We start from the raw sequence: 110109 nt of genomic DNA, 5'->3' as shown, positions 1-110109 counted from the left end.
ATCATCTTGGTCATCTAAATAAACTTCGGAACCATCCAGTTTGGATTATTTTGAGACTAAATAATTGGTAAGACTTTGCTTGACTTTTTTCCCTGCCAAGAACTTTCCTTGAAAGTTGGTTTCTTAAGTCCTTTGTTGTTGTAATACATTTTTTACTGTCGTTTTTTTCCATCATATTTACTTGGACTAAGAAAATGCACTTTGACACTTAAGCATTATGACCATCAGAATCACATAAGCCACCCAGGCTTATCACGTATATGGTCAGTCATCAGTCAAAAAGAGGGTGTCTTGTCCTAATCCTGAAATGTGCTCCTGCATTCATCCCAGTCGCCAGAAACAGAGCATTGAGGTAGGTGCATGTCTGACATCAATGTGTGCACAATTACAATGATCATTTAACATGGTCAACTTCAGAAAATGCTATATAACATAAACATACTGCTGACAAGTAGGCTATGGTGTAATGGAATGTTTTGCCTTGTGTGGTAGGTTTTGAAACTCTTATGTAGGTGTCAAAACCAGCCATAAAACAACGCAATATACATATGTCACAACAACTATAAATACATGTGTCATGACAGTGTTATGACAAGTTATGTCAGCTGTAGAAATATCAAATCAAGTGAAATGCTTGTATTATGATACAGTTATGACGTGACATAACGTGTTATGACACTGGGTGTTTAGTAAAGCGTTACCAAAGGGAATTATTGTAAAAGATTTAATGGTGATCTAGGAATTAGCTGATCGTAATAGTTAAGCAGTAAAAGCCTGCCAATAGAAATTGGGTCTACTGTTGACCGACACCCTTTGACACAGAAAGCTGTGTTGGCATTAGTCCTTGGTGTCTGTCTGTCGACCACATCATCCCAGCCAAGTCAAACTGGACAAAGGTCAAGGTTCACATCCTGCTGGCCCTGTGCTCAGTCAGCACCCATGGAACCATGCAGTCCAGAATGAATGTCCCTACAAACCAGGTTTTAATCATTTATATTGAACTGAGGATAATAGCCAATTACTCCACTCAAAGTAATTGCAAAAAAGTTCAGTTCGGTATAGTGCATTTTGATCACACATATACTGTATTGACCTGCTAGGGAGCAATGAAGAAACTGAAAAAGATATCTTCCTCAGCTTTTCTATCATCTCTGTGTATTGTCACTTTGAGGCCTGCCTCAGTTGTGGGCTTTCTCTAGACACTGTACGTTGGTATAAATTATTTGGAGACAGGTGCAGGAATACATAATCTGGGGTTTTAATACACTCAAAACAAACACGCATACAAAACACTGGCATGTACCCAAACAAAAGAGCGAGGGTAAACCTCGTAGAATGACACGGGACCCGTAATACACAATGCACAAAACACACAACACAGGCTGAGACAACGCATAGGTACTCACACGACCAACAGACATGGGAACAATAATCAACAGCCCAATGGGGAAACAAAGGGCACATTTATACAAATACAATCAGTGAGGAATTGGAACCAGGTGTGCGTAATGACACAGTTCAGTGCAGCCTAGAAGGCCGGTGATGCCTCCCGGGTGGCGCAGTGGTCTAGGGCACTGCATCGCAGTGCTAGCTGCGCCACCAGAGTCTCTGGGTTCGCGCCCAGGCTCTGTCGCAGCCGGCCGCAACCGGGAGGTCCGTGGGGCGACGCACAATTGGCATAGTGTCGTCCGGGTTAGGTAGGGTTAGGCCGGTAGGGATATCCTTGTCTCAATATGTAAAATGTAAAATGTAATAAAGTGTATGCACTGTAAGTCGCTCTGGATAAGAGCGTCTGCTAAATGACTAAAATGTAAATGTAAAATGTCGATCTCCAGAACTGGTGAACAGAATGAGCAGCAGTACTGGGGGGATCCGTGACAGTCTCTATCAGTCCACTTGGGTATAAGGATCCCTGACTAATTACAGTGCCCTATTCAGCTCTATGCCTCAGTGGAGTGGTTACTAATGCTAAACCACTGGCATCAGCAGTCTCTTGCTGCCCAGTCCATGGGAAACTGGATCCAATCTTGTTACGTAACACTGTACAACACTCTGATATCCCTCGCTGTCCACAGCGCTCCGTGCCTTTCTCTAGTCTATCACCCCTGAGACCTCCTTTTTTGCCAAATACTGTTCCATAGCTGGTGAAACACAGGGGCTCTTGCTAAATGCAGTCCCCTGACTTGGCTTGCACAGTCTGTTCTGCTTAATAGCTCGTTTTGACAATGACCTCCTTTGATTTTTTTAGAGCTCTGTGTGTGGTGTGCTGGAGTGGGTCCAAGCAGACAGACAACAGAGGGAGAAGAATTGCTGCTGCGCTGTCAGCAAGTTTAAGCTCTTTTCTCTGTGTTCCCATGGCTTGGACAAGGCAACACATAAACACACACTGTGCGACACACACTTGCTGTTCCACACACACAGGCAGTACACGCACACATTTGCATGGGGGTGTGCTGTGGGATTATTTAAGATACTCTTTGAAGAGGTAGGGTCTCGGATGTTTTCTGAAGATGGGCAGGGACTCTGCTGTGCTAGCTTCAGGGGCAAGCTTTGAAGAGGTAGGGTCTCGGATGTTTTCTGAAGATGGGCAGGGACTCTGCTGTGCTAGCTTCAGGGGCAAGCTTTGAAGAGGTAGGGCCTCGGATGTTTTCTGAAGATGGGCAGGGACTCTGCTGTGCTAGCTTCAGGGGCAATCTTTGAAGAGGTAGGGTCTCGGATGTTTTCTGAAGATGGGCAGGGACTCTGCTGTGCTAGCTTCAGGGGAAAGCTTTGAAGAGGTAGGGCCTCGGATGTTTTCTGAAGATGGGGGCAAGCTTTGAAGCTTCAGGGGCAAGCTTTGAAGGCTGAGTGGGAGCTGCCCTCCTTCAAGGATGGGAGGGCCAAGAGATGTGGCAGAACAGAGTCCTCCAGTTGGGGTGTAGGGTTTGAGCATAGCCTGAAGGTAGGAAGGGGCAGTTCTTCTTTTTTAGTTATTTTACCTTTATTTAACTAGGGGAGTCAGTTAAGAACAAATTCTTGTTTTCATAGACGGCCTATGAACGGTGGGTTAACTGCCTTGTTCAGGGGCAGAACGACAGATTTTTACCTTGTCAGCTCGGGGATTTGATCTTGCAACCTTTTGCGACCACTTGTCCAATGCTCTAACCGCTAGGCTACCTGCTTGCTGGCTCCATAGGCAAGCACCATGGTCTTGTAGTGGATGCGAGCTTCGACTGGAAGCCAGTGGAGTGTGCGGAGGAGCGGGGAGACATGGGAGAACTTGGTTGAACCCCAGGCGAACTGCGGCATTCTGGATAAGTTGCAATGGTTTGATGGCACAAGCAGGGAGCCCAGCCAACACACACAGTGCACTCGCTTGGTGTGCCACACTCACTCTCTCTCTATTTATCTCTCTCTTGTTGTGCCATGCAGTATGGTTACACAGCAGTACGTTAGTCTCTGGACACACTAAGGGATCAGGGACCAGATTCTATTCTATTCTGTCTGTGTGTCTGCATCGTTTCACCACGTGTGGTCTCTGCCACCATGGAGATTGGCCTTTTGTTAGCCAGAATCCCATTACATCATTGGACCAGACAATGTTTGTGTCTGTGTGTCTTTGTGCATCTCTGGTCACTCTCCAGCTCCATGCTCTGTAGACCAACCTCCAGTTTTCTCTCTGCAGGTCAACTGAGGCCAGGAGCCTTGGCTGCCACAACTATAGGATTAGTAAGTCAATATTGGCAAAGAAGTGGCATGGAACAGAGCACAGGGTTACTGGCAGAGGAAGATGGCACCTCGATATCTGTTTGTTCATCACGTATGATATCTATATCTCCTCAGCTATTTTTGACTGTGTTTACTTTGTTTGTTTTGGATTGTCAAACTGTTTTGGTACATCTTGTTTTGTGGTTTTATCATCTGCAGACATACAGATGTATTACCTGTTGGTGTTTTCTCAGTGATTCTGACCTTGGTATTGCGTAATAAGAGCAGTGTTGAAGTGAATGTGGAAGTGTTCTGACTTTGAGCCATTTCATGAAACACTCTGATGCTATATAAAGAGGTGTGATGGGAACACTGCATGCATGGCTTTCCCCATCAGTACTGGTGGGGGTGCTGTACTGGTATAGGCTGCATGGCGATCAGATAGCTTCCTGTCTACAGCTTCCTGGTTTATGCTAGGTAGATTCCTGGGCAGGGGTGGCCTAGATTTGATATAATAATTATAATAATAATTATGCAAGTGAAATTAGGCTAGTTTAAACTATTAGGCTATGCTTTACATGTGTTAGCCTGAATAGAGATATAACATTTTGACAGCTCTTCTCTCTTTAGACTGTAACCATTTTGATTTAAGCATGTGTTTTAATGTACTCTGCATCAGATCTGAAGTCATCTTCAGAGTAGAACACGTGGACAGAAAAACCAGATTCGTCGGTCGGGTTAGAGCCACGCCCCCCTGGTGTGACGATGAGACCAGCTGGCGTTTAATCCGAACACGATTCTGCAGCATCAACTCGCCACTGGACAGTTCCTTTAGGCAAGCTGACCGTGGACGGTTAATATACCTGAATACTCAGCAAGGGAATAACACCAGTAAACTTCATGACAAAAATGGAGTGAGAGACAGCTGAAGAATTGGACTTGCGAAGGGAACCGCTGTTTTGTGCATATGTTCTATCTATTTTAATCCCGAAAAAGAAAACACACGATAACATACTACGGCTCATATGTTTGTCAATGAGTAAAACTGTCTTGAATGCAGGGCATGTATCTAAGCAATAGTCGATCAATCACACTGTAGGCTACTTTTCCACGTTGCGCGCCTGCTGCTGTGGTGCGGCTGCTTTCGCCGCTCTGCCCGGTCTACCCACGGTCTCTAGACTTCGAAGCCACGGCGAATTGCACTGCCAACTGAGCCGCAGCCATGGGTGGGAATTTGGGGTGCCACCGCTCGATCCCCAAAGACCCGACGGATTTCAGCAACAGCAAGCGCAAGTTTAGCGCAGCGTGCAACTTCAGCCACATCCTCGTGAACCAGGAGCGGTTGAATATCAACACGGCTACCGAGGAGGAGCTGATGACTCTACCGGGAGTGAACCGTATGGTAGCGCAGAATATCGTGCAGTATCGGGACTGCATTGCGGGGTTTAAAAAGGTAGAAGATTTGGCTCTCGTGAGCGGAATTGGTGCTGGCAAACTGGAGATCATCAGACTGGAAATATGCGTCTCGAGCAGGACGAGTTCGTCCCAACACTCGCCGTCGTCTCTGCGTAAAGACTTCGAGCCCCACCTGTCATGCACAGGTATGAACATTAATACCGCCACACCGGCGCAGCTCATGAGCATCCGTGGCATCACGGGTAAAATAGCGAATAACATAGTAGAATACAGGTTAGAAAACGGTCCGTTTAAAAGCATCGAAGACTTGGTGAGGGTCAATCACATAAACTCGTCTCTATTGGACAAAATCCGCTTTCAAGTGTACGTGGAGCGTTCCAGAACACCTTCCACCAATACCAACGGGGGGTTGACATACACCACCAAGTCTCACCCGAGCCCCACATCGTTCAGTCTCCTGAGTGAGGACCTGGATCTTCCAGCCGGGGGGCCGACTCGGATCATGTCGGTGCGGCCCGACGTGGAGCCTCCTTCGGGGATGCGGGAGGGGAAGGCGGTGGTCAGGGTGGCTACCTGGAACCTCCAGAACTGCTCCTGTGAAAAAGCCAACAACCCTGGCATCAAAGAGGTAGTGTGTATGACACTGCTTGAAAATGAGTAAGTATTTATCTGAAACCTACAGACAAACTGTCCTTTTTATAGACATATGTTGTCCTGACATAATGACATGTTGTCCATTATACATTGTAGATTACACTGTACAAAATATTTAGGAACAACTTACTAATATTTAGGAACAACTTACTAATATTGAGTTGTGCACCCCCTTTTGCCCTCAGAACAACCTAACTTTGTTGGGACATGGACAATACACAGCCTGCTCTCATAGACTAGACATAACATGGTACATGTAAATTCGAGACACTCAAATTAGTATAGGTTAAGTTTTGTATGGTTACTTAATAAGGGTGGTTGATCACGGTTTGATGGGTGGGCATATACAGTTGAAGTTGTAAATTTACACACACTTATGTTGGAGTCATTAACTTGTTTTTCAACCACTCCACAAATTTCTTGTTAACAAACTATAGTTTTGGCAAGTTGGTTAGGACATCCACTTTGTGCATGACACAAATCATTTTTCCAACAATTGTTTACAGACAGATTATTTCACTTATAATTCACTGTATCACAATTCCAGTGGGTCAGAAGTTTACATACACTAAGTTGACTGTGCCTTCAAACAGCTTGGAAAATTCCAGAAAATGTTGTCATGCTTTAGAGGCTTCTGATATGCTAATTGACATCATTTACATCATTTGAGTCAATTGGAGGTGTACCCGTGGATGTATTTCAAGGCCTACCTTCAAACTCAGTGCCTCTTTGCTTGACATCATAGGAAAATCAAAAGAAATCAGCCAAGACCTCAGAAAAAAATTGTAGACCTCCACAAGTCTGGTTCATTCTTGGGAGCAATTTCCAAACGCATGAAGGTACCACGTTCATCTGTACAAACAATAGTACGCAAGTATAAACACCATGGGACCACTCAGCCATCATACTGCTCAGGAAAGAGACGCGTTCTTTCTCCTAGAGATGATTCTCCTAGAGATGATTCCTAGAGAGATTCTCTCTACTATTATTCTGACATGTCACATTCTTAAAATAAAGTGGTGATCCTAACTGACCTAGAACAGGGAATTTTTACTAGGATTAAATGTCAGGAATTGTGAAACTGAGTTTTTAAATGTATTTGGCTAAGGTGTATGTAAACTTCCACATTGAGGTCAGGGCTTTGTGATGGCCACTACAATACCTTGACTTTGTTAAATGCACTTCAATCAGTGTAGATGAAGGGGAGGAGACTGGTTAAAAAATATATTTTTAAGCCTTGAGACAATGAATGAATTGATTGTGTATGTATACCATTGAGGGTGAATGTGCAACTCAATATTAGGAAGATGTTCATAATGTTTTGGACACTTTCTATATAAAGATTTGGTCAATCAGAAGTGGAGGCCGTCCCTAACGCCCTAATGGGTGGGCTGCCCCTGAATCTGCTACGTCAGAACGTGTGTACCTGTCATGGTAATTTCGGTACCCAGAGTCAAATCTTACATGCAGTCCCAAATCCAATCTGTCACGAGAGAGTACTGTCATCAGGCACATGATCCCCTCGTGTCTGTCACTTAATATAAAGAACACTAAATACTGCCCAAACCTAGTTTAAAAAAGGTACACTGACACACACACGTATTTATTTTACTAAACTTCTGGGGACACACAATTGATTCCCATTGAAAATCCTATTTTCACGAACCTCTAACCCTAATTCTAACCATAAACCTAACCCCTAAGCCTAAAAATAGCCCTTTTCCTTGTGGGCACACCACTTGTTCAAATGTTTGTTTTTGTTTACTCTTCTTGTGAGTTCTTCTGGTCCCCACAAGTATAGTTAAACATGTCCACATACACACCTACTAATGCAAAACTGAAAGTCCTACATGCACAGCAATCAGAGAAAACAAAGCCCTTTCATAATGATTTTGACCACCGTTAGCACAGTACTTTGACCCCAGATACTTCCCCCTTCCTCGTCTTCCTCTGTACAGGTTTGGAAGCGAAAGCTATTTTCAAAGCTATGATACTTCCCCTGGCTGTCCCTCCCTTTTCCTGTGTTCTGTCAGCCTGTAGGTGGGGGTCCTGGCTGGGGATATCGACGTGCAGAGAGGAGAGGGAACAAAGGGAGAGAGATGGAGGGGGGAAGATGGAGAGAATGGGAGCAAGGGAGGGCGAGAAGGTGGATGGGAATATAGCGAGGGAAGAAAGAAGGGGAAAGGGAGGTGTAGTGAGTGCAGTTGGAGAGGGTGTTTTCTGTTTGCTTTGCGCTGAGCTGTGGAGCGAAAGATCACAGGCAGCAGGGCTGATACTTGAGTTTACAGTGCAGGCTGAGCTGGATTGTCTTGGCCTGCCTCCAGCTAGCACAGGGAGCGAGTCACTGGAGGTCAATGAACTCCTCCGCTCTGTGCTGCACCACACGAAACCAAAGGTTAGACAGATAATCGTAAACCAGTGCCAACCAGCCTGACGCAGCCTTGGAGAGGAACACCCCTCGAGTTGTGTAATGAGTCAGCTGAGCGGTTGGTCTTCCTACTACCAGTCCCTGGCTGAGACACAGACAGAGACTAGGGGAAAAGGGAAGTGGCCCCATCAGGCTAACTAGCTAGCAGGGACATGACAGGGATAGGGAGGTTACTATAGGCTAGCAGGGACATGATGGGGAGGTTACTATAGGCTAGCAGGGACATGACAGGGATAGGGAGGTTACTATAGGCTAGCAGGGACATGATGGGGAGGTTACTATAGGCTAGCAGGGACATGATGGGGAGGTTACTATAGGCTAGCAGGGACATGATGGGGAGGTTACTATAGGCTAGCAGGGACATGATGGGGAGGTTACTATAGGCTAGCAGGGACATGATGGGGAGGTTACTATAGGCTAGCAGGGACATGATGGGGAGGTTACTATAGGCTAGCAGGGACATGATGGGGAGGTTACTATAGGCTAGCAGGGACATGATGGGGAGGTTACTATAGGCTAGCAGGGACATGATGGGGAGGTTACTATAGGCTAGCAGGGACATGATGGGGAGGTTACTATAGGCTAGCAGGGACATGATGGGGAGGTTACTATAGGCTAGCAGGGACATGATGGGGAGGTTACTATAGGCTAGCAGGGACATGATGGGGAGGTTACTATAGGCTAGCAGGGACATGATGGGGAGGTTACTATAGGCTAGCAGGGACATGATGGGGAGGTTACTATAGGCTAGCAGGGACATGATGGGGAGGTTACTATAGGCTAGCAGGGACATGATGGGGAGGTTACTATAGGCTAGCAGGGACATGATGGGGAGGTTACTATAGGCTAGCAGGGACATGATGGGGAGGTTACTATAGGCTAGCAGGGACATGATGGGGAGGTTACTATAGGCTAGCAGGGACATGATGGGGAGGTTACTATAGGCTAGCAGGGGGTTAATTCAGTTCAGCAGTACAGATCATGTGTAGAATGGAGCTGCTGACACAGTTGACTCATCTCTAGAAGAAAACAAGTAGTCTGGTTAAGATGTTGAACAGCTGTATTACTGACAGACTCCAGGGATACCCTCTCTGTGTACTATGTTGTCAGGGAACGGTAGGCGAGGGAACGGTAGGCCACAGAAATGCTGTAATGTCAGTTTTGCAAGATCGGTAGAGTGCCATGCATTGCGTTATTGATTTGTGCAATTTTTTCACTTTGGCTGTCACGAGAGGCAACTTCTTTCTTCTGCTGAGCTAGGGGTTGGGGATTTTGTCTTTGTCAGTGTTATGCAATAACTACTGTGGAAATTAGATTTGGACATAAATGAGTAAAAACTACATAGGTTAACCGTCGATGTGCAGCTGTAGGGAAAACAAACCCACATGCTGCCCTAAACATACTCTCTCTCCCTCTAGGTCAATCTCTACAGGGTTAGTGAAAAAGGACTTCCAAGGTTTAAATGGGTCTGAACTGACTTGATGTACTGAGGAACCCACTCTTGATTTTACATTGAGGGCAAATGAACAACTGCTTTCACTGCAGTCTGAACTTCTATACAATCATCCCTAAAAAAAAAAACTCCCCCCACCCCAAGGCATGTCTGACACTCAGGACAGGGGTGTGGATTAGATACCTGTTGGAATGTGTTCTGATTTTCATAGTCAGTGAGGTTTGTCATTAGAACCCTGACAGTGTTTCTGATATAAATCGATTCAACCAGACCAACCCAATAACAGAAACAATGTGTTCTGTGTTCATCTGAATGGACATGATCTGATAACGGAAAATCGTATCAGCGTATCTAGTTAGCCATTCAAAGGTCAGTCGATCAGTCTTGTAATGTAATCATCCAATGATTGCCATCACCACACAATCTCTGGACAAGATCATCTCGACTTCTAAACAGATTACTGGTATTACAGATCAACTGTGTTCTCTCGCTTCTAATATTGCAGCATTATGTTCTTTCCGTACATATTTATCTGTGGAAGAAGTGGTCAGAAAGGGATTTTTAAGACCCGAATGCCAAAACATTTAGGATGGAGGTGCTCAAAGTTGACCCATTTTGCATACCCTACCATGAGACATCCATGCCTTCATCACTGCAAAAGAAAAATGGTTGAGTTTGATATCATTTAAAAGATTACAAACAGTGTTGTCAAACTATATTTTATACATTCTTGAAAAAACACAGCACCCTGTATTCAAGAGCCGATGGTGGGCACAGCACAAACAACTCCGATGTAAAATAGGGTCCAAGCTGCAACGTATGCGAAAATTGTAACAAAATCAGAGTTTAACATAAATGATCTAAAACCGCGTAAAGGCAGGTGTTGGTGCTGCCTGCCACTCACCATGTTAATCCCTGTCCTAGTACATGATGGGAAGGTCACATCTACATCTCACCCGCAACAGCAGGTCTGTCCCCCGACTCACAGAAGACTGCCTGCCAAAACAGACAGCATGACTATGTGCTGGACTCTACTGCAATGGTACACACCCTCAGTGCAGGCCAATGAAATCTGGAGCTATCTGAGAGGAACCGTTTCTCTCATCCCTGTCAGCGTGTTTTGTGATTGTGTGTGAGACAGGATTGATGCTGAGGTCATGAGCGGTGGTGTTGGGGAGGTCGCTGCTGACAAGAATGTGTGTGTGCTCTTAACACTCAGCGCAAGCTCCAGAGGGAGAAGGTGCTGGTGGAAAATTCCATCAGCGCAGCAGTTTGTGGCAACAGACTCTGCGTGAGAAGCATTTCCCAGAAAACACTGCTTCTGTCAGTGCCAGGACAGGAGCCATCATGCCCAGTCCCTCCTGTAACTGTAACAGTTTACACAGGTACACTCTGCCTTGAAACCAGTACTGCACTGGTTCTCAATTGACCTGAAAACAAGCTACACTGATACACCAGCTCTCAAACCGGTCTGCACTGATACACCAGCTCTCAAACCGGTCTGCACTGATACACCAGCTCTCAAACCGGTCTGCACTGATACACCAGCTCTCAAACCGGTCTGCACTGATACACCAGCTCTCAAACCGGTCTGCACTGATACACCAGCTCTCAAACCGGTCTGCACTGATACACCAGCTCTCAAACCGGTCTGCACTGATACACCAGCTCTCAAACCGGTCTGCACTGATACACCACAATCTAGTACAGTAGACTCTGAGACAGGATTATTCCAAGGTGACCTTCGTGCTGCAGCTCATTCCTTTTAGTTACAAAACGATATCAGTGTTATCAGATTTACTCTTATCTAACAAGTACAGACGGTTTTCCTTCATTGTGTATTCAGTGTGCATGTGTGTGCGTACGTCTACAGTAGATTTCCTACCCAAGTAAATCATTCTAAGTTTCTGCGTGACAGTGGTTCTTTTCTCCATTGTAATGACATTGAGGGATTACAGTTTCTCTCCGAGCCGTATATAGTGTGACTCTGCTCTCCCTCTTCTCTGATGCAGTGTGGATCTTTATGACCTTTGCTGCAAGCCCCTTCCAACTTTTTTCATTCTGTGTGTGTGTGTGTGTGTGTGTGTGTGTGTGCGCGCGCACACTCACTCTCACTTGTTTGGACATTGCAGTAGAGCCCTTTACTCATTCTTTTTAATGTTTTTTTTTGGCACTTGCCTTAATCGTTGACAGGGTGCATTTGTTAATCTGGCTATCCTGTCAAGCTGTGAGGAGAATTGAGTGAGCATTGGAGGAGTTTGAACACACGATCCTGTTATTTTTATACATTTTGTTATGTTACAGCCTTATTCTAAAATTGATTGAAGAGGAACATGTTTTATTTAATCTACACACAATACCTCATAATGGCACGGTGAATGTTTTGTTGAAATTTTAGCAAATGTATTAAAAAATATATATAAAAAAATATTTACATAAGTATTCAGACCCTTTGTTAAGAGATTTGAAATTGAGCTCAGGTGCTTCCTCTTTCCATTGATCATCCTTGATGTTTCTACAACTTGATTGGAATCCACCTGTGGTAAATTCAATTGATTGGACATGATTTGGAAAAGCACACCTGTCTATATGAGGTTCCACAGTTGACAGTGCATATCAGAGCAAAAACCAAGCCATGAGGTCCAAAGAATTGTCCGTAGAGCTCCGAGACAGGATAGTGTCAAGGTACAGATCTGGGGAAGGGTACCAAAAAAATTCTGCAGTATTGAAGGTCCCCAAGAACACAGTGGCCTACATCATTCTTAAATGGAAGAAGTTTGGAATCACCGAGACTCCTAGAGATTCCTAGAGCACCATCCCTACGGTGAAGCATGGTGGTGGCAGCATCATGCTGTGGGGATGTTTTTCAGCGGCAGGGACTGGGAGACTAGTCAGGATCGAGGGAAAGATGAATGGGGCGAAGTACAGAGATCCTTGATGAAAACCTGCTCCAGAGTGCTCAGGACCTCAGACTGGGGTGAAGGTTCACCTTCCAATAGGACAACGACCCTAAGCACACAGCCAAGACAATGCAGGAATGGCTTCGGAACAGGTCTCCAAATGTCCTTGAGTGGCCCAGCTAGAGCACGGACTTGAACCCGATTGAACATCGCTGGAGAAACTTGAAAAGAGCTCTACAGCGACGCTCCCATTACAACCTGACAGAGCTTGAGAGGATCTGTAGAGAAGAATGGGGGGAAACTCCACAAATACAGGTGTGCCAAGCTTGTACCATCATACCCAAGAAGACTCAAGGTTGTAATCGCTGCTAAAGGTACTTCAACAAAGTACTGAGTAAATGGTGTGAATACTTATGTAAATGTTATATTTCATATATATGTTTTTACTTTCTCTTCATGGGGTATTGTGTGTAGATTGCTGAGCATTATATATATATATATATATATATATATATATATATATATATATATATATATTTAAATCAATTTTAGAAATAAGGCTGTAACTTAATAATGTGAAAAAGTCAAGGGGTCTGAAGCTGGTTGAGGAGAATGCAAAGTGTGCAAAGCTGTCATCAAGGCAAAGGGTGGCTACTTTGAAGAATCTCAAATGTGAAATATATTTAGATTTGTTTAACCCTTACTACATGACTCCATAGATGTGTTATGTCATAGTTTTGTCTTCACTATTATCCTACAATGTAGAAAATAGTAAAAATAAAGAAACCCTTCAATGAATAGGTATGTCCAAACATTTGACTGTGTGTGTGTAAATTCCACTCTCCTGTAAGGTCGTGGTCACACTAGCATCAGGCCCCGTGTGTGCACTGCGGCCAGGTCACCCGTGGTCAGTGCAAGGAGGCAGTGGAGTCCCAGAGGCTTTCTATTGTAGCCTTACATTGTGTGATCACACCTAGAGAAGAGGAAGGGAAGGGCTGTTGTCACCCTCCTAGAGAGCTCTGGCTCCAGACCTGTTTGTGTTCACTATCTCTGATTGCGTAGTTCCTGTTTGGAGACCAGAGATGTCCAGATCTCTCTCACAATCTATTATGAAAGAATTAGGGTTTAGGGTAGGGTGAAAGCTCTAGTGTGGTGGGTAAGCAAAAGCATCAAACCATTTGAAGACCACAACCAATGCAGCTAATAATAAGTTCCTCAAGTGTTGGTTATGGAGTGTTCCTTTGCAAATGGGTCCATAGTACATTATGTAAAAATTTGTCTCCATTTACTATCAGTCGATTATATTACTGCGAAATAGTCTCCCATCTCTGGGTGGACTCTCTGCTGTCTGTTCTTATCAGTTTAGTCTCGTCGGTTATCCCTGCCTTCTCTCGTTTATGCTCTTTGTCATTCTCTCCCTCTTTTTATGGACTGGGTGCTCCTGTGAACCACCACCACCTCATCAGTCCCCAGCAGAGAAGAACGAGAGGCTAACGTTGATGTTTTCCTTCTACTTATATTAGTGGATGTGGCGTTGCATAATGGGTCAAAGTCAGAACAGATGCAGTGTTGTGTAATGTTCAATAATAACTGCTGGAAAACAGCCAACCTACTGTGCTTGAGACGTGTTTGGGAGTAGAGAGTGGCAGGGCACGAATCCTGCTAGTCGCAAGGTCTCCAGTCCACTTCTCCAGTCACATCCACAGTGACTGAGCTGTATGCTAGAATTAGAAAATCAGTCTAGGCTTAGCTGTCCTGTCTGTCTCCTGATATAAACTCAGCAAAAAAAGAAACGTCCTCTCACTGTCAACTGCGTTTATTTTCAGCAAACTTAATGTGTAAATATTTGTATGAACATAAGATTCAACAACTGAGGAAAAACTGAACAAGTTCCACAGACATGTGACTAACAAAATGGAATAATGTGTCCCTGAACAAAGGGGAGGTCAAAAGTAACAGTCAGTATCTGGTGTGGCCACCAGCTGCGCTATGTACTGCAGAGCATCTCCTCCTCATGGACTGCACCAGATTTGCCAGTTCTTGCTGTGAGATGTTACCCCACTCTTCCACCAAGGCACCTGCAAGTTCCCGGACATTTCTGGGGGGAATGTCCCTAGCCCTCCGATCCAACAGGTCCCAGTCGTGCTCAATGGGATTGAGATCCGGGCTCTTCACTGGCCATGGCAGAACACTGACATTCCTGTCTTGCAGGAAATCACGCACAGAACGAGCAGTATGGCTGTTGGCATTGTCATGCTGGAGGGTCATGTCAGGATGAGCCTGCAGGAAGAGTACCACATTTTTTTATTTTTTTTATTTTTTTTACCGTTATTTTACCAGGTAAGTTGACTGAGAGCACGTTCTCATTTGCAGCAACGACCTGGGGAATAGTTACAGGGGAGAGGAGGGGGATGAATGAGCCAATTGTAAACTGGGGATTATTAGGTGACCATGATGGTTTGAGGGCCAGATTGGGAATTTAGCCAGGACACCGGGGTTAACACCCCTACTCTTACGATAAGTGCCATGGGATCTTTAATGACCTCAGAGAGTCAGGACACCCGTTTAACGTCCCATCCTGAAAGACAGCACCCTACACAGGGCAGTGTCCCCAATCACTGCCCTGGGGCATTGGGATATTTTTTAGACCAGAGGAAAGAGTGCCTCCTACTGGCCCTCCAACACCACTTCCAGCAGCATCTGGTCTCCCATCCAGGGACTGACCAGGACCAACCCTGCTTAGCTTCAGAAGCAAGCCAGCAGTGGTATGCAGGGTGGTATGCTGCTGTTGAGGGAGGAGGATGTCTTCCCTGTAACGCACAGCGTTGAGATTTCCTGCAATGACAACAAGCTCAGTCCGATGATGTGACACACCGCCCCAGACCATGATGGACTCCAAATCGATCCCGCTCCAGAGTACAGGCCTCGGTGTAACGCTCATTCCTCCGACGATAAACGCGAATTCGACCATCACCCCTTGCGAGACAACCGCGACTCATCAGTGAAGAACACTTTTTGCCGGTCCTGTCTGGTCCAGTAACAGTGCGTTTTTTTTATTTCACCTTTATTTAACCAGGTAGGCAAATTGAGAACACGTTCTCATTTACAATTGCGACCTGGCCAAGATAAAGTAAAGCAGTTCGACACATACAACAACACAGTTACACATGGAGTAAAACAAACATACAGTCAATAATACAGTGAAAATAAGTCTATATACAATATGAGCAAGTGAGGTGAGATAAGGGAGGTGAAGGCAAACAAAATATATATATAAATAAATAAAAAAATATATAAAAAGGCCATGGTGGCGAAGTAAATACAATATAGCAAGTAAAAAAAATAACACTGGAATGGTTGGTTTGCAGTGGAAGAAGGTGCAAAGTAGAGATAGCAATAATGGGGTGCAAAGGAGCAAAATAAATAAATACAGTAGGTAAAGAGGTAGTTGTTTGGGCTAAATTATAGATGGGCTATGTACAGGTGCAGTAATCTATGAGCTGCTCTGACAGCTGGTGCTTAAAGCTAGTGAGGGAGATAAGTGTTTCCAGTTTCAGAGATTTTTGTAGTTCGTTCCAGTCATTGGCAGCAGAGAACTGGAAGGAGAGGCGGCCAAAGGAAGAATTGGTTTTGGGGGTGACCAGAGAGATATACCTGCTGGAGCGCGTGCTACGGGTGGGCGTTGCTATGGTGACCAGCGAGCTGAGATAAGGGGGGACTTTACCTAGCAGGGTCTTGTAGATGACCTGGAGCCAGTGGGTTTGGCGACGAGTGTGAAGCGAGGGCCAGCCAACGAGAGCGTACAGGTCGCAGTGGTGGGTAGTGTATGGGGCTTTGGTGACAAAACGGATGGCACTGTGATAGACTGCATCCAATTTATTGAGTAGGGTTTTGGAGGCTATTTTGTAAATGACATCACCGAAGTCGAGGATTGGTAGGATGGTCAGTTTTACAAGGGTATGTTTGGCAGCATGAGTGAAGGATGCTTTGTTGCGGAATAGGAAGCCGATTCTAGATTTAACTTTGGATTGGAGATGCTTGATGTGAGTCTGGAAGGAGAGTTTACAGTCTAACCAGACACCTAGGTATTTGTAGTTGTCCACATATTCTAAGTCAGAGCCGTCCAGAGTAGTGATGCTGGACAGGCGGGCAGGTGCAGGCAGCGATCGGTTGAAGAGCATGCATTTAGTTTTACTTGTATTTAAGAGCAATTGGAGGCCACGGAAGGAGAGTTGTATGGCATTGAAGCTCGCCTGGAGGGTTGTTAACACAGTGTCAAAAGAAGGGCCAGAAGTATACAGAATAGTGTCGTCTGCGTAGAGGTGGATCAGAGACTCACCAGCAGCAAGAGCGACATCATTGATGTATACAGAGAAGAGAGTCGGTCCAAGAATTGAACCCTGTGGCACCCCCATAGAGACTGCCAGAGGTCTGGACAACAGACCCTCCGATTTGACACACTGAACTCGATCAGAGAAGTAGTTGGTGAACCAGGCGAGGCAATCATTAGAGAAACCAAGGCTGTCGAGTCTGCCGATGAGGATGTGGTGATTGACAGAGTCAAAAGCCTTGGCCAGGTCAATGAATATGGCTGCACAGTACTGTTTCCTATCGATAGCGGTTAAGACATCGTTTATGACCTTGAGCGTGGCTGAGGTGCACCCATGACCAGCTCTGAAACCAGATTGCATAGCGGAGAAGGTATGGTGGGATTCGAGATGGTCGGTAATCTGTTTGTTGACTTGGCTTTCGAAGACCTTAGAAAGGCAGGGTAGGATAGATATAGGTCTGTAGCAGTTTGGGTCTAGAGTGTCTCCCCCTTTGAAGAGGGGGATAACCGCAGCTGCTTTACAATCTTTGGGAATCTCAGACGACACGAAAGAGAGGTTGAAAAGGCTGGTAATAGGGGTGGCAACAATTTCAGCAGATAGTTTTAGAAAGAAAGGGTCCAGATTATCTAGCCCGGCTGATTTGTAAGGGTCCAGATTTTGCAGCTCTTTCAGAACATCAGCTGACTGTATTTGGGAGAAAGAGAAATGGCGAAGGCTTGGGCGAGTAGCAGAGGGGTTTGTGCCCATAGGCGATGTTGTTGCCGGTGATGTCTGGTGAGGACCTGCCTTACAACAGGCCTACAAGCCTCGCCGCAATAGGCTGAGAGTCTGAGCACTGATGAAGGGCTTGTGCGTTCCTTATGTAACTCGGGCAGTTGTTTCCATCCTGTACCTGTCCCGCAGGTGTGATGTTCGGATGTACCGATCCTGTGCAGGTGTTGTTACACGTGGTCTGCCACTGCGAGGACGATCAGCTGTCCGTCCTGTCTCCCTGTAGCTTTGTCTTAGGCGTCTCACAGTACGGACATTGCAATTTATTGCCCTGACCACATCTGCAGTCCTCATGCCTCCTTGCAGCATGCCTAAGGCACATTCACGCAGATGAGCAGGGACTCTGGGCATCTTTCTTTTGGTGTTTTTCAGAGTCAGTAGAAAGGACTCTTTAGTGTCCTAAGTTTTCATAACTGTGACCTTAATTGCCTACCGTCTGTAAGCTGTTAGTGTCTTAACGACCATTCCACAGGTGCATGTTCATTAATTGTTTATGGTTCATTGAACAAGCATGGGAAACAGTGTTTAAACTTTTTCAATGGAGATCTGTGAAGTTATTTGGATTTTTACGAATTATCTTTGAAAAACAGGGTCCTGAAAAAGGGACGTTTTCTTTTTTTGCTGAGTGTATATGAATGTACTGGACCCCTGGTTCCAGAACTAACTGTGAAGGGGAGGTTGGTGAGTCGAGAGGTGAAGATAGCAGATTCCACAGCATTCTGGATCTGCGGGGTGAGGAGCCTAACGTGAGAAACGTTTCCCCAGGCTGTTGCGTGGTGGTAGAGAGCGGCAGTCCACTGCCCTGTGGGTGGTGCTGTCTTAGGTAGTGATTAAGGGACCAGTGCAGCACCTAGGTGGAGTGAGCACCTATGGGACCTGGCACCAGGTGAAGTAGAGACCACAACTCAGACCTTCATATTGATTGATTGCCCTGATGCAGAAAATGCTAATTGGGGATGGGGCTTCTTGCAGAAGGATGATGTGAGCAGTGTACTAGGGGGAGATGGAGGAGGTATGGAATTGAATAATACACCATTGAGATGCCTGACGGAATCTGTGGTTGGCCACTCACCATCTTGTAGGACCACAAATTCTGAAATCATGTCGTGACAAAGATCCCCTCAGCCAATCTCATTCCCAACGCCTTCTCAACATTTGCTGCATCACATGACGTAAGTCTGTCACAACTACGCAGAACCAACTCATTTAGGGCCGTTATTATTACTGCCAACTACATTTGCCACATATCGTGATTGTGTCTTACATCATAACTGTTATCCCACCAGATTATCTTCATTCATGGAGTACATGTGGGCCACAGCAACCCACCATGTAACCGGCCCAGTTTCACAAATACTTTATGAAAGAATGCAATCTGTTGAAAGGTTCTTTTTTAATTTATTTATTTTTTGATCGGCGTGGAGCTAAGCTTGTGGAGGCCTCTGCAGCAGCGTTTCACAAATAGAAACCCCCCTGCCTATGCAACCTCATTTCGCGGCCTCTTTTTAGGATTACTAGGTCTGTGTTGATTACCTAGCACATAGAGAGCCTCTTCACTATAGGCATAAAATACACTAGACTACATGTTTTAGCCCGGAGAAAATGGAGTCTCATTTTTCACTGCCGTAGATGTAATTATCTAATTAAAGTTAATCAGCCTTGATCAATACTGTGTACAGGGGGCCATAAAACACTACCTGGTCGACATTGGAGCCTGAAGATGTGCAGTAAAACATGAGGCGCTGTGAAATATTTCCATAATGGACATAATGTAACAGTGGCGTGTGTTATCCCATCTGTGAAATAGGCCTGTGAAATACCTCTTCTGTTACAACTGTAGTCCATAGTCTAAGCCCGCCGTTGAAGATAAAAACAATTATAAATCCTATTATCAAATGAGGTTTCTCTGGGGCCTATTTGTTTTAAACAAGTCTGAATGAGTCAGTGAACGAATGAGGAATGTTCAGTTTATTCATTTAGTTAATAGACAGCAGTGAGGGAGACATGAAAACTGTGTGTGTGTGTGTGTGTACAGCAGGATGGGGAGAGACGGAGAGAATAGTGCTTTGCCCTTTTTTATTACGCTATCTAGTGGGCTAGAAAAACAATTAGAAAGTAAATGGATGAATGTTTACGAGAGCATGGAACCTACTTTACTATCTCTGCACCAATGTGTTTGTATATAACATCTCCTGGGATTGTAATTTTTATTTTTGTAATTGCTCCAGGGCACAGACAGATTTTTCACGTAGTCAGCTCAGGTATTCGAACCAGCAACCTTTCAGTTACTGGCCCAACGCTCTAAACCACTAGGCTACCTGCCACCCATAGTTCAGTCTCCTTTGCCCCCGCTGCTATTCTCTGCATAATAAATGATTTGCATGCATCTGAAATGGCACCCTATTCCCTAGTGCACTACTTTAGATTAGAGCCGCTGTGTATAGTGCACTATGTAAGGAATAGTGTGCCATTTCAGACATATCCACTGAAGTTAATCACATGGTGCTTCAGGGGAAAAGACTGAGTCATGTTATGTGTTGTAGAGACAGGAGCATCCTGGATATGGACGGAGGCCCTCTGTGTTTACTCATAACGTTTGTGGTTGTTGTGTAAATAATGCATTGGCCTCTCTATTACCAGAACTGTGTGTGTGTACTATCATATGGCTAATAATAACACACAAGTCAGCTTGGATAACAGAGATTAAATCACCACTGTTTTATTGATGCATCCATGTGTCTTACACCATCTTTCTGTCTCATTTTCTCTCTCCAGCATCAAGTTACTGGCAGTCCAAGATCTGGTCGATCGGGAGGCCCTTGACAAGGTACAGTGTAGCAATCCCTTACTTCACCTACTAGATAAAATACCGTTTCTTATTGATTTGGGGAGCAAAGCTCTGTGTACCTATTAGTCCACCAGTACAGATCATCTTTATGTTCGTGATAATAATGAGATGCTCTTGACAGTAAAAACATGTAGCGATCCTCCCTCTGATTGCTGTCTCTCTCACCCACTTAACCTTCTGTTCTTTCTCAATTAAGCATACTTCTCTTTCTCTCTCGATCACTCTTTCTCCTTCCGCTCTCTCACACTCACACAGCTGTTACTAAAAGTCTGCTCCAGCACTGATATAAACACCAATATCATCTAGACACTGGCCAACATTTACTTGTAAACACACAAATGATCTTCAGACTAGATCTGATCTGTTATCTATACGTCTATCCATTTAACCGAGTGCATATTCACCAAACATCTCCGTCCTATTGCTTCATTATCGTACATCAGGCAGCCCCTAGATATGACCTTCTCTGATTCTGTCTACAGCTACATTCTCCTGACCTCATTACCAAAGTAGAGCACATATGTGCATAGAGAACCCCTAATGGGTTGACGACATTACATAACATCCAGTAATGGAGAAGCAGGTATTCTAGCGGTATACAGCAGCATACCAGGGCAGTGTCTCCCATCTCTATCTCCTCACACTCGTAAAGAAGACACCCTCTCCCTTTCTCCACACCTACCGTAGCAACTACTGACTTATTTATAGCGGTGAAAGCACAGGAGAGTGGCTTCACAGATCACACTAAATGTTTGCCTTGAAATAGATCATAGTTTAAAACCAAGGGAGAGAGAGACCGTATGTGATGTGCTCCTGGAGAGAGAACTAGGTCGGCAGAGCTGCTGTCTCTCAGAGAGAGTTACAGAGAGAAAGGTCCTCTCTCTAAAGAGAGGGATTGGTAGTTTCTCTCTAAAGGGAGGAGGGAAGGGAGCTGAAAGGAAAATACAGGCGGAAGGAAGGGGGTTGCTCTATGAAGAGCAATTATCCATCGATGCCTCTTTCCGCTCGTCTTCCACATATAAAATGTTCTCTCCCTCCCTCTATCTCTGCAGTGCAGGCAGTCAGTGAGTCATGAAGTGTGAACGGTTCTGATTTCACACCATGTCCAAACCCAAAGGCTACGCATGCTGCTCTAACATCACATCTGTCCTCCTTGTCTTATTCCCACAACTAATTCAACAACTCCCTGCAGAGATTCTTTAACTCTCCAATGGAATTACACAAATTGAATGTTAGATAAAATTCCAAAACTGAAATGACTTTCTTTTTTCACCTTTATTTAACCAGGTAGGCCAGTTGAGAACAAGTTCTCATTTACAACTGCGACCTGGCCAAGAGGGCAAAGCAGTGCAACACAAACAACACAGTTACACATGGAATTAACAAACGTACAGCCAATAACACAATAGAAAAGTCTATATACAGTGTGTGCAAATGTAGTAAGATTAGGGAAGGCAATAAATAGGCCATAATAGTTTCATAACTTCCAGTTGAGAGTTCCCCCCTATAATCAGACAAAACCAGATTTAACTGTAGATTCATACAGTGCAATCAGAAAGTATTCAGACCTCTTTTTTTTTTTACTATCTACATGTAATACCCCATAATGAGAAAGCGAAAACATGTTTTTAGAATTTCTTGCAAATTTATTACAAATAAAAAACGTATAGCTTATTTACATAAGTATTCAGACCCTTTTGCTATGAGACTCGAAATTGAGCTCAGGTGCATCCGGTTTCCATTGATCATGTTTGATGTTTCTACAATGTGATTGGAGTCCACCTGTGATAAATTAAAATGATTGTTCATGATTTGGAAAGGCACACACCTGTCTATATAGGTCTCACAGTTGACAGTGCATGTCAGAGCAAAAACCAAGCCGGACGGAATTGTCCGTAGAGCTGACAGGATTGTGTCGAGGCACAGATCTGGGGAAGGGTACCAAAAAATGTCTGCAGCATTGACTGTCCCCAAGAACACAGTGGCCTACATCATTCTTAAATGGAAGTAATTTGGAACTACCAAGACCGAGCAATCAGGGAGAAGGGCCTTGGTCAGGGAGGTGACCAAGAACCAAATGGTCATTCTGACAGACCTCCAGAGTTCCTCCGTGGAGATGGTTGACCTTCTGGAAGGTTCTTCCATCTCTGCAGCACTCCACCAGTTAGGCCTTTTATGGTAGAGTGGCCAGACAAAAGCCACTCCTCAGTAAAAGCACATGACAGCCCACTTGGAGTTGCCAAAAGGCACCTAAAGGACTCTGACCATGAGAAATAAGATTCTCTGGTCTGATGAAACCATGATTGAACTCTTTGGCCTGAATGCCAAGTGTCACGTCTGGAGAAAACCTGACACCATCCCAACGGTGAAGCAGGGTGGTGGTAGTATCATGCTGTGGCATGTTTTTCAGTAGCAGGGACTGGGAGGCTAGTCAGGATCGAGGGAAAGATGAACGGAGCAAAGTACAGAGATGTTTGATGAAAACCTGCTCCAGAGCTCGCAGGACCTCCAGACTGGGGCAAAAATTCACTTACCAACAGGACAACAACCCTAAGTACACAGCCAAGACAACGCAGGAGTGGCTTCGGGACAAGTCTGAATGTCCTTAAGTGGCCCAGCAAGAGCCCGGACTTGAACCCAATTGAACATCTCTGGAGAGACCTGAAAATAGCTGTGCAGCGACGCTCCTCATCCAACCTGACAGAGCTTGAGGCTCTGCAGAAAAGAATGGGAGAAACTCTCCAAATAAAGGTGTGCCAAGCTTGTAGCATCATACCCAAGAAGACTCCAGGCTGTAATTGCAGATTGAACTGTTGCCTCCAGGGGTGATGGCACTACTACTGGACAAACCCGCAACACAAATACAAAGCCAATCAAATAATGTATCTGTCATCATTTGTTTACCTTTAATCTCTGCAAATATGGTCAACACATCTTATGAGGTGTCCATCTGTGATGCAGCATCACACACCACACGCTATGACACTATGACTAAAGCAGCAGTTTGAGTTGGCATATTTACTGACAGTTGACATTTTTCGCTGTTTAGTCACTCTAAGCATGTGTAGCAGTCTTGGTCACTGTTTTGTAGTTAAGGAACCTTCTGTGGTTTATGGTGAATTATTGAGCAATGATTCATCTTTTCCCTAAACAATTACTCTTGGTGTTCTTCTAGTTGTTTGCTAGTGTAAGCTTCAAAACAACTTGACTGTGTCAACCTGAGTTACATTAGGGCTGAGGCTGACTAGCAGTAGGGACTTTCACATACACATTTTCTTAGCCCAGTGCTATCATTAAACTAAGTTAAATCTGATCAAGGTGACTTACCTTTGTTTCACACAAGCACTTGTTAACCCTGGGCTAACCAAACAACAATCAGTAGTAGAGTAACGTGGTGGAGGTAACCATCATCTAGTCAGTTGGATACATCACAACACACACCCACACTATTTACAGTTTTCACCCTTACGAACACACACCCACACTATTTACAGTTTTCACCCTTACGAACACACACCCACACTATTTACAGTTTTCACCCTTACGAACACACACCCACAATATTGCTGTCTATCTTCCCGTTTCACACTCCCACACATTTCCTTTTGTTTTCTTTCCCTCAGACTAGTACTGTATTTATCTATTGTGTAACAGTAGTGAAACGTGATAGTCGTGTGGATTTGCTATGCTTCCTTATTTCCATGACAACAAGTAACTATTTGGAATAAAGCACTCACTGCTGCTAAAACATCCAATGTCTCCATGGTGACCAGGTACAGTGTTTTATGGCCCCCTGTCCACAGTATTGGCCAAGGCTAATTAACTTTAATTAGGGCCGCCCCCCTTTTGAAGGCCCTTGGATCAACCGGGGGGAGGGCTCAGTCAGTCTCAAATTACTGTTGCGAGTTACAATAGGTGCAATTTTGAAATTTGATTGTGCATTAACAGTTTATCTTATGTCAGTCACTGATAGTCAGTCAGTTAGCCCATGTCAGCTAAATATTTTTAGACTAATTTACCAATCTAAACTTGTAGTATTCATGGGTGAATAACTGCCAAGGGGGGCACCCATAGATTTGTTGTCAGTGACTAAGATGTCATTAAAAACTGCAAACATTTCTCTCCGCCCTATGGCAAAATGTGTAGAGTTGCAGGAAACTTGCTTTAAAACCCCCAAAAATTGACACCCCGTGGCAAAATGTGTACAATTACACAAAATGAACTCTAAAATGTAAAAGGAGTTTTCTACGGTGTGGTTTGGCGGCGCAACTGCCACACGCAGTTCCGATTTTCTTTTGTGGCCCCCACCCCATCAGTTTCCCATCATTGTGCTAGATTAGTGGTTCCCAAACCTTTTATAGTCCCTTACCTCTTCAAACATTCAACCTCCAGCTACGTACCCCCTCTAGCACCAGGGTCCGGGCACTCTCAAATGTTGTTTTTTGCCATCATTTTAAGCCTGCCACACACACACACACACACACACACACACACACACACACACACTATACAATACATTTATTAAACATAAGAATGAGTGAGTTTGTCACAACCTGGTGTAACTGATGTGAAATGGCTAGCTAGTTAGCGGGTGCGCGCTAGTAGCATTTCAATCAGTTACGTCACTTGCTCTGAGACTTAAGTAGTGTTGCCCCTTGCTTTGCAAGGGCCGTGGCTTTTGTGGAGCGATGGGTAACGACGCTTCGTGGGTGTCAGTTGTTGATGTGTGCAGAGGGTCCCTGGTTCGCGCCCGTGTCGGGGCGAGGGGACGCCGTAAAGTTATACTGTTACATTGGTGCCGTGACCCGGATCACTGGTTGCTGCGGAAAAAGGAGGAGGTTGAAAGGGGGGTGAGTGTAACGGATGTAAAATGCGCGCTAGTAGCATTTCAATCAGTTACGTCACTTGCTCTGAGACTTAAGTAGTGTTGCCCCTTGCTTTGCAGAGAGCCGTGGCCTTTGTGGAGCGATGGGTAACGATGCTTCGTGGGCGACCGTCGTTGATGTGTGCAGAGGGTCCCTGGTTCGCGCCCGTGTCGGGGCGAGGGGATGGTTTAAAGTTATACTGTTACATTGATGCTGTTGACCCGGATCACTGGTTGCTGCGGAAAAGGAGGAGGTTGAAAGGGGGGTGAGTGTAACGGATGTGAAATGGCTAGCTAGTTAGCGGGTGCGCGCTAGTAGCATTTCAATCAGTTACGTCACTTGCTCTGAGACTTAAGTAGTGTTGCCCCTTGCTTTGCAGAGGGCCGTGGCCTTTGTGGAGCGATGGGTAACGATGCTTCGTGGGCGACCGTTGTTGATGTGTGCAGAGGGTCCCTGGTTCGCGCCCGTGTCGGGGCGAGGGGACGACGTAAAGTTATACTGTTACATTGATGCTGTTGACCCGGATCACTGGTTGCTACGGAAAAAGGAGGAGGTTGAAAGGGGGGTGAGTGTAACGGATGTGAAATGGCTAGCTAGTTAGCGGGTGCGCGCTAGTAGCATTTCAATCAGTTACGTCACTTGCTCTGAGACTTAAGTAGTGTTGCCCCTTGCTTTGCAAGGGCCGTGGCTTTTGTGGAGCGATGGGTAACGACGCTTCGTGGGTGTCAGTTGTTGATGTGTGCAGAGGGTCCCTGGTTCGCGCCCGTGTCGGGGCGAGGGGACGCCGTAAAGTTATACTGTTACACTGGCTCGTGGGAAGTGACAAAAAGCTCTTATAGGACCAGGGCACAAATAATATAATAATCAATCATTTTTCTCTTTATTTAGCAATCTTACATATAAAACCTTATTTGTTCATCAAATTATGAATAACTCGCCACAGGTTAATAAAAAGGGTGTGCTTGAAAGGATGCACATAACTCTGCAATGTTGGGTTGTATTGGAGAGAGTCTCAGTCTTAAATAATTTTCCACACACAGTCTATGCCTGTGTAACCGATGTGAAATAGCTAGCTAGTTAATGGTGGTGCGCGCTAATAGCGTTTCAATCGGTGACGTTACTCGCTCTGAGACCTTGAAGCCGTTGTTCCCCTTGCTCTGCACAACCTGGGCTCGAACCAGGGACCCTCTGCACAGGGGCTTTTGTGGAGCGATGGGTAACGATGCTTCGAGGGTGGCTGTTGTCGATGTGTGGCGAGGAAAAAGACATCAACCAGATAGGCCGGTCGTGTGAGAAACTCGGTATCATGCAAGCGGTCAGACAAGGGAAAATTATGGTGTGTAAAGAGAACTTTAAGCTCGTCTCTCAGTTCAAAAAAGTGTCTACGTTGCCCCTTGATAACCAGCACACTTCTTCTGTATGTTGTTAAAGCATTAAATGGTCGCTGCTCATATCATTGCATAATGCAGAAAATACACATTCAGGGGCCTTGCTTTAACAAAGTTAACCATTTTCACTGTAGTGTCCAAAACATCTTTCAAGCGGTCAGGCATTCCCTTGGCAGCAGAGCCTCTCGTGGATGCTGCAGTGTACCCAAGTGGCGTCGGGAGCAACTGCTTGCACGTGCGTTACCAGTCCACTATATCTGTCACGATCGTGTGGAGGATTGACGGACCAAAACGCAGCATTTGGAAAATACGCCATCTCTTTTATTGATGACGAAGGCAAAACGAAACAAAAACACTTACACACTAAACAAAACAATAAACGATCGTGAAGCTAAATAACGTTGTGCACATACACATACAGGCTACAAACGTTCTACATAGACAATTACCCACATCACATGAAAGCCTATGGCTACCCTAAATATGGCTCCCAATCAGAGACAACAGAAATCAGCTGTCTCTAATTGGGAACTCATTCAGGCAACCATAGACTCTCCTAAACAACTAAACCAACATAGACAACGCTAGACACATGCACTACACACAAACCCATACAATACACCCAACACCCCCTTTACCATATAATCACCCAAAACCGACAAAACACAAACATTCCCCATGTCACACCCTGACCTAACTAAAATAATAAAGAAAACAAAGAATACTAAGGCCAGGGCGTGACATAACCCCCCCCTTAAGGTGCGAACCCCGGGCGCACCATTACACAGTCTAGGGGAGGGTCTGGGTGGGCTTCCATCCACGGTGGCGGCTCCGGCTCTGGTTGTGGTCCCCACGTCACCATAGTCCCTAACCGCCTCCTTAGCTTCCTCCAAATGACCCCCCTCCACATTAACCCCATAGCATTAAGGGGCAGCTCCGGACTAAGGGGCAGCTCCGGACTAAGGGGCAGCTCCGGACTAAGGGGCAGCTCCGGACTAAGGGGCAGCTCCGGACTAAGGGGCAGCTCCGGACTAAGGGGCAGCTCCGGACTAAGGGGCAGCTCCGGACTAAGGGGCAGCTCCGGACTAAGGGGCAGCTCCGGACTAAGGGGCAGCTCCGGACTAAGGGGCAGTACCAGGGTAAGGGGCAGCACCAGGATAAGGGGCAGCACCAGGATAAGGGGCAGCACCAGGATAAGGGGCAGCTCCGGACTGAGGAATGGCAGCTCCGGACTGAGGGACTGCAGCTCCGGACTGAGGGACGGCCCATGACTGGCTGACAGATCTGGCTGCTCATGGCTAACTGACGGATCTGGCTGCTCATGGCTGGCTGACGGATCTGGCTGCTCATGGCTGGCTGACGGATCTGGCTGCTCATGGCTGGCTGACGGATCTGGCTGCTCATGGCTGGCTGACGGATCTGGCTGCTCATGGCTGGCTGACGGATCTGGCTGCTCATGGCTAGCTGACGGATCTGGCTGCTCATGGCTAGCTGACGGATCTGGCTGCTCATGGCTAGCTGATGGCTCTGGCAGATCCTGTCTGGTTGGCGGCTCTGGCAGATCCTGTCTGGTTGGCGGCTCTGGCAGATCCTGTCTGGCTGGCGGCTCTGGCGGCTCCTGTCTGGCGGACGGCTCTGGCGGCTCCTGTCTGGCGGACGGCTCTAGCGGCTCCTGTCTGGCGGACGGCTTTGCAGGCTCATGGCAGACGGGCGGCTTTGCAGGCTCATGGCAGACGGATGGCTCAGACGGCGCTGGGAAGACGGATGGCTCAGATGGCGCTGGGGAGACGGATGGCTCAGATGGCGCTGGGGAGACGGATGGCTCAGATGGCGCTGGGGAGACGGATGGCTCAGATGGCGCTGGGGAGACGGATGGCTCTGGCCGGATACGGCGCACTGTAGACCTGGTGCGTGGTGCCGGAACTGGAGGCACCGTGCTAAGGATAAGCACCTTCCTACTAGTGCGGGGAGCAGGAACAGGGCACACTGCCTTCTCAAAGCCTACTCTATCCCTGATGCGAGGTACCGGCACTGGTGACACCGGGCTGAGGACAAGCACATCAGGATTAGTAGGGGGAGAATATACAGTGTGTTCAGGGCTCTGGAGACGCACAGGTGGCTTAGTGCGTGGTGCCGGAACTGGAGGCACCGGGCTAGATACACGCACTACAGGGAGAGTGCGTGGAGGAGGAACAGGGCTCAGGATACGCACTGGTAGCCTAGTGCGTAGTGTAGACACTGTAGGTACTAGGCTGGGGCGGGGAGGTGGCGCCGGAAATACCGGACCGTGGAGGCGTACTGGCACTCTTGAGCATTGAGCCTGCCCAACCTTACCTGGTTGAATGCTCCCGGTTGCCCGACCAGTGCGGGGAGGTGGAATAACCCGCACCGGGCTATGTAGGCGAACCGGGGAAACCATGCGTAAGGCAGGTGCCATGTATGCCGGCCCGAGGAGACGCACTGGAGACCAGACGCGTTGAAGACCAGACGCGTTGAGCCGGCCTCATGACACCTGGCTCAATACCCAATCTAGCCCTACCAGTGCGGGGAGGTGGAATAACCCGCACTGGGCTATGCACTCGTACAGGAGACACCGTGCGCTCTACTGCGTAACACGGCGCCTGCCCGTACTCCCGCTCTCCACGGTAAGCCTGGGAAGTGGGCGCAGGTCTCCTACCTGCCCTTGGCCCACTACCTCCTAGCCCCCCCCCAAGAAATTTTTGGGAGTTACTTACGGGCTTTTTTGGCTTCCGTGCCAGACGCGTTCCCTCATAGCTCCGGTTCCTCTCTCCGGTAGCCTCTGCTCTCCTCAGTGCCTCCACCTGTTCCCATGGGAGGCGATCCCTACCAGCCAGGATCTCCTCCCAAGTGTAGCAACCCTTTCCGTCCAATACATCATCCCATGTCCATTGCTCCTTTCTCTCCTGTCCCTTACTCCGTTTAGTTTTCCCTTGCCGCTTGGTCTTAGCGTGGTGGGTGATTCTGTTAAGGCTGTCACTCTCCTCATCCTCGGACGAGGTGAGGAGAGAAGGATCTTCAGACCAAAATGCAGCTTGAGGGAAATACGCCATCTCTTTTATTGATGACGAAGGCAAAACGAAACAAAAACACTTACACACTAAACAAAACAATAAACGATCGTGAAGCTAAATAACGTTGTGCACATACACATACAGGCTACAAACGTTCTACATAGACAATTACCCACATCACATGAAAGCCTATGGCTACCCTAAATATGGCTCCCAATCAGAGACAACAGAAATCAGCTGTCTCTAATTGGGAACTCATTCAGGCAACCATAGACTCTCCTAAACAACTAAACCAACATAGACAACGCTAGACACATGCACTACACACAAACCCATACAATACACCCAACACCCCCTTTACCATATAATCACCCAAAACCGACAAAACACAAACATTCCCCATGTCACACCCTGACCTAACTAAAATAATAAAGAAAACAAAGAATACTAAGGCCAGGGCGTGACAATATCTCCCTGTCATGGCTTTTGCACCATCAGTACAGATACCAACACATCGTGACCACCAAAGTCCGTTTGTCACAAAGCTGTCCAGTACTTAAAAAATATCCTCATGTTGTCCTGGTTTCCAGTGCTTTGCAGAAGAGGATGTCTTCCTTAATTGACCCCCCCCATAAATGTAACATGACATATACCAGGAGCTGTGCCAGGCCCGCCACGTCTGTTGACTCATCCAGCTGTAACGCATTTAATTCACTGGCTTGTATGCGAAGCAGTAATTGTTTCAAAACATCTCCTGCCATCTCACTGATGCGTCGTGAAGCAGTGTTTGATGAAATCGTTGTCCGTATAGTTATTTTTTGGGGGGCCTTTTTCTCCAGCATTTTCCCAGCCATATCCGCGGCAGCAGGAAGAATTAAGTCCTCCACAATAGAATGGGGCTTGCCTGTCCTAGCCACTTGGTGACTCACCATATAAGACGCTTCTAGACCCTTCCTATTAATGGTATCTGTTGCTTTTGTACGTCTTACTACTTACTATACATGTCTTACTATTTTTTCAAATTGTCATGTTTCTAAATGTCTGCGCAAGAGTGAAGGTTTCCAGTGAGTGTGATGTGATTGGATGTTAATTATTTGACTAGGCTACCTGTATTTGACATTATGTTATTTCGCTGAACACCAGATGGTTTCATTTTATTTTTGGCAGTGAAACGAGGCTTTCCAGGCGAGGGGGAAAAACCCCTCATCCAAATGTATAGCCCCTTTGGAAAATATAAATGTACTGTTTGAAATTGTGAAGGGTAAAAAAATTATGTGAATCACATTTTTATTTTGCGTAGCCCCGACGGCATTGCGTACCCCAGTTTGGGAATACCTGTGCTAGATGATTACATTCGCAGGTCTCGGGAGCTGTGCCAAGGCCTCCTCTATACCCACGTCTTGGTTCATCTCTGGTTGAATTATGGCTGTGTGTTTATTGTTCCTGGGTAGAGCTGCCTTCCATCCATCCTCATATCTCCCTCCACTTCTGTCGGATCCAGGCAACATGGCGATAGTAAATCTTGCTTGTTTTCTTCCGGCTGCCATTTTGAAACTTTTGTTATTAGCATCATTTATGGTGGGCTACTTGGCGCTGTGTCAGTCTGAGTTGGTTCTTGACATTAATGGGGCCGACAGAAGAGGATGATGGGGTATTTATTGATGGTAGTCACACTGCGTTAAAGACCCTCTGCTTTCCTGGTTCCCCATGGGGAAGCTCCCCCTCCGGGACTTAGAGTAGACCTAGTAGCAGCTCAGCCAGGAAGAGAAGGAATGCAAGGCAGACTGTCTCCCATTCCATCGTTGATAAACTTCAGTGACCTTTCACACATTACAACACTACTGGTGTCTGGTGCACCCTGAAATACATTTGGTCACTTCCTTTTTCTGAGTCTATTTCCTGTAGAATACAGTACTACTTGAGGCAATTTCAAATTGTTTAATTTTTGGTCTAAAGGTATCATTTGAAGAGACATTTCAGTTATATCTTTCACTTCATACTAAAACACTGCTCATTTAATTTTATGTATTTTAAATATCTTCTGTGGCTATTTTAAGAACAGACTGTAGAGGATAAATAAACATAGAGACAAAAATAGTGTTGACTGTAGTTGTTGCTCTGTGTAGTCATACACACCTTACATCTATTGCAATGCCTACTTCATTAAAATGGAATGATGAGTAGGTAGAATGACTAGTACACTATTTCTATGGTCTACTGTCCAGTCCGGTATTGTGTAATAATACGTACCCCTCTATTGTGTTGCAGTTCTGTGTGGAACTGAACCAGGGCTCGTTGGACAGCGTGAGGAAGTGGAGAGGACCACGGGGAGTCTGGAAGAGTACTGTCTCTGAGAAACCCACAGGACTGTTCAACAAGGTAGGGGTACTGATTACATCACTGCACTAAAAAAAAAAATCTTTCCCATTCTGTCGGTCTTTCTTGCTTCTCTCTTTCCAACTCTCTCCCGCTCTTTCTCCCCCCCAACCCCTCTCTCACATCCCATCTGAAACAGACCACCCATCTCAATAGTTCACACAGCCATTATCAGTAAAACATTTACTAACCCTATACACTCTTGAACAACCTTTCTACACTCATTAAACAGAACCTACTAAGGGGTTGTTATCAGTGACCAGATGTAGCAAAATAGGTCACATGATCTCTAAGGCCTGCTGTAGGGATCAAAGGTCTAGTATAGTATGATTTTAAAAGGTGGTTTATTTATGGGACCCTTTTTAGAGGACCTTTCAGTTCCCAGAATGTCTGTCTTAAACCACTAAGAATCTCTCTGAGGACACACACACACACACTCTGTCTTCCCAAACACCAGAAGGAGTAAATAGCTGTGTTTATCCTCAGAGGAACTTAGTCCTGATATAGACCCTTGATATAAACTTGAGCTTTATTTTGTGGAGATGGCTCCAGTCAATAAGATGGATAGTACAGATGATGTGGAGGGGGGGGGGGGGGGTCGTAAACAAACCCTCCCCTCAGACATCTAGTACTGTCAGCCTCCCAGCCCTGTCCTCTAATACTGTCAGCCTCCCAGCCCTCCCTCTCCTAGTCCTGCCACTGCCAGCCTCTGCAGTTTGTCATTGTGTTGTTAAGATGCTCTGGAATGGAGCTATAACTCTTCTGCTGCCCTGATCTGTTCACTGCTGCCCTGATCTGTTCACTGCTGCCCTGATCTGTTCACTGCTGCCCTGATCTGTTCACTGCTGCCCTGATCTGTTCACTGCTGCCCTGATCTGTTCACTGCTGCCCTGATCTGTTCACTGCTGCCCTGATCTGTTCACTGCTGCCCTGATCTGTTCACTGCTGCCCTGATCTGTACGATTTCAATTTAGTTTTTATAATGGCTTTTTGTGGTGGGGTGGGATGTGTGTGTACACGATTTTGATTTGTTTTTAGTGTGTGTTTGGTATCTGCCCTCTGCATATGGTTTAATACGCTCTACTGACTTGGCAGTAGGAAGATGTAGCCAGTGGTTATCATATCTGTCTGAGGCTCCACTGCAGTGCCCTTGTTCACTGGCCTTTCGGATCTGACACATCTCTCTCAGTATCAAACTGGGCCATCTGCCACTGGGTCTAGCTGTGATGCTGACCATGCCCTGCTGTTACCCCAGCACATGATACCCTCAGAGAGGCGTATTTCCTCCCTGGGTGAGAGAGGGCTCATTCAGCCAACAGAAAGGTGAACTGAGGATATCTACAGTATATGGGCCATATATCCCCAGCTCTTTATATTTAGAGGCTAACCAGGAAACACCCTCAGTGAATATAGTACAGAGGCTGAGCTCTGGCTTTGGGAAGTTCACTGAAGACTGAGTTGACTCCAATACTGGTTCAAGGGCATCCTGGAAGTTGAACTAGTGTTCTTTACTCCTGTCTGTTGTCCTCCCTTCCCTCAGGGAGTCAGTTATTTGTCTGACTGTCTCCTGTTGTCCTCTCTCCTCCAGGGAGTCAGTTATTCTGGGTTCCTGTGGGACAGCTCTTCTGGGATTCACCTGAAAGATGCTTCGGTCCTGGAGAGTCCTGTCGTCAATGGTAACTGGATGCACCCCCACCCCCGGCCATATCTCGCCCACTTTTATGTAAGTCAACAAGGAGTGTGTGTTTGGTGGGAACTCCCTAAACTGAAATTAGGAACAGAACGCATGAGTCATTTTATTGCCCCTATCAATACCATTATAACCATATAATGTCCTGCCAGAGAGACTAACATTATGTTAATGGTTAATATGTGACTAGGTTGGATCATTGGAGATGACAATGGTCAATGTCCACATGAGTGCTGGGGCTTGGGAGTCCAACGGTAGGAACCACCCCTCTGAGGAGGTCAAGGCCCACAGACTGACCTCCAGGATCCAGGACACACTGAAAGGTCAGTAGCTGAAGGTCACCCTATTCTGTCTTTTCTAACCTTACGTCCTCTTCATTTATTGTTACCATCTTTCTCTTCAGTGGTTTAATGTTTTATTTGAATTGACCTAGTTACAAAGCTAATGTAGCTACATTGCTAATGTCCATCTGTGGTTCATCTGTGTGACAGCTCAGAAGAGCCTGGTGGTGTTGGGAGACTTTGGCCTGCCCCCCCAGAGCAGTGAGCTGGACCAACTGAGGAAGGAGAGGCTGAGCCCCCTGGTGCCCCCCAACATGTTCACCAACATCAGCACCCGCTCCCCCAAGGGCTCCCTCTGTCTGGACAACATCTGGGTCAGCAAGTCACTGAAGAAGATCTACGCAGGTACGTCTGTTTGATGTCTACTGATGTGACGGTGTAACTAGAAATGGTATGAACGCTACATATTCTAACTACAATAACATACCAATCTAACCATTGGCACATGAATGCTAGATTTGAATTTGTCTGTTAATGTTATGAGCTTGGCTATGGAGTGATTTTAGTGCCACCAGGAATTGAATCTGAATGTGTTATCCTCCGACCTGTCTCAATGTGTGTGCTTCCCCCTGCAGGACACTGCCTGGTGGTGCGAGAGGGCCTGACCAACCCCTGGATACCTGACAACTGGTCGTGGGGCGGGGTGGTGTCCGACCATTGTCCTGTCATGGCCGAGTTCTACGTGGATGTGGCGCAGAAGGAGCTGAGAAACAGAGTTTCCGGGGTAGAGAGAGGAGAAAGTATGTCGAAACACGAGCGGTGACTGCGGCTCGCGGTCGCCACAGAGATACAGAAGGCAGATTGTGGCACGATGAATGTGAAATCAGACGGACTTGACTTTGCCCTGAACTGGATCCGGCTTTGGCCTGGGTTTTGCAGTGGATCAAAGGGTGGATTTACCTGACGAATGTGAATTGAAGCACCGAGATTGCCTTTATAGTTTCCTTTATCAATGTACAGTAGAGACTACCATGACATTGTTTTGCAGTAAATAATTTAAAACTGATAGTGTGTGTTAGACATCAGTGTGCCAAAACATTTTTAAAATGTATATGAAATAAAAGGAAATGGACATTCCCTTTCTGTGCTCATGTTTGATATGAGATCCAACCACTAGAACCCTAGCATGTTCAACACAATATGATACAAGCAAACACAACTTATGTGAATTTCTCATGATTTTGGTGTACTTGTGCCTGTGACCTACAGTGTATTTGGAAAGTATTCTTACCCCTTTTTTCCACATTTTGTTACGTTACAGCCTTATTCTATAATTGCTGAGGAAAAAAATGAATTTAATCAATCTACACACAATACCCCATAATGACAATCTACACACAACACCCCATAATGACAAAGTGTAAACAGGCTTTTAGAATTGTTGCACATTTATAAAAAAAAATATTATTTACATAAGTATTCAGACCCTATGAGACTCAATTGAGCTCAGGTGCATCCTGTTTCAATTGATCATCCTAGAGATGTTTCTATAACTTGAATGGAGTCCACCTGTGAACATCTCGATTGGACATGATTTGGAAAGGCACAGACCTGTCTATATAAGGTCCCACAGATGACAGTGCATGTCAGAGCAAAAACCAAGCCATGAGGTTCAAGGTATTGTCCGTAGAGCTCCGAGACAGGATTGTGTCAAGGTAGAGATCTGGGGATGGGTACCAAAACATTTCTGCAGCATTGACGGTCCCCAAGAACACAGTGGCCTCCATCATTCTTAAATGGAAGAAGTTTGGAATCACCAAGACTCTTCCTAGAGCTGGCCGATCGGCCAAACTGAGCAATCGGGGGAGAAGGGCCTTGGTCAGGGAGGTGACCAATAACCCGATGCTTACTCTGACAGAGCTCCAGAGTGCCTCCGTGGAGATTGGAGAACCTTCAAGGAGGACAGCCAACCTCGCAGCACTCAGGCTTTTATGCTAGACGGAAGCCACTACTCTGTAAAAGGCACATGACAGCCCACTTGGCGTTTGCCAAAAAGGCACCTAAAGGACTCCGACCATGAGAAACAAGATTCTTTGGTCTGATGAAACCAAGATTGAACTCTTTGACCTGAATGCTAAGCGTCACATCTGGAGGAAACCTGGCACCATCCCTACAGTTATCATGCTGTGGGGAGGTTTTTCAGCGGCAGGAACTGGGAGACTAGACAGGATCGAGGGAAAGATGAATGGAGCAAAGTACAGAGAGATGCTTGATGGAAAACCTGCTCAGGACCTCCGATTGGGGTGAAGGTTCACCTTCCAACAGGACAACAACCCTAAGCACACAGCCAAGACCATGCAGGAGTGGCTTCAGGACAAGTCTCTGAATGTCTTTGAGTGGCCCAGCCAGAGCCCGGACTTGAACCCAATCGAACATCTCTGGAGAGACCTGAAAATAGCTGCGCAGCAACGCTCCCCATCCAACATGACAGAGCTTGAGAGGATCTGCAGAGAAGAATGGAAGAAACTCCCCAAATACAGGTGTGTCAAGCTTGTAGCGTCATACCCAAGAAGACACAAGGCTGTAATCGCTTTCCAAAGATGCTTCAACAAAGTACTGAGTAAGTTGTTATATATTTGCAAAAACATTTTTTTTTTATTAGTCATTATGGGGTATTGTGTGTAGATTAATGGGAAAGAATAATCAATTTTAGGATAAGGCTGTAATGTAACTAAATGTGGAAAAAGTCATGGGGTCTGAATACTTTCTGAATGCACTGTACATAACGTAGCTGTAGCCTATAGCTTGCACACTGATGCACAGTAATACTGGTACATTTAACTCCGTGAGGGAAATGGGAGGCTGGAGCTTAGCTGTTGAAGACATTAAAAGCTGCTCTATTTAATTATGTAAACAGGCTCTTTGCGTGTGTGTGTTGGAAGTGAGGCAATTTTCAATTTTTTATTGACTATCCAAAACATACAATATACTTGCAGTGAAGCCGCTCAACAACTACACCAGTCATCCAACAGACTCCCATTTAGAGCGATACACCGAAGCATCCAGGGTCAATGCCCTGCTCAAGTGCATGTCAACAGATCTCCCATAAGGCCAAACACGGGGACCCGAACCCTCCAAGTTCCCCAATTGCTGCCCCTCAACCATCCGAGACCCCTCCCACAGTCCCCCCCCCCCCCCAAGAAAAAATAATAAAAAATTAAATGTATTCCATTCCCCACCCCCAAGAAACCCCCCAGTTCTCCAACAACAGAGAAAATAATGCAAAAAAACAAAGGACATAAAGGACAACTAAAATCATAACAGCAAGGTCAACTGTATATGTTTGAGTGCATGTCTGGCACTATTTACGTGTGTGTGTGTGTGTATTTGAATGAGAGTGTGTGTATATGCATGTGTACAAACACCTGCACTGCATCAGCCTCAGGTAAACCAGCATTAGCTGTAAAAACACTGCCCCTCATTGTCATTCAGACTTTTTATTATGTTTTATTTTTTATACTTTTATCTTTGACCATCATTCTATCTCCCGCCCAGCAACTCCACTCCCACCTGTCTCCAATTCCACATCCCAACCCTCAGCTTCCCTCAGCCCATCCCACCTATCTCTGCTGGCCACCCACTTTGGATTTCTACGCAACATATATCTTTCAACTATGCGGTGATGTTTAACGTACAATTTCAATCTATCTAATCGAATAGAATCCACAGATTGCGAGTTGAAGATAGATAAATACTTTTAGTAAGAGTATTAGTATATTACTAATTGACTGACAAGGTCTCTCCAGATCTCCTAACAGTACTATTTCTAGGGTCAATTTTAGATCAATGTTTTGCATTTTCAGCCATTCCTGAACCTGAGACCAGAAACAGGCTACCTGAGGGCAATACCAAAATAAATGGTCTATTGATTCTGTATCCTCACAACAAAATCTGCAGAGCTTCGATGATTTTGCGCTCTAAATATTCAACATTTTGTTGGTGGCAAGAATTCTATGTAATAATTTTAGCTGAAAAGCATGAAGTCTTGAATCTTGCGTCATTTTATATATCAACTCACACACCCTGTACCATGGAATCGGATCCCAACTATTTTGCAATCTGTGTGGTACAGTTGTCAGCATACTGGTCCTCAAATGAAACTGGTATACTTTCCTATTTATGCTATTTTTATTCCTCTGCCAGTTTTGATCCTTTATATTTGGCAGAAAGACCAGTTCCCTATCTCCTCCCGCTGCCACCTGCCTCCTCCATTTTTGGGTTAATGCTGTAATCAATTGGTTGTACTCTTGGTTTGAGCAGACCTTCCCGTACAATTCTGATAACTCCATGAAAGACATAACTCTACCATTCCAATTTACAATATCATTTAAGAACAAAATACCCTTTTCAAACATCTTTCCCATAAAAACAGTTATTTTATCAACCAGCACATTTGAGTTCAGCCATAATATTTGTTCTATCTTTTCAGGGCGATGAAATTGAAATTGTAGCCAGCTCTGCAATGCTTGTTTGAAAAAAGTGTCATTTTCAATTAATTGAAAATGAGACACAGCAATCTGCACAAAGACAAAAAGGCAATTTTTAAAAAATGGATGAGCTTTCTTAGTAATCTACTTGAGAACCATTTTGGGTTCAAGTAAAACTTTTGTGTAAGTGAAGCTTTTAGAGAGAGATTAAGTGCTTTTATATTTAACCATCTCAACTCACCCTATTCATTATATAGATAGGAACACTTTATTTTGTCTGGTTTAGCATACCAGATAAAGTGAAATATTTTTTGCTCATATGATTTGAAAAACGAATCATCAGGAGTAGGCAGTGCCATAAGTAAGTGAGTAAACTGAAGTGAGGCAACTTGACATGGAGCCCGGCAACCAATTACTAGCTCCTTCCAACACTGTCTGTCCAGTTGAAGATAGGATACAGTATGGGCGCACACACACACACACTGATCTCTGAACTACAGTGTTCAATCCCCTGACTAAATACATGTTAGAATCACCTTTGGCAGCGATTACAGCTGTGAGTCTTTCTGGGTAAGACTCTATGAGCTTTGCTCACCTGGATTGTACAATATTTGCACATTATTGAAAAGAATCTTCAAGTTCTGTCATGTTTGTTGTTTATCATTGCTAGACAGCCATTTTAAAGTGTTGTCATAGAGTTTCAAGCTGATTTAAGCCAAAACTGTAACTAGACCACTCAGGAACATCCAATGTCGTCTTGGTAAGCAACTCCAGTTTATATTTGTCTTTGTGTTTGCGGTTATTTTTAAAAACTCCCTAGTTCTTGTCAATGACAAGCATACCCATATCATGATGCAGCCACTTACAGATAATTGTATGTGTGGGGTACAGAAAGTCATTAAAAAATCATGTTAAGCACATTTTTACTCCTGAATTGATGTAGGCTTGCCATAACAAAGGAGTTTAATTCTTATTGACTCAAGACGTTTCAGCTTTTTATTTTTCATTCATTTGTAAAAAATAAATAATCTAAAAACATACTTCCACTTTGACATTATGGGGTGTTGTGTGTCAGCCAGTGATACAATCTCAATGGAATCCATTTAAAATTCTTAAGACAAAAGGCTACTTAAGGCAAAAATGAAAGGTGGGTGGGCATATAACTTGAAGATCTAGCAACCCAAAGGTTGTGTTCAAATCTCGTCATGGACAACTTTAGTATTTTAGCTAATTAGCAACTTTTCAACTACTTACTACTTTTGAGCTATTTTGCTAAATATGTTATGTACTTGTACTTGAAAAATGTGTGATATGTTACGAATTCCAATATGTTGTCGCTAACATTAGTTAGATGGCTAGGTTAAAGGGTTAAGGTTATGGTTGGTGGAAGAGTTAGCTAACATGCTAACTAGTTGCAAATTCGTAAAATAACATACAAATTGTAATTCGTAACAAATCATATGAAATGGATGATGGACATCCACAAATTAATACATACCATACGAAACGTAACATATATTAAATGGAAGGTCTACGTACAGATTTACATACAGAATAATACGAAATGCTCTGAGACTAGGTTAGCCAGAACTGCAATGCTGCTGGGTTTTTCAAGCTCAACAGTTTCCCGTATGTATCAAAAATGGGCCACCACCCAAAGGACATCCAGCCAACTTGACACAACTGTGGGAAGGATTGGAGTCAACATGTGCCAGCATCCCCGTGGAACATTTTCGACACCATGCGTCCACGAATTGAGGCTGTTCTGAGGGCAAAAGGGGGAGTGCAACTCGATATTAGGAAGGTGTTCTTAATGTTTTGTATATTCAGTGTATATCATAACCATTGCACCGTTTCTGGCTATGATGAGTTCATATTTCTGAAGTAGCCATACAACAAATTACCATGAGCACATCTCATTTAATTGGGCCTATTAGATAGGCTATTATAATTTCAAGTTTTTGCTCTATGCATCCGAAAGGGAGCGAGGTTTATAACATATAGTAGTAGTATAGTAGAACAGGTGAACAGACAGTTGATCTTTTGCATTGAAGTGTGTTGGCTACCACTATAAATAGGCCTACTATAGTTAAAAAAAAATTCAGAGTAGACAATGTTTCAGAATTTGCGTACAGTGCAGCATATTTAGGTTCATTCAGGGAACACAATATATGGTCTATACATAGCATGCAGGTTTCTCACTTGTTGGTGGCTCAAACTGCGATATGGGGGAGGGGAACTGACAGTGTATATGCAAATTAAACACTAGTGTGGTACTATAGTTATAAAAGTGCAGTGTTTTTGCAGACCTTATTGTAGTATTGACTACAGTTTTTTTGCAGATAGCACTGTAACATTTACTATAGTATTCTACAGTATACTACAACATTCTATAGTAAGTACTACAATACACATGATCAGTGGATCCTACAGTTTGTAGTATAGTATTCTACAGTATACTACAGTTTCCGTTATAATTCTATAGTAAGTATTGTAGTATTCTATAGTAAACTAGTATTTTGTCATGTGGGCAGACATTTAAGATTGTTCTTTATCAGTATCCTAAAAAAGTAGACCTGGTTTTCCAACCAGATGATTCATGTGAAAATAAGGACTATTCATCTCTGAGGTTCCTATTTTGGAAGCTGTGACATCCTGAAGGTAAGTGTGCCTGGAAAGTGTCGAGCTCTGCTCTTGAGACAGCTTATCTGTTTCAGTTCAGCCAAGTTCTTCTTTCAGTGGCACATGTCGGAGTGAACTGTGCTTGGGGGATGTTACATCCTCTGTTGCTATGGTTACATCACTGTCAGCATCATGTATTACAGGATGAGGAAGTTGAGAAGGAACCTTCGGTCTGTGATGTCATGTATACAAGCATATCCTCACTAAGAGAATGGTTACTATCGGTCAATACTGGCTCTGTCACATTAGGATGGAATGTGTTTAAAGTAAAATGCACCTTTTGTAATGTTCATAATTCTACTTTAATCATTGGTATATGATGTTGGGAGTTGAGTTGCCGCTTTCTTCCGTTTTTAAGTGATTTCACATATCATAGTCTAATCATATCACTGCCGAATAGAGCTATGGAGAAAGTAGTGGATGGGACTGCCCTCTAGCGGTGAAAGATGTGGACTGCAGAGGCCTCCTCTCATTGAGCCCACCCACACATCAGCTGTCACACCTGTCCTACAAACATTTAACCCACTTCTACCAGACAAGCTTCTAAAACAAAATGGCTCTGTGAAATATTTATGGTTGGCTTCCAAGCCATGTGAAACATGCCCTAACAAAAGAAAAACTGTCTCAGAATGTTTAGAAACTTGGCTTTTGACATTGTCTTGCGTAAAAAATAGAATCTCATACATATATCATCTGGTTTCCATGTTACAATGAACCTGATTCCATTGTTAGTAGTATAACACAATAACAGCCAGGTCAAGCTTGACCGATAGACTATAAACACCGGTGAAGGCTGCTGAGGGGAGGATGGCTCAAAATAATGGCTGAAATGGAGTCAATGGAATGGTATCAAACACATGTATGTGGTGGATACCTTTCCATTGACTCCATTCCAGCTATTATTATGAGCCATCCTCCCCTCAGCAGCCTCCACTGATAAACACCCATATCTAACCATAGAAAACACCTCCTGACCAGCCCACACTATGAAGTTGTCTCAAGTAGGACAAGCACCTATTCGTTTAACAAATCAGGGCACACCCATAGAAAAACGTTTAAGAACGTTCTGCAACAGAAAATTAAAACAAGCATTTCTTATTGAACAAGTTCAGATAGTACCTCCCTGTTTCAGCTTGTTTTCTTCCATTTCATGCCTAGTGAATACGACCCAGGTTTTATGGAGCAGAGTGGACGCCCAGGATAAGAGGCCATGTTCTTGTTGGTGATCCGTGTAGACAGAGGCCTATTGTCCAGCATGTAGGTGCCAATAAACACAGAGCCACAATGGAGACAAGTTTCACAGCGAAACCGGAGATTAATGAAGCGACAAGGGGACGGCAACACCTCTTCCCTCAGATTGAGAACAGACAGAAACACAAAGTCAATCTCCAAAGTGATGGATCCACTTTATTAGGGTTTCCCAGGGCTTCAGTGAACATCAGGAGGTATTAAAATACAGTACAATACAATACATAGTGCTCATCATACAGTTGGATCTGCCCAGGGCCATTTGTGGTGAAGTATCGGCAGCAAACATGCTACCTACAGATCAGATCAGTTTGTGCTGTCCTGCCAACTCCTATGGTCATTGGAAATAACTATTGGCAAGACAGCACAAACTGATCTAGGACCAGGCTTGGTGGAAGTGTCAATAGAACAATATTTATCAAATATCACAGTGTTCAGTTCTCATAACATGTACCAAAAGCAAGAACATCAACAACCTGTCAATCATGTTTGACAAACGGAGAAAAACATTACAGTACAATATTACTGTTGTAATGTGCCTTTAAAAACAATAGGCCTATTGGTTGGTTTTAAAATGCAGCAAGGAAAGTTCATCAGTGTAAGGTTATAAGGTTATCTCTAAGGAAACTGCCAGAAACAAAGCAGTTCAAAGTTCATAGGTGAAAGGTTATAAATTCTGGAGAGAAAAGTGCAAATCTTAAGACGGTGGGTGTTTGTAGGGATTGATGCTGCTGCACCAAGGTAACCTCTTGCCGGATACATCAACGGGGCACAAATACATATGATCCACAATACACTTCTATGCTATCACAATCCTACTATCTCAGCACTATGCTGCTGTCTTGTGCTTCGTTAGGTTGCCTTCTTCCACTGTAACCTGGCACATCATGAATCAGTGTTGTGCTTTTATGATACCATAGCCATCTCTCTCCTGTATGTCGCATACTGCAGCCCGATCCTGACAACCACACACTCTCTCTGGTTCATGGGTAATTCCCTGAACATCAACTATCAGAATAGCAACCAACCAAGGGCACAGTAAAAGCATAGGAACCCATTCGTTTTTGGAACAGAAGATTGAAAATAGAAGTGCACTTAGCTTTGGGGTGCAAGAGAGAGATGGAGAAATGGAGAGGGAAACCCTACATACAATACAGTACGCTGCACAAGTCATGTCACGTCACACAGCTACCATACGTGGTAGAAAACCCGTTTTCAACCAGGAAACTACATCATCATGACATCATATGCCATTTTGCCTGTTGGGGATGGTAGTGAGAGATGCAGGGTTGCCACTGTGAATGATGTCACTGACTTTAATGAGGTTTCGGTAGCTCAGTAGCTCGGTGGAAGTGTGGCATGCTGGAGGGTCAGGGGTCACTTCTTTCTGGGTATGCTCTGATGAGGAGCATATGGTCACTTTTCATGGGGTACTGGGACAGAAGAACCCGCACACTCACATACTCTAACACATACCTTTATAACAACCTCTATGCCTTTGTTATTTACAAAACGTTTCAATCCCAAATGGATCTTGGTCCGGTTGCTGTTAACCTATAAAAGCTATGTACTGGAGTAACTGAGTGTGCAGGCCCACTAGTCCTCTCGGATGAGCACCCCAAGCTCCTCGTCAGTCAGCTGGTTGACCTCCATAATCTTCTCCAGCTGTTCAGCGTAGCACGCTGTGTCCTGCAGGAAGTGAGGTATCCTCACGGGCTCCATCTGCGCCAGGCCTTTCAGCCGATCCACGTCCTCGTACGACACCTGGGCAAGCAGACAGACAGAAACAATCGAGATCATGCTAATTTGTTTTAGAACAAGCAAACAAAAACATCAGATAGACAGAAATAATCAAGATGGAATAATGTAATACAAGCAGGTTTCTATTCAGCAGGGAGTGCCACTGGCCAACCCTCCTCCAGGCAGGCTTTTGTTCCAGCTCTACTCTAACACACCAGGAACTGCGAATCCATGCTCTGATGAGCAGCTCATTAGAATCAGATGTGCTAGAGCAGGGCAGGAACAAAAGCCTGCATACCAAGTAGCTCTCTAGGAGGAGAGTTGGCCACCTGTGCTATACAGATATGCCTAGAACAGACAGCAGTAACACTGGAAGCCCATCTGTGTGAAACACATTGAGTCATGTGTTCCCTCTCTATGCCTGAAGTAATAATATGGTCTGCTCTGCTTTCTCCTCATACTGCTGTATTTACGTAAGCTTTTTCAGCCTGTCATCTCATTTAAATTCATGTGCAAATAGGCATTGTAGTTATGGTGAAGGAGAGAGGAGAGCAATACGAAAGCTGTGCAGTCAAACACATCGCCTTTGTGTCTCCTGTCTGCAGTGTAATGCACACCCTTTGAAAAATAATCATTACGCACAAAAAGGCATAGGATGCAGGTTAGGCAGCCTCCTGATAAACCTACTCTTGCTATGTCTATGGGTCTTAGTCTGATATATTAAACAGACCCCCTGTTACCCACCTTCCCCAGGGACATTAGCAGCTGGAAGTCAATCTTCTCTCTGTGTCTCAGGATCTTCAGGATGCCATCCAGGTAAACCTGGTCCTTACTGAAACAACCTGAAATATACAACAACAAGCCCATGGAGATGACATCAGTACGTACTGAAACAGCCAAGTCCACATTCATTACATCAGAAGTTAAAAGCAGCCAAGGCTTGGTAGAAAATGCTGACTCCAGTAGGAGGAAAAGCTCAAGTAAGAGATAGGCGTGTAGCTGCATGCAGGAGTGCCGATGTACATATGTAGGAGCTTAATTTGATCACCCTGTTGCAGGAGAACTTTCCTGCAATGCAGAACATTTAGAACGTGTAGTGTATCGGAGGTTTAAAAAGGCTTCTGAAGTTTGCAATTTACACCTTCAAATTTCAGACTTGATTTTTCCTTACGAAAGATGTATCGACTCCTTCAAAAATGTCCATTAATTATAATCCACATTTCCTGTTGCTGTAGGATTATTTTCCTGCTGTAGCAAACCGGCTCAAATGAAGACACTACATCTGGATGAGCGTGTGAACAAACGGTTGTGTCTGTGTTAGTTACCTGGCTGTGCGGTGTTGGTCTGTCCCCTCTTGGCTCGTACACAATAGTCCCAGCGTGTGTTGGGGTCCTGGACGAAGCGTCCCAGGCTGTGGAACAGCTGAGAGAAGGACTTGCGGCTGGCCTGGTACACAGTGTAGTAGAGCAAGGCAGCCCTCCACAGGGTAGGGTCCTTACGGAACAGGACAGAATGGATGCTGGCCAGCCCCTCCTCTGTGGGGTTCAAAGGTCGGAGGTTGTGCTTCTTCCTGCCGACTCCGCTGTTCCACGGCTGCTGGGCGTTGTTGATGCCCCGGAAGTAGTGTGTGCCTGGGCAGAGGGCACAGACACAGGAAATGATCGCAGTGGCTATATTTCACCAACAGGGTGAAGAGTCCCAAGCTGACCTCATCCTAGAAAAAATAACAGTGCTGCTGAGTACAGCAGAGCATACTAGTGGGCCGGTGAATTACTGTGAGCGAACAGCAAGTTCAGTATTGAGTGGTCCAGGACCATGAGTAATGATTGTGTTCATTTAAATGTGCTGTGGTTGTGGAAGTGCCTCTTATCAACCAATACATATTTTGCACCTAGCACTTCTGACCCATTCTCCCTGATCCAGGACAACTGTGTGCATTATGTTACCCTTGAAATACATTACTGTGTGGCTGCAATACTGGAACAAACACTGGGATTTGTGCACCTCTTGACAAAACTAAGCACCCCTAGAGGTATAATGGAGTTATAGTACCAACCGATCTCGTGTCGTAGCATGCCCTCCAACCAGTGTTCCCGGGCTGTGGCAATGTTGATGGTCAGAGTGGGCCGGCTGTTCACCACCGTCATGGACGCTCTGGAGAGGAGGTCATCTGTCACGTTGACCACTATCTGACAACAGAAAGAGGGAGAGATGTTGAGACTCACTTTATATGGAGCACTATCTGGCAAAGACACCACATAGAGATATGTGGTTAAGAAACGTCTACCTTAATAAGCGCTACGGTACCATAGCAGAATATGGGGTCACTATGTGGGAATTGTTATGATTGGGGTGTGCAGAATGTTAATTATATTGATCTTAGGGGGTTTGTTCTTTTGGGAGATTTAGGAGGAACAAGATGAACCAGGCAGGCAGAGTGGTATTTTATTATGTCTGTTTCCCATGGTCTCTATGACATTCATGGCTCAGAATGTCTCAGAAGTTATTATTCATTTATTCAACAAAAACAACAGGGCTGTAAAGCGGAGGTGCTCATGGAAATGGAAACCTTGTACAAGTTGCCTGTCACGTCGGGGATGTCAGCCTCCTACTGTATCTGTGTGGCTGTTCTTTTATAGCCATGGTACACCTGGGAACTGCTCTCTGACATAACCATTAGATGGATGAACATACAGTGCCTTCAGAAAGTATTCATACCCCTTGACTTATACCACATTTTGTTGTGTTACAGCCTGAATTAAAAATAGATTAAATATATTTTACCCAATAACGACAAAGTGAAAACATGTTTTTAGTTTTTGCAAATGTATTTAAATGAAATACAGAAATATCTCATTTACATAAGTATTCACACCCCTGAGTCAACACTATTCTGTACAGGCTTCCTTCTTTCCCCTCTGTCAATTAGGTTAGTATTGTAGAGTAACTACAATGTTGTTGATTCATCCTCAGTTTTCTCCTATCACAGTAATTCAACTCTTTTAAAGTCACCATTGGTCACCAAGTCACCAAAATATATGTTCTTTACCATTTGGCCATCAGATTTGCCACCAATGCTCCTTTTTGGACACATCACTGCACTCTATACTCCTCTGTAAACTGGTCATCTCTGTAAACTTGTCGCAAAACCTACTGGTTGATGCTTATTTATAAAACCCTCTTAGGCCTCACTCCCCCATTTCTGAGATATCTACTGCAGCCCTCATCCTCCACATACAACACGTTCTGCCAGTCACATTCAGTTAAAAAGGAGCCCAAAGCACACATATCTCTGGATCGCTTGTCTTTTCAGTTCGCTGCAGCTAGCAACTGGAACAAGCTGCAACAAACACTCAAACTGGACAGCTTTATCTCAATCTCTTCATTCAAAGACTCAATCATGTTGTCTCTACCTTCTTTCCCTTTGTGCTGTTGTCTGTGCCCAACAATGTTTGTACCCTCTTTTGTGCTGCTACCATGTTGTGCTGCTGCCATGTTGTGTTTCTATCATTTTGTTGTCATGTTGTGTTGCTACCATGCTGTGTTGTCATGTGTTGCTGCCATGCTATGTTGTTGTCTTAGGTCTCTCTTTATGTAGTGTTGTCTTTCTTGTCGTGATGTGTGTTTTGTCCTATATTTTTTATTTTTTTTATTTTGAATCCCCCATCCCCGCAGAAGGCCTTTTGCCTTTTGGTAGGTCATCATTGTAAATAAGAATTTGTTCTTAACTGACTTGCCTAGTTAAATAAAGGTTAAATAAAAAAAAAATGGCCTCATGGTGAAATCCATGGGCGGTTTCCTTCCTCTCCGGCAACTGAGTTAGGAAGGACACCTGTATCTTTGTAGTGACTGGGTGTATTGATCTCCATTGAATCAATTGATTCTCCATGCTCAAAGGGATATTCAATGTCTGCTTTTATTTTTTTTACCCATCTACCAATAGGTGCCTTTCTTTGTGAGGCATTGGAAAACCTCCCTAATCTTTGTGATTGAATCTGTGTTTGAAATTCACTGCTCGACTGAGGGACCGATAATTGTATGTGTGGGGTACAGAGATATTATGTTAAACACTATTATTGCACACAGAGTCCATGCAACTTATTACGTGACTTTTATGCACATTTTTACTCCTGAACTTATTTAGTCTTGCCACAACAGAGGGGTTGAATACTTATTGACTCAAGACTTCTAAAAACATAATTCCACTTTGACATTATGTAGTATTGTGTGTAGGCCAGTGACAAAAAAAAATATATGTAATCTATTTTAAATTCAGGCTGTAACACAACAAAATGTGGAAAAAGTCAAGTGGTGTGAATCCTTTCTGAAGGTGCTGTAGTTGACCCTGGATCTGTGGTAAGGGGTTCCTTCTACCATTTTCCAGGTAAAAGTTGCCCTTGACCACAGTTCTAGAATCAGATTACTCCAGCTGGCCCATGTCCTCTCACCTCCCCAATACAACCCTCCTTTTCCATGTACTTCTTGACCAGGTACCAGATACGGCACTTTGTGAGCAGGTTGCCTCCTGTGGCTTGCTCAAACTTCTCATAATTCCCATACTTCTGGAGGGCCAACTCCATGATACGCACCGCCTGTAGGGGGAGAGAAACATAATGACAGAAAACATTACGCTAAAATCTAATGAATGACTTAGGTGTTATCTCAGTGAGGATACAGCTACAAAGGCTTGATTCAGTTCAGGAGTACAACTTGTGTTCAGATGATATTGAGGGAAATAACAAGAACTTGACTCATCCTTCAGTTGATTTGTTTGGAGGGATATACTGCATAGCAAAGAGCTATCTATGATTAGGCTATATACATAAATAGCTCCCTTTTAGGAATAGCACTTGGAGTTGTTTTGTCAGGTGGCAAGGCCAGGGCAGGACAGTGCTTTCTTTCTTCTCTCTGTGGTGTGGTCAGGGCTGTGGACTAGGCCTAATAGAGACAGTCCCTACTCCCTACAGATCATTACAGAGATCATCCTCTCTCTCGCCCCAGCGCACACGCCATAGAGATCAAGTAGAGACCGGAAATCGAGTCAGTTCTGTTAAATGTACAGTAACTGGAGTTGTTACGCAATAGTACAATTAGCTGTTGAAGTCACACAGTGTAAATGAGTTCCTGAAGCTTATCAGGGTTAAGATTACTGCACGAGGTAGCCTAAACAACATGAAGTTGGGCAGATAGGCTAATTTGTGTTTCATCGTCTGAAGTTTAATAACAGTTGATTGTCAGCATTGAGGATCAAAACAAAAAAAGGGGTTCTATTCTACATCAGTGTAGTGAATGGCCACACAGTTATACACAATGGGAATGTGTAAAACGATACTAATACCAGGAGTGGAAGAAAGTAAACATAATAGCACAAACGGCAATGTCCACCACAGGATCACATTACCTACATTTTCTGTAGTCTTCACTCAACAAAAGAGGCTGCCATAGGTTCCTATCGGTATACTAGTGTTACCCAGATAGCAATCACGCAACAGAACACCTTAGGGGTTGCTATTAGGTTCCAACCGCACTCAAAACACTAGACCAGACTACATTCTATTCATTCTACTGAACTATATGTTAGACAGCAGGCTACCTAGTACAATCACTGTGATTTACAGTAGTGCTTGAAAGAATATTTTATTGGAAATTGATTTCTCCCTCAATTCATTCTTGTAGCTCCACTAACTATTGTGTGAGGTACAAAGATGTTCAGTAATATTCATGTATCCAATAACCTTTACGATGTCTGATTTCTCTTGTCTCTCTTGTTGGGGTAATCACAACATGACTTTTAACATACTCACTCAGGTATTGATCTGTTGTTAGCGTAGCTTGTTGGCTATCTGGCCAGAATAAGGGCTAATGTGGATAGCCATTTGATAAATACTAATGTGGATAGATCTTCAGACTACAGCTCAGACAGAGAGAGCACTGGTGTCTCTTTCCACCCCCTGACTGGTGTGCTAAGCTTGAGTTTTAAAGCACTTTTCCCCCCAACTAATCTATCCAAGCTTGTCTGTCAGGGTTTGTCTGTCAGGGTTTGTCTGCTGACTGGCTACGTGGCTTTCACTGAGTGGGCAGATTTACTTCAGCTCAGTCCTGGGAGAATAAGAGGATTGGCAGAGAGAAATTGTTAGGCCACAGGCTCTGGGCTTGACCCCGGCACAATGTGCCTCACTATTTAAAATCAGCCGGCTCAGCAGTAGCATTGGGCACTTGGGACATGGTTTAGGACAGGGTAGGTCATCTGTACCGACCTCTGGAAGTGCTTACTGTTTGTTGTGCCTAGTCTACCTCTTGCCTTAGTTGTATAAAACTTGTCTCCTGTCCTTAGACTTACCTGTAACAGTAATTGGCATGATAATTCGCTCCTCACCTCTCCACTGTTATAGCTGATGTGTAGGGAGATGTATGGTTTAAAATGGCCCAAAAAAACACTATTACTTAATTGACATGTGTCTCACCTGTGTCAGAAAGCGGTCGGAGGCATTGTTGTGGCGAGCCAGCACCAGCGGAGACACGGGGTTGCTGTACTCAAACTGAGGATTGTAGCTAAAGTCAGACTTGAAGAACTTCACCTTCTCTTTCTCTACGTTGGATGGCTTGATGGCAGTGAGGATGCAAAGCTTCTTGATTCCGGTGTTCTCCCCTTCCCGCATTGCCCCTCCTCTGGGCAGAGAGGGCAGCTTGGTACGGGGTGAGCTGGAAAAGCAGGTCTTCCGTGGCCGGGCAACAGGGCGGGGGGACAGGCCCATGGTGCTACCCAGGACTGTGATGCTGTGGGCTGCCTTTTGTCCGCTGGCGAAGCCCCCTGAGGCGGAGGAGAAGACATGGTGGTGGGAGGAGTGCCTGGTGTCCCTGGTGTCTCCGCTGCCCTGCTGGCCCAACAGTAACAGAGGAGTTACAGACGGGTGGCGGTGGTTATCATGTGACCTGCTGGATGTAGAGGCACATCTCACAGTCTTCTTGGGCCTGCGGTACGGGGAGTGCTTTGGGCTCTGTCTCTCCTCCTCCTCGCCCTGCAGGAGCACATTGTAGCTGCTGGTTCCTGTGGTGAAGAGGTCCTTGAGGATGCTGGAGGACAGCTTCTCCAGGCACACCTGAGTGGGGCTCAGAGGCTGCTTGTCCGGCACAGTGGGGCTTGAGTACTTCTTAGAGATCTCCATCTTTACCGGCACTGTCGAGCTCAGGAGGTACTTCTTAGACTGCTCCATCTCTGGCCAATGGAGCCTTTCTGAAACAACAAGTGATGATGACTGACCGAGGGTTGAGTCAGTAATACTGACGCAGCAGCTTACTTATTTTAGATTCTCTCACTAACTCACTGAACAGTACATAGACTAATCCTCTTACAGAACGATACAGAGGAGCTTCTTCAGTCTGCAGCCAGTTCAGCTCTAAAGCTAGACTTCTGTGAATTATGTCATGTGTGCATGTGTTGTTTACAGAACCCAATAGAGGATTATTCAATAGCTCAGAGGGTGATATCATTAGTTTGGGTTTGCAGAGAAACACTGACTCACCACAAGGCAATAAAGGCTGCTTCTATCCTCCTCCATTTCATAGAATCATAGTGCATAGACTTCAAATGGACATATCCAAATGGACATTTCTGACAACCTCTCCAGTTACAGCTTTATAGCAATTGTACCAGCAGTCCTTAGTGGGACTATTATGCACAAAGCACAGTCAGTTATGTAGGCGTGTCGCCAAATGGTTCCCATCGTGTCTCCAGAGTCTGACAGAGTAGCAGCCCTAGTGTATAGCCTTGTGTCCTGTGATCCAGTGAGATGGGCTGGTTGACCAGGAGCGTCATCACCATGTGTATAACTACTTTGTTCAGACAGGAGCACTGACGTGGAAGCTATGCAACCACTGCACTAACAACTCAACCAATTCAGGACTTCAGCAGATCACATGGCAACAACGGATTTCAAAACAAACCATTTCAGATAACAGTACCCAAGCTGAATCATTCCAAAAGATGAGTCTAGTAGCTGGTCATGGAACAAATACATTAACAATGGATAAATATCCCTTGACCATGTCAATGTACTAACAAGTACTGCAACAGCTACTGACAGTAATAATGCATTGTTAGACTTGTTATAACAATGTTGGTGTACTTTTTATATGCTTACTCTTTTAAATGTGTGCTTTTATAGATTTTTTATCTTGTGTATGTAAAAGTGACTTTTGGTGTCTTGAAAGGTGCTTGAAAAGTTAAGCATGTACGTTATGACTGCTTTATAATGTCTAACATGTCCATAATGTCTCTACAAGATCATCAGCAGACTCCAGCACCATCATCTATCATTCTCTGACCAGCTCACTCTGCTCAAGCCATAAACTGACCCTCTTCATCTTCAGAGGATGCAGCTTTCAGCTTGGCCTCTATTTGTTGACCTGTCCTGATACTAGTGCTTGATGTTTTTTGCTCTAGAAGCACTTTAAAAATGTAATACATTATTATTATTAAAAACATAAAATGAACGAGTGTCAAAACAACAGCCAGTTTCAGAGTGAGTGGAAAATCAACATATATGCAGCACAACTTATTATAAGCATTTGATCTGTTTGAAGTGCAGTGTGTTTATGTTGTTGCTGGCTTTCTGGACAAATTGGAAAGCTAATGTTAGCTAATTCAAGCAAATTCAAGTCATACACAGATGAAGTGCATACATACCAGTGACTTTTATTGATTCGAGCATTGATTCGAGTCTTTGTTCTGTGGACCACCTCTTGACAACAACGTCTTCCAAGCAAAAAAACTAGTAGCTAGCTAATACGTAACCTTAGCTAATGTAGCTAGCTAACCAGTTTACCAACTGTCACTAACCTAACAAGGTAGCTAGATCAAACTAAACAAGATTAGCTAGCTAGCAAGCTAGATGGTCAACTAACGATAACAGATAGCCAGCTAACTGAGAATGTCATCAGTCATTCCGTACTCATGTAGCTCCTGTAGCTCTCAAACTGTTATAGAGACTGAAGAACGAAATGACTCAAGCTAAGAGCGGTTTCCATGGTGCCCAGGCAACGTCACACAGAAACGATTGTGCTTCTATGAGATGACGTTTTCAGTAAAAAGACAAGAGATTCGATTTTTTGCAACTAATATTATTCCAAAGTGTCATTACAGTTTATACATATTTGTACTATGTTTTTCACTTTTTTAACCAAACCTCATACAAATTCGACCAAATTGTTTCATAAATGTAGCTTCATTCAATATCTGCTTATCTGATTCCATGTATTTCTGCATGTTTTAAATTTGTGACTCAGACTCAATGGCATAAAGAAAAGCATATGCTTCATTTAACCGGGCAGGTCAAATTCCATCCTCCTTATGTCTCACTGAAGGTAGGGCCTTGAATGATGGGATTATAATAATGACAGAAGCACAGAACTACCTGGGTTTGTATTTTGAATTTCGTGATCACACATTATTTATGATTCATAGTTGCAAGTATGATTCGCAAGTTTGTATCATGATGTGTGAAAGATTTAAGAATGGTCGCAAACTTGTAATTTGACATTTGAATACATTCAATAAGATTTAAAGCATATAGTGAATTTACGAGTATGAATATTCTACTGTGAATTAAAGATACACTTTAGTGTTGAGGATCAGCGGGGTGGGGATGTTGTTTCCTACCCTCACCACCTGGGGGCGGCCCATCAGAAAGTCCAGGACCCAGTTGCACAGGGCGGGGTTGAGACCCAGGGTCTCGAGCTTAATGATGAGTTTGGAGGGTACTATGGTGTTAAATGCTGAGCTGTAGTCGATGAACAGCATTCTTACATAGGTATTCCTCTTGTCCAGTTGGGTTAGGGCAGTGTGCAATGTGATTGCGATTGCGTCGTCTGTGGACCTATTGGGGCGGTAAGCAAATTGGAGTGGGTCTAGGGTGTCAGGTATGGTGGAGGTGATATGATCCTTGACTAGTCTCTCAAAGCACTTCATGATGACGGAAGTGAGTGCTACGGGGCGATAGTCGTTTAGCTCAGTTACCTTAACTTTCTTGGGAACAGGAACAATGGTGGCCCTCTTGAAGCATGTGGGAACAACAGACTGGGATAGGGATTGATTGAATATGTCCGTAAACACACCAGCCAGCTGGTCTGCGCAGGCTCTGAGGACGCGGCTAGGGATGCCGTTTGGGCCTGCAGCCTTGCGAGGGTTAACACGTTTAAATGTTTTGCTCACGTTGGCTGCGGTGAAGGAGAGACCGCAGGTTTTGGTAGCGGGCTGTGTCGGTGGCACTATATTGTCCTCAAAGCGAGTGAAGAAGTTGTTTAGTTTGTCTGGGAGAAAGACATCGGGGTACGCGAAGGGGCTGGTTTTCTTTTTGTAGTCCGTGATTGACTGTAGACCCTGCCACATTCCTCTCGTGTCTGAGCCGTTGAATTGTGACTCTATTTTGTTTCTATACTGATGCTTAGCTTGTTTCATTGCCTTGCGGAGGGAATAGCTACACTGTTTGTATTCGGTCATGTTTCCGGTCGCCTTGCCCTGATTAAAAGCAGTGGTTCACGCTTTCAGTTTTGCGCGAATGCTGCCATCAATCCACGGTTTCTGGTTGGGGAAGGTTTTAATAGTTGCTGTTGGTACAACATCACCGATGCACTTTGTCAGGATTTGGCCAGGATTGTTCAGGTTTTGGTCACTAGATGTCTCCATTGCACCTTTTTTGAACCTTTTGTTTTTTCCTTGCTCTAATTATTGTTTGCACCTGTGTGTCGTTTCCTTGTTGGTATTTAAACCCTGTGTGTTCCTCAGTTCTTTGCTCAGTGTTTGTATGTTAGCACCCAGCCCCAGCCCAAGCCTTGTTGTGAACATATATTTCTCTTATTGGATTTCCCAGAGGTTCTCTGGTTTAGTTCTTGTGTATTTTTGATTAGTCTTTTGAGGTTTGTCTTTTCCTGCTGTTTTTTCCACTTTGTGGAGTTTCTTTGTATTTTGGAGGATATCCATTTTTGCCTCTTGGCTTTATTTTGGACGTTGTGGATTTATATTCTTTGCCTGTAGATCTTTTTCTTTTATTAAACCACCATCTCTAGTACTGCTGAGTCTGCCTCATCTTCTGGGTTCTGCCGACTATTAGTGACTGTTTCTCACACCGGGTCCTGACACACTTGCTAATAAACTCGCTCACCGAATCAGAGTATACATTAATGTTGTTGTTCGACGCTCTCCGGAAAATATCCCAGTCCATGTGATCGAAGCAATCTTGAAGCGTGGAATCAGATTGGTCTGACCAGCATTGAACAGACCTGAGCACGGGCGTTTCCTGTTTTAGTTTCTGTATATAGGCTGGGAGCAACAAAATAAATCTGACCACGACTATATCGAAACGAGGGTGAGGGGTGGCTTTGTATGCGTCGCAAAAGTCAGAGTAACAATGATCCAGAATTTTGCCAGCCCGGGTCGCGCATTCGATATGGTGATAAAATTTAGGGAGCCTTGTTTTCAGCTTAGCCTTGTTAAAATCCCCAGCTACAATAAATGCATCCTTAGGATATGTGGTTTCCAGTTTTCATAGAGTCCAAAGAAGTTCTTTCAGGGCCGTTGAGGTGTCTGCTTGGGGGGTGTACACGACTGTGATTATAATCAAATAGAATTCTCTTGGGTTCCTGTATGTTGTTATGATCACACCACGACTCGTTATTCATAAGGCATACACCCCCGCCCTTCTTCTTACCAGAGAGATATTTGTTTCTGTCGGCGCGATGCGTGAAGAAACTGTTGGTACAGGTGGCTGTACCAACTCTGATAACATGTCCCGAGTGAGCCATGTTTCCGTGCAACAGAGAATGTTACAATCTCTGATGTCCCTCTGGAAGGCAACCCTTGCTTGGATTTCGTCTACTTTGTTGTCAAGAGACTGGACGTTGGCTAGTAGTATAGTCGAAGCGGTGGGCGATGCGCCCGTCTACGGAGACTGACCAGAAGACCGCTCCGTCTGCCACTTCTTCAGCGCCGTTGTTTTGGGTTGCCTGCTGGGATCCGATCCATTGTCCTGGGTGATGGACCAGATAGAGGATCTGCTTCGGGAAAGTTGTATTCCTGGTCGTAATGTTGGTAAGTTGATGTTGCTCTTATATCCAATAGTTCCTCCCGGCTGTATGTAATGAGACTTAAGATTTCCTGGGGTAACAGTGTAAGAAATAACACATAAAAAAGAAATACGTCACGCCCTGACCTTAGAGATCCTTTTTATGTATGTCTCTATTTTGGTTTGGTCAGGGCGTGAGTTGGGGTGGGACTTCTGTATAACTGGATCATGGGCTTGTTCAATTGAGTCCTACGGATGAGGGTGGGGTCAGAGTTGTCAATGTGGTTTGAAGTGGACAATGGTAATCCTCAGTGATGTGTTGTTAGTCCGGTGTTGTTCACCCTGATGGCTAGATGACATATTTAAGGATGTGGGACAGGGAGTGGGTGTGGCCTTTTATGCCAATGATGGGGTTGTATAGAACAGGGCATGTGAAATATGTGATGAGGAAGATGCAAGAAGCTATAGGAGTTGTGGAGGATTGGTCTCTAACATAGGGGTTTAGGATGTCTGTGGCCAAGTCCTGCTTTATGGTGTTTTCTAGGAGGAAGGTTTAAGATGTTAGGCTGCACATACTGTAGGTAGGTGTCTGAGTTTAATTGATTAGGTATGTGGTTTGTTGAGAGGCTTACTTGGAAGAGACATGTTGAGTATATTGAAATTAGGTGTAGGAAGGTGCTGAACCTCATCAGGGCAGTGGCAGGATATGATTGGGGGTCGGATAGAGAAACACAGTTGTATTCGTACCAGGTATTGATCAGGTCATCTTTGGATTATGGGTGCTTTGTATATGGATTGGCAGCCAAAACGGTACTGCAGCGCCTGGATATGATATGGTCAAGGGCCTTGAGATTATGTGTGTGTGCTTTCAGGACAACACGTGTTACAGGTGGATAGTGGGGATGTGCCACTGAGGATAAGCGGGACAAACTTGCATTAGCGTACTGGGCAAGGTTGAAAGGGAGTTCAGAAGGACATCATGCGGTCATGGCAACTGGGGAATGCTGGGAGCAAGGGGGGGTAAGCAGAGGGCATTCGGGTGAACAATCGGGCAAAAGGTGGTAGAATATGGACTGGGGGAGAGAGAGATAGGGCCGCCAATTGCATTGGGGAACGTTCCTCCGTGGCTGTTTCTGAAACCAAGTGTAGATGTGGACATGATTGAGGGCAGGAGAGAATGGGGTGAAGACGTTAGACGGTGTGTGGAGAGATACTGTATATAGATACTCGGTTTTATTCATTTTTAAGGATATATACAGATGTTTCAAAGGATCCAGTCAGTGGTCGGGTGGGGCAGGGGTGTATATCCCAGATTTCAATATTCGAGTATGCAAGCAGTTAAATTATTATGTGTCAGTGTATGCGGCCGAGTTGATGGCCATGGTTATAGGTCTGAGATGGGTGGAGGAGGTGAAACCTGAGTGGTGATCTGCTCTGATTCAGCTGCAGTGTTGAGTAGTGTGAAGACAGGCAGGTCAGATAGGAGAGACTTGTTTGTGGAGATGATGGTGCTGTTAATGGGATTGAAGAGGATGGGAGTGGTGGTAAGCTTTTGCTGGGTTTTTGCCCATATGGTTGTGGAGGGTAATGAGAAGGCCAGTGGTGGAAAAAGTACCCAATTGTCATACTTGAGTAAAAGTAAAGATAACGTAATAGAAAAAAGTTAAAGTTAAAGTCACCCAGTAAAATACTACTTGAGTAAAAGTATTTGATTTTAAATATACTTAAGTATCAAAAGTAAATGTCATTGGTAAAATATGCTTAAGTATCAAAAGAAAAAGTACAAATTATTTCACTTTCCTTATGTTAAGCTAACCAGGGGGCACTATTTTCTTTTTTTTTCAGATATCCAGAGGAACACTCCAACACTCAGACATAATTTACAAATTAAGCATTTGTGTTTAGTGAGTCTGCCAGATCAGAGGCAGTAGGTATGACTAGGGATGTTCTCTTGATAAGTGAGTGAATTGGACCATTTTCCTGTCCTGCTAAGTTTTCAAAATGTAATGAGCACTTTTGGGTGTCAGGGAAAATGTATGGAGTAGTTTTAGTCAATAACAAAACTTTGAGATAAACTTTTGTTATTGACCAAATACTTATTTTCCACCATAATTTGCAAATAAATTCATAAAAAATCCTACAATGTGATTTTCTGGATTTGTTTTTCTCATTTTGTCTGTCATAGTTGAAGTGTACCTATGATGAAAATTACAGGCCTCTCTCATCTTTTTAAGTGGGAGAACTTGCACAATTGGTGGCTGACTAAATACTTTTTTGCCCAACTGTATTTCTTGCTTACAGGTACATAGTGTGGCTTGTCGTAGTTAACAATGACTACATCACCATCCTTTCCCTCTATATGAACTGTTCTCAGGAGGGACACATAACTGTCTCCTACCCTTTGATAGGATATGATGTCGGTATACACAAATATGTTGTGTATACATACGTCCATTTATTGGAACTCATTCCCAACATGTAGGCTAAATTACCACTGGTGTCACGATCGTGTGGAGGATTGACGGACCAATACGCAGCACTTGGAAAATAAGCCATCTCCTTTTATTGGTGAAGAAGGCACACGAAACAAAAACACTTAAACACTAAACAAAACGATCGTGAAGCTACAAACGTTGTGCACAAACATACAGGCTACTAACGTTCTTACATAGACAATTACCCACCATTAATGAGAGCCTATGGCTACCCTAAATAAGGCTCCCAATCAGAGACAACCGACATCAGCTGTCTCTAATTGGGAACTCATTCAGGTAACCATAGACTCTTCTAGATCACTCACCAACATAGACAACGCTAGACATCTACACTAAACACAAAACCATATTTTACACCCCATAACCCCTTTACCAAATAAACATCCAAAACCAACAAAACATAAACATTACCCATGTCACACCCTGACCTAACTAAAATAATCAAGAAAACAAAGAATAATAAGGCCAGGGCGTGACAACTGGTCTTTATACCCCCATCAGTATCCCCTGAGATTTGTACACGTTTATGAATAGGGTTGTAGTTCAAGAGTATTTCCATATTGTTCAGGGTTAGGAGGTCGTTCAACTCAGAGATGATCCTCTCTACAGTGCTATAGAACCTTTTTTAAGCTTTATAACCTTTGGGGGTTCCGATATCCTTTTGCAATAAAAATCACGTTCCTTATCCTTGATATTATACCAACTGTGGGGGTATGTAATCTCACTGAGACCTACTTCCCAGGCCTCTGATAACTCTATTGGCTTTGGAAAATTGGTTGTATAATTCTAACTTTGGTTATTCATATACTATATATGTGCAGACGCATTCCTGGGGAGAGTCAGGTAGAATCCATTGTGCTCCATGATGCACCTGTGTACACTCGAATGATGGTGTTTTTGTCATGCATGAGGATTTAAGTCAACCCCCACTGCCTCCACCACCGCGTCCTCTAATACCCAACTGTTGAACTTTTGTGGCCATTTTTTTCCAACGGACCAACACCCATTTTTTACCCTTTTCTCTCTTTTGATCCAGAATCTCCTCCACGTGAAAGACTTTGTCTTTACCCAGCTGTACCTTCTGGAGTTCCTTCTCATAAAAGAAACCCTCTATAAGCTCTCCACCATAATCTTTTAACTTGTAGACAGGGGTTATACGTGGTAGACATTCAGTAACTGTGAACAACTCATCGCTGTACCCTTGCTCGTATTTTTGGTCGAAAACACCCCTCAACTTGGATATACGTACCAAGTCCCCCACTATGAATTTAAAATCTATTTTTTTCTCACGGCAAAGGGGGAACAAACCATACAGATTTTTAAAGACTTGAAAAGAGTTTTCAGAAGAGACCTCGGAGGGCTTCATCCGTATACTCTTATGGTAGCTGTTGTTGTACCCCTTTACTAAATCTTGAACTGTATCCACATATCTATGGGTGTGGTGAGCTGTAAAGTATTTCCACATCCTCTCCTTCAAAGTTCTGTTAAAGCGTTCAACAACTGAAGCTTTCAAATCCGAACCTGTAGCAAAATGTACGATATTGTGTTTCTTCATGAGTTTCTGAAAAGTATTATTAAAAGATTATTATCCGCCGTCAGTCTGCACTTTCTTGGGTGCTCCTCTTTCCTTCAAGATAGAGTCAAAGGCCCGTGTCAACTCCCCACTCTAATTTTTTAGGACCCTTACAAATGCTATTTTAGAGAAAATATCTATAACCATTAGCATGTAGCGATTTCCATCATTTGTATCTGCAAGGGCCTGCATGTCACATAGATCTGCCTGAAACTGGGACAAGGGATGAGTAGGAGAAACTCTATTTAATGGAAATAGTTTTCGCACAGGTTTATGCAGAGTGTAAGCATCCTGCTCTGCTAGCCATTTATTCACTTGCGCATCGCCTAACCTGCTACCTGTTTCTTCGGCTATAGCTCTCTGGAACCTCTCCTTCCACCCATAAGACCCTGGGTTAGAGGGGGTATAATAAATGTTTTTCAACATCTGCTCCGCCATCCTTCTTGCCTCTCTGATGTACAATAACATTAATGAGACCCTTTAAAATAATGAGAACATTTCATTTTCATTTTGCATTTTATTTTTGCAAACATTTTTTAAGTATTACGTATCCATACACTTTAGGATACGTAGAGGGATATTAGTACCCGTTTTCTCAATGACCCATGCATGCAACACCTTGTATACTTGGTTTACATTTACAGGCTTATATCGCTGAATTTTTAAAACACACACATCCGTTATATAAGCATATAAACAACAAATATGATACATGTTACAATTAAATGATGTTTCAAACAAATAAACTAAAATCTTAGACAACGATGTTTCTAGTTCTTCAGAATCATCCACAAGATAGGATACCAGTTGTGTCCACTGTAGAGCCTCCCCCGTATGTCTTACATGACTCATGATTTGTTCCATTTTTAGCCCACGCTCTGCATTAACTCCTGTATTGTGGGTTGTGTAGAGCGATACATTGTTCACTTTATTTTCAATAGTTTCCTGCATAACATTTGTAAATTCTCTCAAAAGAAAACATGTATTTATTCTCTCTAACATCGTATTCATATAGTTACCCATTGCTTTACATCTAAATAAAAAATATATATTGTTACTCGTTCTCTTGGGGTTTATTGAGCCAGAAAGTCACCACATCAGCCACCAAAGCTTCCTTGTATTTGTTGTCGTCCAGCAGTACGTGCCTGATTTCTTTGAGTTTCTCGTGGATGTAGATCACCTCCTTCAGTTCATGTAGGAAAGCCTCGGTTACACCGTAAACCCTGGAAATAGATGGCACAAGACCCATAGACTCCAGGGCTCTGACCATCGATAGTATAAGCAGCTGGACCACAGTCTTTTCACCAGCTCCTCAAAGTGGTTGAAGAAGAAGTACTTGGGTGGGTCATATAAACACGGATGTCGTCGCTGGCTGGGGTGACTGATCTCACAACCGTGGCATTTTTCTCTTATATACTCTCCAATCACCACATCTAAAAGTGCGGTTACAGAGGCCTTGATGGTGTCCACAAAAATAGTACTGACCACCCCATCAAACACATCCTCAGGCTGTGTACATATAGGGGGTGTCGGGGGGCGTGCCTGGGGGGAGTAGAAAGGAGGGCTGTGAGGCATAGAGTCCTTAGGGTCTGGTACCCATGACGTATCGGAGTCCTGATAAGGTATATGAATATCCATGGTATATGCTGAAATGAAGAACCAGAGGCTTTATGGTCACCCCTTTTATTGTTGAACCATTCCTTTGGTATCGGGGCGTGGTTAACGTAACAGCAGCGTACTTCGTTTTTTTCAGGGGATGACCCTTCTAGGGATGAACCTTCTGGGGGTTCCTTTGAATCATAATCCTTAGGATTCGTATATGTCATGCACTTCCTTAGTTGAACAATACTCTGCAGTTGTTGGCTCTGTACAAAAAGAGCTTCCACTAACTCTAACATTTTCAATGACATTATATCCCAACTTTTAAATGGAATAAGCATACGCAACCTAAAATCCCCATCCCCTTCACGGATGTTACCGTTGCGGATTTTCTCGTTGCTGATATAGAATTCCACGCACCCACATGGAAGTCCATTCTTTCTTTGTATTTTCACCCTATGAAGTATTCTTCCTGAGGAGTCAGGGGCACCTTCCCAACGGGTCTCGTAGCCCATGAACAAGCTATACCCCTTTGTGATAACTCTCAGTTCGGGACACACCACCTTGCGAAACACATGCCAGTCTTCAAGCCTGTATGTCACGTTCCTGACCGGTTTTCTGTTATTTTGTATGTGTTTGACGGTCAGGGCGTGAGTTTGGGTGGGTAGTCTATGTTATGTGTTTCTATGTTTGTTAAGGGTGACCTGATATGGCTCTCAATTAGAGGCAGGTGGTTTTCATTTCCTCTGATTGAGAGCCATATTAAGGTAGGTGTTTTCACACTGTTTGTTTGTGGGTGGTTGTCTCCTGTGTCTGTGTTATGTTACGCCACATGGGACTGTTTCGGTTTTGTTTGTTTGTTCGGTTTATGTAGTCTGTTCCTGTTTTCATGCGATCTTTGTTATATGTAAGTTCTTATGTTCAGGTGCGTCTACGTCGTTTGTTGTTTTGTAGTTAATCAAGTATAGTTCGTTTTGTGTCTTGTTTAAATAAATAATATGTCATCACACAACACTGCATTTTGGTTCAATCCCTGCTCCTCCTCTTCGGATGAAGAGGAGGAGGAAAGCCGTGAAACTGTAGTCCACTCCTAAAGTCTGGTCTGTATATTCTTCTCCTTCGGCTATGGTATAGAGTTTCACTCTACAGTCCGGGTAATCAAACAGATAACCCCATAGCTGTTCATTAGACATCAACACTTGATCTTTCAACACCGTTGCGGGCGGTAGTTGGGTTCTATACCTATTTAGAAAAAGGTTTTTGGCGCATCGTATATTGATGCTTTATACTCTTCCCTTTCTCTATGTTTTAACCGAGGTCCTGCTTCCGTTGTTACGGTCATCACGTGTGTGTGTCAGTGATCACAAAATCCATGTTTAATTTCTTTAGTGTTCTGGGGTTTATCGAGGTTGCTTGTAGTGTTCACAGCGCTTACTTATACTGCGGCTGTCCAATACCCCCGGACATTACTGTTTTCATATACAACATATATACAATATATTCATATACAATATACTAAGTTCACTACAACAGGGGGGCCATACTCTTTGAAATGTTCAAACACATTCCACAGTTCAACGAGGTCACTACACATCAATCATCATGACAGCTTTAAAATAAACAGATGCACTATCTGGTTAAATAAACACTCACTCGAGAGCGTGAGAACAGAATGAGAGGATGTACATATATGGGCATAAGCACTCACTCATACCGTGAGAACGGAAGGACCGGATGTACATATATGGGCGTAACCACGTGACCCATAAAATAGGTCATAAATCACTCGTTTGACGGATGCTGTCTACTGTATTCTCTCTCCTATAAGGGGTTATAGGTTACCTGCCTTTATCTAAGCAAACCATGGCAAAATTGAATTACAATCATAAATCCAGATTTTAGTCTATAGTCTATGCCTATTGAAATGTACAAGTCAATCTCACAAATGGGACATTTATAATGGTTTGTAGTCTTAACATCTGGCACATAATAACAGCACAATTGCCAGAAAATAGTCATTTGTTTTTTTAAGTTCATCCAAGTGTTTTTTGGGATCCTCTGTCCAACTTTAATCACTCAAACTCTCCTGGCGGTTTTATCAGTAGTTATGCAAATGCACAAAAGAGTTTTATTTACAATTATAAACCTGGTTCGAACCCTGAATGCTGATTGACTGAAAGGTATGACTAAAAAGTACTTTTTACTGTTCTATTTACATTGGTAACCATTTTATAATAGCAATAAGGAACCTCTGGGCTTTGTGGTATATGGCAAATATACCATGGCTAACTGCTGTATCTAGGCACTCCGCGTTGCATCATGCTTGAGAACAGCCCTTAGCCATGGTATATTGGCCATATACCCCCCCTTGTGCCTTATTGCTTTATCAAAAAACGTAATCATAGCAATCATACGAGTTAAATCAACATCCATTTGTCACGTCCAATCCCGCTCCCCCGCTCCGGCGGTCAACGTTGCCGGTTTACTAACCACCGGTCCTGGCATTCATCATTATGTGCACCTGGGCTTCATCTATAGGCACACCTGGACTCCATCACTTCACTGATTACCTCCCCTATATCTGTCACTCCCTCAGTTCTATTTCCCAGGCAGTATTGACTATGTGGTTCATGTCTGTACGCTACTCATATAGTTTGTATTGGTATGTTTATTATCAAACTCACCACCTGCACATGCTTCCCAGCATCCACGTTACAGAATACTGCCTCACCGACTGGAAGCAGCAGGAAATCAGAACATCTCCCAGATGATCAACGAACAGGGAGACCTACTTCGTAAGCACAATGACCAGCTGGTGCAACTGAGGATGGCTATGGAAGAGGTTCTTCGCAGTCTTCAACGTCTCGAACATGCCCGAGAGGCACATCAGTACATTCAGCGGTCTGCCCAGGTCAGCGATGCCCGTTTGTCCCTCCCTGATAAATATGATGGAACCTTATCTACATACCATGGCTTCCTACTCCAGTGCTCCTTCTATTCTGCACAACAGATGGGAGCCAAGGTTGCCACGGTTATTTCTCTGCTGACTGGGCGGGCGTTGGAGTGGGCTATGGCTGTCTGGGAGAGAGGCGAGGAGGAGCTGGCTTCGTATGAGGGGTCCATGGCTCTGTTCAGAGTTATTTTTGATCATCCACCGGAGGGCAGAGGTGAGCGCCTACTCCAACTACGGCAGGATGACTAGACCGCTGCCGAGTACCCGCTCACCTTCCAGACAGTAGCAGCATCCAGCGGATGGAATGAGCCGGCACTCTGTACGCTATTCGGAAGAGGACTATGCGAGGAGGTCCAAACAGAACTAGCATGTTGTGATGACAACCTCTCTTTGGATGCACTCATCGCGATGGCCATCTGGTTGGATAATGTACTTCGTGAGCGACTGTACCCACATCGCTTCTCTCTCCCTCCTTCTGTAGCAGAGCCTGAACCTATGGAGGTAGGGGTCACACGCCTCCCTGCAGAGCGATGCAGACAGAGATGGCTGAGGCTCTGTCTATTGTGGTCAAGGGGGGGGCACCAGCTTCAGTGTTTGGTACGTCCCATATCGGGATCCACGAGAGGGACGTCACCTGATCTTACTCACACCTGCCCCAGGAGGAGGATCTCAGTTTCTGTTAAACCCTTTTTAGTGTCGCTGACACTTGATTGCTGTCCATCATGTACTGTTTCTACAGCGCTAGTGGATTTCCGGTGCCGCGGGGAACTTTATTGACCAGATCCTTGCCTCCTCTCTGAACATACTGCTCTCCTGTCCGTTTCCGGTTCAAGCCCTTGATGATCGGCCACTAGGATCCGGGAACCATCACCACACCACTCACCCTCACCGTGGAATCCATTCATCAGGAAAACATCCCCTTCATCACTAGTGCACCAGCTCACAAGATCATCCTCTGCCTCCAATGGCTCCAACGCCATAACCCCACCATCTCATGGTCAAAGATGAGAATCACGGACTGGTCACCCGAATGCCGGCGGACCTGTTTTCCTGTTCTCTCTCGTGTCATAGCCCCTGTGGTCTGGGACGTAGATATGGACATTCACCAAGCTCTGGAGAGGGAACCCTCTCCCACTACCTGTCCTCCTGAGCGCCTCTACGTTCCCATGGGGATAAGGACGCGACTTTTGACCTGGGCACACACAGCTCTCGTCGCTGGACATCCTGGGATCACCCGTACTATAAAATCACTCTCCGAAAAGTATTGGTGGCCCACCTTGAAGCAGGACGTTACTCGCTATGTCAACTCCTGTTCTGTGTGTGTCCAAACTAAGTCTCCCCGACATGCTTCAGCAGGGAAACTCCATCCCGTGCCTCAGCGTCCCTGGTCTCATCGGTAACAAAGACAATGGACAGATCTCCCCTGTGACGGTTTCACCACCATTCTGGTTTTTGTGGACAGATTTTCTAAATCATGCCAGTTTATTCCTCTCTCTGGTCTCCCTACCTCTCTCCAGGTCGCTGAGGCACTGTTCCGGTAGGTCTTCCAGCATTATGGCCTTCCGGAGGACATCATCTCCGACCGTGGCCAGTCTACACACACACGTAGGACAGAATAGTGGATGTGTTTAACTATTCTTTTGGGGACCAGAAGTCCAACTGGAGACATTTTGTTAGTCCCCATGAGGTCAAGTTATATTTCTAGGGGGTTTATGGGTAGGGTTATAATTAGTGTTAGGGTTAGGAGCCCGGGTTAGGATTTAAGGTTATTTTTAGGGTTATGGTTAGGAGCTAGGATTAGGCTTAAGGTTAGGCTTTTGGGTTAAGGTAAGAGTATGGGTTAGGGAAAATAGGATTTTGAATGGGACTGAATTGTGTGTCCCCACAAGGTTAGCTGTACAAGTGTGTGTGTGTGTGAGAGAGACACCAACGTACAGTACCAGTCAAAAGTTTGGACATATTTTGATTTGTTTAACACTTTTTGGCTTACTATATGATTCCATATGTGTTATTTCATAGTTTTGATGTCTTCACTATTATTCTACAATGTAGAAAATATTAAAAATAAATAAAAAAACCCTGGAATGAGTAGGTGTGTCAACTTTTGACTGGTACTGTGTATATAGCCATAATATGACATTTGAAATGTCTCTATTCCTTTGGAACTTTTGAGTGTAGTGTTTACTGTTATATGTTTTGTTTATTTCACTTGCTTTGGCAACGTGAACATGTTTCCCATGAGAATAAAGACCTTTGAGAGAAGACAGGCTATGTGTGATCTGCCCACCAAATGAGGTGGAAACTAAGCTGCACTTCCTGACCTCCTGCCAAATGTATGACCATATTAGAGACACATTTCCCTCAGAATACATAGACCCACAAAGAGTTCGAAAACAAACCCAATTTTGATCAATTCCATACCTACTGGGTGAAATACCACACAGCAGCAAGATTTGTGTGCCATCACAGCAGCAAGATTTGTGACCTGTTGCCACAATAAAAAGGCAACCAGTGAAGAACAAACACCATTGTAAATACAACCCATATTTGTTTTTATTTTCCCTTTTGTACTTTAACTATTTGCACATCGTTACTACACTGTAAATAGACATAATATCACATTTGAAATGTCTTTATTCTTTTGTAACTTCTGTGAATGTAATGTGTTCTGTTAACTTTTATTGTTTGTTTCACTTTTGTTCATTATCTACTTCACTTGTTTTGGCAATGTTAACATATGTTTCACATGCCAATAAAGCCCTTAAATTGAATTGAGAGACAGAGAGCCCTTGAATTAAATTGAATTGAGAAAGAGAGCCCTTGAATTAAATTGAGAGAGACTTGAATGGCTAGACTGCGTCTGTCTACGCCCATCGGGTTTATCATTGGCTGTCGCGTGATTCCAACCGTCGGAGTCTGCGCAGTGAACACAGCACTGAAATTCAAATATTGAACAGATCTGTTTGTTTAAAAAAAAGAAGGAAAGAACGACGCGTCTGCAGAAACAGCGGCTGAGAAGCTGTCCGCGTTTTGTGTATTAGGATAGATAAACGACGATTATTCAATATACGTTAGCTAAATCAATAGATTTGAACAAAGAAACTCTTATCGGAATGGATCCGTTTACCGAGGTGAGTGCACAGTTTGTTTCTAGCTAACTGCCATGGCCAGCTAACGATAACGCGTTAGCCAACAAAACATTATTTCTTGTTGCATTGCATAAATATGGTAAACTTGTTTGATAGTTTCTGTCAAACCCATATTTGTAGAACTGAAATAATGTTGTAAAACCTGGATTCAAAACAACGTTATCTAACGTAACTGGTAGTAGCGTTTGGGACATAACATTGAAAGTATTGGTTCAAGTCAAACTAATACAGACTCCCGATGTTGTGTCCCATAGCTAGGTAACTGGTAACTAACGTTACAGTACCTCGTTAACTTGTTCTTCAACAAATGTGAATTTAAATTTCTTAACTAGTGTAGCTAGGTAACGTTAGCTAACTTTAGCTTAATTCGAATGTATAACGTCAACTGAAAGTTGTTGGAAACGTTGCTAACTTTAGATAGCCAAGTCAAATAGTATAGAAGTGACATCTAAACCCTGACACCTTCCATACCGTATATAATTTTATAGCTAATGTTAGCCTGCTACCTTTCCTCTTCATAATTCATAATACTGTTCTAAATTGCATGCCAGCATAAGGCAGTCAGATGATCGTCAACTTGTCAAAAAACCTCAGCCCCTGAGGTTACTACAATTCCCTTAATAGGTAATGAATGGATTCGTTAGTCAACTATAGTATGAAGAAGAGAATTGTATGAATACAGTAATGTGTTTTCCACCTTCATTTCCATACAGCATCTGTCTGTCAATTTCCCGTTCTGATGCACTCTGTCAGCTTTATGAATTTTACCAAATGTGCCAGGAGGAGTGAGTGTATATTAAAAAAAAATAAACTCATTCCAGTTTGGAACTAAGTGTGTTTCATGACAACTCTGATATAGAAAAGCAATGGCTGGCAGCGGTATGCAAAATCCCTAAAATGTCAATTCCAACCAATAGAAATGCCCGGGAGATTTCAAATCCAGTAGCCACAACACGTCAGAAGTGGCTCATTCCTGAGGAATGACACACACTTTAACATGTTTTCCACACATCCTGGCTGGGTGTGAGACGCTTAGGCAACTGAAACAGCCAGGAATGTGTTGAGTCTTGCACTGTAGCAGCCAGGGCAATAAATCTTGTCTTGGACTGGGAGGCCAGCTAGGGTTTTGGTGTACAGATGAGAACTGACAGGAGAGGAGGTGGCCAGGGAGGAGTGTAGAGACAACTGCAGCCTTATCTCCTCCAGACCTATTTGTTTCTCTTGACCCTATGACGTGGACTAAAACTTATTCACTATTTTGAACCATAGACCCCCGCCATCCACTGCTCACTATGGGTGCAATAGAGCAGAAAGGAAAGCATAGTAAAATGGCACAAACTTAAGTTTACAATGGTGTGTAATGTCCTTCATTTTTATATGTGCTAGTCAGTGCTGTACAGATGGTCAGGCTACTCCTGAGTTATGTTATTATTAGATTAATTTAAATTAGAAGGGAAAAAACAAATGGTTTAGATACTGCTTTTAAATGCAAATGTGTTATATTTTCTAATAACGTGCTCTTTTACCTGTTCAGAAACTCCTGGAGAGGACCCGTGCTCGCAGGGAGAACCTGCAGAAGAAGATGGCAGAGAGACCCACTGCTGCTAACAGACAGATGGCCAAGCGAACTAGGGAACCTCTGGCTGAGACCTGCAACAGCCTGATCACAGTGCCTGTCATCGAAAAAGGTAAGATCTTACTCATTTATTCTCAATGTGATACAACATAATTTCCAAATACATTCATTTTCTAGACCTGTGATCCCTCTGGCTGCGATAGTAAGTATTGCATTGATGGGAATCGTTTTAATGTAACCCTTAGATGTCTCCATTAGCCTTTAGGAGGGGGTTGAACTTCATGCCCTGCACATGTATGGTTTTCCATACCGGAAGCTTGACCTTTGAAACAGCTCACTGAGAATTATCTGTTCAAATCAAGTCAGTGGGATGGGTCTATGGCTGCAGCTTTCCCTATGCTGTATTCAAATATAGGCAAAATGGTGACGTTTTAGATTGTCTGTATATGTATATCTGTGAGCTTTAATATGGTACTCAAGGCAAATACTTAAATATTAATTTTGTGGATTGGAAATCTCCCGCTGTGTAAACTTAACTTATGGTCTTTCTCACTTCACCCCTAGCCCCTCACCCATCCAGCAAGCCCTCTCCCTCAAAGCGGAGTCGTTCAGGTGAACTTGGCCAGCCCACCATGATTGGCGAGGAGAACAGGGAGCCTTCAATGACTCCTCGCACCCTGACCCCTACTCTGACAGACCCCCAGACTGACCGGAAGCCCCCAACAGGCCCAGCCAGCATCCGCTCTTCCGCCTCTTCTTTGGAGAGGGTGGCTATCCGCCCTCCTGCTCCCGTTCCTGAACCAGAGCCCATGCTGGCAGCACAGCTTGTCCCAGAGCAGGCCAGGGGGGTAGCACGCTCTGCCCCAGAACTAGAGAAAGTGGCTGTGAGTGCTGCTCCACAGCCACAGAGGACCAAGAATGTGGAGGTTGTGCCTGCTAGCCCGGTTCTTCAGAGGAACCGAGAAGTGCAGAGGGAGGCTCCCACCTCCTCTACCCCTGCTGCCATGAAGTCTCGCCTGGCCAGACTGGCTGAACAGAGGCAGTACTGGGATTCTGAAGGTAAGGCACGTGGCCTGTTGACTAGCTAGATAATTTTATTTGCACATGTAGCACCTGCTTAACCTTTATAGATCATCTGAAAACCAACATTTTTACACAACCATATCAGTGTGGAATTGGACTACTACAATCATATTAAAAGCATATTTGTTTTTGCCTGACAAATATGAATGCCCATATTTTTCCCTTCAAGGTACCTCTGAGGTTCCAGACATCCCAGCAGCTCTGTCCCCAGTAAAGAGCCAGACCCACCCTAGGCAGGCTGTGGCCCCGGTCCCCACACCTGTCCCTGCTGCTGCATCCTCAGAAGCCTCCGTGGGCAGGAAGGGTCGACTGGCCAACCTCGCTGCCAGCATTGGGTCCTGGGAGGACGACCTCAGCCATGCCGCCCCTCGTAGCAGAGACTATGCACAAGGGAACCCTGGTACTGTCAGTATCGCCACCCCTGCTAGGAGGAGAGAGGCAGGTGCCAAACCCATCTCTGTGGCTGCAGACCGGACACAAATGAGTCAGTCTTCAAATGGCAAGCCTTTTCCGGACTCCAACCAGGTGAGTCATAATGCGACAGTTGGCTTGGTTATTAATTAGGAGGTACATCATTTTTGTGAGTAATATGTCATCCCATGGGAGAGGCTGATTCTATAGAGGCATTTTGGGTGTGAAAAAGATTCAAAGTAGAAATTAAGATAATAAGTGGTGATGCTTTGCAAGAAAGCAGTGTGCAGTAACAAGTTATTTTGAATAGTTTGGTTAATACATTTCCGTCTTGCATTTCTTCAGCAGCCTTTCAACTCCCCAGTCAAGTCCACCGGAGTGGTTCTTCCCAGCCCCCAGAAGACTGACGTAAATGAAGCTAGACAGACTAGCAGAGGTCTCCCCTCTCCTTTACCCAGTCCCCAGAGGAGTTGCCAGGGTAGAGCCTCAGCCTTCACACCCAGCTCCCAAAAAGGTGCTCCCTCAGCCTCACCTGTGCCTCAGAGTCCCCTGAAGAACCAGGCCCTGTCCCGAGCCCTGGAGGTCAACGCCAGCCCCAAGAAGTCAGAGCTCCCTACACAGCCCTTTAACACTGAGCCCTCTGTCCTGCAGACCAGGGAGAGGTTCACCAAGGAAACTGCCCCGGCCACTCCCCTGCAGCAGAGAGGCACCGCAGGAGCAACTGGAACTCCAGGTGAGCTAGAATGAGCACTCAATTTAGCTTGGTTTCTTTTTCCTAAGCTGAAGTTGACAGCTTATTAGGTTGTTCTGAAATATCACATGCTTTAATATGCAGTCTCTGCTCATTTGTCTGTTGCTGTCCACTTCCATTGTCCTCACAAGAGTTACTAAATCTTTTTCTGTTTCCAACAGGTGTCAAGTCATTCATGGAGCGTTTTGGGGAGAGGTGCCAGGAGCACTCCAGCCTGAGTTCCACTGATACCAGCCATGGAGCTGCCGCTCGTACCCCAACCGTAGTAAACCCGTCTGGGGCAGGCCTGGCTGGTCATACCCCTGTGGTAAGCCAGTCTGGGACCCCCAACACCAGGCTGGTGAAGGAGAGGCTGAGAGCTGCCCAGGTTGCCAACACCACCACCGCTGACCTTGCACAGAAACTGGTACGTACAGTTCACTTTATTTACTCAGACCTACCTTAATGTCTTTAGTTTTGCCTTTGTACAGCACTTTGGCATTTTATTTTTGTAAGCTCGTTTTGAAAATAATGTATTACACATGTATTATGATATTTGTTTTGTGACCAGACTGTTGAAAAACTAATTTAACATCGTAATTTTCTTGTTCTTTATTGCAGGAGCGCGAGTCGGAACTGGCTCAGATTCGTAACCGGTTCCAGAAAGGGAACAACATTTGGAAGATCAAGGCTGAAGTGGCAGACACCAAGAGAAACACAGAGGCCAAGGTTGGTGGTGAAGTATATTTATTTTGACCATGCTTGGTACCAACCTTTTATGTGCAGACTGTTGTATGATGGATGTCTGCAAAGCAATTAGGAAGGAAATGCTAAATTAGCCTGTAATACTTATTCTCAGGATCTGATTGAGCAGCCTGATGAGCTAACTGCTTCCCCTCTGGATGGCCTGAATGCAGCACCCAAAAAACTCAATGTACCTGCTGCCACCAACCCAACCTCCAGCCCTGTGAAGCAAGTAGTATTGTCAGTGGAGGAATCAGGTACTGTACTTACTGAGCATACTACTTGATCAAACTTGATCATACTTACTTGGCTTTCGAAGAGTACACTAATCATAAAAATAAGTATTTGGATGCTTGAATCGGATGCAAGTTAGAGAGTTGTTGACCGAAACCATAGGACATTAAAACAAACTTAATTAGAGCAGTCCTTACAATCTAAGTTCATACCGTTGGCGTCACTATATAATATTCCACTCACGATTGTCTCACTGCAGACGAAGATGTGAGTCATGAGCTAGAGGTGAACGTGGACCAGTCCATCAACTCTGATGTGATCAACGAGATCTTTGATGGGCTCCATGACCAGAGCGAGGTGCAGAGTGGTGAGGAGGAAGATAAATTGAACATCTCCTCTATGTCCATCCTCGCCCCCTTCTCTGAGACTGTGGCTGCTGTGGTCAAGAGCCCAGTGAAGATGATGGTGAGTTAAAGTACAAAGCTGGAAACAACTAAAAGCATACAAAGTAGTAAAATCTTTCAGCCATTTAATGTCTTTGGGGATGTACAACTACTTTTTAATGCCAGCTTGTCATATTTTATTTGCGCCCATGGACTAGATAAAATGTTATGGCTAATTTATGTATTTTTTGGGGCCAACCTATTTGCTTTTTCATGTATATCCCTGCCCAGATGTCCACTCCAGACAGTTCGTTCAACGCTAAGAGCCTAACTCCTGACAGTGTTTCCAGACCCAGTAAGTTCCAGAGGGCTCGCATGCTCCGGGCTGGGTCATCAGACAGCCTAGAGACAGATGATGGCCACAACCTGCCCTACAGGTAACCAACCAGTTAAAGCCCATACCCAAACTCTAATGTAGCTGGCTGAGCTTCACCCCTTCTACTGATACATCAACAACTTTAATTTTAATTTTATTTGGTTTCACTGAGTTCAGGAGACGACTAGGGCTGGGAATTGCCAGGGACCTCATGATACGATGTTTCCATAATACTTAGGTGCTGATATGAATCGATACTATTGCGATTCTCACAATTCTGTATGTATTGTGATTGAATATTGCGATTTGATTTTCCAAACATATTGCTCACTGTCTGCTGCAGAGAGACGAGAGAGAATGAGAAAACGCATTTTGATCAGTCAGTGAAATGAAAGTGCTGAAAATGTTGGCTCGCTATTTAACGAAGATGGGGGAACGAGCTATTAGAGGAAAATACTGGCGTTTTGGCGCAGGTACAGCCGACTAGCGCAAGCTAACGCTACCTACAGTAGCGAACTTGTTTTAATATATATTTTCTTTCATATCTATATTTTGAGTCAAATATCAATATCGTCCCAAAAAATAATATTGCCATACATAACTATCGATTTTAGTCTTTACATATGTTTTCCTTTCTCTTCCAGTATTGATGCGTACAGGTCGACCAGGATCAGGGACAGTACGGAGAGGCCTCGTGTGAGGCAGGTCATCGCGAGGAAGGAGGATGTGTCTCGTAGAGCAGCAGAGGAACCCAGGAGCCAAGGACACACCAACGTAAAACAGAAGATGCAGGTAAAGGCATGAACAGACCTGTAGGATTGTTTTGCGTCTGCCGGCCAAGAGTACTTAGCACCTCTAAACAAAGTGCCGGCTGTAATTTGCACATATGGTCCCTATAACACGCCGTGCTGACAGCAAGCAAATGGTCCCGTACTTTGCAGACCAAAAGTCTGTCTGGATAGAAACTGACTCGGTAACACAATGCCAGCACAAGAACAATTCCGGGGTCATACTGTGAGAAGGATCTCACTCTGTACAAAAACTTGATTTCATAGAATCAAGTGTAAATGCTGAGTGCATAAGATATGACCTCTAGTAAGTTCATCCCTTGGGAACTTTTCCCATTCCATGTAGGTTCTTCTGACCACTGATGTTGATTTCCTCATTCCATGTGACCAATGAGATGTCTTCTTTCTGATTCCTTGTAGGTTCTGACCAATGAGATGAACCTGCAGCAAACAGTGATCAGCCAGGCTAGCCAGGCCCTGAACTGCTGTACTGATGAGGAGCATGGGAAAGGCTCGCAGGTGGAGGCAGAGGCTGAAAGGCTTTTGCTTATAGCCAGTGAGTTCCCATTCCACCCCTACAACATGGGTGGACATACTGACAGCCAATCCCAATTTGCTCCATACGCCTTGGGGACCGGCTGTTATATCTTGAGATTATCACATGCATTTCACATTAACATTACGTTCAGTTTTCTTAGCAGTCTTATATTCTTGTCTCCCTCCAGCTGAGAAGCGGGGCGCCCTGAAGGCAGAGCTGGACCGTCTGAAGGGAAAAGGTCCTTGCGGTCAAATGGGGCAGGGTGGAGACATGGGGGTCACAGCCTCCAAGGGATCCATCTCCCTCCTGGAACTACGACTGCCCCTCAAAGCTGACTTTGTCTGCTCCGCTGCTAACAATCCAGGTAGACCCAACACACTACAATTGTTACCTGATTATCATATTTTTTTAAATTATTTTATGATGGGTATTTTTTTGTAATTTGCCTGCATCCAAATTGCCTTTAGGGGACAAAGTTATATTGATATCCTGTTTCCCACATTGTACTGTCAAAAACAAGATCCAAATGTACATTGCTCAATATACCTCATGTATAGTGTGTTAGACTGAAATCATTACCTTTTCTATTTTATGTGTTTATTCCAGAGTGGTCCAGCCATTACTTCTTCATCATGATCCGTGCTGGAGCTGAGAATACAGTTGCTACTCCCTTAGCCAGCACACGTAGTGCTATCAGTGGAGACGCGATCACCTTCTCTACCAAGTTCACCATGTGAGTTAAACTACACATTCTCTCTGGAATTCTGTAGAATAGTACCACTCATGTCCTGTTCTAAAGTCTTTCTCTGGCTTCCATTTTAGGCCTGACGCCTCTAATGACTTTGCAATTGATATTGAGGTTTACTGCCTGGTGAGTTTTTGCTACTTTCGGCAAATGCAGATATTGTTTGAGGACTCTGACTTCTTTGATCTGGGATATTACTCTAACCCTGGTTATTTCTTCAGGTGCAGAAGCGTGAGTTGAACCCTGACAAGAGGAAGAAGCCCAGCAAGTCAAAGGTAGTTATATATTTTCTCAAGTGTGCCATAACAAACTACAAATCAGTTTATTGAATGTTGGAACTGAGCATAGTCTTGTATCTTGGCTGCTAGTTTCTACTTGAATACATTGCCATTGTTATGCATCAGAATATGCATTTAGAGCCATTTTCAAACGACGTCCTGTCTCTAAGATGAGATGGTGTGTGTTCAGATACTCTGGAGCCATGTTCACAATGCCCATGAGTTGTGCTTGTCGGTAGGGACTGATTTTAAAACCCCACTCACCTTTTTGTGTGGGTGTAATGTTACTACTCGGTAGTAGAACACAACTAATGCTGGTGTTACCAGGCCCTGGGCCTGCTGCTGCCAAATACACACACTAGGCCTACAGGCTCCACTTTTCATTCCACACGGTGAAGGGTCCCTTTTGTAGGATGGAAGGCTTTGTTCACAGCTGACAATGCAGTTGGCTTAGTCAGTGATTTGAATTACCCATTCACTTGTTTGTGTCCCGACGTAACCTCTTCTGAAACTGAAACTGTTTCTTTTTCTAGGCCATTACTCCCAAGAGGTTCCTCGCCATCACTGTAAGCTTTCATTCTTACCAACCTCTAATACAGATAGTACTGCCTTGTAGTCATATGCGGATTGTTTGAACACTTATCGGATCTGTTATGGGGGCGATTGGTAGAAATGATTGCCACTTGAGAAATGTAGAATTGCATCGGTGAATGCATTATGGTAATATTCTGTTACTGTGTAGATTATGTTGTCATGTATGTTGTATGCACAGTCAGACATCTTGTAAATGATTCAAAACATGCCTCTCTTTCTAACATCTCTGGCTCGCTGCTCCTGTAGAAGAGCAGTCTGACTCCAGGTAAGGATACTTTTTCGGCTGATGAATTTGAACCCTGATGTCTTACTGTGCTTATTTAAATAACTCTTTTGCTAGTGGATATTTTTATAAACGTTTTACTTGCAGTTGTTGTGATGTGTGGTTGTCTCGCCTACTTAAGTTGAGCTTATTGTAGCAAGTCTCTGGATGGCGATAATGTCTGCGCAATTGCTAAAACATCCTCCTAATGCTCTTTACAGTGGTGGCCAGTCCTGGGGGTCCTAATGCAGTGCGCACCAGTAACTTTGTCCTGGTTGGGTCTCACAAGCTAACGCTAGCCTCTATTGGGAAAAACAAGTTCTCATTGGAGAAGGTAAAATCCAAAGACCTTTGTTACATAAAAATATATAATGTTCTAACTCATTTGCTTTCACTGTTGTACAATGCAGTCACTTCCATTATATCCTGAATTCACCCTCTATTTCCAGTTTGGCTGAATCTCTGCACACAATTCCAGCTAATGTCCAGTGTAGTCATAGGGGAGCAGGTAACATTTGTAGAGTTTGGAACTGACAGTTGTCCTGAGCAGGGAGACAGGCCTCCCAATCTGAGTCTTATTTATTTATTTATTTTTTGCCACCTGCACGGTCTGTGTGCTACCTGCCAGACTCTGACACTCATTCACTCACACATACCTTGTTTCTCTCTTTTAGATCAAATATGAAGGCATTGAAAGAGCACTTCTCAGAGACATGTTTCACAGCAAGGTTGCTAATCGATCCACGACCACTTTAATATTTTGGGGTTTGTGACATAATGTGGTTCTGTTGTGGCACCAACTAACATTTCTAACCTCAATCTACAAGTTGGTTGGTATTGTTGTAAGGAAAATAAGTTGTGCTGGATGTTTTTTGGAGTGTTTCAGGCAGTGTCCAGCTATTGTATTTCACCATCCAATTGAATCTTCCGTTTCAGTCTAAAGCCCGATTAACACAATCTGTCCTGTCACCCGATGAAAGCATTTTGTGGTGGTGTTGGTAGTCTTACAGCTGAGGACTGTGTTACAACATGTCCTGTGTAATCTGTAGGTGCCTTTCCTGTGCCCCTTGGAGGGACACCTCTACTTGAAGATGCAGTGTGAGGTGGGCTCCTTGGTGGAGGAGAGAGGCTTCTTGGTGAGTACACACTGGCTTTGAACGCAGGGCCCCTGCACACTCCAAGACTGTTGGCCTGCTGAGGTAAAGCGTATTTATCAATCCCTTTTTACACAGCAATTGTCAGTGTGTTTCTAGGGACCCTGCTTAGACCACAAAGAGGAAGCAGAGACCAAGCCTAGGCATTCACGTCTTCATGTCTCAGTCAAGCTTTATTACACAAGCAGTTGCAATAGCTTCCTTCTGTTTTTCAGACAATGTTTGAGGATGTGAGTGGGTTCGGAGCATGGCACAGGAGATGGTGTGTCCTGTCAGGATACTCTATCTCCTACTGGACCTACCCTGATGATGAGAAACGCAAGGTAATAGAGGATGTGCATCCAACCTGCCTTTGATCACTATTATTGGAGCCTTTATTCTTGAATGATAAGCCCTGTGAGCCTCATTTCACAATACTGTAGGACTCCAGTGGATATCAGCCTTTGGGCTTTATTTAGGTAATTCTTGATAGTTTTAATGTATCCGCATGCCAATTCATGTTGCCTCCAATTAGTAGCTTTTTATATATTTTAATTGTCAATCTATTTCTTTGGACGGATCCATGTCTTTCTAGAACCCAATAGGACGCATCAACTTGGCCAACTGCACCAGTTGTAAGGTGGAGCCAGCCAACAGGGAGTTCTGTGCCCGGCCCAACACATTTGAGCTGATCACCGTCCGGCCTCAGAGAGAGAGTGACATAGAGACGCTCGTCAGCCAGTGTAAAAACACAATGTGTGTCACCAAGTAAGTCTCTGGTCGAAGTTGCCATCGCACTGTGTTTTGTAGGCAAATGCCTTGCGTGAAGAATGTTGGCTGATTTTGACACTTAATGCACTTGAGCACAAGTTTTCTATTCTTTGCACTCTTCTCCCTGAAGTGAGCACTTGTTTACTCCCCCTCAAAGATTTTAAAACAATTGTATTGGTGTAGGCAGTGTCTAGTATTAACATATTTCTTAAACCAATCCAATGTCTTCAAGGAAGTGAATGAGTGCACACTTAAGGGAGAAGGAAACTGAATTGGACTTGGGTCTCCGGGTCCAGTATACTGAAACACATGACTCTTTCCGTGTACCTGCAGGAACTGGCTGTGTGCCGACACCAAGGACGAGAGAAACGTGTGGATGCAGAAGCTCAACCAGATCCTAGTGGACTTGCGCATGTGGCAGCCAGACTCCTGCTACAGGCCTGTTTGAGCACAGAGCCCCCGACCGGACCCGAGGGTAACACCCGGAATGGCTCTGGGTCTCATATGGACTGTCACTATCAGTGACACGATGACTAAGTGCAATACAGTTTGAAAGTTATTAAATAAGATTTACCAGGATGGTATTTTTAGAGGTGCTTTAGTGGACAGTCAAGACAGTTTAAGTTTGGGATGGGCAACTGGCGGATCAATCCCCCCCCAACTCAGTCAGGGTCTAAATTTACTGTTGAGAGTTATAGTAGACTATACAAGGTGTAATTTGGGTGTGAATCAGCAGTTTTTTTTATTTTTATGTTGTCAGCTAACATTTTTTAGATTGTCTAGCCAGCTATCTAAACTTGTGGTAGTCATAGTCGAATTACATTCTGAGGGGGGGGGGGGGGGGGGGGCTCCATTGATTTTGTTAGGCACTCTCACTCAGATAGCACATTAACTGCAAACATTTCTTTCTGACCATGGCAAAATGTGTCGAATTGCAGGAAATTAACTAAAACATTTTCTATCCCGTCAAGAGGGCCGCTAAATGTTTTGCTCGCAAGGTCGCTGCATGTGGTTATGGATGTGGGTACTAAGACCTGACAGCCACTGCGGCCCCTCGTGATGAGTTCAGATTTTGTGGCCCCACCCACATTGAAGTTGCCCATCCCTGGTTTAAGTTATGAGTGTGTGAGAGATCAATAAACCCGTACTACAGTAGATATTACAGCATTGACAAGGGCTGCTGGTGCTTTTACACATACCATGCTGACCCTACATTTTCTATGCATTTCCAAAGTGTAGAGGCCATACTCCTAACTTTGAGAGAATTTTGAGAAGGTTGCATTTTGGTTTTCTATGCTGTTACTCACACGATACATTATGCTGACGAGATGTGGCTTTTTCGGTTGAATCTGTCTGATTTACGGAACATTATTAAATATTTAACTTTGTCACACCCAATTCGAGAATAATCTGCATCAGTGCCAAGGTGATGCACCAGAATTTTGTCTCTATACGTGCATGTGAATGCTCCACTTTTTCATAGTATTGGGAGAATGGCATGATTTGAAAGCACTGTTGAACAACCATAACAGGTTTTTAGATTTAGCCCCACACTTATCCACTCCAATACCCTCCTTGTTTTGCTATTCCCTTTTTTCCCCTTTGCAATCTTAGCTATAGCTAATCTTGTATTTATCATGTTGCGCACTGTGGTTATAAACTTCTAGGTCAATGAGACTACGGAACGAGAACAACCTTAATATTGTTTGTTTTTATGTAGATGTTTTATATTTTTGTGTACATGTTTTAAATGGTTACAGTTAAACTGGGGGTGTGGGTCAGCAGATATGAGTATATTTTACCACCATTATATTGTAATGGATAACTTTGACGGTTGAGGTTATTGCAATAACTTATGGGCAGATTTCTATTCTCATTTTAGTATAGCTATACACTCATTAACTGCAAATCTTATTCTCAGTCCAAGTTTTAAGCATGTGCTTAGAGGACTGAGTGCATAACTTTTTTTGTGCTTTTACTATTCCCCCCCAAAATATCCATGTGTGTCTTATCTACCCATGAATTACTGCACAATGTTAATTTTCCAGATGTTGGCAGTTCTATTATATCCTCTGATCTGTCCTGTCTAAATGCCAGTCTTTCATTGGAACAACAAGCACTCCAAATATTCCTGATGTACTGGTAATTCTGAAACGATGAGACTTAAATAAATGCCAGCTTTAACCAAAATAGTGTTTTTTGTTGATAAGATGATTAGGGTTGCATTTTTAAGGTACTGTTTTGTGTTTTAGACCATATGTAGAGGAGCATGTCAATAAAAAATTGGCTATGAAGGGTGAGAAACTAAACAGATATTTCAGTGTTTGTTAAATTGTACATGGCCACTTCCCAAACCTATCTACACTGAACAAAAATGTAAAGTGTGGGTCCCATGTTTCATGAGCGGAATTTTATTTTTTATCCCAGAAGTGTTCCATACACTAACAAAGCTTATTTCTCTAAAATGTTGTGCACATTTGTTGGTGGGGCTGTTAGCCAACTGGGTGGGCATATGCCATCTACGCTTCACCCATGGCAGCACTCCTGCACAATTATGTGAAATTCATAAGTTATGGCCTAATTTATTTCAATTGACTGATTTCCCCACGAACTGTAAATCAGTGAAGTCTTTGAATTTGTTACATTTATATTTTTGTTCAGTATAAATTGAAACTGTCTTTGCAAGAATAAGAGCGACTCAATATTAATGAATGAGATGTTCGACAAGCAGGTGTCTACGTATGTTTATAGTAATGTAACTTCCGTCCCTCTCCTCGCCCCTACCTGGGCTCGAACCAGGTAGGGGCGCGCACCACCGCTAACTAGCTAACCATTTCACATCGGTTACACTAACATGTTACCTTTGACTCGCAAACTAACCAGAATGTATGTAAAATGTGAATCTCAAATGTAACCATAAAGTGGTGCAACCGAACATGACGTTGCAAGTCACGCCCCTTTCAGTTCAGTGAAGTACATAGTCATCACTACGGTGTACAGAAGTTCTGTCGTTGCATCATTTCAGGCGCTGAGGAGAATACTATTCACCCCTTTGTGTCAACGAAATAAAGGTATGTTTCTCAGTAAACTATGTTTATGCATTTTAGACACAATTCAATCGAATGTGTATTTATCACGGAGTGAACCGTTACTCATCCTTTCTATTACCGGGTAGTTTGTGTGGCTTTCCACATACGTTTACATTACCACGTGTGGAGCAGAGAGCTACACAGTATTTGTTTAATAAATGTGATGGCGACTCGCTTTGTGAAACCGGTTTTGGTGTGTAACTGTACTACTACTTCGAATACACAGTTTAATACGTTGACGTCAATAGTTTTGTAAAGAGTATCATAGTGTGGTGTGTTATAGTGTCCTATCAGATTAGCGAAGGTACAATATGTCCATTAGTCCTTCATGTTTTTCTTCCTTCTCAATTGAAAGCATTTGCGGTCAGTGCCGGTTATGATAAGGGAGGACGATTTTTTTTTACATGACCATGGCCTTATTTCTTTTGACAGCATATTGGATGACTGCCATTCATATTCCATTCAGCCAATTCAATGTAACAGCGATAGCTTCAGGTTACTACGTGATACATTTCCCTATACCCATCATGAGGTTGCTACAACCTAGCCTATGAATGAACGTTTTAAACGTAGGTGCACACAGGTCCAGAGACATATTTGAGGTAACAGACGGTGACGTTCAATACCGCCTTGCACACTCTTGCCTGCATCTAGCTGATATAGGACGTAATCATTCGTCCAACAGTTGAAAACAGCGCCCCCGCCTAGACTGGAGGGTAATACCCTGCATGGCCTGGGTCTCATATGGACTGTCACTATCAGTGACACTTATGACTAAGTGTAATACAGTATGAAAGTTATTAAATAAGATTTACCGGTGGATGGTATTTTTAGAGGTGCTTTAGTGGACAGTCAAGACAGTTTAAGTTTGGGATGGGCAACTGGCGGATCAATCCCCCCCCAACTCAGTCAGGGTCTCAATTTACTGTTGAGAGTTATAGTAGACTATACAAGGTGTAATTTGGTTGTGAATCAGCAGTTTTTATGTTATTCACTCAATTAGCCCACGTAGGCTAACATTTTTTAGATTGTTAAGTTAGTCTAGCCAGCTATCTAAACTTATGGTAGGCGTAGTCGAATTACAGTCCGGGGGAGGACCTCCATTGATTTTGTTTGTCACTCTCACTCAAATAGCACATTAACTGCAAACATTTTTGTGTACATGTTTTAAATGGGTACAGTTAAACTGGGGTTGTGGGTCAGCAGATATGAGTATATTTTACCACCATTATTATAATTGTGAACATTGACAGTTGAGGTTTTTGAAAATCAATTTTTTTTTTTATAAAGGGAAGTTTTTGATGTCTAACTCTGATACTGCTAGTAATACTACTTCCAATACACCGCTTAATACGTTGACATCAATAGTTTTGTAAAAAGTATGGTATGATAGTGTGGTATAGTGCACCTTTGCTAATCAGATAGGAAACTATGTCCATTAGTCGGTGGTATAACCCTTCAAGTTGTTCTTCCTTCATTGGAAGCAGTTGCGGTCAGTGCCGGTTAAGATAAGGGAAGACGATTTTTTTTCATGAGCATGGCCTTATTTTTATTACAACATATTGGATGACTGCCATTCATATTCCATCCAGCCAATGCAATGTAACAGCGATTGCTTCAGGCTACTACGTGATACATTTCCCTATACCCATCATGAGGTTGCTACAACCTAGCCTATTAATGAACGTTTATAACGTAGAACGTAGGTGCACACAGGTCGAGAGACAGATGCAAACGAGAGTTTCTATTGGACAAATTCAAGTATGTTAATCCGCGTTTTGTTCCGTTTGCTTCCATTTAAGAAACTTTTTTTCAACAGAAACCGCGGAATGAATACACCGCTGATCACGCGTAAACACACAGCCACGTTGTATTCCTTCTTGCGTTTTATTCCTGCGCGCTCCTCCTACCTCTTCCCGTCGCTTGTGGACTTCAATGCACAACACACCAGCTGCGTGATCAGGCAAAAAAAACTTTCCAAGCCAAACCGCTACACACAGCCTACATCGTTGTCACCATCTTAGCTAAAGTAACGTAACGTCCTAGTCAACATAGCTAATAGAACCAATGCGTTAGTAAACCCACTACAATCATGCAGTAACGTTACAGTGTATAGTCAGCAGTTACACCTTCGGGCCCCGGTGGCAATAAATTATTAAAACCACAAGCTTACCTTGACTTGGAAGAGTTCCAGTGTTGTGTTGGATAGTCATAGCCAGCTAGCTAACAGCATCCTGCTGTTTGGGCAGGGTGTTTCAGTAGGCTAAACTAGCTAGCCGAATTTGCTAGCTAAGTAAGTGAAAAAAAATGACAATCTCTATATACATTTCTCTCTTGCTTCTCCTTCATTTTCATTGTCTTTCTCTCTATTTGAGTCAACTACTCACCACATGCACTGCAATGCTAGCTAGCTATAGCTTATGCTTTCAGTACGAGATTAATTCTCTGATCCTTTGATTGGGGGGACAACATGTCAGTTCGTGCTGCAAGCGCTCTGATAGGTTGGAGGACATCCTCCGGAGGTTGTCATAATTACGGTGTAAGTCTATTGAAAGGGGTGAGAACCAAGAGCCTCCTAGGTTTTGTATTGAAGTCAATGTACCCAGAGGAGGACAGAAGCTAGCTGTCCTCTGGCTACACCATGGTGCTACCCTACAGAGTGCTGTTGAGGCTACTGTAGACCTTATTTGCAAAATAGTGTGTTTTGATCAATTATTTGGTGACGTGATTATATTTAGTATTGTTTTATCTAAAAAGGATAACTTTTTACATGTTTTACTATTTTTATGAAATTCACTGAGGAGGATGGTTCTCCCCTTCCTCCTGAGGAGCCTCCACTGGTTGAAATGTTGTAAAGAACAGTTACGAAAGGGGCAATAGTCTCTGGACCATCTGCTCTGCCTCTTGTTGCATGTATTTATTACACCCTCTCCCTCTTTCTCTCTCCCCCGCCCCGCTCTCTCACCTCTCCAGCCCCAGGATGTGTGGTATATGGGCCTTGTTTGGCAGTGATGAGTGCCTGTCGGTTCAGTGCACCAGCGCTATGAAGATCGCCCACCGGGGCCCTGACGCCTTTCGCTTTGAGAACATCAACGGCTTTACTAACTGTTGTTTTGGCTTCCATCGGCTGGCTATTGTAGACCAGCTGTATGGCATGCAGCCCATCCGCATCAAGAAGTTCCCCTACCTCTGGCTTGTCTACAACGGAGAAATCTACAACCACCACACGGTAGGTCTAGCCTGGAATCCACATTGTTTCACAAATCCCAGGCTCAATAGATTTGCAAACACTACAGTAGTTATGGCCCATAGACATATAAGGTATAGCCTGGAATCCAGATTGTGTCACTGTTGTTTTATGTCACAAATCCCAGGCTATGGTAGGAGATCTATAAATCACACAGTAGTTACGGCCCATAGACATATAGTAAGGTATTGCCTGAAATCCAAACTTCTGAACCCCAGGCTACTGTAGGAATGGAGATGGTACCAGGCCTCAAGGAACTCTAGTATCTGGCCAAGTTTTGGTGTGGAACGTATTGAGTTTCTACTTGAAGGTCACGAAGCAGGGATATAGTATGGCTTTAGGCCAGTCAACTCCTCCTTTCTTAAAAAGGTACTATTTCTATGCCAAAGGGACTTACGTGGCCAAATAAGTTAAGTAAACTTTTGTTCATGTGAGTTTGTGGAAACAGGGAGGGAAGAAAGTCGTAATATCTTCAAAGATCATATTGATAATGGTATTATCTGGCTTTAAAAAAATGGCATTAAATTATTATCTCACATCTTTTGTAATATGCACAATTGTTGGATGTGATTGTGCATACACTACTTACAATCCATTGTGATTTAGTTATAAGCATGTATACTACCCTATGTATTAATTTGGACAGTGAAGCTAACTTTTCATTTGCCATTATGGATTTGAGATCAAATGTTTTATATGAGGTGACAGTACTGGGCCACTCAAGGACATTCAGAGACTTGTCCTGAAGCCACTCCTGCGTTGTCTTGGGTGTGTGCTTAGGGTCATTGTCCTGTTGGAAGGTGAACCTTCAGCCCAGTCTGAGTTCCTGAGCGCTCTGGGGAAGGTTTTCGTCAAGGATCTTTCTGTACTTTGCTCCGTTCATCTTTGCCTCGATCCTGACTAATCTCCCGGTCCCTGCTGCTGAAAAATATCCCAACAGCATGATGTGCCACCACCATGCTTCAACGTAGCGATGGTGCCAGATTTTATACAGCCGTGACGCTTGGCATTCAGGCCAAAGAGTTCAATCTTGGTTTCATCAGACCAGAAAATCTTGTTTCTCATGGTCTGAGAGTCTTTAGGTGCCTTTTGGTAAACTCCAAGCAGGCTGTCATGTGCCTTTTCCTGAGTAGTGGCTTCCGCCTGGCCACTCTACCGTAAAGGCCTGATTGGTGGAGTGCTGCAGAGATGGTTGTCTTTCTGGAAGGTTCTCCCGTCTACACAGAGGAACTCTGAAACTCTGTCAGAGTGACCATCGGGTTTTTGGTTACCTCCCTGACCAAGGCTCTTCTCCGCCGATTGCTCAGTTTGGCTAGGCGGCCAGCTCTAGAAAGAGTCTTGGTGGTTCCAAACTTCTTCCATTTAAGAATGATGGAGGCCACTGTGTTCTTGGGGACCTTCAATGCAGCAGAAATGTTTTGGTACCCTTCCCCAGATCTGTGCCTCAATACACAATCCTGTCTCGTAGCTCCATTGACAATTCCCTGGACCTCATGGCTTGGTTTTTGCTCTGACATGCACTGTCAACTGTGGGACCTTATAGACAGGTGTGTGCCTTTCCAAATCATGTCCAATCAATTGAATTTACCACAGGTGGACTCCAATCAAGTTGTTGAAACATCTCAAGGATGATTAATGGAAACAGGATGCATCTGAGTTCAATTTTGAGTCTCATAGCAAAGGGTCACTTTGTCATTATGGGGTATTGTGTGTAGATTGCTGAGGATTTTTTTTTTTAATCCATTTTACAATAAGGCTGTAACCAACGTAACAAAATGTGGAAAAAGTCAAGGGGTCTGAATACTTTCCTAAGGCACTGTAAGTATGAAAATACCCTCAAATAAAAGGGGACATTCTGTACTGTCGCCTCATATGCTGGAGTATAGAGCCCAGTGGTGTAAAGTACTTACGTAAATAAATTAAAGTACTTCCAATGTAGTTTTTTTGGGGGATCTGTACTTTACTTTACTATTTATATTTTTGACAACTTTTACTCCGCTACATTCCTAAAGAAAATAATGTACTTTTTATTCCATACATTGTTCCTGACACCCAAAAGTACTTGATACATTGTGAATGCTTAGCAGGACAGGAAAATGGTCCAATTCACGCACTTATCAAGAGAACATCCCTGGTCATCCCTACCACCTCTGATCTGGCGGACTCACTAAACACAAATGCTTCGTTTGTAAATTCGAGTGTTGGAGTGTTCCTCTGGCTGTCCGTACATTTTAAAAACCAAAAAATAGTGCCGTCTGGTTTGCTTAATATAAGGAATTTGAAATTATTTATACTTTTACTCTTGATGCTTAAGTTATGTGTATTTTAGCAATTACATTTACTATTGATGCTTAAGTATATTTAAAAGTAAATAGTTTAAACTTTTACTCAAGTAGTATTTTACTGGGTGACTTTCACTTTTACTCAAGTATGATGATTGGGTACTTTTTCCACCACTGATAGAGCCAAATTAAAAGTTTTTGCTTCACTGTCCAAATACATATGTTGTTGAGTGTATGTCATGAGCATGTATGACCACTTGTAATGTCTTATGTCTCATAATAATCATAATACTTTTCTCCATCTTCTTCCCTCTAGCTGAAGGAGCAGTTTGAGTTTACTGACTACCAGACCAAAGTAGATGGTGAGATCCTGCTTCACCTGTATGAGCGCTTCGGCATTCAGAAGATGGCGTCCCTATTGGATGGAGTGTTCGCCTTCGTCTTAATGGACTCAGCCAATAGGAAGGTTTTCCTGGGGAGGGATACGTATGGCGTGCGGCCCATGTTCAAACTACTGACTGACGACGGCTTCCTGGCTGTGTGCTCTGAGGCAAAAGGTGAGAGGGGACTACTTACTTGATATCTCCACCAGTTTTGGTTGCTACACAAGTGGATTAAAGAAGAATACCTATTCAGAATAGGATAGGATGAACTTTAATGTCACAGAGTGTAGAAAAAACATAAACTGCTCAACTCTATTGCTATTCAACGGAAATTCACTTGGTCAAGTACAATTGTAACAAAATGTTAAGATGTTGTTATTAGTGTGTAACGACTGTTACTACACAGGTATGATAACTTAATGTTCTTAAACACATACTTTTTCTGTTTGTTCCCAGGTCTGACTCATATAACCCACTCAATGTCCTCACCTCCTAAGATCACTCCATTCCTCCCTGGACACTTTGAGGTGTTTGACCTAAAGCCCACAGGGAAGGTAGAGTCTATTCAGATGGACCGCTTCCACTGCTGCACCCAGGAGCCCAAGCACGCTGCCTATGACACGGTAGAGAGGCTCCCCTCAGGTACACACCCATCCATAGTATTTCCATAAAGGTTACAGATTATTTAACAGTGCCACTACCTGTCGCTAGCTATCAGTGAAAGATGACAGATGTTGTTTGACACATAAGATGAAGGGAGGAATGGCTCACTGATTGTTATTTCAGGATTCAAGTTTTTGGTATTGAGGGTATTGCCATGAATGAAGCCTGTTGTCCAACTGAAATCATTGTAGTCACTGACAATAGGAGTTGGATGTGTAGTATGCTAGAGTTGATTTGCTGGTCTTCAACTATTCAGTTGACTGGTCCCTGTGTGATGACAGTAAGATTTCTTGTTGTCCTCTGTAGGTTTTGTCCCAGAGACAGTGAAGAGCAACATCCGGTCTTTGTTTGAGAACGCTGTCCGGAAACGCCTCATGGCCCACAGGAGGATCGGCTGTCTTCTCTCAGGTACAAATAATGATTAATACAGAGTATGTTTGCCTCTTTGTGTAGTGTCACACATGAAAGCTTGTGGCTTGAGTTAGTAATGCTTGAGGTCTGTTACTTGTTGTTTTCACTAATGCTTGTCTGTGTAAATACATAAATGAGAATACATTCTTATTATCTTTACACCATAGGTCAAACTAGACGTGTGATAATCTAGTAAATGATGTATATGACTGTTATTATATATTTCTATCAGGTGGTCTGGACTCCAGTCTGGTGGCAGCTACGCTGGTCAAACTGGCCAAAGAGGAGAAGTTGAAGTACCCCATCCAGACCTTCGCTATTGGGGCTGAAGACAGCCCAGACATCCTGGCTGCTCGCAAGGTGAGTGAGGCTCTCCAGCCTCCATAGAGAGACTCTGCCTTATAATATAATGGTGATGATATTGTCATGGAACGGGTTGGGTAGGTTAGGTCTAGGAGCATGATTAGACACTACCACTTCCACACTCCATCCCCAGGGGGGCAGCAGCAACCAGGTTCAGGTGCTCTGTCAAGCCTTGATGAAGCCCACAGGTACAGGCAATCAGGTCGAGCGTGAATGATTCAGAGAGAGGTGGCCATAGAGCCTCTCGGCCTGCAAGTCTTTGTTTTTTGTTTTAGTTAACCTTTTTAGTTTTGGAGCAGTCTTTTGAAGTTTATTTTTGTAAATATGTGTTTTGGTCACCCGTTTCAAAAACAAATAATAATCTGCTTGGGCTAGCTGACCCATAGGAGTCAGGACGGAGCTGGCCCTGGATCCCTGTAAGTTTGCTGTCTCCTGGGCACATGTACATACAGCACTGACCTCATACGCTGATTTCTCACATAGCTGCACATCTTAAATCAAGTTACAGACCAGTTAACTAGGCCTAAGACTTCTAGACTTAGCGGGCGCAACAATATTAGCAGGCTAGTCAATCAGTTTCGTAACAATATAACTTCATAATCAGTAATAATCAAACTTTATTTTTGTATCATCTTTTACCCAATACATTACAGCTCCCAGGGCATTAAAAATGAGCATTTAAAATAATAAAAACACAACATAATAGAATAGAATAACAGAAAAAAGTGAAGTCATTGCTCCCTGTATTTGTAAAAGAGTATGTGTTCTCAATAAATTGAAGGCAATAAATAGATACAACGTGAATGAATGTCTTGGTGAATGCCTTGTGCTGTTCCAGGTGGCGTCCTACATCGGCAGTGAGCACCACGAGGTGAACTTCACCCCTGAGGAGGGTCTCAAAGCCGTGGAGGAGGTCATCTTTCACCTGGAGACCTATGACATCACCACCGTACGCGCCTCTGTCGGTGAGAGAGCACACTGTCCCATCTTAGATCAGCCTAGATCATCCTAGACCTCCAAACATCAATCAGAAGGGGCGTCCCATTGAAGCTGAATTAATAGGCTATGAGGATGACACATTTGTGAAATACCGAGACACTAGACAGCTTCTTTGTACCTTATCAATGTGCCCACTGACCTGGACAAAGGGAGTCTGGCCAGGCTGCATTCCTTTTCCTCCTGATTGGCTAGTTTGAATCCCAGTGGAATCATGGGAGATTAGTGAGTGTGGCCTGTAAAAGCCTGTCAATAGAGAGAAGCAATCAGCCAGACCTTGGCATAATATGTGGATGAAATACGTGATTCAGTTTGTCTGGTACAATCGAACAGTCCCAAAAGTGCAAACTTGAAGTAAAGACCAAAGTTCATGTGATGATCAGTTTACTTTCATTTACTTTTTTTCCTGCCAAATACAGATGGTTTTATTTGCCTCTAGATGGCGCAATAACCTTTTTTTATAAGAAATGTACAGTATATTTAGCAAGGCTTAAGTTAAGCCAAGGGAGTACTTCAACTCAATTCTGTGTCCAATAATCCTTTCTCATTCTGCAGGCATGTACCTAGTGTCAAAGTACATCCGTGAGAAGACTGACAGCGTGGTGATCTTCTCTGGAGAAGGCTCTGACGAGCTGACACAAGGATACATTTACTTCCACAAGGTACTGTAAGTCTGTTCCACATCAGAGATGTGTCGTTCTCTCCCACTCACCGAATTTCATGTACCAGACAGTGTTGTGGTGAATGCAGTAGTCAATTCAGGAAGTGCAGGAATTGAAAACATTTATTAGAAATCAATGGGAAATTCCTGGTTTGACTTAATTGAAAATGGAATTGAACCCAACCCTGGAACCAGTTGTTATGTCTGGGAATATGAGCTGAGTTGTTGTGTTTCCTGTTGCAGGCTCCCACTCCCAAGGCAGCAGCAGAGGACAGTGTTCGTCTGTTGAAGGAGCTGTACCTGTTTGACGTGCTCAGAGCAGACCGCACCACCGCTGCACACGGGTAAGGGCATTTTTACATCCATTCCTCAAACTTGTCAGACCGCTATCTGCTTTTCTTTCTTTCTTTTAAGAAGCTATAGGTTTAATACAGAAGATCTAGCATTCTGACTTTCCTCTTCTCTCTACAGTCTGGAGCTGAGAGTGCCTTTCCTGGACCACAGGTTCACGGCGTACTACCTCTCCCTGCCTGAGGAGATGAGGCAACCTAAGGTCAGTTTTCTCAGCCTTATCACCATATGCTCACTATCCCAATCTCCCTATCCGCTACATTTGTCTCTGATGAGATAATGTAGTATGAAATCGGAAGTAATGTACTGTTAGGTTCTAAATAACAGAATAAAAACTGAAGGACAACTATGAAAAGCTCAAACCAAGTTTATTCACCCAATGGGTCAGACAGCTGAACAGACTGTTCCCACCAGCCCAAGTATATCTACCCCATGTTAGGTGAAGTCTCCTCCTTCCCTCTAAACATTGCATATTTATTGCTAGGCAAGAAGCGTAGTGATGGGCCTCCCGGGTGGCGCAGTGGTCTAGGGCACTGCATCGCAGCGCTAACTGCGCCACCAGAGTCTCTGGGTTCGCGCCCAGGCTCTGTCGCAGCCGCCCGCGACCGGGAGGTCCGTGGGGCGACGCACAATTGGCATAGCGTCGTCCGGGGTAGGGAGGGTTTGGCCGGTAGGGATATCCTTGTCTCATCGCGCTCCAGCGACTCCTGTGGCGGGCCGGGCGCAGTGCGCGCCAACCAAGGGGGGCCAGGTACACGGTGTTTCCTCCGACACATTGGTGCGGCTGGCTTCCGGGTTGGAGGCGCGCTGTGTTAAGAAGCAGTACGGCTGGTTGGGTTGTGCTTCGGAGGACGCATGGCTTTCGACCTTCGTCTCTCCCGAGCCCGTACGGGAGTTGTAGCGATGAGACAAGGTAGTAATTACTAGCGATTGGATACCACAAAAATTGGGGAGAAAATGGGATAAAAAAATTTTTTTTTTTAAAAAGAAGCGTAGTGATGTGGGTAATAAACTGTTCCTTCTCCCTTAATGTGACCTGACCTCGTCCCCCTTTCCTTACTAATCCACAGCTCTCCGCCCTTATCAATGACCACAACCATGTGATTGCCTTTCCCTTACTCAATAACATTCCAAGCCCCTGGCTCATATCCATCCTTAATTGACCCCACCATATACATTCCTCCTACAGATTACCATTAACTACTGGTGTAGCCAGTATTTCGAATTACAACCCAACATTGAAACCAGACTGTGGCCCTTCTCCTTTCCATAGGATACCTGATGCCTAACAATAACGTAAATGGTTTTCAATGCCCTCTCTCTCCCTCAGTGTTATGAATAAGGATATTTCATATTTTCATGTTTATAAGTCAGAACCCATCAGTATTATTGCAAAAGTGGAAAAGATGTGTATTGAGTGATTGTAAGGGTTGTGTATCCAAATCAGAGTCCTTGCAGCAAAAATCTGTCTCTAAACATGTAAAGGGTTCCAGTGCTATAATTCCAAACCCAGTTCAGTTTGACTGAGGGATGTGTGTGTAACCAGGATGGAGTGGAGAAGCACCTCCTCAGAGACTCGTTTAAAGGTCTGAACCTGATCCCAGACGAGATCCTGTGGCGGCGTAAAGAGGCCTTCAGTGACGGAATGATGTCTGTCAAGAAGTCGTGGTACAACAGCCTGCAGGACCAGATGGAGTCTGAGGTATTTTTGTATTTGTATTTATTATGGATCCCCATTACTCTTCCTGGGGTCCAGCAAAATTAAGGCAATTTATACAATTTTAAAACATTACAATACATTCACAGATTTCACAACACACTGTGTGCCCTCAGGCCCCTACTTCACCACTACCACATATCTACATTACTAAATCCATGTGTGTGTGTCTGTGTGTGTGTGTGTGTGTGTGGTGTGTATGTGTATGCATGTGTCTGTGCCAATGTTTGTGTTGCTTCACAGTCCCGCTGTTCCATAAGTTTTCATTTTTATCTTAAAAAAATAAAATCTAAAATTACTGCTTGCGTCAGTTACTTGATGTGGAATAGAGTTCCATGTAGTCATGGCTCTATTTAGTACTGTGTGCCTCCCATTGTCTGTTCTGGACTTTGGGACTGTGAAGAGACCTCTTGTGGCATGTCTTGTGGGGTATGCATGGGTGTCCGAGCTGTGTGTCAGTAGTTTAGACAGACAGCTCGGTGCATTCAACATATCAATACCTCTCATAAATACAAGTAGTGATGAAGTCAATCTCTCCTCCACTTTCAGCCAGGAGAGATTGACATTCATATTATTAATATTAGCTCTATGTGTACATCCAAGGGCCAGCCGTGTTGCCCTGTTCTGAGCCAATTGCAATTTTCCTAAATCCTTTTTTGGCACCTGACCACACGACTAAACAGTAGTCCAGGTGCAACAAAACTAGGGCCGATAGGACTTGCCTTGTTGATAGTGTTGTTAAGAAGGCAGAGCATTGCTTTATTATAGACAGACTTCTCCCCATCTTAGCTACTACTGCATCAATATGTTTTGACCATGACAGTTTACAATCTAGTGTTACTCCAAGCAGTTTAGTCATCTCAACTTTCTCAATTTCCACATTATTTATTACAAGATTTAGTTGAGGTTTAGGGTTTAGTGAGTGTTTTTGTTCCAAATACAATGCTTTTATTTTTAGAAATATTTAGGGCTAACTTATTCCTTGCTACTCACTCTGAAACTAAGTTGCAGTCATTTCAGTCGCTGTAGTAGCTGACGTGTATAGTGTTGAGTCATCCGCATATATAGAAACTCTGGCTTTACTCAGTCAGTGGCATGTCGTTAGTAAAAATTGAAAAAAGCAAGGTACACATACACACAGACACACACACGTGCATACGCACACAGCAGGCTCGCATGTACACACACACACACAGGCACGCTGGCACATGACATATGCACACCCACACACATTCTGACTCCTTCTTTCTCTCCTCCAAGGTGAACGACTTCCAGCTGGAGAAGTCTCCTAAGACGTTCCCGTTCCTCCCTCCCAGAACCAAAGAGGCGTACTTCTACCGCCAGGTGTTTGAGAAGCATTACCCGGGCCAGGCCAAGTGGCTCAGCCACTACTGGATGCCCCGCTGGATCAATGCTACAGACCCCTCAGCCAGAACCCTCTCCATCTACAAGCCTGACAAAGACCAGTGATACAGCAACAACAGTGGCTTTTATCCAATATCCTCACTAGCGTAGCACTTAGAATGAAGCAGTCTATTGAGCATACATGCATTCTAAGTGGTATGCTAGTATGGATATTGGAACGTAGACCGTGTCAGCTGTCAATCACTTCTGCCATTATTACTACACCTCATCTTCACACCATTACTACACCTCCCCTTCACACATACCTATCTGGAAACTGTCTGATGCTAAAGTTGTGACTTTTATGGAATTTTAGGTAACGATGAGGCTTACTTTTCATGCAAATGGCCACGGTTATTGTCATTTTTGTTGTAACGCTTCATAATGCATCTTTAGATACGACATACCTAATTAGCTACGACAAACCTAATGAATAGAACACAGCATTGGTGACATCCCTGTCTCAAAAACTAATGGATTTGACCTCTTGGAACTTTTGGAAATTAAGCTTCTCCCAACCATGCCCTTCCGCTCATAAAATGATTACCAACTTTACCCACTTCATGTAAAACTGCTATTGGGTAAATTATTTCTACTTGAATATAAAGTTGAATCCCCCACTCTCCTGAAACTTGAATCTAAAGTCGAATCCCCCTTTTCCTAAAATGAATGTGTGAAGACTATTTTTTAGTTCACGTTATTGACCATAATTGTCGGTTACATAATTATGCGATAATTCTGGCAGCTCTATTGAGGAATCATCAAGCTCTAGTACTTAACCAGTGTTAATTACAGTTACAGGGTCAGTGCTGATTTGGGAAACTGCTGTTTCACTAGGAATAGTTGATCATGTTGGAAGACTGGAATGATGCTGTAGGCCATCTATCTGGGATTCAGTAGCACTACTGTAATGCTTTCATCGATTATAGTACCATACGGTGATTACATAGTAGATATTATTATATCTAAATTACATACATATTTTAACAGCTTCAGACATTGGCTAAACCTTAACATGATATTTAACTGTTCCTCGTGAGTGCTTTTTCCTATCATTTACATTAAGTTAGATGCGTATAACCAGTACTGCAATTGTCTTTTTGCCTCTTACCCAGACAGGGAGCAGGCTGTAATAGGTTCATTTCCGTGCAAGAAGATGTCTTGATTATGTCACAGGAGACAATAGACAGGATAGCTATAGGTATAGATCAGTTGCGGTCAGTGCCGTTCTATTACAGCATATTGGATGACTGCCATTCATATTCCATTCAGCCAATTCAATGTAACAGCGATAGCTTCAGGCTACTACGTGATACATTTCCCTATACCCATCATGAGGTTGCTACAACCTAGCCTATTAATGAACGTTTTAAACGTAGGTGCACACAGTTCGAGAGACACGTTTTAGGTGACAGACAGTGACATTCCGTACGGTCTTGCACACTCTTGCCTGCATCTAGCTGATATAGGACGTAATCATTCGTCCAACAGTTGAAAACATCGCCCCCGCCTAGACTGGAGGGTAATACCCTGCATAGCTCTGGGTCTCTCATATGGACTGTCACTATCAGTGACACTTGCGATGTCGAACAATAACACAACTATGTTTCTCCCCATTTTGTTCCGTTTGCTTACGTTTTAAGAAACGATTTTCAACAGAATCCGCGGAATGAATACACCGCTGATCACGCGTAAACACACAGCCACGTTGTATTTCTTTTCGTATCTGCGCTCTCTCACCTCTTCCCATCGCTTGTGGACTTCAATGCACAACACACCAGCTGCGTGATCAGGCAAAAAAAACTTTCCAAGCCAAACCGCTACACACAGCCTACATCGTTGTCACCATCTTAGCTAAAGTAACGTAACGTCCTAGTCAACATAGCCAATAGAACCAATGCGTTAGTAAACCCACTACAATCATGCAGTAACGTTACAGTGTATAGTCAGCAGTTACACGTTCGGCCCCCGGTGGCAATAAATTATTAAAACCACAAGCTTACCTTGACTTGGAAGAGTTCCAGTGTTGTGCTGGATAGTCTTAGCCAGCTAGCTAACAGGGGGGGGGTTACAGTAGGCTAAACTAGCTAGCCGAATTTGCTAGCTAAAAAGCTACAATCTCTCTATATACACTTCTCTCTTGCTTCTCCAGCATATGGAAGAAATTAATTTGTTCAAAACTGTTCAACTATTGTCTTTCTCTCTCTGAGTCAACTACGCACCACATGCACTACAGTGCTAGCTATAGCTTATGCTTCCAGTACTAGATTCATTCTCTGATCCTTTGATTGGGTGGACAACATGTCATTTTGTATTTGTATTTATAATGGATCCCCATTGCTGCAAGAGCTCTGATAGGTAGGAGGACATCCTCCAGAAGTTGTTATAATTACCGTGTAAGTCTATGGAAGGGGTTGAGAACCATGAACCTCCTAGGTTTTGTTTTGAAGTCAATGTACCCAGAGGAGGACTGAAGCTAGCTGTCCTCCTGCTACACCTTGGTGCTACCCTACAGAGTGCTGCTGAGTCTACTGTAGACCTTCTTTGCAAAATAGTGTGTTTTAATCAATTATTTGGTGACGTGATTATATTTATTATAGTATTGTTTCATCTAAAAAATAATAACTTTAAAAAGTTTTTAAAAATAAATAAAAAATGAAATTCACTGAGGATAATGGTTCTCCCCTTCCGCCTCTGAGGAGCCTCCACTGGTATACATAGACATTCTCCTGTTCTATACCCAACCTGATAAAGAGAAGTACCCGAAGTCAACTCGTCTTTTAAACATTTTAAATGTCAGAACATAATTATGATAAAACTTTGTAATGCTTTGATGCCTTGATCAATCCCCAAGGTTATCTTTCTTTGAACATTTCTTATTGAAAAGGATAATGCTCAACACTCACTCACCATTAAAACAGTTGTATTTTATTGAAGCAACTATTAAAATAATCAGAACAGAACACGTTTTTACACCCCCCCCCCCCCGTTTTTGTTTTAAGTTATTATCCTAATGAGAGCAAGACCATGACATGGTGTAATAGTGGTCTATACAGTGTGTGTGCGTGGATGTGTGTTTTTTAATTTATGTGTGGGTTCTTGCGTGGATGTGTGTCGTTGAGATAACAATAGAATGTGTTACAGATTTGAATGTCAAGCTGGGAACAACATGATTCAATTGAAGACGAAACATACTTGAGACAGACTCGTATAATGGGTTACATTACTTAAGGAAAATAGTGAAACCAAAAGACACACTGGAAGTTGGATGCTAACCATGGTGCATTGATTGCACTTTGTTTTCTCAACTACGAGCCATCTAGAGTCTAGACTGATGGAAATGTATGAAACTACAGCATTAGATGTCTAAAGTGATGTACATAATGCTATGTGTCTGTCTACTGTATTTCATCCTAACCACTACTGATATAAAAAAGTGCTCCATACGCTTGACAATATCTATCTGACGTGTTTTTTGTTGTTGTTGTGTGTGGTCATGATCTTCATGAGTTTGCATTACAATATCTGCACTAGCATACGACTTAAGTATAACGCAATATATTGGGAATGTATTCTAAGTACAATGGGTATCCTAATATGGAAAACAGAAAGGAAAACGCTGCACACTGCTGCTCATGCTCCCAGGTGATATCTATTTACGTTTCGACCCTTAGGTCTTCATCAGGCATCCATATCCCAGGTGGGGGTGGAAGGTCCTATATACAGTGAGGGAAAAAAGTATTTGATCCCCTGCTGATTTTGTATGTTTTCCCACTGACAAGGAAATTATCAGTCTATAATTTTAATGGTAGGTTTATTTGAACAGTGAGAGACAGAATAACAACAAAAAAATCCAGAAAAACACATGTCAAAAATGTTATAAATTGATTTGCATTTTAATGAGGGAAATAAGTATTTGACCCCCTCACAATCAGAAAGATTTCTGGCTCCCAGGTGTCTTTTATACAGGTAACGAGCTGAGATTAGGAGCACACTCTTAAAGGGAGTGCTTCTAATCTCAGTTTGTTACTTGTATAAAAGACACCTGTTCACAGAAGCAATCAATCAATCAGATTCCAAACTCTCCACCTTGAGAAGGTGACAACAGTTGGTGCGATTATTCGCAAATGGAAGAAACACAAAAGAACTGTCAATCTTCCTCGGCCTGGGGCTCCATGCAAGAGCTCACCTCATGGAGTTGCAATGATCATGAGAACGGTGAGGAATCAGCCCAGAACTACACGGGAGGATCTTGTCAATGATCTCAAGGCAGCTGGGACCATAGTCACCAAGAAAACAATTGGTAACACACTACGCCGTGAAGGACTGAAATCCTGCAGCGCCCGCAAGGTCCCCCTGCTCAAGAAAGCACATATACATGCCCGTCTGAAGTTTGCCAATGAACATCTGAATGATTCAGAGGACAACTGGTGAGATGAGAACAAAATGGAGCTCTTTTGCATCAACTCAACTCGCCGTGTTTGGAGGAGGAGGAATGCTGCTTATGACCCCAAGAACACCATCCCCACCGTCAAAAATGGAGGTGGAAACATTATGCTTTGGTGGTGTTTTTCTGCTAAGGTGACAAGACAACTTCACCGCATCAAAGGGACGATGGACGGGGCCATGTACCGTCAAATCTTGGGTGAGAACCTCCGCTCCTCAGCCAGGGTATTGAAAATGGGTTGTGGATGGGTTTTCCAGCATGACAATGACCCAAAACACACGGCCAAGGCAATAAAGGAGTGGCTCAAGAAGAGGCACATTAAGGTCCTGGAGTGGCCTAGCCAGTCTCCAGGCCTTAATCCCATAGAAAATTGGTGGAGGGAGCTGAAGGTTCGAGTTGCCAAACGTCAGCCTCGAAACCTTAATGACTTGGCGAAGATCTGCAAAGAGGAGTGGGACAAAATCCCTCCTGAGATGTGTGCAAACCTGGGGCCAACTACAAGAAACGTCTGACCTCTGCGATTGCCAACAAGGGTTTGGCACCAAGTACTAAGTCATGTTTTGCAGAGGGGTCAAATACTTATTTCCCTCATTAAAATGCAAATCAATTTATAAAATTTTTGACATGTGTTATTCTGGATTGTTTTGGGGTTATTCTGTCTCTCACTGTTCAAATAAACCTACCATTAAAATTATAGACTGATAATTTCTTTGTTAGTGGGCAAATGTACAAAATCAGCAGGGGATCAAATACTTTTTTCCCTCACTGTATAGGGACAGTACTTAGTGACATTACTTCCTGAAACAGAAAGTAAAAAATGTAGACAGTACCAGTCAAAAGTTTGGACACACCTACTCATTCCAGTGTTGTTGTTTTTAAAATTTTACTATTTTCTACATTGTAAAATAATAGTGGAGACATCAAAACAATAAAATAACACATATGGAATCGTTTAGTAACCAAAAACGTGTTAAACAAATCAAAATATATTTTATATTTGAGATTCTTCAATGTAGCCTTTGCCTTGATGACAGCTTTGCACACTGGTGATAACACCCAGGTGATATTTACTTACAACAACATTTCGACCCTTAGGTCTTCATCAGGCATCCATATCCCAAGTGGGGGTGGAAGGTCCTATATATAGGGGCAGTACTCAGTGACGTCACTTCCTGAAACAGAAGGTAAAAAATGTATGACATAGTTTCACAATATTAACATTCAATGTATCAAAATATATGATCATACACAAGGAATGTGATCAATATTTACAGTAATATACATACACTTACAATATTCAACGAGGATTAAAAAAAACCTATTTGGACATATTGAAACTATAAAAACATTTTCAAGTCAAACTCCTCATTAAGGCCAAGAGGAGACAGTGTTTTGAGCCTGTGGATCCAGAAAGATTCCCTTTGAAGAAGTTTTCTGGCAATGTCCCCTCCCCTGCATGACATCTTGACCATTTCTATTCCAATGTATCTCAGAGAACTAATAGGAAGTCCAGCTTGTACAAAATAAACAGCAACCAGATTTTTTGTCTCACCTGTCCATATATTGCTGCAGTGCTCACTGGTCCGTGTCTTAAGGCTTTGATGGGGTTTCCCTGTTTAAGACAGGCCACAAGGACATTTCAACATTTAAATAACAATGGTGGACATGCAGGTAATCAGGCCCTTGATGTTAAATCTTTGTCCTGTGCGGGGGTGGATAAATGAGTTGCGTTTGTACATGAAGCTGCATTGAATATTGTAAGTGTATGTATATTACTATAAATATTGATCACATTCCCTGTGTATGATCATATATTTTGATACATTGAATGTTAATATTGTGAAACTATGTCATACATTTTTTACCCCCTGTTTCAGGAAGTGATGTCCCTGAGTACTGCCCCTATATATAGGACCTTCCATCCCCACTTGGAATATGGATGCCTGATGAAGACCTAAGGGCCGAAATGTTGTTGTAAATAAATATCACCTGGGAGCATGAACAGCAGTGTGCAGCATTTTCCTTTCTGTTTTCCATGAGTCTGCCTACAACTTCAGCACCTGCTGAAAGTACCTGGATCTGTGTACTGTCTGTTCTTCAGTGTGAAAGGGAGGGGTTGCCCAATTTTACAACTCTGTGTGCTACTTTCTTTGTCCCTCAGAAGGTGCACCACTCCACAATATCTACATCCGTTACACAATTGCCTTTCTTCGCTTTCACAGCATATTCCTTTCGGTGAAAATAAGAAATTCACGTTCCACCAATAAAGAAAATAGTTTTAATATATCAAGCCACAATCACACACAAGTATTCTGTCATATCATACATCTTGGTTTTATAAACATGACAGTTTGATTTACAGTCAATTTAAACGAGAGCGTGCCCTGATAGAGCAGCATGTACCAGAGTGTACCAGAGTGTGTAGCTTTACAGCACAATCATTTATGAGGCACTAGACAGTGGGCTTGGCAGTGCAATTTTCTACATACCCTGGGGTAGAGCTTTGCTATGATGTTCCACACAACAGCATCCTCTGGAACATATGTTATGCTGATGGCACTAATACTGTGACATACATTAAATAACATTATGTTTCTGTAAAGTACGGTAGGAGTACCAGATCACACCGTGCGTGGCAAAATTCCGCAAACTTTCCCAAATGTACCAGGATTTCCCAGAAATCATGATCGGAGGATTCTGAGAATTTCTGGTTTACGATTTCCCTTCTGATTTAATCTTAAAACCGGGATTTCCGGAAAACCTGTGAATTTTGGGGAAAACGACCGTAATTTTGTAACCCTCTTCAGATCACACTCCTGCCCTCCTTTGAGCTCCCTTCTTCCTGGACAAATGAAATTGGCACTGTCAGGTACAATACAGCTACGAAACCACGATGTGAAAACAGACATTTTATTATGGTAACTTACAATAACTTTGACTAACTATCCATATTTTGGAGGAAACAAAACTCGGCATCAGACACCCCTTCCACTTGTCTGTAGGAATGACTGGATGAGAAGCGGCCAATAGCAGAGAACTGAAGAAAGACCAACCGGTTAGCGGCGCTTGTCGTAGTTCTGTAGTGTGTTCCACTCATATGAATCTATAGTTGAAGAGAAAGCTTGTAAATAACACAGCACAGTTTATTTTCAGATTGTCATTTTAAGCACAGATCCAGCAATTATTGTGGATTTGTAACCAGGCCAGCTAAGAACAGCTCGGTTCGATCAGTCGTGTAAAAAGATCATATGAGGCCCTTACCTGGTTTCTCTTGGCTCCTCTTACCCATCAGTCCAACAAAGGAGTTAATTTTATGCCCTGGAAGAGAAGAGAAGAGAGGAGAAAAAGGTGTGAGTTTCTTCCCGTAACAGTTAAAACCATTGTCACTGCAATTACAGACAGCGAGTGATGCAGTGACTAGTGTGCAGAACAAAAAGGTGTGAGTTCTTCCAATAACTGCCAATATTATTTACACCATAACCCTAAACTAAACCTAGCCCTAACCTTAACCCTTTACCCTTATTCTAAACATAAACGTTACCTTAGCAAGCGGTTGCTTATCAACAGAGAATGTGTTGATAGTATGACCATGTGTAGATCATCTATATGGGACTATCCAAATAAAGTGGGACCCATCATTTTTTGTTAGCGATGCAATGCCTAGTGTATAACCTCGATGGTGACAGAGTGTGATGAATAATACACCTCTCTTACTGATCTCTAGTATCGTACAAATTGACTGACGGACTCCATCCCCTTGCCCTAGTGACTGAGGGATATAGCGGCGCCCACCCACAGGTTTTGGAACGAAGGGTTGTGGTTGGAGATTTTTTCCTAAGAGGGCGGGGATAGGATGTACGTCCTGAGGGGACATTTGCGTCCCAGACTGACTGTTGTCTCTGTCAGCCTCTGTCAATCCCCCTAATGGAATATAATATAAGGGTGGAGGGAACGGGGATACGGGGGAGGATGTAGGGGAGACGGGGGAGTAGTGGGGTTATTAAAACTCTGCGTGAGACCCCTGGGATACCCTATCTGTCAACACACCCATCATACTCATTCAAATTAAGTGGAGTAAACTCAAATTTGATCAATTTACTTAAATGTTTCAATATTCCCAGATATGGGAATGATGACGATCATAAAGGGACGATGGCATCATGTGCATCTTCCATTGGTGGTCTAGTCACGAGTCACTTCTCAATTGTCCCTCCGGACATCATAAGTGCTTGGCCCCTCGCTGTGTGTAACATACTAGATATATCTTAATCTGTAGAGATCATATTATATTTATATATATGCACACTGTACAATGTATATATTATATTATAGTTTGTGTCAATGGAAGGGTGAGATGCTCGGGTCCATCGTTCCATCATCAGCGTAACCAATATAATTGAGCGCCTAAATGTCCTTGGGGCATTGATCGAAGCACTCGCTCTATTCCTATGTCTCCCCCTTTCTCTACCACCCTCTCTCTCTCCATCTCTCTCCCTCTATCTCTCTCCTTCACTCTCTCTCTCTCGCTCCTTCTATCTTCCGTCCTCACTCACTTTCTCTCTCTTTGCCTGTAATGACTGATATACCATCATGCCTGCATCAAGGCTCCGGCAACACGTTGGTCTACACGTATTTATGACGTACTTGCTGCCTCCTATCGCTGAGTGGGGGAGTCATTAAGGAAATGCCTCAATGACTGAACAGAGGGGAGACATAGCGAGGAGTCTTCATGGTAGAATTAAGACTACGTATCCTAGCGAGGGACTAGAGTTGTCTTCAAGGCAGAACTAAGACTACCACCTACTGCATCCTAAAATCCTGTCAAACGACCTGTTAGCTGTGTGGGTTGGGATTTAATTAAAATATTTGACAGGTTTATTTTCCTGTCTCTCTCTCTCTCTATCTACTTTTATTTACCATTATGCAAAAATAAATATAATTATTCAACCCCTGCATTTTGTTAGTTTTTTGCTGCTGGGCAACATTTGGTTTGTGTTCTCCATCCCATGCATGATAATGGGGACATGTTGGCCTATGGCACCAGATATCTGACATCAGCCTGTCTTCTCCCTCACCCCCCTCTCACCCCACCTCTCACACCATGTCACCCCTCTTGTTAGCACGACTCCTCTCACCCACATAGGAGTACTGGTGAAGTACTGGTGAAGTACTGGTGAAGTACAGGTGAAGTACTGGTGAAATACAGGTGAAGTACAGGTGAAGTACTGGTGAAATACAGGTGAAATACAGGTGAAGTACAGGTGAAGTACAGGTGAAGTACAGGTGAAGTACTGGTGAAATACAGGTGAAGTACAGGTGAAGTACAGGTGAAGTACTGGTGAAATACAGGTGAAGTACAGGTGAAGTACAGGTGAAGTACAGGTGAAATACTGGTGAAGTACAGGTGAAGGACTTGTGTCATCCCTAATCCATCCTACTCATGGAGTTAACTCATCACACTTCATCACTTGTCACATGGTCCACCTGGCCTATGTGCAACTAAAGCCATCATCACTTGGGTTGATGTCACAATAGATTTCCCCTTATAACTAAATCATGGCTTAATTTGTTGGTATGCATGGACAATTGCAACATTTTCTGGGAAATGTTCTCCAAGATTAATTTAAAAGATTAATTAATTAATTATTTATACGTTTTTCACTTACTTTTTCGGGTTATCTGTGGATTTGCTGTTGGAATAAAAGGGGGGGGGGACTTCAGTCAATGTAATCTTATAATTATCTAATTTATGAACTTATGAATACGCTACAAAACGTGCGTAAATATATTGATATGCAGTATGTAATTATTAAAGGCATTAATTATTAATGCATATCAATAATGGCATTCCATTTAATTTCAATAAACGGGAAAGTGCCTTCAAGAGCGTGAAGGATGAGGACAGGGCGAGGCGCGAGGAAGGACAGTCTTACCGGAGGAGCGTTTCCCCATTAGGCCAAAGAACTGATGCGGCCTCGGTTTCCGCGTCATTCTCCGCAGTATCTCTCCGAATGGGTCAGATGACAGCCACTCGTCCTGCACGAGGGAGAAAATCTAATTAATGGAACATTAGACACCAGAGTAGGGTATAGGACGAGGGGTGGGGACACTGACTCCCTTATGGCCTTCCAACCTATACATTTGTGTAAAATATTGTACACTTGTATAGCACTAGATCTAATCTCGCAGAGCAATCAATATATAACAGTAAAGACACCGCCGTGTGAACTTTTATATCCGACCTATTTTTATCTGACGGGGTAGCCTACAGGTCAGCATTAGTCTAAGTAGTAGTCCAACCGCTGCTATGGCTAATGGACCACGCACAATAAAGTGCCCATCAATTATTCAATTCCAGGTCCGTTGGTTTCTTCCCTATTGTATAGCCCACCCGCCTTGTTAAAACGCTTTGCGTAACCTGCTGAATGTTCCCAAACCGACTGCAGATGATGAGAAATAAGAGCCCCGCCCGGAGACTTGGCAGGCGCCCAACCAACCCGCAATGTCAAAGGGAGAACGTGCGCTACATGTGAATAGAGCTTCATTCTAGGACTAAGGTAATGGTGGAAGCACACTGAGCTAAGAGCTCATACTTTATCCCCATTGAATCATAACACATCTTTCACCGACATAGAATTTGTGTTGCTGGTAGAATGTTTGATGTTTTGTCTGTATACATGCGTAATTACGCATGACCAAACTCTCCAAACAGGTGACTTATTTTATAAAAGCATACAAATATTTTAGATTTTTATTTTATTTTATAGAAATTGGTTGAAATTCCATTCAATAATTTTGATGAAACAAAACACAAGGCTGTGCCATCAAATTAAAAAAGTAATTTCCACAAAATGCAATCATACATTTTCCCATGTCAATTTTTTAAAATTCGTTAAATAGTCGATTCTAACAAACAAATAGGCCTAACATATTTTATTGTCTTACATCAAATCATTAATGCCTACCGTAATTGCATCGTTCATCCAATAATCAAGATCTTCTTTTGGACCAATTTCTTCACAAAAAACTTGGGCGATAGCAAGAAAAGCTATCACAAGCGGTAGCAGTAATTTCATGATGCAGCAATCTGTTGCGTGCAACTCTTCAGCCGTTTAAGTCTTCTTTCTTCGTTTGTTTCGATTTTCAAAAGTAGAAATAGGCTGTTCGGGCACTTGTAAACTGAGTTTAAATGTTTTTTAGCCACTCTCTATGACTTTTGAGAGCTCGATGTTGACACTTGCGGAAATTGGTATCTTCTCTCCATATAAGTGCCTCAAGCGTGCGCAAAAATGATATGTTCACTCCTTGGTTGCAACCTCGCCTCAGTTCTATCTCTGCTCCAGTCAGCGAGCTCTGCTGCTCTTTAATGCCTTCACTTTGGTCCTGTTGTGTCTTTGTGACCACACTGTAGTACTGCACTAGGTTATATAGCAAGGGATAGAAGGGTGACAGGTATCTAATTCGCTTTATATCATTTAAGCAAGTACATTTACTTGACAGGTACTTCCTCGGAGCTGTGTGATGACTAATATCCGTTGTGGTATTTTGCATATGGTCAATATTACTTTCAAACGTTCCCCTATGACCCTCCTTGGCACTCAGTGTATTGTTCCCGTTGTAATCGGACTGCCCAAGTGAAGCGAGGGAAGTAAGTGAGCCTGATGACGCACTGAAGTTGAAGGTTTCTACGTAAGTCTTTAAGACCTGTCCTACGCCAAAACAAAAAATGAATCATAAAAAGAAAGTTGATTTGCACCTTACTTATCAGTGGAATATGTTTTTCTTCACATTGACAGTAGTTTGGATTCTGAAAGTCACTTTTCTAAAAATGAATAATCGGAAATTGAATCATTATAATTGCTAAGCTATCCTAAAAGTGGTGTCATCTTTATTCTAATTTAATGTGTTGCATGATGAGAAAATACAAATGTTTTTCTCTTAGATACAGAACCTCATTTGTAGTGACCTCATTTGTAGTGATCCATAACCATTTAGTCATTTAAAGAAAAAAATTCCATAACCCCTTCTCTAAAAGCACACAGACAAGGTTCCCCTATAGGCACTATAGGCTTCTCTCCGAAGTGTGTCTTTTATTTGTCTCTACCCAGATATAGGCTATTTGACAATGGTTCAGGACACATAAAGAATTAACAAAAAAACAGAGCAAACTAGAATGCTATTTGGCCCTAAACAGAGAGTACACAGTGACTACTGTGACTGACCCAAAATGAAGGAAAGCTTTGACTCAGTGAGAGACTCAGTGAGCATAGCCTTGCTATTGAGAACGGCTGCCGTAGACAGACCTGGCTCTCAAGAGAAGACAGGCTATGTGCACACTGCCCACAAAATGAGGTGGAAACTGAGCTGCACTTCCTAACCTCCTGCCCAATGCATGACCATATTAAAGACACATATTTCCCTCAGATTACACAGACCCACAAAGAATTCAAATACAAACCCAATTTTGATAAACTCCCATATCTACTGGGTGAAATTCCAGTGTGCCATCACAGCAGCAAGATTTGTGACCTGTTGCCACAAGAAAAGGTTAACCAGTGAAGAACTAACACCATCGTAAATACAACCCATATTTCTGTTTTATTTATTTTCCCTTTTGTACTTCAACTATTTGCACATAATAGGACATTTGTAATGTCTTTATTATTTTTGGAACTTTCGTGAGTGTAATGTTTACTGTTCATTTTTATTGTTTATTTCACTTTTGTTTATTATCTAGTTCACTTGCTTTGGCAATTTTAACATGTTTCCCATGCCAATAAAGCCCTTAAACTGAAATAGAATTGAATTAAACAGGTGTCTGACCGCACAGAGCCTGAGAGGAGCCAGCTGATTTTATCACAAAGCTTGGCTTGTTTAGCAGAAAGCTGTTGGATGTGAAGAGAGAGATGCACTGACACTGACAACACACAGTTCACTGTGTCCACGCAGCTCACCGAGTGCTTGACAACTCAAGTGCCTTTCTCCCAGCCACAATGGACTCCTTTTATTTAAACATGTTAATGGAAAATTACTAATTTTAATTTGACCAATAAATAACATGAGGTGTCTTTCATTCGCGATGCATATATATAATGTCACTGTCATTTACCATATATATAGTATATATAGGATGATCTAATAGGTCACACTGTCACCATCAATCACATAGTGGGATGTGTACATTTATAACACATAAACCACAATACAAATAGTCTTGAAAGAGCATGAGTCTTGAGCATATGTAGAGACAGAGATACAATGATGATGTGCATAATTTACAATGAGTACTTTAGGATTGACCCAGTCAAAATGTGGACATTTTACAGTGATCCAACCTATAGGATGTGTTCTAATGACACCTGAATCTCCTCCGCTTTTTGACATTTGACCTTTTGCCACGTCACATTGTGCCTGTCATCAGATCACATGCATATATTACTAAAACGTTCAATTTATAAATAACAAATATTACATTTATGGATCAGTATTGGTCAATCAGCAGTGGCGGGTCTGGAGACAAAGTTATGGTGGATGGATTTACGCTGCTGCTAATATTAATTACATTATCTGTGCTGCCACGGTATCTGTTGTCACCAAGACGCTTTAGATGGAGTTTAATCATCCTCACAACTAGGACTGCTTATCTAATTAACAGTGGGAAGAGGAGAGGTAGTGAGGAGAGAGAGAAGAAGGGAAAAAGAGAGAGGGACGGAGAGGGAAAGAGGGAGAGAGGGAGGGGGAGGAAGGGGAAAGGGCTCTTAAATCAGAAGAAGCGGGTATTCTGTGGGAGAGACAATGGAAGATGGAGACTGAGAGAAAGAGAATATGAAAGAGGGAGCAAGTGAGAGAGGGAGTGAGAGGGAGAGGTGGGAGGGCTATTGAATCAAAGGGTTGAATCTACAGCGTGCTGCTGTAGAGGAAGAATGTGAAGAGAGCCCTGGGAGCTATGGGAGTAAAGAAGGAAGATAAAAGGCAGAGGTAGAAGGGGAGAGGTGGGAGGTACATGGCGAGATGTGAGCGGTAGAAGGGGAGAAGTGGGAGGTACATGGCGAGATGTGAGAGGTAAGAGGGAGGTAGAGAGAGGTAGAAGGAGGTAGAGGGAGTAAAGGATAGATAGAGGAGGAGACAGGGTGGAGAAGGAAGATAAAGGGGAGGTTTGCAGGGTGGAGAGGCAGAGAGAAACAGACAGAACTATGCTAATTATATAAAAAGCTGTAGAGATATGATGGCATGATATGACACAGCATGGCATGGCAGGTGACCGGGGTGAGGTTCTATGTCACCACCATGTATATAATAGAATCAAACTTGATTCCCAGCAGGTATCACTCAACATGTCACTACTATCTCCATCTGATAACGTAACACAAGGCTGTATGAGACTCTGAGATTACAGAATCACAACCAACTGTCATCAAGTCCCGTGTCAGAAAACCTTTTTGAAAAAACATTTGATGTTTCTGTTTGGGCTTTTACTAAACAAAATAATGTTTTCTCTCTTTCCCTCTCATTCTTTCTCTCTTTCCCTCTCTCTTTCTCCCATTTTCCTCTTTTATCCTCTCCCTCTCTCTCTCCTTTTAGAGACAGAGACTTTCCCACAACAATGAATCCTAAAACATATAAAACAGGATAATGTGTCTCTTGGCCCGGATCATATTGTGGTTTTTGTACCTTACTGAAAGTGTCAGTGGATTTGAATTGCGAGTCATTATGTGGTGCATAAAATGTGTAATCAACAAGTCAGCCTGCTTTAGATAGATAAACAGATAGTAAAAGTAGAGGATAGTCTGATTTTGTGTGGACAATTTTACATATCCCACAGTGATACATGTAATTGTTTGGCAAAGCAGAGTGAATTCTGAATACGTGAGGTTCAAGTGCGTCAGCACATACAATATGAGAGAAACAACAGTATTCTGTCCAAAAAGACGTTAACCAACGTTGGCCGACATCCACATAGCAGATGTTTTGATGGTGTTGGAGGTGTAACTGCGGTATGAGCTGACATCAGTGGAGGCTGGTGGGAGGAGCTATAGGAGGACGGGCTCATTGAAATGGCTAAAATGGAATAAATGGAACGGAGTCAAACATGTGGTTTCCATATGTTGGATGTGTTTGTTAACGTTCCATTTATTCCATTACAGACATTACAATGAACCCGTCCTCCTATAGCTCCTCCCACCAGCCTCCACTGGTGTGTGCCACAAACCACTCCCTTCCTTATTATTCCTACTGCATTAGAGGTTCAAAACGGAGAAAGTGTAGGCTCTATTAATGGTAGAAATAATGACTCTCAAATGTCAAACCGTTGATGTTAGATTAATGCATGTCTGTGTTTATCCTG

The 110109-nt window shown here is 43.6% G+C and overlaps 5 protein-coding genes across 8 annotated transcripts; 3 read left to right on the top strand and 2 right to left on the bottom strand.

The window, feature by feature from the left end:
* The first annotated feature begins 4457 nt into the window (after window positions 1-4457).
* Window positions 4458-35257, top strand: LOC129831017 (endonuclease/exonuclease/phosphatase family domain-containing protein 1-like). Its single transcript, XM_055893992.1, has 7 exons — window positions 4458-5760; window positions 20416-20467; window positions 32042-32152; window positions 33738-33872; window positions 34030-34162; window positions 34331-34525; window positions 34756-35257. Exons 1-7 carry the CDS (start codon window positions 4910-4912, stop codon window positions 34941-34943), a joined length of 1665 nt encoding a protein of 554 aa, XP_055749967.1. The 5' UTR covers window positions 4458-4909; the 3' UTR covers window positions 34944-35257.
* Window positions 35258-42676: 7419 nt separating this feature from the next.
* LOC129831016 (putative tyrosine carboxypeptidase MATCAP2) lies at window positions 42677-53313 on the bottom strand. 3 transcript variants are annotated; one of them, XM_055893989.1, is made up of 7 exons: window positions 52964-53313; window positions 50742-51511; window positions 48726-48869; window positions 46334-46466; window positions 45603-45908; window positions 45022-45119; window positions 42677-44301 (listed from the first exon to the last, which is right to left on the bottom strand). In XM_055893989.1, the coding sequence occupies exons 1-7, from the start codon at window positions 52986-52988 to the stop codon at window positions 44134-44136; spliced, it is 1644 nt and encodes a 547-aa protein (XP_055749964.1). In that variant the 5' UTR covers window positions 52989-53313; the 3' UTR covers window positions 42677-44133. The 3 variants fall into 3 exon arrangements, with proteins under 3 accessions (XP_055749964.1, XP_055749965.1, XP_055749966.1); XM_055893990.1 differs by having other exon boundaries at window positions 50742-51507; window positions 52964-53046; XM_055893991.1 differs by lacking the exons at window positions 50742-51511; window positions 52964-53313 and adding an exon at window positions 50082-50281.
* Window positions 53314-67885: 14572 nt separating this feature from the next.
* Window positions 67886-79587, top strand: LOC129831015 (anillin-like). Of its 2 annotated transcripts, none has more exons than XM_055893988.1 (23): window positions 67886-68087; window positions 69640-69793; window positions 70246-70740; window positions 70934-71289; window positions 71524-71908; window positions 72088-72332; window positions 72527-72634; window positions 72765-72906; window positions 73143-73348; window positions 73558-73703; window positions 74287-74434; window positions 74851-74986; window positions 75156-75332; window positions 75575-75701; window positions 75791-75839; window positions 75935-75988; window positions 76525-76557; window positions 76832-76850; window positions 77069-77181; window positions 77897-77983; window positions 78217-78324; window positions 78576-78748; window positions 79085-79587. In XM_055893988.1, exons 1-23 carry the CDS (start codon window positions 68070-68072, stop codon window positions 79197-79199), a joined length of 3594 nt encoding a protein of 1197 aa, XP_055749963.1. In that variant the 5' UTR covers window positions 67886-68069; the 3' UTR covers window positions 79200-79587. The 2 variants fall into 2 exon arrangements, with proteins under 2 accessions (XP_055749963.1, XP_055749962.1); XM_055893987.1 differs by having other exon boundaries at window positions 71521-71908.
* Window positions 79588-81523: 1936 nt separating this feature from the next.
* LOC129831013 (asparagine synthetase [glutamine-hydrolyzing]-like) lies at window positions 81524-97774 on the top strand. The gene is made up of 12 exons (XM_055893984.1): window positions 81524-81822; window positions 84814-85069; window positions 87686-87926; window positions 88209-88394; window positions 88722-88823; window positions 89059-89186; window positions 90028-90154; window positions 90741-90847; window positions 91090-91190; window positions 91318-91399; window positions 92744-92899; window positions 94175-97774. Exons 2-12 carry the CDS (start codon window positions 84821-84823, stop codon window positions 94382-94384), a joined length of 1689 nt encoding a protein of 562 aa, XP_055749959.1. The 5' UTR covers window positions 81524-81822; window positions 84814-84820; the 3' UTR covers window positions 94385-97774.
* A 3255-nt stretch (window positions 97775-101029) lies between these two features.
* On the bottom strand, window positions 101030-106416 carry LOC129831014 (protachykinin-like). Its single transcript, XM_055893986.1, has 5 exons — window positions 105731-106416; window positions 104699-104801; window positions 104432-104455; window positions 102027-102083; window positions 101030-101868 (listed from the first exon to the last, which is right to left on the bottom strand). The coding sequence occupies exons 1-5, from the start codon at window positions 105839-105841 to the stop codon at window positions 101822-101824; spliced, it is 342 nt and encodes a 113-aa protein (XP_055749961.1). The 5' UTR covers window positions 105842-106416; the 3' UTR covers window positions 101030-101821.
* Window positions 106417-110109: the final 3693 nt, after the last annotated feature.

This window comes from Salvelinus fontinalis, chromosome 32, assembly GCF_029448725.1.
Source record: "Salvelinus fontinalis isolate EN_2023a chromosome 32, ASM2944872v1, whole genome shotgun sequence".
In the NCBI taxonomy this organism is placed as follows: domain Eukaryota; kingdom Metazoa; phylum Chordata; class Actinopteri; order Salmoniformes; family Salmonidae; genus Salvelinus; species Salvelinus fontinalis.
The sequence above is the reverse complement of the archived record's forward strand: the minus strand, read 5'-3'. Positions and strand labels throughout refer to the sequence as shown.

Excerpts from the sequence above, each read along its gene's own strand:
- LOC129831017 (XM_055893992.1), top strand. The coding sequence starts at position 4,910 with ATGGGTGGGAATTTGGGGTGCCACCGCTCGATCCCCAAAGACCCGACG. Across the intron at positions 5,761-20,415 it reads ATGACACTGCTTGAAAATGA|CATCAAGTTACTGGCAGTCC; the intron begins GTAAGTATTTAT and ends TTCTCTCTCCAG. Across the intron at positions 32,153-33,737 it reads CCACAGGACTGTTCAACAAG|GGAGTCAGTTATTCTGGGTT; the intron begins GTAGGGGTACTG and ends TCTCTCCTCCAG.
- LOC129831016 (XM_055893989.1), bottom strand. The coding sequence starts at position 52,988 with ATGCTCGAATCAATAAAAGTCACTG. Across the intron at positions 51,512-52,963 it reads CGAATCAATAAAAGTCACTG|AAAGGCTCCATTGGCCAGAG; the intron begins GTATGTATGCAC and ends TTGTTGTTTCAG. Across the intron at positions 46,467-48,725 it reads AGGAGGGTTGTATTGGGGAG|ATAGTGGTCAACGTGACAGA; the intron begins GTGAGAGGACAT and ends TTCTGTTGTCAG.
- LOC129831015 (XM_055893987.1), top strand. Across the intron at positions 73,349-73,557 it reads AGAGCCCAGTGAAGATGATG|ATGTCCACTCCAGACAGTTC; the intron begins GTGAGTTAAAGT and ends ATCCCTGCCCAG. Across the intron at positions 78,749-79,084 it reads AACACAATGTGTGTCACCAA|GAACTGGCTGTGTGCCGACA; the intron begins GTAAGTCTCTGG and ends GTGTACCTGCAG.
- LOC129831013 (XM_055893984.1), top strand. The coding sequence starts at position 84,821 with ATGTGTGGTATATGGGCCTTGTTTGGCAGTGATGAGTGCCTGTCGGTT. Across the intron at positions 85,070-87,685 it reads AAATCTACAACCACCACACG|CTGAAGGAGCAGTTTGAGTT; the intron begins GTAGGTCTAGCC and ends TCTTCCCTCTAG. Across the intron at positions 91,191-91,317 it reads CGCACCACCGCTGCACACGG|TCTGGAGCTGAGAGTGCCTT; the intron begins GTAAGGGCATTT and ends TTCTCTCTACAG.
- LOC129831014 (XM_055893986.1), bottom strand. The coding sequence starts at position 105,841 with ATGAAATTACTGCTACCGCTTGTGATAGCTTTTCTTGCTATCGCCCAA. Across the intron at positions 104,456-104,698 it reads AATGGGGAAACGCTCCTCCG|CAAATCCACAGATAACCCGA; the intron begins GTAAGACTGTCC and ends TTATTCCAACAG. Across the intron at positions 102,084-104,431 it reads TCCACAGATAACCCGAAAAA|GGCATAAAATTAACTCCTTT; the intron begins GTAAGTGAAAAA and ends CTTCTCTTCCAG.